The sequence below is a fragment of the Dermacentor silvarum genome, chromosome 5, assembly GCF_013339745.2.
Source record: "Dermacentor silvarum isolate Dsil-2018 chromosome 5, BIME_Dsil_1.4, whole genome shotgun sequence".
In the NCBI taxonomy this organism is placed as follows: Eukaryota; Metazoa; Arthropoda; class Arachnida; order Ixodida; family Ixodidae; genus Dermacentor; species Dermacentor silvarum.
This window is the reverse complement of record NC_051158.1, coordinates 16,464,397-16,569,847: the sequence shown is the minus strand read 5'-3', so window position 1 is coordinate 16,569,847 and position 105,451 is coordinate 16,464,397. Positions and strand designations below refer to the sequence as shown.

General features: G+C 45.0%; 1 protein-coding gene across 1 annotated transcript; it reads left to right on the top strand.

The window, feature by feature from the left end:
- Positions 1-2,787: 2,787 nt before the first annotated feature.
- LOC119452789 (uncharacterized) lies at positions 2,788-99,097 on the top strand. Its single transcript, XM_049667192.1, is given in 45 exon segments — positions 2,788-2,988; positions 5,710-5,806; positions 6,650-6,702; positions 7,442-7,538; positions 9,462-9,587; positions 11,981-12,079; positions 12,081-12,234; positions 15,085-15,215; positions 16,511-16,622; positions 16,727-16,820; positions 17,997-18,105; positions 18,199-18,287; positions 20,467-20,607; positions 22,058-22,223; positions 22,774-22,849; positions 37,470-37,590; positions 38,000-38,096; positions 39,825-39,877; positions 40,316-40,412; positions 43,852-43,977; positions 45,873-46,125; positions 47,581-47,711; positions 48,350-48,461; positions 48,567-48,660; positions 49,572-49,680; positions 49,760-49,848; positions 50,227-50,367; positions 51,466-51,631; positions 53,408-53,550; positions 60,625-60,747; positions 70,087-70,169; positions 72,370-72,427; positions 74,138-74,234; positions 78,570-78,622; positions 79,116-79,212; positions 80,714-80,839; positions 81,533-81,785; positions 91,442-91,572; positions 91,964-92,075; positions 92,164-92,257; positions 93,350-93,458; positions 93,539-93,627; positions 93,926-94,066; positions 96,747-96,912; positions 98,974-99,097. Coding segments are annotated over 45 exon segments (5,145 nt in total). The 5' UTR covers positions 2,788-2,932; the 3' UTR covers positions 99,055-99,097.
- Positions 99,098-105,451: the final 6,354 nt, after the last annotated feature.

Below are 105,451 nucleotides of genomic sequence, written 5' to 3'. Positions count from 1 at the left end.
GTAAATAAATTTAAACAGCGGAGCTGTTTAATCCGAGCGTTGGTCCGTAACGTGCGAGCAGAAAATGTGGGCCGATCCTGGCGGACGTGCAGAAAGAGTCCAAGCGCAATGGCACATACCCCTGTGAACTAGCGAAGCTGAGCCTAGCTAAGTCTAGCTAAGCATGGCTGGGACTACTTAAGCTTAGCCAGTCATCGATGGCCAATCGATAGCCAATCAATAGCTAATCGATAATTGATCAATAATCAATAAATTCCGGAAAACTGCTGGGGATGACTTGGTAGTGCTTAGCCTAGCCCAAATACGTGGCCAATACCTTGCGACAGCCAATCAATAGCCAATCAATAGCAAATCGATAATCGATCAATAATTAATCAATTTCGGGAAGTGCTGGTGATGACTTGGTAGTGCAATTCCCATCATAATAACTAAGCCTAAATTAAGGACGCTGCTTCGCTAGGTAGGCTACAAACAATAATTTTTTGATAATCATAGTATAAGTCGTGTATCTAAGGCACTTCATGTGTAAAAAGGCGCGGAGTGATTTCTTGTTTTACGCAGGGCCCCAAGCCCGAAGCAAGACAGTGTACATGCATATGATGCTTGAAATAACGTTGCTTAGTTCCAATTACGGCCCACGAAAAGCGTATGCCGTGTTGTTAGGAAATGACGTGACACTATACCCTGAAGATATCAGCAAGGTCTTGGCGACCTGGTGATAAAAACCAACCACACAATGGTGTCGTGTTCGGAGAACCGGTGATAGCGACGCCGAAGCACAACTCTAGACCCAGAAAACACCGTCTTTCTATACACATGGTGTTTTTCATCTAGTGCGTTTATGGTGCAATGACGCAGCCTCAAGGCCCATCAATGTCAAAGAGCTCGCCAACGATAGTACCTGCCATGCTACGCTCCCTAGAAGGTTGCCTATAAGATTTGTGATCGCACAGGTTTCATTGTACCACAATAAAATGCAGCCTCACAGTGATCGGCACCTATGAGGCTCTTGAAAACAGAAACCAGTGTCCAGTGAAATTAAGAAATGGTTCTAGCAAGGGTTAGTTGATGCACCAATGCACACCGCTGCGCAAATTTTAAGCATTCGAGAAAGACAGCGTCAGTGGGCTATATTTTTTGTGGCAGCGAGCACTATTCAGGACACGAAAATTGTGCTAGTTGAGCATGAACCTTATAACCTTATAAGCATGAACACATATATGACAGTTGCAGCATGTCGGTCCATGTTAGCTACTATGCAAGTCAAGGATCCGTCCCGTAGATATGCACTTCTCCATGTCCGGCGGATTCCGACCACACCCTAAGACAGCGAATTTCGGAATATTACATCCAATTCTCGGCCTATGTGCGAGTTTCTCTCCGTTTAATTGACAATCATTCCGTTACTGTAATAAGTTTCCGGTAACCAACACAGTGAATGTGGTACTCCAATCAAATTCCTTGGTGTAATCTCAATCAGGGTCATCAAGGCGCATTTGATGTGCAATCCAAATGGCCGCAGTGCTCTTAACTCGGTAATGCCCAACGTATAACTTATGCTACGCTATTCTAATACTTCCAAGTTTGGATTGAGGCATGCGCAATTTAACGAATAGACTAAGCTAGCGGCAACTATATAGGTTATATTTACTTACTTTTTCAACATTTCTGGAAACGTTCGGCTATAATTTTAACTCTTCAGATGTGAAGAAAAATACGGAACTTTAGAAACTAGCCCTGACAAACTTTTCAGTCACATAATTTCACTTATTCGACCTTCGGCAGATGATGTCGCCAGCAATGCATAAAAGCCACATTTCTTTAAGCAATTCAGTTATTTTTTATATAAAAGAACACCTTCTGGCACGTCTATACCAAACCTTATGTTCGTTCTGACGTATGATTTAGCGCGCTTTCTTTTTTTACTTTTTCAAACTTGCTTTGTACTTTCAGTTGCTGCGTGTTTCGACCAAAGTACGAACTTCCAGTCCCTTCCTTCTCAAAAATAGAATGAATTAACCCCGCTTTTTCTGCTAATTTTAAGGCGAAAATTACGGAGAACGTGTGTCACGTAATTCACGCTGGATTGTCGCATTAACGCATAAGGCTACCCGTATACGCCATGAATGTTGTCAGCGCCAGCTACAATGTTTCTTTTTTCTATTATGCGGTTTGATACACCCATACGTCATCATTGGCTGCGCAATATTTTGTAGTTCTTTCGCGTCCTTGGAATGAACGCACCAGCAACGAGGTTTGTATGGTTTCATCTCCGTAGAAAATTTTTTTTGTCCATCCACTCTATTTTCAACCTTTTTCCCTACAGTTTCTGATGCTTGTTAGTGCCGTAAGATAATCGGTTGAAGCATTCGTGTGAATGTCGTCGTGATGGATGTGTCTACCAAGCTATTGCAGAATACTAGGTCTTGTTTCGTTATTCGCAGCTGGCTAGCCTGATATCAGCTCAATCAACAGAAAAATTCAGCCTTAGAATCGATGAGTGACTTCGCGTGCAGTGGAGATCGTGGCTACCAAAACGCCGGGAACTCGAATGTATTTCCAGCTGTAAGCATGCACCTCGTGTAGGTCACACAAATAATTTATCCACAACTGAGGCAAGAATAAGCAACCGGAGAGAAGAGGTTATTACACGACCCTTTTTACTACCTCGTCGCTCGTTTTACTGATAGTCCTGATACGACGGTTCATGACATTACGCGCACCCAGCACTGAACGACGCACTCGTGGACAACATGAGCGCTGATAGGAGTACTCTGTGCCAAAACTGGAGATAATGTAAGAGTGTTTCTTGGTGCTGCCATCTCTACCGCAGCAACAAACCGCAAGTAGGTCTGCAAGGAGAGGGGACTCATTACCCCTTGCGACGCCAACCTTAGCGCACATGCGGTGTTAAACATCACGCACTCGAGCTATGTTTGCAGCACTGGTACTGAGTTTGGTCATCGCGTTCGCAGCGTGGTTTGTCATGTAAGTATTCCTGTGGGATCATAATGCACGAATGAGACTGTTCAAAACGGAAAAAAGAAGAACATGCACGAAAAGACATATGGGTTGAAAATCATTCAGCATGCATAGGTCGCCCAACGTTGATAGAGATGTGGAAATGTTAGTATATATATTTATATTGTACCTCTACCAGGCTGCTACACAAATATTTTGCGCAGCCCAGTCGAAAGTGTGCTAAGTGAATGTGTTGCTACAGTTTTTTTTAAAGCGAAGCTTTATTTGCCTGGTTCTTCGCCGCGGCTGGCAATCGATCCAGCGACCTCGTGCTTAGCAGCTCAACGCCATATCCGCTAGGTCACCACGGCGGTGTGATTTGATTAGAGCACATGTTACTGCAGTAATGTACACTTCGGTATCGGACACGCCGACCATGGTGTCACAACAGCGACCAGTACTTTGTACAAGGTGTGGAGCTCCACGCAAACTCTTAGGGTGCTGGCGCCTGCTCATGTATTTTGGAGTTCACAAACAGGCGATACTGTAGCGCATAAGGATGGCGTTGCATACATTACATGCAAGTTGCTTTTGAGAAGGAGTTTGAGTGTTGGTCTACGAGGTTTTGTGGTCATGCTCGTTAAAATGGAGTAGACTGCACAATTTAGGCATGCATGTCAGTGATGATGATGATGGTTATAAGCCTCAAGCATGGCACGAACGATGTAAGGAGCATGCACTAAAAGTTATGCGGTTGACGGAAAACTACACACAGAACATCAGTGACGTCACTACGAAGAACGACATGTCACAGCGTTACTGCATCATTTTTATGAAGACATTTGTTTGAGAATTTATGGCCTCCGAGGTGGATAAACCCCAGCCGAAGCCTTCAAACCAATTCACCTATGCTGGGAAGCAAGAAGCCTTTAACAAAGGAAATCGTGAGATGATGTGGGGTTACTGTGTGCACCACATATACTTACTTTCAAGTATTACATCATTCTTCAGCCTCCCAGCTCCCCACACAATGCTTTAGGGCAAGTAATTCTGTATAACCAAATAGATTCGTAAATCAAGAATTCAAGGCAACTGCGGTGATTTTTCCAAGTCGGTGAATCTGAATTCTTTTTTTTGTCGTCGTCAGAACAAATACAGATCCCATTGTCAAAATTCTAGTTTCAGAGACATTCCTTTCTCTACCACTGTTATTCTTGTTGAGCCTCTATATTCCTATCCACCGGTTTCTTTTGTTGGAAGTTATTTAGGTTCACTAAAAATTAATGTGAGAAATTGTCATACGTGCACCTTAAATGTGCCTGCAAATAATTTTTGTTTTGTTTTACTGTCAATCCTGTGCCTGCCAACTTTGCCAGCAGACGGTGGTGACCAAGAAACAGACGCTTCCATAGTAGTGCCAGCGATGGCACTTCTGTTCTTCGTAATCAAACAATAAATCACGACACAAAACCTGCGCATAAAATGTCAGTTCATAGCTTTATCTAAAGCACACAGACCTTTTAACAGAAAAGTGCATGGAACTGAATGACTTATTTCAATTTCCTAAATTATTTATAATTTAGATTGGCGTTAGCTTTCGGCTTCTCAAAATCAAACAATTGCAGGCACTGTGCGACGCTCTTAGCACTTACGAAGAGAAGGCTTTGATATCCTCACGTAAAACGGCTCCCCAAGCTACCCAGTTCCGTGTCGGTTTTTATAAATAATTTTTTTATTAAATGTACAATTATTTTCAACTTTGTAAGCACTCCGAGCCAATCTACGCCCGACGGGAGGTTCTAGGCTATTTGGATAAAGATATTATCCTAACATGGTAAAAAAATAGCGGAGTTGCTTTTCAAGTGCTCCCCTCAAGAAGAATACGACAATTCTTCGTCGATTCTTTTTCTATCTTTAACTGCGCAGAGAAGTGGCATCTTCGGATGGTCGCTATAATCCTCCCGAATCATAGCGGACTAATTTCGCACGCGTTCTGGGTCCAAGTTGGCGATATCTTGTTCCAGCTGAACAGCTGGCTACATTTCGAAGCAGTGAGAAGGAAGAAAGTGAGACCTAAAGGGAAACTTTTGGAAACACTCGAAAGGCGGCCGCTACCACCTGATACGTTTAGCTGTAAAACAGCGGGGATGGCAGCGTATACGTAGATGACAAAAGTCGTCGTCATGAACGGAGCGAGAGCCATGGATTGTAGTGTATACGGCAGGCATTACTAAATCCTGACTGCAAGCTTACCCCTGTCGTTAAAAAGAAAAGTGTACAATCATTGCATTCTACCGGTGCTAAAGTATGGGGCACAAACATGAAGGTTAACAAAGAAGCATGAAAGCCAGTTAAGGACAGCGCAAGGAGCGATGAAACGAAAAATTTTAGGCCTAACGTTAAGAGAGCGGTGTGCATCAGACAACAAACGGGGATAGCCGATATTCTAGTTGACATTAAGCGGAAGAAATGGAGCTAGGAAGCCGATGTAATGCGTAGGATGGATAACCGGTGGACCATTAGAGTTACGGAATGCGTGCCAAGAGAAAGGAAGCGCAGTCGAGGACGGCAGAAAATTGGGTGGGGGGGGGGGGGTGAAATTAGGAAATTTGCAGGCGCAAGTTGGAATCAGCCAGCGCAAGACAGGGGTAACTGGAGATCGCGGGGAGATGCCTTCGTCTTGCAGTGGACATAAATACAGGGTGATGATGATGATGTCACCAACACAAATTTTGACTGCATTTTCAGACAACGCAAGCGACGCCTGTCTTTCTTCAGGGACCTTGGGATTCCAGGACCATCACCCAGCTTTATTTCGGGAAATCTCTCGGAACTTATTCTTAAGGTAATGTCTCTCTGCGAAAACAGGCAGCGCAGAGTAAGGCTAGTGTCATTATGCAACAATGAGTATGTCTCCATTCGCATTTGCTTTCTGGGCATTTAGGTTCTGCTGAAGAGTGGTTGAATTTGCTAAACACTTAGGAAATAAAGTATTTCACACTAATATGTATGGTTCCATAAAGCAGGCAATCCGGCGTTGCTGCTTAGTGGCTGGGAAAACTGGGAAGCTGTGCGCTAAATCCATTGTAGGAAAAGTGCTAGTAAGTACTGCATTGACGTAAATCTTGCTAGTATTGGTGCCGCTACGATACTAAGCGAACTAATATTCCTGTCTGCTGTATTATACACCTTCTTCTGTCAACGACTGTATATTTCCTCGGATCCATGTTCTTTTTTTTACACTTCTCGTATCTTTCTTATCAAATTCGAGTTAGCCCATGCCGCATTGCGGATGTTTCAAATGCAAGGGACGCACAAATACAAAATTATTCTTTGCATTCATAGTGCTGCTACTCTTAATAATTCAGTAAATGCCCTTCACTAATTGGCCGGATTTCTTTATTCTGCATTCGCAAAAGCCCCTAAGGACGTGTTCAAGCGAGACTGTTGAAAATACCTTGTCTGACAGAATTACCAGAAGTCTGAAATCCCTCTCTTACTTTGCTGACCTCTTTTTCGCTGCGCATTTTCTGCAGTTTTCTTTTCCGCTATGTGTTAATAATTTCGGGAATCTTGCACACATAAGCTTGCTTTCACCAAAGGATCTAGCGTCTTCTGTTGGTCTACTGGTGTCAAATTGCGGTTAATTTAAAGTGACAAAGGCCATTTATTTCGCTACATTTTGCAGGGGACAGCAGCTGCATTCAAAGAATGGATAGAAAAGTATGGCGACTTCGTGGGGTATGTGATTTTCCTTTGGTATAAGTAGAACACGACGCGTGAACATTGCAAATCAGTGATACTGAAGGAAGCGTTACTCCCCAGTCCTTATCAAGACTGAATTCACCAACATTGAACATAGCCTTCAGCATCAATATGAATACATCATACATACTCGCAGAAATAAATTGTCGTTGTGTCTACCAAACATAGATGCTACTCTATTGCGATTACTTCGTTCTTTTTTTTTAGTCATAATATAGTACGTAATTCAGTCTACAAAACTTTTCCAGTGTTTTAAATATGCAACAACTTTTTATTTGAAGAGATAGGAAAACATTTAGGTGATTCTATTTAGAGTCGCGGTAATGAATTGACTGAGAGGATACCAAAAGAATGCGGTTTAAGTTGTATTCGCATAGCATGCTACACGCATTATTTGTAAACTCTTACAAGCAGAATCTTTCGGTAGCTTTGCGCACAAACTTTGGCACTCAAATATAAAGAGGTCCTTAGAAGCACGTCAGCAGTGTTTGAGCCACCTGTATAAGCTGCGTAATATCACATAAAGTGTACGCGCGTGCTAGCCACGTCTTGTTAACACGGTAATAAAAATAAAGCGTCCCGAAATACACCTCGATTACCGGCATTCACCTCTGGATAGCATAAAGTGTTTCCTGTTGTGCCAAGTATGAGAGCAATGACGCTCTGAGGCCCTTATAGCCCTGAATCCAGTGTTGGGGCATGTTTTTTTTTTCAGGTTCTACAATGGTGCCTTTCCCGTTCTTATCGTCAAGGATCCGGAGCTAATCAAGAAAATCCAGATAAAGGATTTCGGCAACTTTCATAGCCGAGGCGTAAGTTCAATGCGATCGTTTTGTTGCCGCAGTTTATCAGCACTTCCTAGAGAGAGGGAGAGAGAGAGAGCGTGTGTTGTGGGCATGCATGTTAGAGGACACATAGGAGGAAAGGTGGAGAGATCGGCAATCAGAACATCATTTGGCTTAGATAACGGGCACTGTTGCGACTGCCACACGGGAAAGGGGCAGAGGTCAATTTCATTCATGGTTTCGACAAGACTGTCAACACTGTGAGGCTTCGCCTTGAGGATTCCCTATAACCTACTTCCATTTATTTCCATTCATTAAAGTTTGCTTTCGTATTCGAAGCAGTCTTCAGCAGTGAACATACTTATAGTGCGGGAAAGCCACAGCATGCACAAACACATTGACTACGTGTCCTGTAGCGGGGCCTGCATTCATTCTAACAGCTGCAACCTTCTGAAGCGGGAAAGAGGCATTCTTTCTCACTAAGCCCCAGATTCCGAGCATCATAATTACTTCAGGAGAGCCGCCACCGATCCGAAAGTCAACGTTCCTCACGCACGCTGTGGCCTGGGAAATTTTGGCCAAGACAGTACATGGGAGTACGCTTAGTGCTGTGTGTGGTTCAGTGAACCTTTTGTGTCAGAGAATTTTTGCGTGCGCTATGACAGTTTTATTGCGATAACATTTCCAGGAACACTCCAGGCCAATTTATCCCATCGCCACCGCCATTGCCGTGGTGTTCCATAAAATTCCAAGTGCGATATGAGCCTATCCAACACGCGCGCCGCATACTGTGAGTGAGAGGTAAAGCGTGCGGGAGTGAGTCGCGAAAGATGGCGGGTTGATGCGCGCCGTCTCTCTGTGCGCCCAATTTGGGGGTCACGCGATCAAGCATGCGCAGAGGGGGGGGGGGGGGGGAGTTGGTGGTACTGGGTCTAGTACCGGGACCACGGGCGCGCACCCTGGAGCCAGTGTCTCCTCCTCTAGCCCGACCGTCACTGCGCTTTCTGTCCGCGTGGCTGTGCACACACGCTGCCCGTGCACTCTATTTTGGAGGTGGTCTCCGGTGGGTTCAAAGTTCGGGTGAGCCGAGATGGGTCGTGGCTTCATGAGAACTGTTTTCCCGCGAATCTAGTGCCTCGAGGCCGCGTGATCTCAAGTTTCAGAGACGCGTTAAACCGAGAGGCAGAACTGAAGCGTCCGCTCTCTTCTATTTGCCTCTTCATCACCCCAATGTTGTGACAGAAAATGTTCGAGGTGATGGAGTTACATCTGGTCATGTTTGCTTATGCGTACGTTACACCACGCATGTTAATTTAAGTAGTAAGCGAATGTTTACTGCAATCTATATCGGCATTAAAACCCCGAGTTTGTACGTGTAGTTGTCTAATAATTTGCTATCGCTATCAATGCGGCGCGTATAGAGTCAAACTGCTACTTTTTTTGGAAATATCTTACTTAAAAGCCCATATCGTCATTTCAATTGAGTCGAAGTCAAGCTTTGCTGCAAACTGAATAAAAGTTATTACAAAAATGATGTGGCATTCTTTATACGTATCAGCGACAAAAGCCAACGTGGCTGTCAACGAGTCTTTTAAAAAATAAAGATAATCGTGAACAACAAACTGATTCATAGAAAACACAGAACCCTTAAATAGGAGTGTGGTGGATCAGTAAGTATAAGGAGTAGCGTATATGAGGATTGAACACAAGAGTTGGTGAGAACAGTTGACAAACAGTGCAAAATGAGCGAGAGCTTTATGAATGTGATCCCGACAATGCTATTAGAGGTACAGCAGGCGCCATTGTGAGCTTGCTAGTTGGGCTTGGCCAAGCGGCCCTTTTCAGTCATACTATAATAAAATGCGCATTATTCAAGCTGCAGCCCTTATGGTGGGTGGAAGGACTCGAAACAACGCTAACTAAAATGAGCCCGTTCTCATGTTACCACAGGTGTCATCAGGTTTCGCACGAGTGCACCCGATCAACAAGCAGAACCTGGTCAACACTTCGGGTGACCGTTGGAAAGAGATGCGCAGTCTCCTCACGCCGGCCTTCACGACAAGCAATATGAAGAAGGTAATTCCTCTCACAGTAGTTCCTCTCGTAGCGGCATAACAGTCGGTACCATGCTTACAAGTTAGTGCCAAGCTGAAGTAAGCGCGTAAGCAAACCTCCGAAACATCTGAAGATAACGCTTCAAGCATCAATTTGACGAGAAGTTCAACACTTCCTCAATCCCAACACGAGTCATACCGGGTTACTTGTTTTGTTAGGAATTTATTAGAAACAGACTTTCAAACTGAGCATATACTGTGGGTAGTAATTATCACGCATCAGATATATTACATGAAGAGCACACTACCCTGAAGAGAGGAATCTAAGCTAAATAAGAAAATTTTAGTACTTAATTTGTATCCGCACTGTGGCAACTGCCATGCTGGTACTTGTCAACCGCAAGTTCAGAGCTGTCAGCGACAGGTCTCGAGGACATGCCCCACGAAACTGGTGCTGAACACAGTATCTGCTAAATGAATATCATTTTATAACTGTTCAGCTCCAAATCCGCAATTTAGACATGTGCTCTAAATTTATTATTACATAATTAAGCAGTAAAATTTTGCTAATAAGCTCATACCACTGTGCTAAATTCCTTGAAAGTATTGTCCGCCTATCCAAGTAATTGAGCTTTTGGGACAGAATCGCGATATCTACCGCGGGTGATCTTTATTAAATGCTTCTATTAAAATAGATAATCCTGTATAGCATATCAGTATTGCTTGTCAGAAAAAATGCTTTGTATTACGTAAGCATGTTTAATTATAATAACTCGGCATCATGGTTCACTGAATCGCGACGGGGCAAGGCAAGTATGCCTAAAATCACGTTAGAACGGTGCATGTTTTCCATTTCGTTCGGCTGCAAAAATAATACGTTTGTGCACCGTGCTTCGTAAGTATCTTAAAAAGTGCTTGCGATATTTATTAAGACAGTGGTCGTAAAGCTTGTCTGTCAATAATATGAAAGCATCATTCTTGCTGTCACAAGAATACCATCACATATAGCAGCATTGGATTTACTGTGTTCTTGAGAACAGGAAAGTGCCTGGATAGGTGGTTATGATCTTTGTACTGTATTGAAAACGGAGGTAACATGGAAACGGGTCTTGGTGTAGAAAAGCATAGATGAATACCTCAATGAATATTATATCAGGTCTGACTTGTATTAAATATGTGAGCAAGACGCTGACGCATTGCCCTCAAGTGTCTCTGTATTACACGCGGTCATTGCATATACCTACCTAAATCAGACACTTCTTTACAACCAACCACAGCTTGTTTACACCCCACCACATGCACAACGACGGACATTACACAAAAAACTGACACATACAAAACTAGTCCCTGCCATTTTGAATTGGTGTCTCTGGCACTGTGACATGAATTTGAGCAGAGCATTTTTCGGTATTTCTTCTTAGTCAACCCCATGACTACTTATATAAGAGCATGGTTATTTCTTTAAACCACCTTCAAACATTTTTAAGATATTTATTTTGATATGCACTTATTATTTTCCTTGATGGGGTACTCAAAGCCCATTTGCCGCGTCGCAATGAACTAAACGACGATAACAAATAACAGTGCAACTGAGCATCACACCTTCAAAAATGCCTAAGGAGCCAATCATTTGCAATCATCCAAGTTTTTAACAGCATAGCAAACCACTATATTACAGAGTCACGAAATTAGAGCAGTAACACAGTCATATTTTTTGTGATCACGTCTTGAAGGCTGGTTCACTGTGCTGCAAATGATATTCCCGTGCAGTCTTGAAAAAAAGTGTTAAATTCGTTATTTAACTCTCTATTGATATCCGCTTGTGATTTCTTGTGTTTCTTAACGACTGTATCACGGAATCATGTTTTAACGTTGTTAGATGTATAATACTTTCTTTCTAATATCATCTATAATGGTTATCTGAACCAAGTGAAGTTGCGACAGAAGCTTTCGCCCAGCGCACTACACATGACGTGCCTGTGTGAAGAAACGATCGATTGACTGATAAATCAATAGTTATTCCTGAGAACAAGAACGGCCTCTGAAGAATGACGGACTTAAGAACTGTTGATGGCAGTAATAAAATTATCGTATTTCAATTTTTATGTTTGTGCAAACAAACTCTGCGTAGCTTGAATTTCTTAAAAATGGAGTTCACGCTTTATTCGGTATTATTTTGAAGCTCTTTCACAGTGTCTAAAATATCTGCACTGTTTACCTAATAAGGGCTTTTAGAAGTATGTGAGCTGAGTGCTCGGACGGCTTCAGTCGCATCGCTTAGCGCAGCAAAATATTTCTTGACTGAAATGTCCCTTTCAAGAAAACATTTTGGAAGCTCTGTGTCAAACACCCAGGCAACAAGATCATGAACACGTGTCCCGTGTTTTCGCGATAATATTCACCGTTGACTTTCAGATGGCAAACCTTATGGACGAATGTACCAACGAGTTCCTCGGCGTCCTCAAATCTCTTCAGTCGCAAAACAAGGCGTTCGAGGCTCGCGAGATATTTCAAGAGACTGACAGCCGACGTGATAATTCGGTCAGCGTTCGGCCTGAAGTCAGACTTGCAGCAGAAGAAGGGAAGCAAGAGTACAACTGAGTCGCTCTTTCAGGACAGTTTGAGGAGTTTCCAGCAATTCCGGTGCGCATGGATGAGCTTCTTCACTGGTGAGTACGCCACAGATGACCACCTTCCTTTGCATCGCAACGACTGGAATTCGATACAGATTGATGATCGATTTGCGGAGCTTGCTACACTTGACATGCTTCGACAAGAGGCAGAACGATTAAACCAACGGCCACTCACTGCGGACCTTCTACGAATACACACTACAATGACTAAGCGCCCCAATGATCAATGCGGTTGCTTCATATATGTGTCTCAGCTTCTCAGAGAGGCTGCGTCTGGCAGGCAACTTGAGGCCAAAACAAGAACTTGAAACATGTATTTTACAGTGGAATCTCAATTATACAATCACGGTTAATACGAATTTCCGGATGATACGAATTTTTCTGTGGTTCCGGCCGAGCCTCATTACTTTGCGAACGTACTAGAGAACGGCTGTTACGAATCGATTTTCGACCCGAGTCGGTTGATACGCCACCCCACCGACGGCCGCGAGAGAGAACAGCGCGCAGTCACAGCGCTTTCTCCTTTTCTCTTTTGGTGCGGAGGCGCGGACGCGGCGCCGGACAGCGTGGAGGTTGCGACATGGGCGCGAAGAGTTTGACGCGGTGGCGCTTTTCTTGCTTTTGCGCTTTTCCCCACGCAGGCGGTGGGAAGTGCGGTCTATCGCTTCAACGGAAACTGAGCGGCGTAAGCACAGCGCATACAAAGGTCAGAGCCGTGTGGCGATCGCTTTCAAAATACGGTGCGCGCGACAACCCCGCCAGCCGGCACAGGAGCAAAGTACAAGAACGCATTTGTTGGCAGAGTAGAATTGTATTAGTATATCACACAAGGCGCCGCTTTGCCTAAGTACCTGGCTTCTTGCGTAAACAGCTCGTATTTTATTAGTACGTGTTAGGTGAGCGTCAAGAAAACGAGAGATGGATGCATATACTTGGCCTCAATGTCCATAAACCTATTGCTCTCCGCAAGATTCTTGGTGCATTTCGCTTACCTAACAATGTCCCCTGCTTACTTTCATATTTCTTTATTCGGACAATTTAGAGCAGTTTGACGTGCTTCCTAAATATTTTTGCGTTCCTATACATTAAATAAAAAGGCGTTGTTGATTTGTCACGAGCACACAAAAATTTTATACTACAACTATACAAATCGCATCTTGACGCCAAAAATAAACTCCTGCGCCGCAAGGCTATTGTGCGTTACTAGAATTTTTCTGTACCTCGTGACCGCCTTGTGCGCTTCCAGAATTATAGATGTTTCGACCAGTTGGAACACCATTAAAAGTTGAAATACACAATGCATACAGGACAAAAAGGAAAGAATGAAACATACCAGAGCTAACTTACAACTAGCTAACCGATTAAAACTTCTCCCCCTTTGGAACGCAACGCCTACGCAAGTTAGCCACAAGAAGATGCCACAAACATGATGGCAAGAAACGTTGGCGTGTCTGTGGCACTTTCTGCACCCCGCATGCTGTAAAATTTCTGCAGGAGAGTTGGCAAGTCCCAACGCCAGAAGAAACAGTGCCGAACTGCACGCATATAAAGCAATTCATACCATGTGCCAAAGGTGCTGGTTTACAAAATTCCATTGACATGCCGTCGAGTGTACATTGGTCTGAGAAGTTGCGCTGTCCTAATGACAAGGTAAGGAAATACGCACCGTCAGTCTCGCCCACTTATCGCCCGCGAAAGGACTTCTTCTTCTTTCTGGGGTTTTACGTGCCAAAACCAGTTCTGATTATGAGGCACGCCGTAGTGGAGGGCTTCGGATTAATTTTGACCACCTGGGGTTCTTTACCGTGCACTACAACGCAAGCACACGGGCGTTTTTGCATTTCGCCTCCATGGAAATGCGGCAGCCGGGGCCGGGATTCGATCCCGCGACCTCGTGCTCACCAGCGCAACGCCTTAGCTGACTGAGCCACCTCGGCGGGTACCCCGCGGAAGGACTAGCAAAGCACTTCGCAATGAGCGTGTGGCCGCCATTCTGAATTCAAAGACGCGGCCATTCTTCAGGGTGCTTAAAAAAGAAACAACGGGAGGTTCCCGAAGTGGCGGTGATGCTTGATTATGAAAATACGCTTGTGTTAGCGCGCCATCTATTTCAATAAAGGCAAAGGAAAGAAACATTTCAATAAGCCATAGATATGCGTATCCTCGGGCAGGCGCAATGGCCACGTAGTTTTTTACAGATTCTTATTTTTGATGTTTCAGGTTGCCTTCCATATTTTCTCGTGTTTTATGTAATTTTGGGATTGTGTGTATATTTTATGACCATGTTTCACCATAACGATGGGTGTGATTTTGGCTGGCTTTGCGCAAGCGCTGTGGTCGACGGGGGTCGAAGGTTTTCTGTTGCCGGGTTTTCAGTTGTATGAGTTTGCGCTCGTGTGTGTCGTTTTATTTTCAGTCCTAGTATGAATACCAAATGTGTTGTTTATTCGCGAGAAGCACGCGAAACGTAAAATCTTCGTATTTCAAATGACAGCGTCATCAAAAAAAAAAAAAAAAAGAGACTGCATTGTGTACTTCGTTCTAGCATAAAAACTTTTTCGATATGATGTAGTTTTGAGCTTCGTCCAGTAACTTCTCGCAGTAAATGGCTGACGGTAGCGTACGGTTGCTTTGTTACAAATTGAGAGCTGATCTCTCGTTGGACCTTATCCTCGCCTTGTTATTGGCCATACCGATGAGATCACGCATCTAGAGCGTTCAATGCGGACTCTCCCGCTTTTACGAGGGCCACAGCTCCTGAAGAGTCTCTCAAAATTCACATAAAGAGTTTGATGCCTGTTTTTCGACTGTTTTCAAATTGAAACCACAGTTTATCATCTTCGTGCCTTTCAAACTCCCGTGGTGGTCTCGCATACTACTTTCCAGCCTGTTTTCCCGAGTTTGCTCCTCTGTGGAAGGTGATACTTTCATTCAAGGCCCGCTATAGCAAGACGGCCACTGACAACACCCTTGACGACATTACTCCCATTCTACAGTTCCGCCGTAAAAACAGAGAGGTACGTCCTGTTTTTTCTCTGAAAGCAGTGCTTGATAGGTAATTTTGACTGCAAAGACGTAGGAAAAGTTTACAGGCTAGAGAAGCCGCCACGATACCTGCCGACGTACCAGCACAGCTCTCCTAACGGATTAACGATTTTACGGGAGCACCGACCGGCCCGCCGGTCAGCACCGTATATCGCGGAGCTCAGCTACACAAGTATCGACACCAGGCGAATGCGCACAGAGCATACTCTTGTCCGAGCATCGTGTGCTGGGCTGTTCTAAAGCCAGTGCTGCTTCTCCACTTCCAACGAAAACAGATATGTGCACACTTGCTCCTGTGCGCACAATGGTTACAATATGTTGGAAACGATATGCTCTAATAAATAGCAGAGGCTACGCCAGACTTTTAAAAATAGCCTAGCTGATGAGGCTCTGTTACCAGTGTGCTAAACGCGCACGCGCCTACCCTCACTGCTTACGCAACGGCGCTTCGTGACATGGTGCTGACCAAGGTATCGGTCTACGCTGTCCAGAGGTTACAAAAATATGGCAGAGCTGTACCGAAAACCTAGCGAGTAAGCAGAGAGACGCCATTGGTATGACGCAGAATCGCGTATCTGTCGTGCAATGCGTTGCTGAGTACATCTACAACGAGCATTTTCTTTGAAAGCTGCACGAGAAGTAGCGGCTTCACGATAAACATTTTATCTACCATTGGAAGCTGACCATCGACACTTACTAAGTACCAATGCGTGAAACCTAACATGGTCTAGACGAGCTACATTAAGCGCAGAATTCGGAGGACAGACTCGCCGATGAGCTCCGTGTGCAACGTTACGAAAGACTTGCAACCTGTTTTCTGTTACGGCTGCCACGGCTTGTTGGAAAGACAATTCCTGAAGGTTAAACGATTGATCGTAGAGCTTCGGGATATCTTGGCCTTTGCAGAAGCACCACCTGAGCGTTGCGAAAACTCTTCTGATATTTCTACTGTCGACAGGCCTTAAACAAATTTTATGAGTAACTATAGTGTGCACTGGCTTGTGTATTGTTGTATGTGCTACTGGTAGACCTGCATGATTACTGTGCACGCCATCAATTGTCACGCAGCACCTTGAGTAGCACGTCATGCCATCAGCTATGGACTAACATCTAAAATTCCTTTTCAAAGCCAGCACGTCACCTCTCTCTGTGGAGTATACCGCCAATGTGCATCAGCTGTACATTCCACGCTCGGCAATTATAGTTGAAAAGCATTTCTACATTTTAAAAGTTAGCGTGGAAAACTGATAATGCCCTTTTTCGTCAGGCGGCCAGGAATGACATCTTACAGCTGATGCTTAATGCCGAAGTGGAAGAAGGCGCAACCGTCAATGTACACTCACTTGCAATAGACTACGACGCAGACTTGGCGCCGGAAAGTAAGGAGACACATTTTCTTGATCAATGAAAGTACTACACTTGCTCTTTAGTCTACGTGTGTTCACTAGTATTCCCGCATATTTACTTGTCATTCATATTCCAGAAAACGAGCCAGCGAAGATTGGCAAGAATAAAAAGAAACGCTTTCTGACGAACGAGGAAATCTTGTCGAATGGCCTCGTTTTCTTTGTAGCAGGGTATGTAATATTGGTCTTTCGTGGCAATATTTACTGTCAAAAATTTACAATGAGGCAAGACGACTGCAAGCGTAGCCCAGGAAATTGCGATTGTATGCATTTATTGGTACACGACGGTAATTTTTATTCTTTCTACTTCATGCGACACGGTTGAAAAAAAAATGCATGCTTGCTTTAACATAATGACGTACACCTGTATTTTTCAAAAACATTTAGAAGCAACCTCATCAATGACAGGGAATTTCTTTTCTACAGGCGTTCTAACTACAGCTTTGTCAAAGTCACCTTGACAAACATTGAACTCTCGTCGTCAAGCTCGAGGACCTTAAAATTACGAACGATTTGAGAGGCGCAATTCTATTTTCCGTCAATATACAGCAGTAAAAGTGGCTTGTGTTCCTACAATAAAATATTATTTAAAAAGATTGAGTGCTAGTCAGACTATTCCCAATCTCAATATTGTGTCAAATATGCTTTGCAAACTTGAGAGATTCGAGCACAAAAGACATCACCTCATTTCAACAGTGCTGGTCAGCAACAGTGTGCGTTTGAAGCCCCGAGCAGTGGAAGTACTTTTATGAGCATTCTCATTTCTTTGCCTTTTTTAAGTCGTACGAATAACAAAGATAATACTCGTGGGCACAGGTAAACCAGGACTAGACTATTAGTATACCCCGCATCTTTAGCGATAGGAAACACAACACGAGCAATGCTGGTAATGAGGTAATTTTACAATAAAACTTACAAATCATGTGATCAATGACAAAGGTTGCATAACATCACGTGCCCATCACTAATCATAACGCATTCATATCACGTAGCCATTCACAGACAACGAAAAAAGTCGGTTGTCTCTGTCAGCTGCTGCGTACATGCATTAGAGGTAGCGATAGGCAAGCAAACTGAAGGCACCTTTTTCTGTCATCACGTGGTCTTTATCTGTAATATTTCAAATAAAAATCAGCTGAAGACCAGCGGTTCTTCTGTCCTCTACCTTCTCTTCTTTCTTAAAAATGGTCAAAATATTCAATAGCTTCAATTTCCCTACTAGCTCACCTTCTGCGTTAGCTCCCATATAATTTCATGTTACGAAAGGGTGCATTGCTCAAGCCAGCTATGGCTAAATTCAACCACTGTGATTGCTTGTTTGTATTCTTTACTTCGTGAAAATTTCAGCTTTGAGACAACGGGCACAGCAATGTCTTTCATGGCCTATCTGCTAGCGAAACACCCGGATATCCAGGATCGGCTCCGCGACGAAGTCCTGGCGGTACTGGAGAGAGATGTATGAATTTCTTCACCATAGAGTGCACAAAATGTTTGTATTCTTTGTCACTTCAGACACATTACCTTGACTGGATTGAACATTTATTTACAGGGGGCATTCACGTATGATAACGTTTTTGGTATAAAATACTTGGATCAAGTGATATCAGAATCTCTTCGCTACTATTCCCCCGTTGTTGGGTGAGTCCAATTTTCAAGTGCTGTCATTTGGCGTATGTTGAGGGTTCTTAACGTGGCGCTTGCAATGATAACGTCTTGAATTTGCAGTCCGTGATTTTTTGCTGCTGATGTTAACGACCTGCAATGACAACCAAAGATGTCATAACAGTCTTGATGTTATGCAAGACTGTTATGACATTTTTAGTTGTCATTGCAGGTCGTTAATTATTTCACAATGAAAAACACTAAATGCGTAGAAAGGAACACAAGCAGCAAGAAATAATTAATCAAAAAACCTGACAGATTTACGAGGCCGAAATGAAGTTTTCTCACTATTAACACTTCAGCTGATAGATTGAGTGGGAAGAGAACCCCGAGTACTCAATAAAGCGGAGAAAAAGAGATCATAATGGCATCTGGCAAGACCATTGGAAACCAATTGTATGAAAAAATATAAATTTCTTGACATCCACAAAGTTAGGGGGAGGGGGGAATCAAATCGCTTTTCTAATTTATAAATCATGTTAGGAGTTACCACTCATATAACATCAGTTCCATTGGCAAATTTATGTCAAAACTCCTTAAGAATGCGAGGCGGTATGAAAATGTTTCGACACTGGCTTTTGTTTGAACAAATTAACTTACTTGTGTGCATTCCAACACTGTCACTTTCGAAAGAGTCCCCTTTCGCATCAATACAGTGCTTCTAGCATTCCTGACACTTCGCGAATGCGCCCTGGACGTCTTCTTTATCGAGTCGAGCACCGTTCGGCGATTTGAGCTTGATTTATGTAATCAGGTTCAATTAGCAACCTTTCAGCTGTATTTTTTTTATTTAAGACGCGAGCGAGATAAGGGAGAGCCAAATCAAATAAATGACCCGGCGCTCACATCATGTATCATCACTGGTTACAAAAGTTAGGTGCACGTTTAGACAAAGAAACTCTAGTCATAATGAAAAAGCAAAAATATTTTATGACTGAATAAATGCTAGACATGTCAGCAGCTGGACAAAGTGCATGATCGTCGCGTCCTTGGCATACAGGGTATTTTGCATCAGGAATTCATCCCCTATGGTCAGACAACGAACAGTAAGCATTATTGGCAGTAATGCTCTTAAAAAAAAGCATTACTGCCAATATTCGTCTGAGGATGGCTGTTGGAGGAAACGGGCCAATCTGATGTGCGCGGAGAGCTGGATGCTGTACGACGAAAATGCATCCTGTCACACATCACTCCAACACACCCCAATTTCTCGCGGAGAAGAACGAGGTTTTCACCATACTTGTCGGATTTGGCTTCTGGTTATCTCACTCTCTTCGAAAATTGAAAACCCCGCTCAAGAGTTGCCATTTTGGCAAGATTTCTTTGATCGAGATGAAAACTCAGAAGGGTGCTCGACTCCGTTCGGAAAGATGGCCAGGACATGTTCGCAAATTGATAGTAACTATGGGAGCACTGCATTGCTCCGTAAGGGGACTGTTTCAAAGCTGAGAGTGTTTGGATGCCTATAAATAAACAAATTACTTTCTTCCAGAAAGAGCCAGTCTCGAAAAATTTTTATACCACCTCCGTATGTACTTCATTATGTTTTCGCTACAAACAGCAGATATAAGTGAGAATTACACAAGCAACGGAAACACGTGTTTTATCTGTACCTCGTTACGCGAGTTTTGCGTCGCCCATAACTTTACTCAACTTTGGGGCACCTAACTTGATCACAATGTTTCTTCATTTCAATCAACTTGCATATTCTCATCTGGGTATTTGCGCGGTACGGTTCGAGATACATATGCTTAACGAAAGCTTAATAGTAAGGTGCCATGGCCATGAACAATGGGGTTATTTATCCGTAAATGTTCTGACATCCTTCTGGGTCTTTTGCACTTGGTAAGACATGGCATACGTATAAGATTAATGGTGAAAACCTACATTCACACTGAGGCTGTATTTGTGTTCGATCGTGTTTAACCCATAGCTTGGACTGCATCATGATGTTATGTTTATGTGAGGGAGTTCACGGTCTCTATTGCAGCGTCTCACGACAAACCATCCCATTTACACATCAATGCTTCAGCTTATTTTTTACCGTCTAGCAGCCGCGTGTTTTGGACTCGGAGCTGACAAACGTTGTCGACATATAAGCTTGCCTTGGAACAAGTAGTGAATTTTGCGGTGTTTTTCTTTCATTGATTCGCAGGTTCACAACAAGAAGGTGCGCACGCGATTACACACACAATGGTGACACCATACCGGCTGGAACCAGCGTTCTCATTCCAAGCTACCATATGAGCCATGACCCTACCTTTTGGGAGGAACCAGAAAAATTTGATCCTGACAGGTACTTTTATTCTGTTGCAATTTTGAAGCGAAAGCTTCATTAAGCTACCTCGGGCCGCCGTCAGCGACTCAACAGTTTTCACCTTGAGAGCTAGAGGTCAAACCACAAGAGCGCGGTGGTCCCGGGTTCGAGTCCCGGACCAGGACGAATTTTTCCTCAACTGCGAGGCTTTCTTTCGAGGAACCCGGTTTGGTTTCCATTGTAGCAAATTGCTACATTTGGGTGGATGTCTCAGTTTTTCCTTTTTTTCCTTTAGCATTAAGGCGCGTTTATAGTCCGACGTTATCGGTGTGTGTGTGTGTGTGTGTGTGTGTGTGTGGTGTGTGTGTGTGTGTGTGCGTGTGCGTGTGTGTGTGTGTGTGTGTGTGTGCGTGCGTGCGTGCGGGCGAGCGTCATCAGACGCCACGCGCGTCCGGTTACGTTGGCGGCGCCAGTACGTCGAACCATCGGTCAACTATAGAACTATAGTTGCTGTTCTCGCCACTATAGCTGCTGTTCTCGCTCGTGATGCCGGCAACGGCGTCATGAGCGAGGTTGGGCGCGAGGTACAACGGTCACCACAAGACTCCGTCTCCGGTGTAGCAAGAGTGTAGAAGTCTTTGTACGTAGACGTGTCTCGAACGGGCGAGGTGGCAACGGCATGCGATATGAGGTTCCATACACGTTAGCAACGAGATTAACGCCGCAATATTCGCCGTCCTTGCCGCACTTCGAGCAAAGTAGTAGCAAAGTAGTGAGTGACGTCACCTCCAGCGAGAGGTGTAATGCTCGGGTTGGATTGTATTACACTTCTTGCTAGGGGTACCGTTGCCGTCAGACATTCTCCTTCACCGCTTCTGCCATCGCCTTGAGAGGCGCCCAGCCAGCGAACGGTCGAGAGTGAAGGCGCGCGCTTCACTCCATTATATAGTACGTGTGAGCGAGCGAACGGGAGAGTGGGGCCGCAGGGAGGAGAGAGAGCGAACGAACGGCGAGAGAAGGAGCGGCGAAGCACCGCACCTACCCTCTCCTACACTCTCTCCACACACGCGGGAGCTCCGCCGAGTTCCGCGATGCGAGCGCCCTCACACGCCAGATCGCGCTCCTCCTCTCCACTCACTCTCTGCTACTCCGCCCGCATCACTTGCTCCGTTGCTAGGGCGAGGATAAGCGCGCGCGCCCGCAGCTGTTGCTATGGGAGAGGGAGTGAGAGCGGAGAGATAACACCTGCCGGCGCGCGGACACCGACAGACGCCTGACATGCCCCGACTAAGAAATGCATTCGCATTTAAAAGTGAATTCCTTGCGAACAGGCAAACGTGTCACAGATTCATCCGATACTAAAAGGTTCCGCATGCTGAATAAACAGAGTGATGCTTGTCGACGCATAACGTGCAATGCGAGTGTGAAGTACCGAAAGAACTTCTAGGTGCACCTCGAAGTGCTGATTCCTTACTTCAATTTACTGCAGGTTTAGCACCGAAAACAAAGGACAAATAGACCCCATCGTGTACCAACCATTTGGACAGGGACCACGTAACTGTATTGGGATGCGTTTCGCTCAGCTGGAGATAAAATTGACCATGGCCAAGACTCTGGCAAAATACAAGTTCGTGCTGGATGATCGTCATGTCAATGTGAGTGCCGCTTGGTAGTCTAAGGCTAGTCTTTCTTTGAATGAGCTTTCCGACCTGCGGTGCAGAATTGTCAGCTCACCGTGATGTCAGTATACTTAAAACACAACATTGAAGTATTAATTACTTCTTTGGTATAGAAGTTGCTTAAACAGGGATAAATTGACTCAGAAAAGCTGGCCAAAGTTTCGATAGGTGGACATATCTTTGTCCAAGATAGGTCAGAGATAGGCCAATTTATAGAAACGTTGGCCAACCTTTTTGAGGCACTTTATCCCTGGCTGTAACTTCTATATCACGGCGTGCTACTGCATCTGCCGGCCGCTTCTTGATTTTGGATTAATTTTTTGGTATCTCTATGGAAATGGGGGGAGATTAACATTTTTTCTAGGCAAGCGCACGCCATTATTATGTAAGAGGCATAAGTAGTTATTTACTGTTCACTGCAGTTTTGAAGAGGCCGTAGTGTTTTGTTTTCCTATTCACTTAAAGTGCCTTGTTGACTTAGCTGTGGCAAAGCTGATAATCAACGATTATTGTGTTTCAATCGCAGGAGAAAAGCTTGGAGATTGGATCGTCTTTCATCTTTGCGTACCCTCAAAATGGAATTTGGCTCAAGGTTGAAGAACGCCTATGACGACGTGTTCAGTACGCGTATTACTGCTACTTATTCTAGAACGCCTCGGGAAAGGCTAAGCGAACATTCACGTGAGGCATAGCTGAAACGATATAAAAGGGAAGCACTTTATATGGCAACACGCATAAGCGATCAATGGTGCAGTACGGATTAAGAACCACGCTGCAGAAAACGAGCTGAACTGCCCATCGACGACCTGCCACCATGTTCACACAATAAAGTTTTGAGATGAAATGGAACTTGCCATTTAGGTACCTACAGCTGATGCCTACAATTAGTATGATAATGTCATTGAGTATGAGTTACGCTTTGACCACCCTTGATTCCTTTACCAAGGTGTCTTTTCCTGCGGCAGTATTACAGCTGTCTCGCAGATGCAAAATTTACTTGTTCCCACATTTGTAGAACTAGGCTAACACTCTGATTTTATGCTGCGGCGAAAAAAACGCATGGGTAGTCCGCGTTTTCACCGGCGTATCCACTCCTCCCCCTGTTCTTCTTCTTATATTAAAAAAAAAAAATTCAGACCCCTTCCACTACGTGAAGATGGAAGACTAGCGAAGCTGTTGGTTTTGTTTAATTATATTTATTTTTTTATTTTGGTGGTTAAGTTAAATCGTTGAAAAGACACAACACAACTTCGTTGTTTACATTTGTCTTGTTTTTTTTTAAATCGCATATACCATACTTGGTCACCATATTGATGATTGCCTTATGGTCACTATGGTAAACTGCAATTGATTGCACATCCATTCTAGACACATTCTTGCTAAATGCGAGATCAATGCATGATCTGTTGCGTGTTGTTGTTGGCACATCCACTTCATTGCAACACTTTAAGCCGAAACGTTCCAACATGAACGATGAGATCCACCTTCCGTCGGGTCTTGCTGATGTAAACGTTAAAGTCCCTCACGAGGATGTTGGACTTGTTGTCGAGAAACACACAACCGAACACGTCAGTCAGAAAGACTTCGATCTCTTTCTTTGAGGTTGTGAGAGGGATGTACACCGCCGCAACTAATGTGCCATCATCTAGCCTAACGGCACAGACGTCCGCACAACCCGAGCCGGTGGCATCATTTACGATTGGCATATCGTATGGGGTGTGGCACTCATGCAGTCAGTCTTTGCATAGATAGCGACTCCACCCACCCTGGACGCGACGCTCTTGTTGCACCTCAATCCCGTGTGTCCATTCATCGACAAGGGTAGTTCAAGGACGCGTTATAGGTCCCCAAACTCACAGGGGTGTGTGCCATTGAGCTTGTATGCTTTCTGCACGATTACCAGGATCGGCCCACATGATTATTTGTTTGTTCTTTTGCCAACATCTCGGACACTTTTTTTCCAGATCCTAGCATAGACAACTTCGCCGTCAAATGCAACTCTGTCGAGTGTACTGCTTACAACGTCAATAGATCGTGGCACATATTGAAGAAAGATCTAAGTGAACATGGCTTGTAAACATTGATGTAAACTGCGTAATTGCAAAATAAGCACTACAATAGGAAATTTGAAAATAGTTTTGCATAGTGATGCATAGTGATGCATAGCGATACCAGAAAACCCCGTGAATTGCGGTATTTGCGTCATGTATTATAGTTGAATAAAAAATCAAGCACACCCGTAATAAGAAAAACTCGCAGTCTTGGCGAAACATCTGTTCCGAAAGCAGATTATTAAACAGCTATACGAACTAGAGGCAACACTCTAGAGTCTGTACAGGATGTACAGGAGTGTCTTTATCTAGGTCAGTTACTCACAGGGGACCCTGATCATGAGAAGGAAATTCACAGAAGAATAAAAATGGGTTGGGGTGCATACGGCAGGCATTGCCAAATCCTGAGTGGGAGCTTACCACTGTCGTTGAAAAGAAAAGTGCACAATCATTGCATTCTGCCGGTGCCAACATATGAGGCAGAAACTTGGAGGTTACCAAAGAAGTTTTAGAACGAGTTAAGGACCGCAGAAAGAGAGATGGAACGAAACATGTTAGGCCTAACGTTAAGAAAAACGAAGAGAGTGGTGTGCACGGATCAGGGAGCAAACGGGGATAGCCGATATGCCAATTGCCATTAAGAGAAAAAAAAAATGGAATTGGGCAGGCCATGCAATGCGTCGGATGGATAACCAGTGGACCGTTAAGAGTTACAGAATGGATACCAAGAGAAGGTAAGCGCAGTCGAGGACGGCATGAAAACTGGGTAGGGTGATAAAATTAGGAAATTTGCAGGTGTAAGTTGAAATCAGCTAGCGCAAGACAGGGGTAATTGGAGATCGCAGGGAGAGGCCTTCGCCCTGCACTGGACATAAATATTGGCTGATGATGATGATGAAAGAACTTCAGCTGGTCTAAATTTTTTCTCCGCCTGTCACTATACCACACTTTCACAGAACTATGATTATACACGATTCGCTCGCGTGTCAAAATCCCATTGAAGCAAGCGAAATACAGCTCGCAGCCTTTTTTCTGTAATGACGCTCATAAGACGCATAAAAAACTACCTCTCCACCGAGAACACACACAATTACGTAATTACCTGAGCCAAATGCTGTCGACAAACACAATGACACCTTTCGACTATGCAAAGGACGCACTAGTTTTGTTAGATAAAGCTGCTCTACTTTGGACAAGACAATAAACGCGTCGTGCACTTATCACTGTTAATCATACAATAGGCCCAGGAATATTTTCCTTGTGTCTGCGGTTGAAAGGCCCAAAGAATGCTTTCGTCAGAAAAGGCTCCCAAGCACTGATGCCTCTCGCGGTTGTCGACCCAATGTGCTGCTGTTACACGTGCTTCTACCACAGCACGGTGCTCGCTTAAAAAAATTACGCCGAAACTCCTCTGGGAGTTGTCCAAGTATGCGTAAGCGTTATCAATGTTACGAACCTTGATCCGATCAGTGTAAACCCTTATAGATTGTTATCAACCTCATCGGACTAGATCCGACCCTTATCAACCCTTATCAGTGCTCAATAACCTTATCGGAATTGTTCCGCCTATTATATATGACTCCTTATGGCTCGTTAGCACCTTATCCATGCGCGTCGAACCATTATCAACCGTGATGAGACCAAATAACCCCTTATCACTTCTTATAAACTCATTGACTGCTAATCTGTGTGTGTTGCGCGACTTGAAGTGCATGAGCCCTTAGAGATCGGTGGCATTAATATCGGCGAAGGAACGCCGTAACGGAAGGCACATGCCGCGACCACCAAAATGCATCGGGGATGTGGCGTGTTTGGCATTAAATTTTCGCAAAATCTGAATTTTTTTTACGTCTACAATGTTCCAAGTAGGCTCTACATGTGTTCCTAGAGATAACCTTTATTCCACCATCACCAAATCTTTCAACAAAGCATTCATAGAAATTTCATAGAAACATTTGTTTTGTACCGCCGGTAGAACACATTAATATATTTCAAATATTTCAAATTCATCTTGTGCGAGCGTGGGTGTTTAACCCAGTGTCTCATTTGCAAATTCACTCATTATCATCAGCAGGTAAGACGCTCGGCTTCTGAGCGTGGGGTCATTGGTTCGAAACTCACCACCGCCAACGTATTTTTGCTTTCGAATTTATTTTGTTTTATGCATTTTTTCTTTATAGCGATTCGTCTTACGTGAAGGACGGACGGGTTTTCTCGTAGGGTAAGCAGAAAAATGCTTACGCATTTAAAACATTAATCGCGTTTTAGGGGCCAAAACCACGATCTAATTATGAGGCACGCCATCGTGGAGGACTCCGGAATAATTTTGATCACCTGGGGTTCTTTAACGTGCACCTCAATATAAGTACATGGGTGTTCTCGCATTTCGGCCCCTCGAAATGCTGCCGCCGCGGCTGGGATTTGATACGGCGCTCTCTTAAACAGCTGTTGAAGTACCTGCTGTCTGTTCTGTTCACGTAGAAATTTACGCAGAGGAATGAAACACACTATACCTCAAAAGCTGCGCGGTACAACTGTGCACCATGGGGCTAAGTCATACGAGCGGCTAAGCCATATTTTCCGATAGTGGTCGCCAACTAATACATGTTTTATTTGTGATCGTCTGTCAGAGATTGCGTTCCTTATGTTTTGAAAACCAGTTCATGCAAAGGCTATGACAAGTCATTCAATGAAAATATAAAAGCAAGAATACTGTAGAAATAATATAGCCCCCGCAGCAAACAAATTTGCTTAGCTTGGTTCATAGAAACACATTCATATTTCACAATGGCATAATAAGCATACGAAGATATTGTTATTATTTATGCGTACTGAAAATTTTGGGGTTGGTTTGCATTACGTGGTGACGATCGACGATTGTCTTACAAAGGAAAAAAAAAATGTGTGCACATTTTCAGCCAGCCCAAGCATCAAACTAGCTTGTTGTTGGGTGAGGTGATTGCTGTGGAAGGAAACTAAGGAAGAAAAAAATCACCAGCCCTCCCCTGTCGAGAAAATGGGGGTAAGGGAAGGTTGTCTCAAGGTAAATACACCTGGTAGCGAAGCTTCCATAGAAGCCCATACGTTGAAAACATGGCGGCTTATCGGCAGTTCATGGGGCTTAGCGCCATCTGTGTGAGGAGAGAACACTTCTGGCGGAACAAAAAATAATTTGACGTCCTATCCGTTAAAACAGAAGTAACGTCATTTTGTTCTCATAGGCGCGAAATTTGTTTTCGGAGGCCTGCCATTAGAGCTGTATATTCAAATGCCCCGCCATTCGACTTGATGGGCGTTCCGAGCTTTCAGCGCGGAAAGCGATGCAGGAAAAGGTCAGCCGTACGGGTGTAGAAATCGCATCGGTGCACAGAACTTATGTTCTTTGGAGGCCAACGAACACTTTGGGCGGAGATTGCGTAGAGCGCTCGTCCTTTCGTCGGATGCCAAGCCCGTCGGCCAGCGCTGTCGCACAAAAACAACTAAAGTAAACAAGTATCTGACGGTTGCAACTCACTACTTTTGAGTGCACAGGTTAAGAACCAATAAAACTACCCGCGTCACCTAATTCACACAAGCGTCGACATGCAAGACAACACAACGTGTGAGGGGGGCGTATTGTAGCAGGTGAACTTTACGAGCGCGCCTGTCCACGCGCTCCAAGAGCTGCATTGTATTGCAAGTGATAGCGGCGTCAACGGCTGCCGCTATCGATGGGCGCTGTCACGGTGGGCTTTAAAAAAAGTATTTATTGATAATGATCAAGTAAAATAGCGTTGTATCTTCTTTTCTCGCCATGCGTATATAAAATTGATTAGGAATTTTATTTTCATTGAATGAATCGAACTGCGTCCCGCTTTAATTGAAAAACGCTTTTTTTTCTTTCCCAGTGTTTATTCCCTCCAAACATAGTCGCGCTTCAATCGCTGCTCCCATAACCACCCTTGCTGATGTCGGTGACAATTGGTTCTGAACCGCTTTTCGCCCGAAGCTTCGCTACGTATGTGGATCGACCTTGGTTGTCTTGTGTTTACCTGACTTACTATCTTCCCGTAGTTACGAGGCGTGCATCACCGTTGTCGGGTTCCGAGAGGGCAAGACGACGCTGTCGCAGGCTTTTGCCCTAAACTCAGGGTCGGCCGCTCTTCGCTGACGTTTGGCCTCAACATCGCGTTCCCGCAACTTGGGGTCCGCTGCTCTTCGCCGACGTTTCGACTGGGTTTCGAAAACCTTAACGCTAGAATTGGCACGTCGACGACGAGCCCTTTCTCGAGCGAGTTCAAGGCGCCGTTGCTCAAACGTAGCCTGCTCCTCGGCGGAGCACACCACACTCGCCCCCGTATTCTGAAATGCAACTTCGCTTCAAGTCCGTGCTTGACTTGATTTAAGTGACGCCTATTGTGAACACGCCGAAGAAAACGCAATGACCGTCCAGAGCATGTTCACGCCAGGCGTCCTTTAAATCAAGTCAAGCATGGGCTTCAAGCTAAGTTGCATTTCTGAATACGGCGGTCGGTCTTCCCCCCTGGGCACCGAAACTGATCTGAGGCGAGGAAAGGCCGGCGGAGCGCGCGCCAACCACCCTTTCCTTCCCTTTGCCTCCCCGCGACAGACCAAACGACCCTGATTGGTCACGTGCGGCACGTGATCCTTCGCCGGCGCAGCGTTCCCCGCTCCTGCTCTACTTTGGGAGCAGCCTGGTTTTCTTTCCGTGTTTCTTCCTTCCTTCCTTTCTTTTTTTTTCTTTCTTTCCGTCCTTTCTTACTTCCTTCTTTCTTTCTTTCTTGTCCCTGGCTCATACCCGCATATCCAAATGCGGGTATGAGTCACACGTGATTTTATTATCGGTAATGGTGACGTAACTGACGAGCATGTGATGTTATTGATGTCATGACCTATCAGTCATATACCAATTTTGGTATATACCAAGTGAACGAGGCGCGAGTTTTTGACAGGTTTTCAATAGGGCTTTAGCGTGACACCACTGCCGACACTATAAAATCGCTACCTATCGTGACAGTCAAATGTCTGGTTGTTTTTGAACTGTCACCAGCTTTTTTTTTTTTGTCTTGCCTTATTTTTTCGTTTGTTTTTAGTATGTGCTCCTGTTTTATTTGTACTTGTTGTTGGGCTAGTTGGTTCATCTTATTCCGTGGTGTTTAGACGCAACCAAGGACGGAAAAAAGGATCAGGACAGGAAAGAGCGTCTTTCCGCTCTTTCCTATCCTGATCCTTTTTTTCGGTCCTTGGTTGCGTCTAAACACTACGGTATAATCCTGTTTTATTTATTGTATTCCTAATACCCATTTGTATTATTCCCTTCTCTCCTTTATAATTTACTACTATATACAGCGACGGTTGTAAACGTGAAAGATAAATACAATAATAAGCAGAGCTTCTGTTACGTCATGGTAATGCGCTTGCATAAACCGTGTCCACCACGTGACTTCACAGCCCAAGAAATGCGCATACATAATTTCAGAACAGGGAAGGCGCGATGTACACTATGCAAAATGACGCAGTTTTGCCCGAAAGGCGAAGTATAATTTGCGATAGCAACTTAGTAGAGAGCTATACGTAGTAAGGATAGTAGTTTTATCGGCTGTATAAACTTGGACACGTTCGCTTATAATTGAATTAACAAGCATGGTGTCAGCGCGCACAAGAAAACATGAATACGTCACACTCGATGACCGCAGACAACCGCTGTCAAAACGCTGGCGTGAGCAAGCTGCGCCTTCAGCAGCGAGCGAAGGCTCGTGCGGTCTATCGCTTCAACGGAAACTGAGCGGCGAAATCACAGCGCATACAAAGGTAGGAGTTGTGTGCAGATCGCCTTCAAGATACGGTGCGCGCGACCGCTCGCAGCGCAAATACAAGTGCGGAGTTGTTGGCAGAGTAGAAACCGCACCCCCCTCCCTCCCGCGCTGCCTTCCCACATTCCTGCTTTCGCTCGCGAGATTGAATCGCCTGATCCTTTTGCGCCTAAAGTCCCCATTGGGGGCGAGCTCCACCACTGGAAAAGCTGGCGCCACCGTCGGCGTGATATAGTATGAGGGATCACGTGTACACAGCGGCCGCGTCGTCTGCTTCGGAAGCGCCAAGCGAGCTGAAAACGAAAGTTTAGTCCCACCTGCGCTACGGTTCTGATTAAGTGTGGATGTTTTCCCGCTTCGGGTGTCTGCATGACAACACTTGAAAGCACTATATTAGGTAGTGCCTGCCTTTGAAGGCGTCCGACATGGTAGGCTATTGCTCGGTAGCCACAGTGCCGGACGCGTACGCAACGGAGCCCGATGTCAGCCTTCACACGTAGCCTCAGGCCAAGAAGCTGCGTGTAGCTTGGATGGTGAAACTTAGAAGCAGCAAGCAGCCATCGTCTACAACTCGGGTGTAGCAAGCACTTCCGCGAGGACGATTTCTGCTACGGCGTTGGGGCTGTGATGTTCGGTGAGTAACAGAAAGCGCGCACTGAAAATCTCGCCCACGCGCCGTGCCCGGTTAATGTCGTGAAGATTTCGTCTATGAATTTGTTGATGCTAGATACTGACAAGTTCACCAGAATGGAAAGGGAACGGTAAGAAGCACATTAAAAAAAGGCAAGGCATATGCTCATGTTTGTGTTAGCACCAAACAATACTGGATTAACAAAAAAAAAAAAGCAGCGGGAAATTCCTAGCTGAGAAGACCGATAAACATAGCGTGCGGCGCAACTTGAGAAGAAAAATAAAATACAATGATTGAATCGTCGCGATGGCACATCACAAGTCGCCGTAGGCGTCGAAGTCCTTATAGTTATAACAAAATTATTTTTGAACAGCTCTGATAGCGTCCACGCAACAATGGTTACTTGTGCGCTGTCAAACGTTCATATACGTATATGCTACGGCCTAAAGCTCACGGCATGGTGCGAAAACGCGCTCGCAGCGAAAGCGAAACATCGTGCGCGCACATGCATGCAGACGCGCAGTCGGTCGCTGCGAACCCGTGCGATCGCTGCATTGAGGCTTCTTTCTGTTATACTCCATTTGCTTATACAGACAGCACATTATCACAACATATTTCACATTGTATGTTCTCAGCGATTGCCAACCTTTCAGGCAAGAAGCTGGTTCGGTGGACCCCATCGCGGCGACCGCGCGCAATGGGCGTTAACTGTACGTGTTCGCTAAAGAGATAGCGCCTGTAAACTAATCTGCGCTTTCTGTTTGCCCAAGATTATTATTTTGACAGTAAGAAACTTCCCTCGTTTGGAAAGTTGTTACAAAAATAGCTAGGAGGGCTCCAGCGTGGTGTTTTTATTCAACGCCGACAGCCAAAATTATGAGGAGCGCGCAGCGTTATCCCTCATACTACGCAAGCGAGGCGCTTCCGACAGATGTTGACTCCTGAAGTCCTCGCCTGCAATACCTTCGGAAAAGTACCGCCATCTTTGAACAACGCCGCTTCTCTCTCTCCTGTATCTCCGATTGGACGATGATAGCGCGCGCTTTCACTTCTTTATATTTTTTTTCCGCCCCAGAGCCGTGTCGAAAGTCCCTCTGCGCAGCCCCTGTCGCCGCCGGTGGCGGCGGCGCGCGCCTGGCCTGAAAGCTTCAACGGGGGCTTTCGAGGGGTGCCACCATCGACTTGCTTTCGTAAGCAAAAAGTAAAGAAAAAATTGGAGGACGCTTAAGCTTGGCCTTTAAGAGTGGAACGCGATAGCGTTATCGGCCCCGTTAGCATCGCACTTCTTTTTTCAGTTGGCTTCACCGCAACGCGAAAACGTGGGAAAGCCAGCTTACAAAGACCAAGCCTTCACCGATCCCCTTAGTCGGCTTCACTTTTAAACAGAAGTGCATTGCTGGGAAGAAGTTTTTCCAGGGGCAATATAAGTCATCTTATATTAAAATGAGAAGGCCCTAGCACTTTTTTCATTATTTTATTAATTGTTTGCTATTGCCCCGACGCGCGCGCGTGTCCAAAACGAACGCGAAGGCAGGCGAAGTCCCAATGGGACCTGCCGTAACCTGCCGAGGATGCGAGCGCCATCTGGATAGCAATTTCGCAAGTAAATTACCCGAGCGCGTTGTGTTGGTATGGTAAAAATTCTGGAAAAGGGGTTTGTGTTTGAGTTTCCTCATCACAGAATTATGTTTTCTCGTACATTCAAATTACAATCCGACGCCACCATGCCTGTAGGTTGTGGTTAAGTCATACTTTACCATTTTTCTGACGGATTTCACTGTGAGAAATTCAATTCTGGTTCACCAAAACCCTGCACCATGTGGAGGGCCTGCGGGGTCGGGGTGGTTGGAGATAATTTTTTTCGCCACGGACGCCGACATCCACGCCGACGCCGGATTTTCTACGACACGGGGCTTTAACGCTATCGCGTTAATATCTAACTCTACGCCAGGAACACACATCTCAGCAAAATTATATGGTCAAATGCAATCATACCTTTTGGTCATGCGAACAAGGCTGTAGTTTCGTTAGAAGCAGCCGTTCTATTTTCGACAACCATGTACACGCGCCAGGCATTTATCACTTTTTATGATACAATATGTGCAAGGAGAATTGCCCTTGTGTCTGTGTTATAAAGGCCCAAAGAATGCTTGTTTTCAAAAAGGCTCCCGAGAAAACACGTCTTTCACGGTCATCGGTCAAATGTTTTCTTCTTACACGTGCCTTTATCACTCCACGCTTATCCCCACAACAGCTGCTGAAGGTCCTGCCTGTTTGTTAAACGCAGAAATTTCCGGAGAAGGACTGAAATACCTTACACCGCAACTGTGGCGCGCTACAATTCACGTGGAATATGTGTCCTCAATATACGTGCGGCTAAATCGTACTTCACGATATTTGTAATCGTAATCAACTAACACATTTTCTTGTTGTTTTTTGTTTGTTAGTTTGTTTGATCGTGTACCACACAGACTGTGTTCCTTTCATTTTCAAACCGTCGTGACAAAGGCAATGAGAAGTACTTCAATGAAAAAAAAAATTACGGCAGATCCCTTCTCACGGTGATTGTCGACGATAATGCGATTAGCATTCTAGCAATATAACGACATACCGCATTTTGAAGTCACGTTTCTTTAAAATCTGTAGCGGTTATTCTGAGACTTTCATTGCTTCGACTTTATGCGACTTGTACTGTCTCCTGTGCTGGCGCACTTTGGCATGGCACTCGCTTGCCAAAGTCGCTCATGAGCATGAAGGCATGACAATGACTGTATGATGATAAGCAGTGACAACGTTAGAATGACGAAGCAATGACGTCGATGGAACAATAAAGGCGGTGTGACGACAGTGGCATGACCACAATGAGAGGACGATTCTGAAATGATGAAGATGGTATAACGACGGCAGCGCGTGACGATGACGGCATGACGTCAGCGGCATGACGAGTGTATGACGACAACGGGATGACGAAGCTGGAATGACGACGACCGCATGGCAAGGGATGCATGACAGTGATTATCTGACGACGACGCAGTAGCAACGATGGAATGCTACGGTGGCATAATTATGATTAGATAAAGACAGCGTGGTTACTCTAGAATGATGGAGAATGAGTAAGGTTGATAGAACGACGAAAGCATTAAGGCGATGACGACACGACGACCATGGGATGACGCTTCTGAAGTGATGACGAGGGTAAACAGACAGCTGCATCACGACGGCATCACAACGGCATCCCGACCGCGAGCCCATAACTAGTGGCACAAGCTAGTAGACAAATTCGACGACTATGTCGGCGTAAACGACGCGATGATGACGGCATGATGGGAGTCAGATGACGAAGCTGGAATGAGGCCGAATGGAACGATCACGAGGGCATCACCACCACGAGCACATATCTAAGGCCGAAGCTGGTAGATAGCACTGGTGACTGGGTCGACGTAAGGGGTGAGATAGATAGATAGATAGATAGATAGATAGATAGATAGATAGATAGATAGATAGATAGATAGATAGATAGATAGGCTGCAATACACGTGAAGTAGGCAAATTTAGTCACCTTAAAAGCAAGAATCCTGCAGAAATACTAAAGCCCCTGCAGAAAACAAGTTTGCGTAACTCGGGTATTTAGTGGGGCGCAGCTAAATATTACTCATACTTCACAATAGCGTAATAAATGCAAGATCTTGTCAACATTTTGAAATACTGAAAATTGTGTTGTTGGTTGATTATGCATTATAAAGCTGAAGACGGTCGTCTGACGGGGAAAACATTTTGTGATTTTTGGGGGGCCAGCTCGTGGGAGAAACTAAGGGGGGAAAAGCCTGATATACAGCATAAAGGCGAGTAACACGAGTGCTCGGGTCAGTAATCTATATAGTGCATGTCAGTTATTGCACTGTGCTCCCTCGAATAACGTGCTTCTAGGTATCCGAGATTACAGCTGGCTTTAGGTTCACGTATGGGGCTCGGAGTTAGCCAGATTTATGTTCTCATTCCGCCCTCTCCCCCCCCCCCCCTCTCTCTCCTTTCGACTTCTTTTGCGGTCCACGCTTCCTGCAGCTTCAGCTGCAGCTTTCAGCTTGCCACACTTAGCTTGCCACACCAGCTTGCCATACATCAGAATTAACTCAAAAGGTTAACGTACCCCGGCCTACATACATCGGTGGTCGCATACACAACATTTACTTTCCCTTTTTTTGAGGAAGGGGGGGGGGGGGGGCAAACCAAAAAGGGGGGAGCAGCAAAAATTTCTCTCCGACAAAAAGAAGTTAATATTAATAATATTAAAAAATGCAGTGGTGGGATATAAATCATACCCCCTTGTTTATTTTTTTCAATGGGGCGAAGGACGAAGAGAAGGAAAGACGCTATTCCTCGACAAAACATAAAGGCGCAGCCACGTTATCTTTATATTTATGAGGCGTGTAAAAATCACCAACACTTTTTTTTTCGGCACAATAAGATAAGGAAGACAACATAATTTTGTGTGCAGCTTGATGCTTTTATATAACCGACCGTGTTTACAAACCTATAGCGAACACCGTTGTTACTATCGTTCGTATACCTTAATTACTCTATCGCGCTTCCTTTGCTGCATACATGCTGTTTCTTCTAAATTTAAGATGCTGTAGCGAGGCCTTGCGCCTAAACTTCGATAGTATAATACCATGAAAATTTTACTCACTTTCAGGGAGCAGCTCATCGACTTGGCACCCTTTTTCGATCAAGAATGTTTGAATATAGAATTTGAGATCATGCCTTTGTCCTCGGTGAATACTCTCCGTAGTCCACACCACGCAACATCTATCAGTATTTCATCATGCCCGAGAATCAATGAGGCCGGCAATTCGTAGCAGGGCTACTTTCCGTGTTAGCCGCCGTAATTTTGACAAGGGCTTTTTCTGACTTCGTCGTCACATTCGCCTCCGTAGTTCATATTAGTATAAAGGACACTATAAATTCAGTATGAACCAACTAGCTTGTCAGAAAGTACTTCGCTTGTAGCTACGAGTTTTTTTAGAAGCGTTCTGTCATATGACGCCCGCTATAGTCGGCATTGTTGCCGCTCCGAAGAGGGCCGAGATGTCTTGTTAGGATGGGCCCTCCAGGCCCAAGAATTACTTTCATCATTGCTTTCGCCGTGTTCACGCGACCATGGGCCATTTGCAAAATATTCTGCGCATGCGCGTGATAACTATTTTCCATCCAAAACGTTATCTACCACTGCACTAGTATGAAAAATTATTGCCACCATTCAACTACGATGGCTGAATGATCAATTCCTTCCGCGGGGCGGGCGAAATTTCGCCTTTAGTGTCCGGCAGCATATACGTATCAAAAGTTACTGAATGAGGAGAACACATTCCCTTTGGGTGGCCAAGTGTGAAGAAGCTATGACGGCATAAAATGTTCGGAAAGCTTTTCTTACTGCCCTCCTTCACTGAGGGTGGCGGGGAAAGGGCACATAGAGGAAGAAATGTAGTCTGTAAACGTGAGTCGATGATCTTGGCGCTGAGCTGCAGGCCACCTTAAGGGCTGCAGAATATAGCGCCAACTTTGCCCTTCTCATCGAGAACCACTTCTCTCTCGACGATTGTGGTCACATGGTCGACGATCTCATCGAGTATCGGAAAAATGCTAAGCCCTTGGTACCCCAGGATATGACGACGGCTTCACGGTGGGTAACCACGCCCCCACGTAATAGCCTCGTGATCGACGCTGTGCGGCTGAGTGTTTGAGTTGATTATAGGGTTTTACGTGCCAAAACCACGATCTGGTTATGAGGCACGCTGTAATGGGGGAATCCGGAATAATTTAGACCACCTGGGGTTCTTTAACGTGCACCTAAATCCAAGTACACGGGCGTTTTCGCATTTCGCCCCCATCGCAATGCGGCCGCCGTCCGTGGCCGGGATTCGATCGCGCGACCTCGTGCCTAGCAGTCCAACAGCGGCTGGGTGTGCACAGTTTGGAATGCAGGTGAGGCACGCCTTGAGAGTGACAGCAACGTTCTGCTGATCGAGGCCTGGCACTTTTCTTTCGTGGAAGGCCTGGGTGACAAATCCACTCAGCAAAGCGTTACTAGCATAGCTGTTAAACAGGAGACCATCCATGTTGAGAGACACGAGCTCAAACCAGGTGGCGGCGACGCATCAGGAGCCTGTAATAGGCGCAAGAAATCCTCGCTAGTCTGAAATCCTCGTGCGTTCCGGCTTTGAATTCTGTATCCCTAATTTCATATTGTATTTTTTCGCTCTCCCTTATGGCATTTACTACTATGTACCCTGAGAATTTTAGAAGCAAACAAATAAATGAAATGAATAACCAGGGCTTCGGGCACCTCCCGGTATGGCGTTTGCAGTGGCCATGTATCCAGCAGGTGCCTTCGTGGCCTCCAAAAAACATATAAGCGTGTATTTGAGAATGTCGTGTCGTATATTATGCATTTTACTACGTGGTACAGAAGCATATGCCGAGACAAAATCTTATTGCTGAAGAAACCAACATGAGATAGAACGCCTCATTATACTATTTTTCCATTTTCCTCGACTTCAGAACCTTCTTCACCATACACTATGAACTAATTTCTTCCCAAACGATGACCTCAAAGATTGCCTGCACATGAAAATTACCGGGTCGCGAGATAAGGGACTGCTGTTTGTAACGTCGTGATAAGAAGAACCGCGCAACCTGCCATGTGACGCGCTATAAAAAGCGCTTATAGCCCCTTTCACCAAAAGTTTATGTTCGTGCGTTGTGCAAGTGAACTCGACGTCGGCATCGCAAGCCATGCTTGAAGCCTTGCTCCTGAGCCTCATCATCGCGCTTGCTACTTGGTTCGTCATGTAAGTACGACTACCCTGTCATATTAGCGATGAATATAACTTAGACGAATGCCTGGCTTTACTAAGCAGGACGTACATTCAAGATTACATGCATCCAATATACGAAATCAAAGAACAGTATCGCAGCTTTTGAACAGAAAAAGTAATAGCGAGACCGCCTTTCAAGTAAATGTCTATCTGCCGAATAACTCTCCATTTAGTGTAGTTTCAAACTGCAATTATAAGTTTTCAGAGTGATCCAAATTTATGCTGCTTCCCTTTGTCTAAATAGACGTAAGACATCTATCCATATCTAACTGCTGACTCTTATATTTCATAGCCTTTCTCAGCGTTGAAACAATGATTTCAAGAGAAGTAAGAACCCTCAATATGGTGTCCTGGACACCATACGTTGTTACATGTTTTCCAGACAACGCAAGAGACGGCTGTCGTTCTTTAAAGACCTGGGAATCCCGGCACCTCCTTCAAGCTTTCTTTCAGGAAACCTCTCTGAAATTATACACAAGGTAAAATGTTACTAACCACGACGATATCTTGGAAATAGATGGGTTATACGATTTCTTAAAGCCTGAAATAAATATGCTTTAAAAAAGTCACAGTTTCGCCCGAAAGACGAAGCATCAATTGCGATAGCAAATTAGTAGAGAGCTATACTAAGTAAGGATAGAACTTTTATCGGCTGCATAAACTTGGACACATTCGCTTACTAACTGAATTGACAAGAATGGTGTCAGTGCGCCCAAGCAAACATGAATAGATCGCACTCGATGACCGCTGACAATCACTGTGAACACGCTGGCGTGAGCAAGCGCGATGGCAGCACCAAGCAAAGGTTCGTACAACTATCAGCACGTTACGATATATAAAAAACAAAAATTCATACCGTATTCGAAAAGTTGAAGCTGGCTGGCTGCCTGGACAATAAAGAATAATCAGTGGCTTGAGTTAAGTTTCAAAACAATGTTCAAGGTCCCGGATTACAGTAATAGGATAGAGCCTGACTATTTTAATTTTGTTTGAATTATTCACAATATGAGTACATGGAAAATACAGCAATCGACACGAAACCAAGTATGACTGCCACTTCGGGGAATTCTGGAAAAGAGAACACCAACGCTGTTAGGTTTCTTTGGGAGGTAAAAGCTCTGGAGAATGATGCGTGCATTTATTTCCCGACTGAAGTTTGCGAAATCAGAAACGTTATTGTTTCTTAGGGATCGATCAGTGACAATATCACTAATACTAGAAATAAGATTATCTGTATGTCTATAATTATTCTTATATTGTGGCAATGATCACATTTTATGTTCAATTAGACCATTAGAGATTTTCTACGGCCATAGACCATTCAGAACTTACTAATAACAACAAGGAACTATCATTCACTTTGGATAGAATGATGAACTGGGCTACAATGATTTGATCCTGCTATTTTCTTGAATTCAATTACATTGAAACAACAATCGATGAAAGGGAAAACTGCCTTCCACCGGACTGTAGCATGAAGCTATTAAGCTATCCCGGATCAGGACGAATTTTTCGTCGACTGCCAACTTTCTTTATGAGAAACCCGTACGGGTTGATTTTATGTAGCTTTATACTACAGTTTGGTAGATGACAATTTTATCTTTCATAAACCATCCTGCTGCTTGCGGACTTCCCCAGAATTTGTTTGCAACATTATCGATATAACGAGAATGAGAAAGTGGCGCCCGTGATTTCCGCAGGGAAGTCATGAAATTGCGACTTGCATAGAATAGTGACAAAGCAGTTTTCTCAGCATTAGACATTACAATAAGAAATTTTACGAAATTTTAAGGAATACTCATAGATTTGCTTTCCTTAAAATGGTCCCACCTCACGCAAATATCGGCCGTACAAACTGAGCAGTCCCATATTTTTCAAGGTTAAATGGACTTGTGGGAGACCTAAAAAGACCTTTCTCTTCCCCGAACACACTTTTAGTAGCAGGCGATGAAGCTAGTCATCTGTCACAGTGTAGCATTCTTTCTACTGCCTGCAGCAAGCGAGAGATATTGTACACCCTGCAAATAGTAATTTTGGATCGGCTGTTTGGTTTTCCGCTTGGAAAACGTCTAAATGAGGCGTGCTATAGCACACCCTCTTCTGACCTTACGCAAATAAACCTCACAAAACGTAATTACTACGGGTGGTTTGTTTTTGACATGCCACGAACTCAACTGGTCGTATTGCCATTTGTTGATTCTTTTTAGGGAGCACTCGTGAAATTCAAGGAATGGTTAGACAAATATGGAGATATCGTAGGGTACGTTTTTCTCCCTTGTTTCTCTCTTAAAAGACACCTAAATAAATGAGAACTAATCCAATGTGACACGTACAGTAACTCTAAAAAATGGTGTATCTGGAACGATAATCTTTCCTAGCTCAGACATAGTAGAAATAGTTTCATTCTTCTATTTGCCTCTCCGCTGCTGTTGTCCGCTCCTGTGACACCAGGAAAATTAAATATTAGCCGGCGAGGCATAAATATGATATGCTTATCGTTGTCAGGTCGGCTATAATTTTCTCTTGAATTTCTCATAATTGATGTCTTCTGGGAGTGCTCACATAATCATAAAAAATACAATACACTTGCTGGTTTCTCGAGCTGCAATTCCTCTCTTTGTCTTCATTCTTTCTACCGCGTATGTTATACAGCATGCGTGCTCGATGTTAACTTGCTTTGTGGCGTGTCTTTTTGCAGCTTCTACAACGGTGCTCACCCGTTTCTAATTGTGAAAGACATTGAGCTAATTAAGAAGATCCAGATAAAAGATTTCAACAATTTTACAAGCCGAGGAGTGAGTACGAATGTTTACTTTTCATGATGCTATCTTTTATTCTTCCTGCTGCTTTTAGAAGTCCCATAAAATAAGTCGCATTAGTAGTTTTGACTATACCCGTACATTAGTTGTTATAAAGCACCGTCCTAAGATCTTGCCACAGCGAATCCCCCCCCCCCCCCCCCCTCTTTTTTTTTTTCTAATCAGGAAGATCCCCTGCACTGCGGAAATCGATGTTAGCTAAGCCTTGTTTCATCCCGCAAACCTGTGATTTATCACTTTAGCAGATCAAATGAGCATTTCAATTGCCCCCAAGCAACAGCTGTCATGGTCGAAGAGTGGCCGGGTGAAAATTATTTACAATTGCTTTAAGGCAATTAAGACCTTTTGATGCGGCAATGAACGCTTCAATATTCCAAAAATGCTAGCTACCACAATCAGAAAAGTGTGGTAGATATGAGAAGCAAATTCGATCGAGCCATTTAAATATTGCACCCGATGTGGTCGTTTTTTTTTTTTCCAGAAGGGGCCACTGCGCCCAGCAATTTGCAAACGTACAGCAAACGATCACAAATTCAGAGGATTTGTAGACTCCTTTGCGCTCTATCCGTTTACGTCTTTTTTCCTGTGTTTGTCCGTTTGTACGCGCAACGCTTCCCGATACAGCAATGGTTACATTCTCCCGGTTGTGTTGAGGGTCCTTCGGTACACTTGGACGAATGCAGTTGTAATGAATTGAGAAAGCGTTAATAAAAACGCACCTTTGTATTGCTTTGAATATCCGTCAACGTGTCAAAAGAACAAAGGGACAGTATCTGAAGCTGGTATCAAAAGTTTACGAGGCCATCTCAATTACTTACACCTCTACTCCGCAGCATTCAAGCTGGTGTGCTAAGAACTGGTAATGTCCCCCCCCCCCCCCCCCTTTTTTTTTTTTTCTTGCTTATCAGAAGTAAACCTAGCAAGGCCTCTTACTCAGGCAACTCCATTGATTCACGCTTCTATGGACTCTCAATTGTTGAGAGAGAAAGAGAGAGGGCAGAACGTTTAATAAGAAATAAATATTAACAGCCAACTCTTGCTGTACTGCCTGTCTAAATTCCTGAAAAAATTTAAGCCAGTTCTACGCTTGTGAAATCTGATGAAACAGCGGAGCTCTGCAAGCATTGGCTTATAGCGTAGCGGGTATGACGCTCGCCTTCGGACCGTGAGTACCCGGGTTTAAATCCCACCTTTCTCTCTCCATCTGTGCTTCTCTTTCTTTCTTTCTGCGTGTCTCTCACTCTCGCTCTCAATTTCTCTTTCTCTAGCCCATAGCAAGCTGTGTTACAATCGTCGGTACAGCGCAATCATATGGTTCCCGTAAATGCATGTACTGCATATGCAGACGACGTGGCATTCTTTCGTACTGATAAAAAGAATGTAAAGACTGCTCTTGCAATTACGGGGGAACTTCGGGTGGCTTCTGGTGCTAGCGTTAACCTTGAAAAAAGTTCAGGATTTTGGTTTGAACTATGGGCCACAATGCCATCACACTACGCAGGCATTCAATGGAAAACGATCTGCGCTATTTAGGTGTACCTCTCTCACAGTATAGAAATACCAACAGTCATTGATCGGGATGGATGGATGGAATAACTTTATTGAAGGGTCTTGCGGGCTACGGGGCGCAAGAAGTTGGAAAAATAGAAAGTAAACTGAATTCATGGCGAGGGTGGAATTTGTCAATGTTCAGTCGTGCTGAAGTGTGCAACGCGTTCTTAGTTTCCCGTCTCATGTATGTGCTGCAAGTACTGCACTGCTCACGACTTCGCATTCAGGCAGTGCATCGCGTATTTACAACATTTATTTAAAGCTCGAGTTGTGAATCGATGTGGCACGATAATCTGTTCGTCCCCTTCGAACGGGGTGGTTTAGGATTAGTCCATCTCTTTGTCAGGCAAATTGTTCCTCGCCTGTTTTTTATTTCGAGACAGTGGCCATCAGTTTTTGCGTGAAATGTTACAGCTCTGATTAGTTCATTATCTTCCTAATATAGTAGTGTCATCAGATGACAAAGATGTCCCACAGGCTCTTTGGGGCTTTGTTAAGGAGGTCGTTGACTCATTTCTTTTCTTGAAAACTAGATTCAGCCTGGAGTACATTTTCACTGCGAGTCGAACAGCAGTTTCTGCTGCACTGGTGGATTCGATTTTCCCAGATCCTCTGTATCGTGCACCTAACTCAAATTGGCCTCAACAGGATGTGCTTAGGCGGGTCCATAAAATGAATTTCAAACGTTTTTTCTTTAAATTGCATTCGGAAACACTTCCCGTTAAAACCTGGTCGAACGCGAGGGGCAGCTCTGTGCCGTGGTCCACGAACTGTCGACTCTGTCAATGTGCTGAAACCATAGATCACTGTTTTATATACTGCACGGATGCTATATTTTCTGGGACGTTCGCCAACGAACGCTTAAAAAGGGAATTGACATCACTGCCTACTCAATTAGGTTCCTACCATTTAAAATTAGTGGCGGTTCTCCACATGACATGTTCGTAGTACTGGGTTTATACAGACTGTGTGATCGCCATGCCGAAAGCCCGCTATCTAGACGATCATTCTTTCGTGAAAGTGCTGCTTATGTAAGAGGTGTGTACGCTGCGCAGGAACCTCCGCCTGACTGGATGCACTTGTTGGACGCATGTGTTTGTTTACCCGAGTTTTAAGTGTGTAGCTATGTCCGCGCTGTACTATATCTTCAATTTTGTTTTCCATGTAACAAAGAAAAAATAAGTGGGTGTATAGCCTATAGGGGTTATGACGCTCGCCTTCGGACCATGGGTACCCGGGGCTCAAATCCCGCCTCGCCAAGAAAGTTCAGTTTGTTTTCTTTATTTCTCTCGCTCTCTGTCTGTCTCTCTCTCTCTGCACCCCCTCTCCTCATTTAACACTCTCTCCCTTTCGCTCGAAACTGCGAACCCCATCGCTCCATAGGGATCAACCTTGACCTTAAACAGCCCCGCTGGTAAAATTGATATGACTACCCGAATTTCCCGCTCAAACCGGTCGGGATGACCGAGCCACCGTTTACTGTCCATCCGATTGCTGGATCGTCACGCGAAATAACTAGCTCAACTAAATATTATTGCTACGCCACCGATGCTTGAAACTTGGACAGTACCAATGTTCACCCTGTTGTTTGCTTATCACTGTATGCAATCTCTTCAGTGTGATCATTTGTTATAAATGTACCTTGGAAAAAGTTGCACCTTTACAAATTTGCAATCTGCAAAAAAAGTTTTTTTTTCATGATATTCATTTTAAAATTCTCGTGTGCTTACATTTTCTTACGTCTGATGTACTCACGACCTCCTTTGTAATTATATTCGCAGGCTCATGGCCCTAATACACAAAAATTATTTCAGTGATTCACAGTGTCTCGAGGGAAGTGCATGGTGGTGCAAAAACATTACAGATGCCATCGAGCTTCGCGCGGAGCCATCCGATCATGAAATTAAGCTTGGTCAACGTGGAGGGTGACCGCTGGAAAAAAATCCGCAGCCTTCTCACACCAGCCTTTTCGACGAGCAACATGAAGAAGGTAAGCAGAGCTGCGGTTAGTTCGGTGCTAAACACTCTACTATAGTAGCACTCGGTGAAGCGGACATATGAAACTTCATTTATAGCTGATCGAAAGTGGTCGGACAGAAGATGTCTAAGGCTTCACTGATGAAGACAGTTTTTTTTTCACAGACAGTGACGAAGACATTTTTTTTTTCGAGGCTTTGGCTCCAGCCTTATCCGTCGCTTGTTCCGCTACTCGTGATCACTTCGAAGTCTCTTTATATTCCTTATTTATATTTGAGCAGACGAATACGAAACAAAGCGCTTACTGCAGAGCTGCTTATTGCATTTTTTCTTTCCTTCTCTACATAGTTCTTCCATGACATCACGGACTCTGCTTCTGACAATTTTAGTACCTGAACTTGGCGGCCATGATGTAGTCAATGCATGATATTATCTCGTTTACGTCGCTTTACTGTTTGACGGTGACCCTTCTTCACCGGATTATCATTGTCATCGATACCTAAATCGTCATTTGTTAAATAGGTTTGTACAACTTAGATTGATAATGTGCGCCATTTTTTATTTACATGTATGACTCCTTGTATAGAATCGAATGTATTCCTTTCCACTCCTACGTTCACTATTTATTTACTTGTAGATTGCATAATTATATACTGCTGCATCAATTAATCATTTTGTACCGATCTTCTTGTTAACCGAGGGTCCCGCTGCCGTCGTTTGACTTTGGGACCCTCGCCTGTATACTACTAACCAACTATGTATCTTGAATGAATAATAAACTGAAACTGAATGTAATTCGATTAACATTCAAGCAATGCAAGAATGCACCGTATTTCTGAAGTCACGTTTATTTAGCATCTGTAGATGTCATTCCGAGACTTGTGTTGCTTCGGCTAAATACGACGTACTCTAATATAGTTCCACTTTGCTGTAGCACTCACTCACCAAGGTCGCCGATGAGAATGCCGGCAAGATGACGGCTGTATGACACTGCTGCAGTGACGACGATTGAATGACGAAGAAGGGTGTGAGATCTCGATGATACAGCTATGTTGTCAGTGGTATATTAGTTGCTCAAATTGTCGTACATCGGCCGATACTGCTGTATTATTTTACAGCGAAGCTGTTAAGGGCTAGGCTACCGAGGATCGTGTCCGCGTGTAGAAAAAAAACTATCATCATCAACATTGCCTCGAGCGTCATCTTTTTGAGCGCCCTGTTGGCCTTGGCCGCCTGTTCCGCTGGCTCTCTCCGGGCTCCCTCCCGCCTGTCTACGAAAAAAGTAGGTCAACGGAGGAGTGGGGTGTGAGAGGAGTTCGCATTAGCGTTCGTTGTATATTCGGAGCTATTTTTTTTGGGGGGGGGGGGGTATTATGTAAGAGTCCATTTTGCGGACTTTTCATCTCGGCTGTCGCGATTGGCTCGAGCTGCACGAGCGAGAAGGAAATTGGCTGGCTCCTTCTCGTTCGTGCTGCTAGACCAATCGCGACAGGCGAAGTGGACAGTCCACTAGGTGGGCTCTTACAGAATAAGCCTGTTGGTCAAGGTCTCTTGTCGTCTGGGAACGTCGTGTAAAAGCTGGAGGAACGCACTAAGAACGGCGTCACCCGTGGACGCCTAGTCAGTTCTTTCAGAGCCGGGCATTGTATAGCCATCGTCTAAGGGTTAAAAAATGTCCCATTGTGTTACTCGGAGCCGGGACCGAAGCCTCTTTCCCGAGTACATAGCGAAGGGGTCGGTTTACCATTTTGTAGCCAAATTCAACAAAGCAAATCCCCAATATAGCTAAACCCCAACATAGCAAATCCCACCAGAGCGACAGCTTCACTGAACTTCCCTCTTCACAGGGTGGAAGGGCTCTGACTTTTTCGCATGAGGAGCGAATAAAAAGAGGTGTTCTTCTCTCAGATGATGAACCTAATGGACGACAGCACCAACGAGTTGCTCGATGTCGTTGAGTCCTTGCGGTCGAAGCAGAATGCCATCGAGTTTCGCGAGGTGTTCCAGAGGTTAACGGCCGACGTCATAATTCGATCAGCGTTTGGCCTCAAATCCAATCTGCAGCAAAAAGATCGAAGCAACAGCTCTACAGAGTCATTGTTGCAAGAGGGAATGAACAGCTTTCATCAATTTCGTCATGCGTGGATAAACTTCCTTACTGGTAAGTTCAAATATTATGTACGTATCTTTGTGGAAACAGCACAATGCACAAATGTGCAGTAATTCGATGGGTGAAAACTTAACAAAAAATATTGTCCAAAACCACCTCAGAATGACTTCCCTCAGGACACGCTGCACATCTAGTGATGCCACCGCAACGTGTGCGCGTGGCACGCGCGTTTACAAAAATTCAGAGAAGATTGCTTAAATATATATATATAATGCGGGTTTGATTCCACCCAGCCACGAAAAAAAATTAGAGGTTCTTTTTTCATCATTGAAGAGCGGCATATCCCCAGTGGCACACACTCAGGGACCCTAGTTGGCATGGAAGAGCTTCTTTGAAGAGTGAGTGGCACACACCGAGTTCCAAATACCCAGGGCCCCAAGTTGGCGCGAAACAAATTCATTGAATCCCAGTTCAACAACGACATATCGCGTGGCTAAGCTTGCTAAAACGTCTGGCTGCTGTGTTTTATGAACCCGTGTGGCGCGGGTTTGATTCCGCCCAGCCTCGGGGAAGCTTTAAATGTTAATTTTTTTTACTGAAGAGCTGAGGGAACGCGGTTAGAAATAGGCATGGCCGTGAATACAAAGATTAATTACCCGCCGGGGTAGCTCAGTCAGCTAAGGCGTTGCGCTGCTGAGCACGAGGGCGCGGGATCGAATCCCGGCCCCGGCGGCCGCATTTCGATGGAGGCGAAATGCAAAAACGCCCGTGTGCTTGCGTTGTAGTGCACGTTAAAGAACCCCAGGTGGTCAAAATTAATCCGGAGCCCTCCACTACGGCGTGCCTCATAATCAGAACTGGTTTTGGCACGTAAAACCCCAGAAAGCAGAAGAAGAAAGATTAATTGATACCAGAAAGTCCGTCAAATATGCTAAGATTGCTGATTGCATGAACAGGCGAAGATCACGATCGGCACAAGTCACCGAATGCGCCCCTGGCAGTGTGTTACCGCTTCAAAAAAAAAAAAGAAAAAGAAAAAAAAAAGAAAGCGAGACGTCAGAAATCGCGAGGGTATACACAGTGGTGGAATGGCGGAATCTTCTTGGCTAATCTCCGCGTAAGCGCCACCAGCTCGACCGGGAGCGCGTTCCGGCCACGCCTCATGTGTTGCAGTAAATTAACACTTCAGCCGCGATGCGATGAGCCATGTGATGCAATGACATTGTTAACCTTCTCGCAGGCTATATAAAAATGGCGCACCACTACCTTTCGAGCAAGCACGTCTCGCTGTCTGTTGTGTGCACTACGTAGACAAACACAAGTGGTGCGCGAACGGTAACGTTTAACATCATCTGAAGGCTCTCGTACGGCGTCAACGTCACCGCCAATTACCGTCAATCAACGCAAACAGCACAGATAGCTTCACTTCCATCGATTCCCACAGTGCGTGGGATATGCAAGATTTTTTTTTTCATAGTCAACCCTGACCTTCTTTTTTCCTTCCAGCGTGCTTTCCAGAATTTACCCCTCTATGGAGAATGATCATATCGTACAGTACCAGGCATAACAAGACTGCCACAGACAGGACATATGACGAAGTTGCTCCCATCATAGAGTACCGTCGTCAAAACCGCGAGGTAGGTCGTCCAGACGTAGTCCAGGTCGTTCACAGGCTTACCCTTCCCCAGAAGGAACCATGTTTGAGAATCTACTCTGGATTCTAAAAGACCAATATTGGGTGCAATATTGTGTCGTCAGTTGTAAGCAACGTTTAGCTTATGAATTGAATTGTTATCATGCCAGTAAAACAATACACAAGACTACCACGTTACACCTAATATTCGGCGCTTCTCGGGATATCTGAGAACTCACGGCGTCGTTTCCAGGCGTCAGCGACGCACATAATCAGAAGCTTGGCATTGGCGTCGAGGAGTGGGCTGTAATGAAAGCTAAAGGTAGGTGCTTTTAATAAAGCCTCCAGCCGTGCTCAATTCGTCATCCCAGATGACATGATAGCGAGTTAAAATAGCTGCCGCTAGAGGATATTGTGTTAGTAACCAATATCTGCATGGTAGAGTCATTAAAGTATGATGGACCAGAAACGAGCGGTAGTGCAAGCAATATGTGAGACGGCTCCACGCCAAATTTACCAAGAATGCCGTGAAGGTCCCAAAAGATCGATAGTTCCTTAAGCGCCATTCCGTTTGCATCTCATCTGTCGCTGTCACATTTATTAGAAATGTGCTGATGAATCGGTTTTATTATATCATTTCAGAACGGTAGAAGCGATCTTCTGCAGCTCATGCTCAATGCAGAAGTCACAAATGAAGTACCCGTTGACGTGCATTCGCTCACAGCAACCGACAGCGTTGATAGCGCATGTCAAGGTAAAGCTATAGCAGCGGCGTGCTCCTGATAACGTATCTCATTATTGAATAAGAGATTCTATCTTGATAGATGGCAGTGCATTTCATCTCTGCTCTGTCTTTCAGAGAGCCAACCTGCCGAAGTAAACGACATCGGGAAGAAGCGCTTTCTAACAAACACGGAAATTTTGGCAAACGGCTTCGCCTTCTTCGTAGCGGGGTGAGAATACGCGGAAAGCTAATGCGTATTTACTAACTGTTGGATTATAATAATGCTGTTGAATATTACCAAATGTGTGCTGGAAAAAATAAATCTCACTGTAAGAAAACAAAACAGTGCGACCGTAAACATTAAAATACTAACACAAATTCTATTTTTAGCAAGAAATAAAAGCGCTGTGCACTGTCGTTATCGTGTAAACTACGCTGACTCCAAACGCGATATTTATACAGCCTGAAAATTCTTCATTTTGGTTGCCTGTTGTGTGCGTAGTTTGTTGCGACACTCGGATAAAATTGCAAGGCCATGGCCACACGATCAGCAATTGCGCCACCTGAAGTCCCTCCCTGTCTGGCTTTTTGCTCAAACAGTATACTGCCCGTTGGCGTCTGGTAGTTTTCGCCTAGAGCGGAAAATGGGCACTGGTATATAGCCAAGTAATGCTACTGAAATCATCTGCTGATTTGTGAGCTATACATACTGTATGATACATAATAAAAACAATGAAGTGTGGAGAACGCCCGATCACGAGTACATGCCCTTCATGGAAGGTATCACATCAGTGCACGCCCATATGTCATTTCTTAAACATTATTTTGGCCACACGAGGAAATAATTTAAGTATCCCTGTTGTTTGCTCCAGTAATACTATATTATAGTTTCTTTACAGTACAGCGATAATTTTTTATTACTCGGAGTATGATTCACTCCAGATGCTTCAACTTGCTTGCATTGAAAGCATATAAAATCCAGACAATTATTAAACTTACTCTCTGTCACAATATATCTCTTCAAAGATTGCTTGGTCCATTAAAGGCGACGATAAGATGCGTCAAATTTCAGATTCTCTTTCGATATATTGCTGTTGCTTACTGTAACTATTGCAGCATTAATGCACAAGTAAATTACAGGTTCGAGACGACAGGCACAGCTCTTGCTTATATAGCCTATCTCCTTGCAAAACACCAAGACATTCAAGGCCGTCTTCGAGAAGAAGTTCTTGCCGTCCTGAAGAGAGATGTATGGTTTTTCAAAATACTCAGTGGTACGTTTTATTCATTATGTAATTGTGACACCACAAAAATGTCTCGTGTTTCAGGGAGCCTTTACGTACGATAACGCTTTTGGAATGAAATACATGGACCAAGTTATATCGGAATCCCTTCGCTGTATTTCGCCGGTTATAGGGTGAGTAATTTTTTTATATGGTAACACCTTTGAATGTTTCAAGTTAGAAATAATTTGAGATAAATTTTTGGTGTTCGTGATGGATTTTATATCTGTAAAATTGCGAGGATGTTCTGAAGACGAGAGTATCTCGCACTTGACAACGTGTTGGTTGACATTCTGCCAAAAATTAGGCCATCCCCCAGGCATTAATATCACAGCGCATTGGGGTACCAATGCGGCTACTTAACTAGAAGAGAAACTTGGACGAGTTGGTGGGAATTTATGTTTAGGAAAAATAACAGCAGCTGGATGGACAAGGATAGACTTAACATTGCTGACACTTTCAGTTTCATGAATTGCAATGAATCACAAAAATTTGCTCTCTCTGCTTGGTAGCTTCACGACAAGGGGATGTGCTAGTGACTACGTTCACAAGGATATCACTATACCTGCTGGAACCAGCATTGTTATTCCGAACCACCAGATGAACCACGACCCAGCCTTTTGGAAGGAACCAGAAAAGTTCGATCCTGAAAGGTGGTTATTTTTTTCTTACCATGTTCATTACCTGGGCCCAAATTCGCAACACGTTCCTACATTAAAGTACTACGTAGGAACACATGACAGCGAATCATCATGTCTGATATAATATTACCGAAAGTGGCCGTCAAAGAGCGGTTGCGAACGAAACTCAAAAAACACATTATGAAAAAAGAAAAAGAAAGAATGCAGCCCCTCGATGTGGCTTCTTGGGCCGGATTCACAAAGATGTTTTCTTCATAAGAGTTGTATGTCACTGCCCAGCCACATTTTCTAATTATATGTCCGGCTTCTTGACTGGCTTGCATGTGTTCCGACCAGTTCAAGCAGAACACCTTTGCGAATACTGGTCCAGATGTATCGCAGCAGAAAATGTAGGCTCTAGCGGAATTTTGCAGTTACTCCGGATAGTTGATAGGTTAGGACGTGAGTGTAGTACTCCTGATTATTCAACGCAATGAGCTTTGAATCTGCTTTCGAGTAGAATTAACTGCACACAACATATAGTAGAGTACATATGGGTCCATGAGCATTAGACTTCAATCCTCTCAGTTCCATTTGTCCTGCCTGTTTGTGAGATCTCGACCCGAATTCATGAAAATGTCCTTAGGCTAAAGCTATATATTCCAGGCAATCCCAATGTTAGTCATATTAGTAAAGGCAGCCGGCGAATGGCGAAGGTCCCTTACGAACGCAATGCTTTGTGATTTAGGCGCCTTAATAATAAACACCAGGAACTCTGTTCACCAGTACACTAAGATATCTAATGGAACAAATAATTTCTTTGCTAATGAGTTCGATTAGATTACTGGGGCTGCTTCACACCACTCACAAAATCGAAGAAAACAACATTCCAGAAAACAGGCTGCATTCAATTATTTTTTAAATGAAGCCGAATTACTGCCAACTATGATGCAGCTTTGATACATGTCTGCATTTTGCTGGTCAGCACGAGAACGTTGCTTTGAGTGAGGGGTGTCATGAGAAGAAATCTTTGACTTCTAAGTAAATCAAGTTGCATGACGTCTGCATGAAAGATAAAGTCATGCTCTAGTTTTCAAGTTTCATTTGAACTTCTTGCCTTAAACTCTGCAGATTCAGCCCTGAAAACAAAGTCCACATAGATCCCACAGTGTACCAGCCTTTTGGTCAAGGCCCTCGGAACTGCGTCGGGATGCGTTTCGCTCAGCTTGAGATTAAACTAACTATGGCCAAGCTACTTGCTCAGTACAAGCTTCATCTAGATGAGCGTCACATTAAGGTGAGTGCTCCTCAGTAATTATACGATGCATTTTTTCATAGAATGCTCAACTCGATCTTGTTTCTATGTGAAAAAAATTACATATATTTATTCAGAACCTAAGCTTTCTAGGTATGAATACTGTGCCTATGAATTGATATATGTCTCTCCTTGCAATTCATCTCTATTAACTGGAACTGCAGCGTATAAAACCTTATTAAAAAACACCGCCCAAGCACTCCGTACAGATGGTTAACCAGCGAAGCTAAAACGTGCGGCCCCGGTGTTTAGCAGTGGGTTAACCCCGACGCTGTATTGAAGCGTCCCTCAATTAATGGTTACATGTTTGTGTTTCTAGTGGAACGCAAGCGCCAATGGCGGGCGGATGGTGCTAACCATGACGCCGAGTTAACTCAAGATATCGAACGCATGCGACAACGGCGAACCGAGGAAGCGGCGTTGCGAGCAGAGCAGCGTCAACTGGGCAATGGCGGGAACGCGTTCGCCGGGGCCAACGCCCGCTTTCGGCGGGAGTTGCTAGAGCTAGAGTGTACACTCTACTAGAGCGGCACTTGGCGCGCGTGCTTGGGTACGACGCAGGGAACGACGTCACTAACGGCGCTGCCAATGACACGCGCGCTTGGCTGCGACGTAGAGAACGATGTAACTGACGGCGCTGCCAATGGAGAACTTTATCGAAACATGTGGCGAACGGTTTTTCGTTTCGCCTAGCCATATACAGCTTTCGGTGTAAAAAGGTGGACAGGACAAATTCCGTCCTCTGAGTTTAATTCAGGGGGAGTGGTTGTTGTTAGTGAAAGCTTCACCAGTCCGTATCGTAAGACGGCTAATTTCTGAAGCGAAGTTTAGATGCGGTCCATCTGAAAATATTGTTGGCGTGTTGTGTGCGGCCATAATTCTACTATTATATGCTGAATTGCATTAGGTGATCGAACGAGGAACGTCTCTGGAGACAACATTCGGCAAAAAGATTTGTCAAGTACACTTGCCGAAACTTTGGGTCCAGCGACATTTCTTGCTCGGCCACTACCCGCCGGAGTAGTCCCGTGGGTATGTATGGCATTGCGTTGTCAAGGTCAAGGGTTTGAACTCCGCCATGGCCTCCACAGTGCGATGGTGGCGAAATGCAGAAACGCTCGTGTACTTAGATTTACGTGGACGCAAAAGAAACCCAAGTGGTCAAATTTATTCCGGAGTCCCTCACTACTGCGTTTGCCTTATCTAATAATTAATAGTTTTGGCACGTAAAACCCAATAATTTGGCTTATTGGAATTACTTTCTTGACCCCTTCGCACTCCGAATTTCCTGGCAAATTCTTTCTTGTTTGAAGTTCATTAGGCAAGAACTAGAAAAAACTTTGACATCACAGTGGAATCACCATTGCTTAATTTGGTCCACTGTGAATATCGTGAGTACATGAAATGTGTTCAGTAATCCACCCTTTCTTTGATATCGCAGGCGAAAGAGCTGAAGCTTGAATCAACCTTCAACTTGTCTTACCCAAAAAATGGCATATGGCTGAATGTCGAAAAAATTTGAAGACCAGATTCGCATTCTACACGGTCTCAAGGATCATTTGACCCCCACTATTTTAGGATAATTGTGCGCTTCATAATATATTGTAATGGGGAGATTCTTATGTTGTTGTTATTGTTATGTTATGTTAACATAATGTTATGAGCCAGTTGTCCTGCGGACAAAGAAGATGCTGAAGCGTAGAGCCGACGAGATGAGGAAGAAGTGAAACTGGTTCGCTCTCTCTTCGCCTACGGCAGCTTGAATCAGAGATACTGCCGGGCGGGACTCATCGTAAAAACCTGCCGGGGCAACCGATGGAAACGCAGCCTCAGTCTTGCGCCGGACAAGACGCAGCAAGTTTTTGGCACCAGGCGGCTGGACGGCTTCACAAGATGGGCTAGTGGCGGCATTAGGGAGCCGAGCGAATTGTTGTGAGACACGACGGCTCTTTGCTTCTTCAAAGCGTCGGCAATCTCTTATAATGCCATCGACCGTCGAGCAGTCCTTGTATACGAGTAAATTAAAGGCGTCGTCGGCGATGCCTTTAAGAATGTGGCTGACCTTGTCAGCCTCGAGCATCTTGTCATTGACCCGGCGACAGAGTGCTAATACATCTTGAATGTACACAGCGTACGGTTCAGTAGATGTTTGGGCCCGGCACGAAAGTTCCTTCTTGGCGGCTGAGTTCCTGCAGTTTTTGCTTGCAGGTGTCCCAACTGGTCAATTCCTCCTCGTGTGTTCGGAACCAAACACGGGCCCTTGAGGTAATAAATGATGTTAGCCAGCATTATAGTCGGGTCCAATTGGTTGTTCTTGCTGGCGCGTTCGTATTCAATTAGGCAGTCTTCGACGTCCATGCTGTCAGTGCCCGAGAAGGTGCCAGGGTCCCGGAGTTGGGTCTAGACAATCGGTGCTGTGGTAACCGAAGCCGAAGCAGCGGGACTCTGAGTCGACATGGTCGAAGCGCCCACGAGATTTCCACTGCGAAGTTCCGTGATGTGCTCGTGATGTACCCCGCACCTCCACCAAGGTGTTACGGGGAGATTTACAAATGAGGGGGTTTATTTACACTATGTACAGCTAAAAGTTCAACTAAAAGTTGGACAGTAACAACAATGATGGCGAACCACACTTTCACTTCTTCCTTGTCTCGTCGGCTCTACGTTTCGGCATCTTTGTCCGCCGGACAACTGGCTCATAACAATATTACTCAACTTACAGCAAATAAATGGATGTTTTATTCTGTTCTCTCTTCAAGGCACTGTTTCTTTATGGATGAGCATTTCACCAGTTACATTGGTAGACTTGCAATGGCCGCGGTGGACACATGCATACGTCCAAACAACTAAGGGAGTGGGCCCATAACAGCTATCACTCTAAAATGGCAAAGCACAGAACTCTGGGGCTGGCTTCAATTTGAAAATGCCTGATACGGTGTGGAATTTTCGCGCTTGTCGCGAGTAAAGAAGCACCAAGAACGTAGCATGTGCACAGTTCAGCCACTTGTTCTGTGCGAGCCGTTGACTCATGATAATAAAGAGGGTGCGTTGCACTTTCACGCTCCACATCAAGAATTCACGTGATGAACGCGCAACCATGAGAAATTCGGAGGTTTTCCAGCCACGGCCTAAACATTTTAATGCAATTAGCGTTCTTCTGAAACTTTACCAACTTTGCGGTTTTCCCATTTGTATGTAACCTTTTTCACCCGGTGACCCAAGTTGTCTAATAGCTTGCGCCACTAGGTATGTACTGGCATGTCTTGCCGAGCAGGCAGCAAGACGAACATGACAACTTTCTGCTTGATGCTGTCTGGCATCGTAGAGAAATTTGGGCCCCTGGGTATATGCCACTGGTTATGTACCTAAACAGACAACTTCGGCAACGCACATATGTAATATACGTATGCGTCCATTCTTGGAAAATATGTTAAAGTTGATGTGCCAAGGTGACACTAGGAGTGTGCAGCCCTAAATATATTGATGCTATAGCGCCCCATCCACAGCTGACACTACCACATCGAGCGCCGTCGCATGATGGATAGCCGTTTCAACGAAGTTGCAGCCAGGATACTAGGGACAGTGGGGGGTGGCTACCGAGTATCAACTGGGTTACAGTGATTAAACAAGATATACTGTGCCGTGGTATCATTCGGTATTGTGGTTTTCAACGACATTGCAACTTAGTGTGTCTGCTGATGTGGTCATATGCAGCGTGATTCACGGATGGCATCGGGTTATTGCATGGGGTTGCAATGGACATCGCAGTAATCATCATACCACGTAAAATATATACCCTAATCAATTACACACCCATCATTAGAACGATTGCAATTCACTTAACGTCGCCACTCATACTCAAATAATCGATGCTCTACTAATTTTTTTGCTACCTCGCATTATATTCAAAATTTATAATGCCACTTTGTTTTCGAATAATTAATTGCCTTGGCGGTAATTACCATATGCCATGGTCCCTGCGCATCAATCTAGTCACGTACAAATCACTCGCGAAGTCAAAACTGGAACGCGTTTCGGCTTTTCCATGCCTGTACCAAACTTATCTCATCGACACATTTCAATCACAGCGCAACCGCGTTACAAGGTTGACTCTTTCAGTTTCAGTTTATTTTCTTTCATATATTTCCATATATTTTTATCACATCTGCATTTTATTCGTAAATGCACTGTCCTGGCTGGCACATTTTTCTTTTGTCACCGTGTGAGCAGTCTCCTTTTTTATAGTTTTTTAACCTACTTTACTGATTGTGCCTCCATGCCTCCATGCCTCCATCACAGTGCACTGCAGTCATGCAGTTCGACATGCTGGCGAACTTGCCTGCCCTCTAATTCCAGTGCTCCATTTTGTTTTTGCGAACACAGAAAGACTGGATTGGTCTCCAGCACAACGTCACGTTATTCACAACTTCATCCGCCTTTCTGCGAGTGCTTGCCAGTCCTATTTCGCCATGAACATGTATGCTTCCTTTGTCTTATTATTTCATTTGCCGCAAAAATTTTGTATCCCCGTTAATCGGGTCTTTAGGGCTTCAAATGACGTATCAATAGTGGCACGACACTGGAATCATAACGGATGGGGTAAGTCAACTACCATAGGAGCCTGCTGCAGCATCTCCTTGCTTGTAAAACTAGAAGGCGCAAAAACCATCGACAATGATGAGACCATGCAAGGGAACAGCCGAACGCTTCCAGAAAGCTATTCACTTCATCAAAGGAATAATATGCTTGAATGCGTATATTTCTTGAGTGATGATATACAGGTAGTAATTATTGCTTCATTACCTAATTATTTATTCTGTTGTTTTATTGCAAACTTTTCTTTTGGGAACATTGAAATACTCCCTTCGGTCACGAAATATGACTGAGTGTTCCTAAGGCCTCCACATTTAAAGCATACATTTTCCTGGAGACGTGCTGCCTACCTCGCAAGGGGAACAATGGGCATCTACTATGAATATGTTTAAGCAGCATCAGGCGACTCGCCATATTTAAAAAAAGTTTATTACGAATATTGACCTTACATAGAATATACGTTATATCATAAAAAGAACTGAAATGTTTGTTTGAAGAATATGCGCTGAGAATGAGATGAAGGCATTTTAATACACGTACAAAAATAAAAACCCTGTGTAACCGCAGAGATACCGAGTGATACATAGAACTACTTCTCAAACCTCGTAGTGAACCTCATAAAATGTCATTGCGCTGCATTACCTTGCATAGTAAATTACCCTGAAGGAGTCCTGAAACACCCCTCGGGCTTGGGCAAAAACAACATTCTGCGGATATCATACACTGCTGTGAACATTTCAGCCAAATTTTGCAGTGATGCGTGAAGCATAAAGCTCACAAGCGGAGCGTGAAGTTGCTTTTTTTTCTCAAGAACTGTCGTTTGAACAGAGCAATTTTTCTCAACCGTTTTGGAGGTGCCCGTGTCTTGCATGTGTTGTCATATGCAACATTCCCACATAGGGCTGCTACTGGCAGATAGCTGGCATCAAGAAGGATGTTTGGATCACTGCCCTTGCTTCTGTAATTATGCATATTTATTTACACAGTTTACATAATGAGCTGAAGTAAGAGAAAATCCACGTTTCGAATTTCGATAAGAATTACGCACTTCCGGAAGAAGCCGACTATCGTCTGCTGACGCGCGGCCGCGCCTACCCGCCGTATGAATTAAACTTTGGTTATACTGCCTATCAGAGTCATGATGGTCGGGTCTTACCAGTTTCGATTAGTTTGGAAAACTCAACTAACCTCGAGCCATGCGAAACTTAAGGTCAGACCGCGCGCATGCTTGCCAGTGCGCGCTCGCTCGTGGCCGTTCTTGGCTAGACGCCTTGGCAGACTTCGCTTCGTATTGAGCTATGAATACGGCTTCAAGATGCGCAAGTTGGACGGGGCTTCTATCCGTCGGTCAAGCTGGTGCAGGACGGTGGCCGGATTTCAATGGGGGCGAAATGCAGATAACACCCGTGTACTTAGATTTAGGTGCACGTTAAATAACCGCAGGTGGTCCAAATTAATTCGGAGTCCCCCAGTATGGCGTGCCTCATAATCAGATCGTGATTTTGGCACGTAAAACCCCATAATTTAATTTTAATTTTAGACGACTCTTGCACAGGAGAGTGCTTAGTGCACTTGAGAGTACTTCTGCCGGTCTTGCTGACTATCGACGCTTGAAGGCGCTAAAACTACGTGTGGCTGACGCTCGCGGGATGCAGTTAAAATTGCGGGAGGCTGTATGCGCGGGCCCTTTTTTTCTCGCGGCGATTCTGATAAAATGCAAAAAGAACACTACCTTTTAGCCCAGAACTCTCACCATTATCTCAACAAACTGTTATCGTCAAACACGAGCACATCTTATGGCTATGCATACAAGGCAGTAACTTTGTTAGATAAGGCTGTCGTTTTTCGAGAAGACTGTAATCATGTCGAGAATTTAATACTTTTTTATGGTAGAATAAGCCTAGGACAAATGCCCTTGTGTTTGCGCGAAACGTAACATGGACACAAGAAGGCACAAGTGTGTTGTGGCACAAAAGCGCTGTGTGCTGTCTTTTTACTTGTGCATTCTTTGTCAGAAAGACAAAGAAGGCACAAGTCAGAAAGTAGTCCCCTCTGTCAGAAAGTAGTCCAGAGCACCGGTGCCTCTCGCAATTATCGGCCAAATGTGAACGCGGCTATAGGTGGTACATGTTAGCAAATAGAACAAATCACCGCCAACCCACTCCTGTGAAGGTGGTTGGTCCGCAATGTTGTAGATATGTTGTGTAGGGAAACCTGTCACACACCGATCACATGATGTGCGCCCATTACGCACATTGCTCTTCAAAGTGATATATGACACAAACACACGTTTGAATGAAGTTTACAATCGATTTATTTTATTTATTACTTTGAAGTGACCACTATAACTGCGTTGTGCTCGCTATGATACACACTGGTGTTTTCCGTTCTTATTTGAAAAATGCTTTTTGCCAAAGTTAAACTGATGAATGACCCATGTACGGCCCTTGGTTGACTCGGATCGTTGAAATAGCCGAGGCCAAACTCTTCCACGAAGTGGGTGAACCACTGTTTTGATTCTGGTTCTGAGATGTATACGTTAAGGTCTCCGACAACGACCACCGGCGAGGGATGGGCGGCAACGTACGTTGATCATTGCGGAAGTGCGTTCGCCTCGGCATCAATAATGCAGTTTGACAGATTTTTTTTTTCATTTGTGCGTTTCGTATTGAAACGGAGGCTGTGCTGTTTCTTCGCTTCACGCGTCTCCCTTACGAAAGTACGAGCCATTGCTCCTTGCCCAGCACTGCCGCCGGGATCGGCCCACCAGGGTTGGGTTTTCAGTCGACGGACGCGAAATTTTTCTGGGATTCTAGCCATATACAAGGCTTGACTGTAAAAGGCAACGCAGTAAATACACAGATATTAAAACGAACACAGAAAGCAGCCTGTCCCGTCGTCTGTATCTTGTTTTAGAAGAAGAAATAAACTTTATTGAAAGAGCCGGTACTTTGCTTTTAGTGACCTCAGGTGTCGGCTCGGAGTCCTTGGACTCGGGCGGCATCTTTGGCTTACCGGAACTTTTTTTTTTCAATTTACCACAGGAATTTTTCTCTATTTTCAACTAACACAGAATATCTTTTTGTGTGCTATCGTCTGTCATAGACTCGGTGCTTCTTTTTATTGGCAAAACAGTCCAGACAAAGGCTAGCAAAAGTCATTCTATGAAAACGAAAATCAAGATTATTGTAAAATTTCTATCGCCCCTGCGATAAATAAAGTCGTGTGGCTTTGGTATTTAGTGTGGAGCAGGTAAAAAATTATTCATAATTCACAATGGCTTCATAAGTACACAAAGAACTGGTATTTTGTAAATACTAAAATTTTAGTCGTTGGTCCACATTAATGAGAAGCTGAAGATGGTCGTCTTATGAGAAAAAAGTTGTCGCAGTTTCACCTGAAAGGCGAAGCATCAATTGCGATAGCAAATTTGTAGAGAGCTATACGGAGTAATGATAGTAGCTTTATCAGCTGTATAAACTTGGACATGCAGCAGCACCGGCAACACGCAGAACTGTTGTCGACGCCGTAGGCATTTTGGCCGCGTTCGCACAAAATGCGTGCGGCGTTGGTGACTGTTGCCGGAGCCTCTGATATAAATAGGCACTTGGTGCCGCAGCTGAACGTCGCCTCCCTTCCCTCGTCCTCCCCCCTCGGCCTTTCGCGCGTCGGAAGAAGGCGCGTTTGCTCTACATATATATGGTGATTGTAAAGGAGGAAAGAGACGCCTACTTCTGCAGCCCTTAAGGGAGCACGGCGCAGAACGCGCGTTTGTTCTCCGCCGTGCGTTCACTCCCCGTGAAAGCGCGCGTCCCTCGCGCCCTTTCACTCGCACACACAGCGTTCGGCGGCGCGCGGCGACGATTTCATCTCCATTGACGTCATACGGAACCTCACGGCGACGGCGACGGCGACGGCAGAAATCTGCTTTGGAGTGTCCATATAATTGCTATCGCAATAAAACTATTACGTAAGATTTTTTCACCAAACCCGTGCTTCAAACAAGCTTGTTCTTAGGCGAGATGATTGCTCCGAAAGAAAAGTAAGCCGAAAAAAAAAAACCCTAACACACACTATAAAGGCCAAGAAGAAAGGGAACCCAGAGGCCCGATTTTTATTAATCATATCTTAAGAAGCCAACAAACAATGCCACCAAGGACAACATAGGCGAAATTACTTGTACTTACTAATTGAATTAAAGAAATGATAAATTAATGGAAATGAAAAGGAATGAAAAAGTCGCAGTTTCACCTGAAAGGCGAAGCATCAATTGCGATAGCAAATTTGTAGAGAGCTATACGGAGTAATGATATTAGCTTTATCAGCTGTATAAACTTGGACATGCAGCCGCACCGGCTCGTTTGGTTCGTTCTGCCGAACAGCAGGCTGCGTTCAAGGAACAGCAGTGGGAGCGGGCCGGTGAATGTGCTCGTGCTCGCCGGGCAAACCCAGAGCTTCGGCAAGCTGAAGTCGAAGCAAAACGACAACGACGGGCCGATCCACAGGTTAGGGCATTGATTTAGCATTCTCTAATCACCTGTGTAAACTTGCCACGGCCAAACCTCTCACAGTTTACCATAGTGTCTACAAAGCAATCATGCTGACATGTAAACTATAACATCCATTACTGACAAAACGTTTCTCACTGCTTACAGCAATCCTGTCCCCACTGTGCGGTGGCGAAACTGCCAAAGCTCAACACTTTGGGACTGTGTATGAAACGGCACCGTTAACGCAACCGACAAGGTCCACCTTCAACCTCAACAATTAACAACCGTTTCTCATCCACCAACAACCTTGTCTCTTTAATGTATCTCAAACGCTCAAAAAACTAACCAACCCCTCCCCTAGGTTTGTACAAGCTTCGCGTGCACCCCTGTTCCCGGTAGAGGAGGGGTTTTATTTTTTTCCTTACACGTTGCTCAAAGCAGCATTTTATTCGCGAAAGCGTAGTCTTGGTTGGGCACTCCTCCTTTTTCAGCGTCGTGCGACCAGACTCTCACCGTATGCTGATTTCCTTTCTGTAGCTTACTACATTGATTGTATCTCCATGACGCATACCACAGTACACTGTTGATGCACTTCTGAACAGGATGTTCACCAACCTGCGCGCACTCTACTTACTGAGCTCCACTTTCTGTCTTGTGGTGAAAAGAAAATGTCTCAATTGACATTCTCACCACGCAACGTCCACCACAACTCGTTCAGATTTCGGGAAGCGGTTGCCATTCACACTTTGCCTTGAACAAACTCATTGGGCAATACAGCAACAGCGTCTTTATGCGGCAATCAAGGGCAGGGAAGTATAAATACTGACAGTAGTCATAAGGCATGGGATCCGTAAACTATGGTAGGCGCATTTTCTCCAAGTATTAACCCAGCACTTCATTGCTTATAAAAAATGGTTAAGGAACTGTGAACGATGATTGTCAATGGAAAGGAACAGCCGAACCCCGCTAGAAAGCTCCTTACATTATTGAAAGAATTATGCGCTCTGAGGCTTATACATGTTGCGATTGTAGCGAAGAAGAGAGACGCTAGTGGATTCAGCGCTACTGGCTCCAAACGCTAGTGGGCGGAGCGCTCTCGCTCAGCAACAGCTCTCGTGCTTGGAAGCTGTGACTGCACTGCCCGTCGACGTTGCGGTGCTCCGAGCTCTGCCAAATAAACACCTTTAGACACATTGTATATATTTAGTTTATATCTAGCAAAGGTATTACTGCAGCCGATATAAGTGTGCCAGATAACATTGTGCCGACTAAATGAAGTATTTCATTAACACGAGGCCTGAAAACCCGAGAGATACAATATAGACAACGAATCTTGTAAGCGGACATATGGTGGGCCAATGTTTTTCTATTTTACACTAAGGTTAGTACCGATGACCACAATCTTTTCTTGAAATTTCAGTCTTTTAAGTATGAAAAATTGCACCTTTATATTTTATTCCAGTAAAAATTGTTGCAAAGTCTAGAGTTATTTTCCCGAAGTTTTAGCAGACTCCAGTTTAGAAAAGGTATGAGCCGCTATTGTGGCAAAGGGAGAGCAGCTGAACGAGAAAAAATGAAACCTGGCAGATGTCATGGAATCAAATGTGTAGAATGCCATGCCGGTGTCTTTTACGAGCTTTACTTTAGCTACAGTCGCTATTATGTGTGACATACAGGTGGTGGCCTCAATCGGAGATGAAATGAGTACACGTGGTTGTTTACCGCTGTCTCCAAAGTAAATGAGTGCCAGTTTTGAAGGTGGTCGACCCGCGCTTGATCAGTACCTGCTGTAGCACGTGCGCTAGCTGCTCTTAGATTATTTCATGAAGTATTACTGGTAATGCCTGGACCAATATCTGTCGAGCGCGTGCTCAAGTGTGTTCATGCTTGACGAGTTGGCACTATGAATCCAGAGCATGCGCAGATAACGTTTCAGCTTTCTTTTCTACTTCTTTGCCAGCTTTCTTATGATAAATAGCGAACGCGTTTTTATTTTATTTCCGCTGTATTTTTTCTTGTTTTTTTCATGCCTAACTTTCCAACCAATGAAAATCCAATGTGCTGCAGATGTTGCAATGAAGTTTGAGCTTCATGTCTTACTTGAGCTGAGGATCGCAGGCAGCCCTGTAAATGGTCATAAAGAGTTCACCGATGCTATATATATATTTTTTTTTTCATAACCGCAGCAAACTGCAGTACACAGAATGTTAGGACCGCACCGCCTCGGGTGTTGTAATGTGGAGAGAATAGCTCCGGTTGCTCCCTTGTCTGAATTCGGTGCATATTTTAGATTACCGCGAAGTGTGGAAACCATGTTTCAGCACTTTCGCCTTTACGCAGTTTACACTGAGCACGTTTAAAAATTACCATTCCATGCTGCATGTCATGTGCATGTTGAGCGGTGGATGAGGACATAGTCCCCGTGGTATTGGACTGTTCCCCCATGCAGGTAAAAGCTACGTTAAAAGACTCACATTAGTTGTTCCTGTTTTTGTGCGGTTGTTGGCGTTTGCACGTGATAAGGTGTCCTTTTTATAACATCCTCAGGGGGAGGAAGACTGTCGCATAACTGCAACACCGGTTAGTTCACAAAGGAGACCAGTGAAACCTACCACGCGCATCATATGACACATAACTAAGAAAAGCTTTCAGCATTTATTTTAAGAGCACATAATTATACCCTCACACATTTCTAACTTTCAATGCACATCACTAATAACATGGCCCCAATACCCTTGAAATATAAAGTTGCTGCAAGCATCGCTTTTTCCAGTGCAGCGTAGAAACATTTAAGTGTTTCATGTGCCACTTTTAAAGGCACTCCTCATTTTTATTTTGTTCCTACTACCACACAGACTTCAAAATGTTCTAGCACATCGCTCGTAATATTTCCCCTATTTCCTCCAAATACAAACACAATTGTCTTCTTCATGCAGCACACCACTAAAACCCTTTCTAGTGTCCCTAGTGGCACTACCAGTTTCACTGTGAAGCTCCTCACCTTGCAGAAGAAAATGTTAAGCATTATTCTTAATTTACCTTGTCATCATCATAGCACACACATTTATGAACGGATTAATGCAATGCCTGTAACGGAACTCCTTTATCTAATGTCCGAGTGTTTCCATAAAATAAACGTTGCTTCACTACAAATTACCTTTCTCTCTCAAAGGCAACCAATTTCATTAAAAACGACCGAGGAGCTATCTCAGAAACGCATTTTTTTGCGCTTTACACATATTTGTATAGGGGGCATCGGAGTTGGCCCAGAGTTAAACCTTCTTATTACGTTATAATTTTAGCGGAGGGTTAGGTTCACATTCAGGGCCATGCGGAATTCATTTATCTTGTCGCTACTGTTCGTAACGTTCAAAAGTAACTTATGTTTCCATACGAAGGCACGCTGGCCTAAAGGCTTCTTATAATAAGCAATTTAATGTCACCTGAAGACACCCGGGCACGAAATGCACATGGCGCACAGTAATTACCACATATTGCAATGAAATGTGGCTGATTAGCTTGACTGAACAAGCGGCACCGTGTTGCTGCGATCATTTCAGGCTCATCCGGTAAATGCAGTTTATTCACAGTCGGAAATGACATCGTATGTGAGCCCAGATGACATACATTCATGGCCTTCGAAGTTTACCAGATAATCAGGGCTTGCTCCTTCTTTCAAGACCACATGGTTGTTTTCCAGTCCAATAGTCCACTGGACAAGCACTTTTCAAGCACCTTGCAAATATTAGTGGAAATACTCAGAGGTCGAGCAAGAAAGATGGGAAAGAAGCGCAACCAGCTGAGAATACTTGGTCTGCTACCCTAAAAAGTGGTCGAGGAAAGGGAAGCAATAACAATGTCGCAGTTTCGCCGGAAAGGCGAATCATCGATTGTGATGGCAAATTAGTAGGCAACTATACGAATTAAGGATAGTACTTTTGTGGGCCATATAAACTTACAACATTCGCTTACTAATGGAATTAACAATCGCAGTGTAACGTGTGTAGAGGTAAACATGAAGACATGTCGCTCGACGACCGCGGAAGCTTTCTGTCAAAACGCTGGAGTGAGAAGGTGCGGCTGAAGAAGCGAGAGAATTAACCTTCGTGCTGTCTCTCGCTTCAACGCGAACTAAACGTCGAAAGCACAGTGCATACGAAGCTACCGGTACTAGTTGCACTTTGTCCACATCGCAGATCGCAGAAGAAGGAATTAGATTCGAGAAAGTTAGCAAGATTGAAAAATAAGATTTGCATGAAATACTAGTGAGCGAAATGGGACGATAGTTAAGTGGAGACTGCCTACTACCTGTTTTACGAAGTGGAATTACCTTTCCTATCTGCCATTCCGCAGGGATAGAACCCGTGTCAAGTGATTGTTGAAAGATTTTCATTAGTATAGTAGCACTATACTGGCTCGTGCTCTTCAAAAACTTCGGGCTGACCGTGTCACAACCAGGTTAAGAAGAAAGTTTCAATTTAATAATTAGATGTTCTACGCAACACGGGTCTGCTATAATCGGACACATTGAAATTGAATAATGGCAGTGTGTAAGCGGTGGCGAAACACTTGTCACTGATGGAAAATTAGAAAAACATCGTTAAGCACTGATGCGCATTGATGAGAGGGTATAATGTCTCCCGCATTATCCACCAGGCTAATAACGTTATCGTCCCTCGGATTTATGATGCACCAGAACTTTTTAGTGTCGGTTGCGAGCATGGATGGGAGAGTGCTTTCCAAAAAAAAAATGCTGTTTTGCGCAACGGAGTGCAGATACATATTCATCAGAAGCGAATCTATGCGCATTACAATGATAGTCACAAGGACAACGTTTGGCTGATCTGTAGACACGTTTGTTTTTGTTTGATAGACGTTTTATGTGGTTGTTGTACCATGGCGCCAATTTGTTTGAAATTATAGAGCGAGTAGGTACTTATTTATCAAGTAAAGCTTTAACTTGGTTCGTAAATAAATACAAGTTGTCTTAAACGCTATGATTGTCAAAGTCGATCACAAACGTGTCGATAAACCTGCCCGATTCCCTGTTGATTGCGTCAAAGTTTGCATGTTTGAAATCACAAATAGTTTCGCTTTTCTTTTTGTCTTTAGGCCGCGATAATTTGATTTCAAACGTTAAGATGGAATGATCGCTCAAACCCGGCAATACAGCAATATCGGAAGAAAGATGGGGAAGGGTGGTGAGTATTAGATCGAGGGTATTGGCAGTAGAAAGTGTTGTCCTGGTAGGCTCTTTGACGAGTTGAGAAAAAAAAAAGTACGCGTTTCCAGAAACTCTTTTGCAAGCGTGGACGAAGGATTCATGTTGGGTGTATCGCAATCCCATGTGAGATTAGGGATATTTATAATCACCCAGCAGAAACAAAGGTAAGTGTGGATATCATGACAAAACCAAGTTAGTGACATCATGTAATTCGCTTACAAAGCTGACGGAAAATGCGGGTGGGCGATAACAAGCTCCGATAATTAGTTTTGGTTTTTTAACTTCAACAAACACCCAAACAGTATCAAGTTCACTACAAACTTGAATCCGCTGAGACGGAAATATGTCGGATATTCCTAAGAGAACACCGTCGCCTTTCCGCGTGGCGCGGAAAGCATGACAAAGAGAGAAGTTTTCCAAGAGCAGTTCACTGTCATTTATTTGTGGGCGCAGCCTATTACGTCAGCATTACAGGTATCGATAGCTGAACTTAGAAGGTCATGTTTGTTATTAATGCTCTGTATGTTACAAAAGAAGACATAAAGCGAAAAAGAATCGCGCCCGCCACCCCTCTCGATTTCCTATTCCCTTGCACGTGGCGTGTTAGTCGCATGACGGTTCTGTGATACTGCATTCTACGCATGCTCTACCACAGTTTCATCAGTAGCATTGTACACGTATTCTTTTTTGCTAATCAGAAGCTTCTTGTAACGGAGCTGAAAAAGTGGCGCTCCAGGTTGCTTTTTAGCGAATTCAATTAATTTACTTCTAATGATGCGCGAAGCGGGTGAGAAATCCTTGCTGACGATGATGCCTTTTTCTTTAAGCTTACTACGCCTGAAAAGCACTGTTTCTTTTATTTTGTAATTTGAAAATTTAACTATGATCGGTTGGGCTTTGTTAGGTTCAAAGCGCCCTAACCGATGAGCACGTTCGACCACGTTATCTAATGGGCTTTCGAGCACGCCAGCAAGTGCGTCAATTACACATGCCTCAGACTCGGCCCATGTTTCGCGTGGATCAGGGAAGCCTCGAAAAAGTAGGTTTTGGCACCGTGATCTGTCCTCTAATTCATCGGCCCGAACATTTACCGAGTTGTTCCTCGTGGTCAAACTGGTCATCGAGTCTGTCGTCCTGCTTTGAACATTATCAAGCGATTTAGTTTTGTCTTCGAGAGTGTCCAACCTTTTTTCAATGGAAACTATCTTTGTTTCAATATTTTTTTGACTAGCTTTAATGGCTTTAACGTCCGCAACAAGCTAACTTTCATCCTTTGCCAACTGCACTGCACGCGTTTGCAAATCTTTGAGCAGGTGAAAGAGGACGGTCATCTGCTCGGTAGGATCATCACGCAGCTTATCAAGGTCTAACAGCGCATAGTGGCTAGTACCAGGCCCCGGGTTTGTTTCAACGTCACCGCAGGTTAACAGCAAGAAAAACACTGAAGAACACTCGCAGGCAACATCACAACACATCAGTGGGCACGGGAGCAAAAGAAGAAAAGGGTCATCGCTTTTCCTAGCAGATAAAGAATAAGCGAACAGACCTGCGAAAGGTAAAGGCGAGGTAGATGAGCCATGTTGTCGCCGTTTCAGACGTGTCCACTGAAAGTGGCTTGCTGCCGGAGCCAGTTTATATCACTTTGAAGAAATGATGACGTTGGCGATGTGGTTTGACGGTCGAAGCCTTGGCGTGCAAGGGGCGGTAAGTCCAAAATGCCGTCATCGCTCTGTCGAAAATATTGTGGCATCCGAAGCTCAAGCAAACGTTTCGAACTTGCCGACACGTACGGCAGGGGCACAACGCCGAACAGGGCAAGCATGGCGTAAACCTGCGAAAGGTAAAGGCGAGGTAGATGAGCCGTGTTGTCGCCGTTGTCCACGTGCCCACTGAGTTGTGATGCGTATGGACGCTGGCGCGATGCTTGTGTTCACTGCAAGCTTTCGCATACCAGTTTACGCGCCGTCTCACCTCGTATCCCCCCCCCCCCCCCCCCCCTCTACCCTTCTGCAATACTGTCCCCCCAGTCTAGACAACGAACGCCTTTGCTCGAAACTGTCGACAAAGGCCTGCAGGTCAGGGCAGAACACAGTCGTACGTGATGAACTGTGCGCCCTCTTCCTCTATACAGAGAGAGAGGGGGACAATAAACTTTTGAATGCATTGGTTCGGCTAGCCTGCCGAAGAAGGAGAGTCAAAGGAACTGCGGTCACGGCGGCACCTCCTCGAGGCCTGACGCGAAGATTCGCGCCGAAGAAAGCCCACGTTCGCTCAGTTCTGGGGAGCTTCGTTCTAGGGTAGGGGAGGGGTTGGGGGTTGGAGGTCCGGGTGGCGCCGCCGCCGCCCTGGCGCCTGTTGGCTTCTAGAGAATCCCAACGGTTCATTTAGTAATTCGCTCATACTGTGAACACTAGACAATGCTTCGATGCATCCCCTCGGCTTTCTGTGCAACCACCCCTTCCTTGCCAGCCTTCTATTGCCAATAAAAAAATGTCGCAGTTTCGCCCGAAAGGCAAAGCATCGATTGCGATAACAAATTAGTAGAGAGCTATTCGGAGTAGGGATAGTAGTTTTATGGGGTGCATAAACTTGGACACATTGGCTTACTAACTGAAATAACAATCGTGGTGTCAGCGTGCACAAGCAAACATGAATAGATCACACTGAATGACCGCAGACAACGACTGTCAAAAATTGTCACAGTTTCGCCCTAAGGGCGAAGCAATGAATGCGATCGCAACACAGCTATGTCATACGAAGTAAGGTGAGCGGCTTTGGTAGCAATATGAATTGTACTAAACATGAGCTGATTAAGTAAGCAGGTGTGCTGCGGCGTAAGTAGACCGACATGAAGAGAGACTCGATGACCACGAGAAGGCGCGTGTGAAACGGTGGTGTTGATGAGAAGCGCTTCCCGTGGGCAGTGCGTGCGAAGGGACACACCTGTAGTGCTGCACTGCCGATCCGGGCAGCATTGCATGTGTAGCGTGCGTTGGAAAATGTGGCCCGACTATTACTAACTGAATGAACAAGCGTGGTGTGAGCGCGCACAAACAAACATGAATAGATCACACTGAATGACTGCAGACAACGACTGTCAAAACGCTGGCAGCAAGCCCATACGCCGCAGCGGCGAAGGTACGTGCGGTCTATCGCTTCAACGGAAACTGAGCGGCGAATGCACGGCGCATAAAGGTCAGAAGCGCCCCCCCCCCCCCGCGCTCCCTCCGGCGCTGGCTTCCCGCTTCCTTGCTTGCGCGTGGGTGATTGAGTGCGTTCGCTCTCCGTGATAGCGCGCGTCCCCGCACGCTTCCGCTCGGGCATACGGCGCACGGCGAAGATTTTATCTATAGGGAACCTCACGGCGACGACAGAAATCCGGTTGAAGTGTCCATATAATTGCTATCGCAATAAAACGCTTAAATAACGCACTGCCACATTGGCTCCTGCACCCAGCGGCTCACACAGGCAGTAAGGCTGCCAACATAGCACATGACTGACTGAATAAACTTTATTAAAACCAGCAAGAGGTGGTGGCTGGGCCTAGGCATCCCACTTGGGGACGTCGAGGTGTTGCCTCGACGTGCCTGAAGTAGAAGGATTGCACTACATCATTGTAGCGTGTCAGGCGATCCCTACCGGTAGGGCCAGAGTCCCGTCTCCCGCGCGGTTAACGAGCCCTCGCGCTAGGGAGTGGGTGACCTCGTTGAGGTTGGGGAAGTGCGGGTGGACGGTGCCTACATGAGCTGGGAACCAGACGAGTGTAACCTGATGGTCGGTTGAGCGGGGTGCTTGTTGCAAGATGCGCAAGGCTTGGTGGGAGATACGGCCGTTGATGTAGTTGATAACAGCGGAGCGGGAATCGGAGACGATGGTATGGCATGTTGGGTCTAGTGTGGCTAGCGCGATAGCCACTTCTTCAGCTTCCTCAGCGTGTGGGGTTACTAGGCTGATCGCATGATGGAGAGAGCCTTCACGTGTGGTGACGGCTGCAAAGCGGGTACCGTGGGGATATTCGGCGGCGTCGACGAAACTAACACCGTCGTTGCGAGCAAGGGCTTTGGTGAGAGCCGTGGCACGTGCTGTGCGGCATGCGTGGTTGTATTCGGGGTGCATGTTTCTGGGGATAGGGTTGGCGTGAATCCAGGCTCGTATGGTGGAGGGGATCTGGTGTTTATGACCGTGTTGATGGTGGTAAGTGATTCCGAGCGAGGTGAGGATGTGGCGGTCCGTCGCTGTGAGTGTGAGTCTCTCCAGCTGAGAGCGGCGTTGGGCCTCGATGAGCTCGTCCAGTGTGTTATGGACGCCTAGTTGAAGGAAAATGTCAGTGCTGGTGTAACCGGGGAGGCCGAGGGCTTGTTTATAAATACCGCGTAGGGGGATGTTCAGTTTGTTTTGTTCAGCCTTGTACAAGTTTAGAAACGCAGCAACGTAGGTAATGTGGCAAATTACGAATGACTGGATTAATCGGAGGAGATTCTCCTCTTTCATACCCCCACGGCGGTTGGAGATCCGTTTCAAAAGTCTCATGGTGTTGAATGCATTGACCTGGATTTTTGCGAGGGCCATGCCATTCGCTCCGTTCGCCTCTATAAGCACGCCGAGCACACGGATATTGGTGACGAGGGGGATGGGGCTGCCATCCGTGAGGTGAAGCGCGATGTCTTCGTATTGGCGTTTAGCGGTGGAATGTTTCGGACGGCGGCCACGGCGCGTAGGCCTGTAGAGGAGGAGTTCGGACTTCGCAGGAGAGCAGCGAAGCCCCGTGCCTTGGAGATAGATCTCAACTGCTTCAATGGCGGATTGTAGTGCCGTTTCTATTTGGCCGTCACTGCCTTGATGGGCCCATATGGTGATATCGTCAGCGTAGATGGTGTGGTTGACACCGTCTACTTGCTGCAACTCCTTGGCAAGATCTATCATGACGAGTTTAAAGAGCATTGGGGAGATAATGGAGCGCTGGGGGGTTCCCGCGTTCACATGCCCCCCCCCCCCCCCCCTCCCCCCCAGATTGGAATTTTTTTTTTCAAATTACCCGTGAAGAAAACAAACAAGCTACACGCTGCAAGCTTTGCTTCGAAACTATACATGCTGTAGTCGGAGTTTCATCTAATTTGATTCGGCACCTAAAGAGAAAGCACGAATGTGAGTACACGCAACAAGAGAAAGGGCTGGCAAGCCAGAAGAAGATAATGACGGTCTTCATCGCTGAATGCAGCTTAGTGCCTGTTAATTGAAAGGCTGCTCTTGACGATGACATAATATAAGGTCTTACTGAACACTACTTTTGTCAGCATAAAAATACGCTACGTATGTCGTCATTAAAAGCATTAACAAATTTAAGCTTAAGCAATATTTAAACATTACAAGCCGTTAAAAGATGCTGAGCATGCAAATACTATAGGTAGAGGGAGAACTGCCCCTATAGGAAGTTGTAGGGTGGTTGTACTGTACGACATATGTCACCAAGCTACTTTCCCTCGACCTTGGTAACGTGTTTTGCGCATTTTTGCAGTTCCTAATGCGTCTGATGACATCAGCTTTATCGTGCGTTCATCGTTAACTCGATAAAACTATCAAGATGCGTTTCCTACGTTGAGGAATTACCGGAATGAAATTTAACTGTCTGTACATTCCCGGAGGGAGTATGGGCTAAGTTTTTTCATTCCGAGGTATTGAAAGGAATGGAATTGCGGCAAGTTCTTATTCACCGGAATGGAATTGGAATGGAATGGGGGCGCCCATTCCGCAAGACTGATTGACAGCATTAGTGATTTAACGTATGTGGTCGCCCGTGTAAGGTCACCAGGACGCCGCTCTAGCGCTACTGAACTTCCGCATGTTACCCGCCTCAAGCGACATCACACTATCACTCAGCCGCAACTCCCATGGTGGGCTTCGTCTGCGAAACTGGGAATGTAACGCCTTGGTTGAGGCGAAATGAGTAAGAGAAGGACGATGGATCACTTGTGTGGAGCGCAGAACGAAAACGGTGCTGGACTGTTTTCCTAGACTCTCATCTATCATCTGTAAATAATCACGCCTCATCCGAAACAATACACTGCGGGCTATATACACATCTGGCAAGAAGAACTCTTATCGCTAGAGGCACCAACATGAGAGAGAAGGACCCACTGTACTACGTCATCATTTCCGCTGCCTTGTGAAAATTTTCGCTACACACCAATGAACCAATCACTTCGCAAATGACAGGCTCAAATAGTGCTTGCAGGAACAGCTTGCCAGGTCGGGATATAATGCAACATTGACTCTAACAATAGCAACAGCTAAAAAAAAAAAAAAAGAAAAGAGCAACACCGCAAACTGTTCGTGAAAGCTGCTCGTAACGCCGTTTCGCCGTGTGTGTTTCAGCGTGTGCATTGTGAAATTGGCCTGAACGTCGGCATCGCAAGCCATGCTTGAAGCCCTACTTTTGAGCGTCATCGTCGCACTTGCCGCATGGTTCATTATGTAAGTACGGGAGTCCTGAAACGTTGAACAGAACCGTATCTTAGAATTTCCTGCTACACTTGATTGTGGGGCGAAATAGATTTCGTGAAAAGGGGTCAGAAAAAGTAGAGAGAGTGAGGCGCTGCCCTGTCCTCTTTCTTCTGTCCCCTTTTGACGAAATGCATTTGGTATGTCAATACCTAGAATACAATACAATCAAGTATACCTAGAAAATCTAAGAATCAACTTGCCCAAGAAGAAGTTCTTTTGGCATATCTTAGACAATCGCATGTCTCCGCGGTAGCAGGAAAGTACTCCATATTCAAGCTTAGATGCATCCCGTACACATAACCGAAAAACTGTATTGCAACTTTTCAGCAGGAAAGTGTAATAGCAAAAGGGTCTTTAAGGTAAGTTCAATGTGACGAATAACTATCCGCTTAGTGTAGTTTTAAATTCAATTCATAGGGGTTCACATTATTCAGTTTTTATACTCCCTTGAGTGTGTGTAAGTCTACTTGAGATGTCTAAGTCTACTTTAGATCCGGCGAAGCGCTCTTTCCTGACACCCCTCATCAAGAAGCGAACTTTTTGTCTTCTGGTATGTTGGGGTCGGCGTGCTTGACCAGGCTAATCATCTCCTTCGTGAAAATTGCGATGTTCTCGATGGGCAGTTGCACCCGGGCTTCTAGTAGAACTTCGGCTGTTTCCTTGCGCACGACGCTTGTAAATGTCTGCAGGCAGCCGTGGCGGAACAGGTCCCATGTTGTCAAGGTTGATTCCCGATTCTCGAACCACGTCCTGGCGGCATCATCCAATGAGAAGAAGACATGGCGCCGCTTGTCGTCGTTGTTCCAGTTCTTAAATAGAGCTACACTTTCGTACTTCTCCATCCAGCTTTCCGAATCATCAAATGTTGATCCGCGGAACGTCGGTGGCTCCCTGGGGTGCTGTAACACGATCGGTGTAGGCGGAACTGGCGCTTTCATTGTTGAAGTGGTCGCGGCCGTGCACTTCCTGGTCTTCTCGGGAAGAAGTCCATACTCCGGGGGCTAATTTCATACCCTGAGGCTAGCTCGATGGTCCAGGACAACGTTGGTACAGTCTTCGGGGCTCCGGTTTGGATCACGGGTTTTCGGGGGCGTCCGGTGCATGAACACAAAAGCACCTCCACCGGATGTCACGTAGTAGTGACGGTGAAGACAACAGTCGTAAAACTGCTATTGACGAAGCTGATTCTTTATTGGGTGAACCTGTACCCACAAAAGCAAGTTGCACGCGAAGCACAATGATAGCGGCGAACACAGTCGGCGATCTTCGAAATCTGAACAGCGGCGAAACACGTCGGCTTCTATACATGAGTGATTGAAGGTTTCAGAGTAATCCCCGGTGCCCGCGTGTCCTCCAGAAAGTACTAGATAATTTGCGTCGCTCATACAATCAGATTTCATAAGCGCCGGTAACAACAGACAATGCATAGAATCATCGAGAACGTTAGAGAAACTTCCGATAAATGCAGGCTCTTCCTGCGCCGATCGATAACGTTTAACATTTGTTAGCCGGTGAATAGCGGTCACTGGTCAAAGATAAACAAGTACTATGTCAATATCGAACTACTGCCTTTGTTGCTCAGTTCACTACTTACTGGTCGAAGCAGTAATTTCAAGCAAAATGAAAAAAAAATATTCAGTATGGTATTGTCGACAGCATACGTTGTTACGTGCTTTCCAGACAACGCAAGAGACGACTGTCATTTTTTAAAGACCTGGGAATCCCGGGACCTCCTCCAAGCTTTCTTTCAGGAAACCTCTCTGAAATTATACACAAGGTAAGGCTTGACTCATAAAGAAGGTATTATGAAAAATACGGTTCGGCTCATTTTTTTTTCTTATACCAGAAACAAACAATATTATGAACAGTTCTGTGACAATTTTCTTTAACATTATAATACTGAGGCAGCACAGCTTTGAAGCATTGAGGTATTTGCTGTGCGGAAGTTGTTCAAGAAAGGTTAATAACTAGAATTATTTATGGAAGGTAACATGTTTGATAACTGTGCCAGTACAGTTAGGTCCCCTCAGAAAATTTTTAAATATAAATATCGTCATACGAACTGAAAGAAAAAAAAATGAAATGACAATCCATGCAACATTTGAAAAATTTCAGCTGACCGGCAGGCCGGCCAATAAAGAATAATCTGTTGATTGATTTGAGTATCTAGAATGGTTACGATCAGCCCGGACTTCCACAGGGGAATGGAGGTTGACTACTTGAACTTTCTTCGACCTAATTTGAAATATGAGAACGCTGGAAATATAGCAAGAGATACTGATATCATCGCGACGGACACTGCGGGGAACCAAGTACGCGGCTGTTGCTGAAGACGAGAACGATGAAGCTATTAGATTACTTCCGTGAATATACAACGACGCCATAGGCCGTATTCTGTAACAATTCGGTTTCCGAAGAATTCACTTTGGCGGTGACAAAACATTTGGGCGGTCCGCTGACGTAGTGAGAACGAAAGGAAGGACAGAGCCCAATCGCCGCGCGGGCTTTATTCTTGGTGTGAACGCCACAAACCAAGGGTAAATATAGCAAATGAGGAATGCTTCTTGCTCTGAACGCCGAACCGAGGCGCTTCGCTTCGTACCAGACGACGGATTCGGTTTCCACATGATTGACATGTACGTGACGTCATCATAATATGCGTGCACGCCCAGAGGCGACGGCGTCACCCAGGCGGCGACGAAACACTGCTCGCAAAACGAATTCTTCGAAAACCGAAGCGTTACAGAATACGGCCCATGTGTTTGCAAACCACGTAGGATAGGCACCGTCGATATATTCTAGGCTCTAGAGCGCCATCCCGTAGGCTATGCCCATATTCGCCATCGCCGCTTTCACGCTAGGATGGCGCTTTTTTTTTTTTTTTTTTTTTTTTACACCGAAGCTGTCTATGGCTAGGATGCGGGATTTTTTTATGGCGTCCGCGCGGAAAAAAATATCGTCATCAGCAATGGCTCGTGCGTCGTCTTCTTCCCCATCTGCCTCCGTGGCCGCTCATCATTCCAGCGTAGAACTTCTCTTCTGTCGTTGTCATGGAGAGACCGCGTTCACAGGGGGTATGAGCCATTCATTGTCTTACGTGACGGACAGATTTAATAAAAGAAGCGATACGCGAATTTGTGTGCGTACCCTATCGTGACAATGACAACCGATCAAAACAATACATTTGCTCGTGCCTTTGTTCACAATTCCATGCCACCCATGTGTCGTGCGCTAAACAGCTGGACTCCTCATCGACCTTCACAGAGTGGAATGGCTCATGAATGTTTTCTGTTCCTGTTTTTTTTTTTTTTTTTTTTTGGGGGGGGGGGGGTCGGGCGAGGTGCCAGGACAACGATTTGTTGGTGAGGCGCGCGGTAGGAGGGGGGGGGGGGATGACTCCGCATTAATTTTGACGACCTGGGGTTCTTTAACGTGCAGCCCATGCACGTATTTCGCATTTCGCCGCCATCGAAGGCGGCGGAATCCATGAGGCGGAAGGACTAGTTCGGACTAAATTTTTCCTGCCACCCCGATGATTCTGTTTTCGTGAACTTCCTTTCGTACCTTAGCTTTTTACGAAGTAAACCGCGCAATTCCTTAGAAAACCACGTAGGATAGCGCGCAGCGCGAAACTCTTTGCAGGGAATGAAGGGTTCCAAAGCACATTTTATATTATCAGTAAGCATGCTAACTGTTTTGCTGGCATCTGTGGCACGGTACAATTCAGACCAGTCGGCATCATTCAAATGTTGGTAAAAGCCTAGATAGTCACAGTTCGGAAAAACAAGTGAGCGAACAGGCTCGCTCAACTGATGAATCGCCTCTAGAAAAACTGCGAATACGAGCGGAACATGCTAATGGTCAACAGGAAGTACACCCGCTATAACAGCAACAAAAAACTCAGCAAAACATAAGTTAGCCAGAATCAGATCAAAAACGTTTCCACCAGAGTTTGGGACCGTGTTAAACTGTGTTAACCCAAGAAATCCGATAAAGAAGAACAGCGCATCACAGCGGGGGGATGATAAAGATACGGATGTCGCGCGCGGGGAATCCCAAACAATAGACGGAACATTGAAATGGCCAGCTATCAGGATGACATATTTTGCTACATCAATAACTTCAACTAAGTCATTCATTGGCTCAGAAAACTGCACGATACTTATGCCAGGAGGGAAGTAGGCTGCGCAAAGCAACAGTATTTTGTCGAATTTAACAGGAAAAATTCAACTGACACAGATTCTGGTATAATCTCAATTTGCAAGGTCCGCGCGCCTTAAAACGCTAAGATTGTTCCACATGGCAATTAGCACACTGCCGCCGTATTTAACGCACGCATCATAGACACGGTCACATCTATGAACTGTGTATTCTGGTGGAAAGTAATTCATAGACAGTAAGTCATTGCAAAGCCAAGTTTCAGTTAAGCATATAACATGGTATGAGCAGGCTAGCACGTTCTCATAAAAACAGGAAGAATTCGTGCCTATACCACGAACATTTTGGTAAAAAACGGAGCACTTCATTAATGAGGTTACAAAAGAAGTTGCATTCTTTTATGGCTGGCGTCCATGAATGCCATATCCATGCCTGCCAAAGAAAGGCCTGAATAGGTAACCCTTCGTCCCAATGTTTTCTGAGTTGATTTTTTGGAAGACGTTTTCATTCACTGTGACCCGGAAGGAAGCCTAGCTCTCGTGCTTCGCTTTGAGCTTTTGGCAGTCGACCATCGCTTCGATCAACAACGTTTTTCAGCGTAGCACAGATTTCCTCACAAGTTGCCGAAGGGGCCAAGCGCGACGCGAAAAGCAAACGCCTTCTCGGCACAGAAACCAGCGTGCTGGAAGTACTTGCCACTAGAGACGGCTTCGCCCTCGTCCTGGGCCGGAACGCAGCTGGTTTTAGGCCTGGACCCACATTTGCTTCCCGCGATGGCCGACCCACAGGAGCCAGTGCCGATTTGACGCTGGGCTGTTGTTCACGTGCCGACGCGAAGCCGGTAGAGAGGACCGATTGGCTTGTGACGTGTGACCAAACAAAGGGACGTCGGTGAAGGCGCCAAAGAAGGCCACTAGTTACCATCACCTTGCTGCTGCGCGCATTTGCGCAATAGCTCTGTGCTCCGGGCCAGGTGCAAGCGAAGGTTGTCGTTGTCCTTCTTCAGATAAAGAACCACACTTGTAAGTGATGCGATTTTGTCGCACAGGGCCTGCACGACGTCGACACGAAGTTTGCCGCAGGCTCCATCACAGGCGGTAATGTCCTGGTTCAGCGAGGCACTTACAGCCGGCTTTTGGGGCCCTATGCTGTCGCACCCGTTGCATCTAGTACACTGGGAACACTTGTAAGGTCTAGATCCCGTGGACATGTATAGTTCGTACTCTTCGTCAACGTTGTTCAAGCACTTGCATTGGAACCGGCGGCCACAAGGCCCACAGCAACGGAGAAATCGTTGTCGACCGAAGAACGGCTGCAAGCACGAATCACACTTGTCCTCTGAATCCGTCATGGGGTGTCAGCAGAAGAAACGGCCGCACATGCGCAGAGTTGGCGGAATCGGGGAGCGCGGCCAGAACGTGCCCCTGCTCATTCAGTGCGCAGCATCGAATCATGATATTGCCGCTTGCGTAGAGACATATCCAACTCAGTTCTCCTGGCTTATAACTGTGCAATAAGGAATTTACCCGATTTTTAGGAGTACACGCAGCTTCACTTTTTTCATAATGGTCACTAGTCTATTAGAAATTTCGTTAATACCAACAGTGGAGCCCCATCAATTTCAAGGCTAACAGGACTATGACTAATACATTTATAAAAAAAATCTCTGCACCGAACACACGTTTTTAGAAGTAATCAAACGCCGATGTGGAGCTGCAAGCCATCTGTCAAAGTCAGCTTAGTGTTCTCTCTATAGCCGGCAAATATTCACTACAGTTCGAGTGTAAGGCACTGTTTGTCCTGTTTAAAAAATCTACAAAAATGTGATATGGCATACCTCCATCTCACCTCACACAAACTATCCTCACACAACGCCATATGCAGAGTGGTTCATTTTTATCATGTGGCGAAATAAACAGGCCGTGTTTGTTTTCATTGCTCTGTTTTTTTTTAGGGAACACTGGTCAAATACAAAGAATGGTTGAACCAATACGGGGACATAGTAGGGTACGTTGTTTTTTATTGCTTCATTTCTGAAATGCAATTGAATTGTAAGCTAAAGCAGTGCTACCTACATAGTAACGCTGAAGGAAAGCTGTGTAGCTGGCGATACTTTTACCTGGCTAAGTGACGGTAGTTTAAATTTACTTTTTAGCTTTCTAGGCGAACCAAATTGCGCGACGTCCGAAAAAATACAAATACAGCCTGCGGTACATAATCAATGCATCGGCACTTCTTACCAATTACAGGCTCTGTTGGTACTCGAACTGGTCTGCTAGCACATGTGCACTATGGGCGTCACGTCACCTAATTTTTTCTGAGCCTACTTACACATGTCCTGTCATGGAAAAGTGTTCACATATCCTAAAGAATAAAATATACATTTGCCAGTTTCCGGAGCATTACTACCTATCCATGAAAGCATAATTTAAACCGGATACTTTATACAGCAAGTCTTCTTCAGTGAACGTAACATTGCTTTGTGGCATGATTTTTGCAGCTTCTACAGCGGTGCTCATCCGTTTCTTATTGTCAAAGATCCCGAGCTAATCAAGAAGATCCAGATAAAGGATTTCAACAATTTTACAAGACGTGGAGTGAGTAGAAATGCTTAACCGTCACGCTGTAATTTTTTAGTCTTCCGGCTGCTTTTAAATGGCCGGTCAATAGGCCCCGTTATAAGAATACGGGTCCCAATTGTACACTGAAAGCTTTAACACACCGTCGCAGAACGCGTTCCACTACTAACATGAAAATCAATTATGCAGATTCCACGCACTATGGAAACTGCTTAGAGTAAACTTTATTTCATCCTACGTTCACGGTAAGCTTGTTATTTATTGTTTTACATGCTCAAGTATGCTATTATTTCATTCACTCGAAGCGCTAGCTGTCCCGACCTTCCTTATGGCATGGGTTAAAATCATTCATGAATGGCTTTAGACATTTTTGCCTTTTTGTAAGCGTGAACTAATCTTTCAGTTGTCTAAACATTCTAGCTTCGACATTACAAAAAGAGTGGCAAATGTGACAAGCCGTAAATTGTCCACGGGGTGTGGTCGTTTCTTTTCTCTTCGCTACACCAAGTGCCACCGTAGACAAAAATTTGAAAAGCGTGCAGTACAGAGTCATAAACTGAGATAATTAGTAGACTCCTTTAAAAAGTTTTATAACCGTTAATGAGCTTTTCAGTAGTCTCAAAGCGTTCGCTCTTACAAGGGAAGTGTTACACAAATCAGAACATCAGGGATGCGTTAGAATACTACGCCTAAAGCCTAATGGTTGGAGCACAGGGCTAGAAAAGCTATGGCCTGGGTGTCAACATCCTTATTGAGGCGAAAGCCTTAGATGGCTCATGGGTAAAAAAAATTCGTTGTCCGGAAATATGGCACCTAAATTCATTAAATTCATGGTGCCACCATGTGTTGGTGCTACCATGCCACATGGTGCTACCATGTGCTGTTAATTAAGGCACTCGATCCCACGACCTTTGGGGGGCGAAAACAAGTTATAGGAAGTAATGAAGCATTCGAATGAGAATATCAAGTGATTTAATGAATTTCTCGCGAGCGCGCAGGCTTTCGCCTTCATCCTCTTTAGCATATGCTAAAGCGACTGTGAACGTTTTGACAGGATCTTTTTTTTTTTTTGTCATTCAGCGAGTGCTTGTGTTATCACTACATTAAAACTGCTTGGTAAGGATTTGACCAAACTATGTCAAAGGTTGTGGAATTAAACAAATAAAGTTCGCTGTAAATAGGATTTCGCAATAGCAGAGAAAGATTGAAATAAAAGGTTGTCAGCCGATTGTTCTGGTAAGCTAACTTCTCTCTCAATCACTGTACGCAGATTTTCTTGTGTAATAATTTGCTTTGAATGTATCTGGGAATACGCTGCATCAGTGCAAAATTGTAATCTGCAATGCAACCATTTTTTATTGTATGTATTTAATATTTAGGGTGTGCTACGTTGGTGTACACGAGATGTTTCCACTGCCTGTTACTTCATTACATTCGCGGGATCATGGTCATAATATGCAAAATGATCTCAGCAATCCACAGTGCCACGAGTAAAATGATGGTGCAAGAATATTTACAGATGTCGTCAAGCTTCGCGCGGAGCCACCCGATCCAGAAACAAAACTTGATCAACGCGGAGGGTGACCGCTGGAAGAAAATGCGCAGCCTAATCACGCCAGCCTTTACGACGAGGAACATGAAAAAGGTGGGCCGCGATGTTGTCAGTTGGGTGCTATTTCACACTTCTGTAGTTGCAGTCGGAACAGAGGGCACACGAAATAGAATCGAAAGAGGATGGATAGTGGTAAAACTACGGCAGGCTCAGTCTGAGAATAACGCTTTGTTAAGAAGGCATGTCTTCGTTTTCTGCGGTCGCTGCACTCACGAAAACTAGCCTTCTTATCGAATATAGCACTATATACGAGTACGTGGTGTTTAAGTGAACACTTTAAAAAATTTTTTAAGGTTGGTTGTAGCATACAGCACAATTCTATTCGTTTTATGCACTGAAGCTCAAAAACTAAATAGAAGGCCAATGCATTTTTTCTGAAAAGTTCGGGAATGATTATCTAGAAACTGGTGCCATCCTGAGAATTCGTTCCAAGCGGATCCGCCTTGCAAACTCCACGGGTAGAATTTGTAAATTCTAATAGGGGCCACAAGGAAATGAGTTAAAAACTTAATTAGCAAACTGTTTGCCTAAAATCCGGTCTCTAGTCATCACAGAGAACAGCCAACAAACGAGTCCCTACTACTTGCGGCAGATGATTTGAGAACTCGCTTATGTAGATTCCCCGCCTTCACGTATCAGCTGCTCAAATTGGCATAGATCTGCGAAGGCTCTTTTTATGCTACTGCCTAAGAGGAGCGACAAGAAACTGCCCCGTTCTGCTCTCAGATGGTGACCCTAATGGACGATGCCAGCAATGAGCTCCTCGATGTCATCGAGGCCCTGCGGTCGAAGCACAAAGCCATCGAGTTTCGTGAGCTCTTCCAGAGGCTAACGGCCGACGTCATCATTCGATCAGCGTTTGGCCTAAAATCCGATCTGCAGCAGAAGGGTCGAGCCAACAGCAGTACCGAGTTACTGTTTCAGGAGAGCTTGAATACCATCCAGCAGTTTCGTCGGGCATGGATAAACTACTTTACTGGTAAGTTCACATTTCATGCACGTATCTTTGTGCACACCCCAGAACGCACATTTGTACGCTATTTCCAATTGATCGGTAGTTTTAAAAAACCAGCCGCCCCCATCGCGTTTCCGGTAGAATGGTGTGGCCAATGTTCAGACATATTAAGTAGCTTTTGTTTTTCCCTACCTTCGCTTGCAGTGCGCCCCTTTCCGTACACTGGGCTGCGCACAGTCATGTCAGTGCAAGCGATGCTTTGAAAATTCTGCTGTCATGAGTGAAGCGCCACACCCTTTCTCCACGTTTCAAGGCGACGCATTTGAAGCGAGGAACGACGCGCGCGGTAGAACGAAACCACTCGCTGCTTCCTACGTACAGCTGCAGCGGACAAAGATTAGCACAAGTGGCCGATCACCGGAGCTGGGAAATTTCGATACGCGGCTCTCTTGTTCCCGTGCACACTAGTATCTGAATGCCACATGATTCATGTTTCAGAGAGGGGGTGCCTGACACTCTCGTTTTAGGCGTGCTAAAGGGAACAACAGCGTCGCGTGCCGCAATTTATCTGATCGGGTGATCGGTCGCTTGTGCTAATATTTTTCCGCGGCAGCTGTACCTCCATGCCTGCGATGGCAGCCGCCATTAAAGGTTACCGCGTACCAAACAATCTCGAATGGTTCGGCAACCATGTGGGCCGAATATTACCCGGCCAAGAGGCCCCGCGTACATGGCTCCGGAAAGCGGGAGGGGCGGTGTCAGAGGAAGTAGGCTAGCCGAGGCGATGGTGGCGAGAACTGGGAGGTGTGAAAACCGACTGCTCCAAGCGCGATCCCGCCGCAGTGGCACTGTCGTCGGGGGCGCGGGCTGAAATTTCGCAGATTGAAAGGCAAGAGTGGAATTTCGCCCTCCACGAAGTGCAAAATATATTACTAGTCGCGGCTAGGTGGCATGAGCAGCCGCACGATTTATAGGGTTCAGCCTTATCCATCCATCCATCCATCCATCGGAGCGCGCTTGCTACTCTTGCAGTCTGTGGCATTGCGCTCGCGCCACGTGTTGCTTGCATTTCGCAGGCGCAAGTTAATTATGCTACCATCAAACAACAGTATTGCTCTTTCATGATATACAACTTATTCGCGACTCTAGCCATTCATGCGACACCAAGCGGCGAGCGCAGCAAGCCTCGCACGGTGGTCGGAAACGCTTCGTCCGTAGCCTTAATTCGTACTGCGATCGGGTGCGCTTCTAGAACGATGGAGCCACCATTTACGAAACTCCGCACAGCCGAGGAATTTTGCTGCGTTTTGCAGTTTTGCGGCGCCGATGAGCCGCATGGATTGCGAATCTAAGCATAGCAAAGCTGCGACGAAGGCAGTAGTTGTGTTCTAGACATCTTGCTTTTTCAACTTTTTCAAGCGAAGCTTGTATAACTCACAGATTTCGGTGGTGTCCATGTACGCACAAAATTATCATATCATCAGCATTGGCTCGAGCGCCATCGTCTTATTCCGCAGCTGGCTCGTTGGCGCCCGTCGGTTTGCGCTCGTGTTTGTGCTCGGCACGCGCTCGTGCCACTGCTCCCGCTTTCGTCGTCGTCGTCTGCTTCCACAGCTGGCTGCCTTGCCGCTAATCATTTCAGCGTTCAATTTCACTTCTCCTCTGTCGTCGTAATGAGGAGGCCGCGTTTACGGGTGTATGAGACATTGCTTAAGGGGGTATGAGCCATTCATTGTCTTACGTAACGGACAGATTTGGAAATTGTAGATTACTACAAAACCGAAAGAAGAATCTTTCCACCTCCGCATTGGTTTCTCTCTCTCTAGAGGACGCTTGCATTTGGCGGCGCTTCCAGTGAACCAATTATACATCACCATATTAGATATGCTTAACTCAGACGAGGGACTATAACGACGCCCTCATCAAAATTTGTAAGGAGAAAGGCACGCTAAACCATGTAATATGGGAGTGTGCTGGCTCCCCAGGGGCCAAGGAAAACATTGACAGTAGAGAAGCCTGGGAGGCCTTGCTCCAGAGCGAGGCTGAAGACGACCAGAGTCGAGCAATCCGCCTGGCCGTTGAGGCCGTGAAGACTCGCCGTCCTCAACGCGCGGGGACTGCTTCGTCCCCCCCCCCCCTCCCTCCCCTACTTACGTGTAGGTTAAGAGGCGGGCACCCCCGCTCGGTGCAATAATAAAGTTTTCAATCAATCAATCAATCAATCAATCAATCAATCAATTTTGTAGCAATTTTATGGAAATTCATCCAGAATGAACGGGCTCGGGAAAGGGACTCGCCGTCGATATGCCGATTCCAGCGTGAGGGCTTCTGAAGCCCAGGCGAAACGTCAGCAAACAGCCGCGGACCCCGAGTTGAGGGAGCGGTATGTTAAGGCCAAACGTCAGCGAAGAGGCGCCGACCCCGAGTTGAGGGATCGCGATGTTGACGTCAAACGCCAGCGTCGTCTTGCCCTCCAGGAACCCGACAACGGGGGTGCACGTCAAGTTCCTCGGTGCGACGGCCAGGTTTCAACACAATTTTCTCAACTGGAACTTCAAGCCATCTGCAGTGCGTGTAACCGGTTGTAGTTCGAGCACAACGTGGTACTCGACAGTGCAATTCGTTCGGAGGAACACCGAAGAAACACACGACAAGCTTCGCTTACGCCCATTTCCTCGACAGGGAAGGGGCTACTGATTTTTTTTTCTTTTTTTCTTTTTCCAGGCGAGGATCGGGTTGTTGTTTGTGTGAAGAGAACGCGATCCTTTTTGCTTGTACTGCGATTGTAGTACAGCGCTGCAGCGATCTTCAGGGAGTTTGCGTTGAGGTTGTTACTTTCAGCGCATGCGTGCTGCAACATGCAGTTTCATGTGATAGCCGGCGTGGTAATGCAGTTTGTGATGCGAATGTCGATGCTGTACTCAATCTTTCCTTGATTAAAGCTGTTATACCGGATACATGTGGCGCACAACGTGGAACTACCGCAGATGGTACAGTGCCGTTCACTGCTGCGTAGAGCGCGCGAGCGGCCGGCTTTGCTCTGCAGGGAGACAGCTGGCGGCAGTTGCTGGGTTCGAGATAGTGTGCCCAGGAGCATGCGCGGGCTAATCGACATGTAGAACTGCTTTTGACGAGTGGCCAAGTTGAAAAGCGCCTTTGTTAACCCAAATCTGCGCTCGGCCTGAGGACACTTGCGACGCCGCATAGAGTGAAACGTATGGGTTGATAACACGCGCAGGCCTTTCGCAACAAATGAAGCGCACTCACGAGCTGTTCGAGATAACAAAGGCGCTCACGAACATAACCACTGGTTCCATGCAACGCGCGAAAGTTTGCATGTTTATTAGGCCGCGCATGGTCCAGGGCACGCAATTTCGGACCCGACAACCGCCACCAGCTATCGCCCCGCAGAGCAAAGACAGCTCAGAACCAAAAAGTAAGGAAGCTCTGTTGAAAGCAGTACAAAAATTCTTACAACATAGGCGAATACCAGACAGTTGGCGACAAAGTAGAATGAATTTAATTTATGAAGGTAAGGAGAAAAATATAGATTTCACTCGTATAGACGGTTGACCATTACGTCGTTAATATACAGGTTAGCAATGCAGGCGATTAAATTGAAGCTGAAAACATGGGCGGAGAATAATGGCATATTGGGAGAACTTCAGAATGGTTTCAGAATCGGTTGGCGTCTGGATGGTAACTTATTTGTCCTTACTCAGTGCATTGAAATATCCAGATAAGAAAACAGACCGCTACATGTGACTTTTCTCGACATTACCGGAGCGTATGACAACGTAGGTCGCAGCATTTTGTGGAATATTCTGGAAGGGAAAGGCATAGGCAACGACTGTATATGGCTATTGAGGGAGATTTACCGAGAAAATACTGTTTGCGTTGAATGGAAGGATAAAGTTGATATCAGCAAGAGACTGAGACAGGGTTGCCCTTAATCCCCGCTGCTGTTTATGATGTACGTGGTAAGGATGGAAATGACTCTAGAAGGAATCAATATCGGGTTTAACCTCTCATACAAACAAGCCGGCACAATAGTTGGGCAGTAGCTTCCAGGTTTATTTTATGCGGACGACATTGTGTTGCTTGCTAACAATCAAAGTGATATGCAACGTCTGGCTGATATCGGTGAAGTAGAATGTGAGAATTTAGGATTAAAATTTAGCGTTAAAAATCAGGTTGTATGGTATTCAATGAAAACAGTGAACAGACAGCGTTGGTACATGTAGGGCCAGGAAGTACCTAGGGTAAAAGAATACAAATACCTTGGTATATGAATAAACGAAGGCGATAGATATCTGGAGACACATGAAAAGACAATGATAACAAAAGGGAAGAGAAATGGGGTCATAATGAAACACAGAGCTCAATGGGGATACAACAGGTACGAGGTGCTCCGGGGTATGTGGAAAGGTGTAATGGTTACAGGGCTTACATTTGGAAATGCGGTTGTTTGCTTTAAGTCAGGGGTACACATAGGACTCGATGGCAACCAAAGGTCAGTGGGACGCCTCGCATTGGACGCTCACGGGAAAACTACAAATGAAGCTGTACAGGCTGATATGGGTTGGACAAGTTTTGAAGTGAGGGAAGCGCAAAGTAAAATTGATATTCAAGAACGACTGAGGAATATGGAAGAAAGTAGATGGAGTGCGAGTGTGTTCAGATACATTTACAGGAACAGCATTGACTCACAGTGGAGGAAGAGAACTAGGAAGCTTACCAGCAAATATGCGATCGGTATGGCCAGCAACGTGGCAACAAAGAACGTCAAACGCAAAGTGAGAGAGGCTGAGACAATGTCATGGGTGGCGGCAATGGAAAAGAAGCCTGCTATGACTAACTACCTCAAAGGAAAAAAAAAGGAAATCAGGAAAGAAACAACTTATGATAGCTCAAAGGGAAGCTCCTTAATTCTCGAAGCGAGATCAGGATGCCTTAGAACGCGTAGTTATAAGGCGAGGCACACCAAGGACGAATACGTATGTCCTTGCGGCGGTAAAGCTAGGGAAACGATGGAAAAATGTTTTATCGGAATCCGAAGATATCTACCCAGCTGCCAGTTTAGGATCCTCTGGCCTCCTTGAAGTCATTGGGTTCAGGGATAGCAGGGGGAAAGTAAACATGTCCGCAATAAAGCTTAGTTAGAGGCGATTGGAGGTTTGGGGGCAGATAATTAGGGAGACCACAAAGAATGAAGACGTACAGACACAGAGTTCCCACTAATGGTTGAAAAAGTTTGATGCTGGGAATTCTTTGTAGCTGGGTGTTTTCTCAAAAAATATATAGGCAGGAAATTAAGCAAATTAATAGCAAGAGCTTGGTGGTGCAATCCACCACCCCATATCAAAGGGGACGTTCGTAGCACCCATCCATCCCATCCATCCTGCTATCGTATCACCAGCGTCACTGGGGATACGATTGTATTTTTTTTACAAGTAGGATTACTTTTGCACTACGCCTTAATAGTACAATATGACGGCCTGTAGTAGGAGGAACCCACACGTGCGTTGTTTTGAGTGCGAGCGTTCCTACGCGTTAGAGGAAACGCGGCTTGAGTCAGTACTCGAAGCAAACGAGGCAGTTTTTATCTGTAGTATGTGTGTGCTAAGGTTTCGATGTGGATGTCAAGCGCAGGAGAAGGATAAGCTAGCTAAGCGGGTTCGAAAGCTAGAAAAGGAACTCAAGAGCGAACAGAAGCAGAAGGGGGTAGAAGATAAGCTATAGCCAACGTAAAAATGAAGCTGAGGGCCGCCATTGCGCAAGGCAATGGTGAACGCTTCGAAGCAAGTGCGGCGAACGTGGTTGGCACCGAAGCGAAAGCAGGTAAGGAAGCCGAAACCCCCACACCGGAAGGCAGTGGCGTGGTGGACGCCGACGCTCGCCGTAAGAAATGGCGTCATAAAAAGCAGAAGGAAATGTCCATAATAACACCGCCTCAGGACCCGATGACATCCCAATAAAGTTAATCAAAAACCTCGATCCAAAGAGCAATGCACTGCTGGCTAATGCCATGAGAAAGCGATTCAAGCGAAGTTCCGGGTGGATGGCGAGAAAGAAAAGCAAAGGTGATAAGGATAGGGCGAGCTTGTACGGGCCAGTTACAGTAACGTCGGTGATATATAGAGTGGCAATGCAAGCCATAAAATAAGAGCTGTTTTCAAGTGGGTGCAAAAAAAAAAAGATGTAATGGGCTCAGAATAGGCAGACGCTTAGAGGATCATATGCTTGTACTAACTTAGTGCATAGAGATTTCAGTAGCTAAGAATAGACCTTGATGGATAGCATTTCTAGAGTTTAAGGGAGCCTACCACAATGTAGACAAGGAATTTTTATGGGATATTCTCAAGCACAAATGCATAGATGACGATTTCGTGGAGCTGCTGAGGGAGATATATAGAGAGAAGGCAGACGAATTGTATGGGGAGCCCGCAAATGTAATGAAGTGGTGGAAATTCAATAAGGACTAAAACAACGATGTCTTCTGTTTCCATTTTGTTGACGCTTTATGCTTTATGTTGACGCTTAAGAAAGACGACTGGAAAACAGTGAATTAGAGTTTGATTTATGATGCATGCGCAATGGCTAAATGGTGCAAAAGAAGGCCCCCGGATTGATATATGCGAATATGTTAGTGCTACTAGCGGACAATGCAAGAAATTTGCAGACGCTTGCGAAAATGTGTGGCAACGCAGTGACAAATCTAGGCCTAAAGTATAGCACAGGGAAATGGAGAATTATGTTTTTTAATGAAGAGACGAGTAGTTACGTGGTGTCAGTTTTCAACAAGTCATACCCATAGTCAAGCAATATAAATACCTCTGCGTACGCATAAACAAAGCAATGACTTACTCAAGCACCCACCAAGATAATCTGAAAACAAAGAGGAGGCGGAACGCAGCATTAATGAAACATAGAACACTTTGGGGCCACAATAAATATGAGATGGTGCGTAGAATCTGGAAAGTAGTAATGGGGCCAGCGCTAACGTTAACCAATGCCATTCTGTGCTTAAAATCGAATGTCTTGTCGGGGTTGCAAGGATGACAAAGATCGGTAGGCTGATTATTATTGGGAGCCCACGGCAAAACCAGAAATAAGGCACTGCAGGTTGACATGGGTTCGGCCTCCTTTGAAGTCAGAAGAGCAGATCGAAATTAGTTTTGAACAAACACTCAGGAGCATGGACCAAAATAAATGGGCGGCTAAAGTGCACAAATACCTTTACCTGAAAAGCGTGTGCACAGAATGGCGGAAGAGGCCAAGAAAGTTGGCAACCAAGTAAAGGGTAATTGACAGTCTATATATACAATCAGAGTCATGAAAGGAACTGAGAGAAACAGAACAGTGAATTGGATGCTAAGAATGGAAACAAAAAGTACCATAGAGATTTACAAGAATGGGAACAGAGAAATTAGAAGGAAAAATCTGTACGATAAGATACAGGCCTTGCTATTTGAAGCTCGAGCCGGTTGCCAAAGGACGAAAACATACCAAAGAAAGTATTCGCAGCTCGATAAGGCATATGTATGCTGCAGCAAAAATCCGGAGACTACTCAGCAGATCCTTATGGAAAGTGAAGGGATTCACCTAGTGAGACCCGTAGGTAACGTACACCTTCCAGAATGGTGGCTTGCTGGGCTAGTTGGTTGGAAGCGCTTGAATTTAAAGTTGACGGAAGCAGCAACTGGTCCGTAGTAGAGATAAGCAACACTCGTTTAGAGTATTGGTGAAAAAAAAAAAAGCAGGGAAGAGATTGATACGGCCGGATCAGTTACAGGCATTGGTATCAGTACAAGGGAGATAGACAAGTGTTGAAGGGGAAAAATTTGGATGTCTACAAAAATGCTAGAATGAAAGACATGTATACCGTACCGGCTTAAATCAAACAATCTTGGTGACCATTTGTCACCACCCTGTTTCAAGGTGGATGTCAATAAATGATCATGGAGACTCCTCAGCATATCCTAATGGAATTCGAAGGAATTCACCCTGGGAGACCCGCAGATAACGTAATCCCCCAGAATCGCTTGCATGTAAAGTGGACGGAAGAATCAACCGGTCAGCAGTCGAGATAGAGTATTGATGGAAACAAAAGCAGGGAAGAAGTTGATACCACCGGATCCATTACAGGTATAGGTAGCGGTACAGGGTAGATAGAGATGTTTCCACGAAGAGAAAAAATGTTAAAGATGTATAAAAAATGATAGAATGAAAAGCATGTATAGCATACCTGAGTAACTCAAACAGGCTTGGTTCCTATTTGTCATCGTCCCGTTCCAAAAGCGATGCCAATAAATCATCATCATCATCAACAACATCTGAGCTTTATTGTCTGATGGCCTGCGGTAACAATGTAGTTTCACCACATGAATTTTGTTCCGCTTCGGTTTTACCTATGACGCCTGGTTGCCTCGGGAGTGCAGTTTAAATGCGCAGGAGTAGTGTTCGTACGCCACCTACTGTTTCGCTTGCAATGACGCCAAATGACAATGCTGCTGTGTTAAGCCCCGCAGAAAGGCAGTGACGTCGACAGGGGAATGTCATGAAGCTGACCGCGTTGGACGCGAGCGGGAAGCACAACGCGTTCGCGCGTAGCAAGCGCGCACTACATACTGTGCCTCTCTCATTTGTGGAGCTGAGCGCGTCGCCCGTTACCGCGCTGCCTAAGACACTTCCGAGCAGGACTAAAATGATTGTGCATTCGGCGTAGCCACTCGGCAACAGGAGGCCGCCTGTCAAGCGAAACCACAAGAAAGCTGCCTACCCACAAGTTGCGTGTGCCGGAACGAGTGTTGGTGAATCGATTTGCGAAAGCATTCGGCTTCACTAGTATGGTTTGCGAAAGCCTGTGGTTTCTGGCGGATTAGCACAGTGCTGGAGTGCGTGCAATCCAATGTCTCCGGGGAATTCTTCCTGGTCGAGAGTTGTTCAACTTTCGCTGGTCTTGAGTCGTTCAACAATTGGCAGTAGCGAATGCCGGTGCCGTGGCAGGGTGCACTGCCCATGATGTCTGGTTGCAATGGCTTCACATACCCCGAGCGCGGTACCCACCTCTTGCCTCTCGATTGCATCTCTTAACTTCCCGCAAGCCTGCAACAACATCTATGAAGAAACGTTTCACTTTCGTGTTATGACAGATTCCTAGAAGAGAGGAATCGGCCATTTTTTTCTCGGTCTGTTACTATAGATCGTATTTGTGTGTATACTGCTGGTGCATGTAAAGCGTTTTAAGGCAAAATATTGCTCGCCACAAATTTTCATTGAATTCCCTAGTTTTCAATCATTTCTTACTACTGAATTCTGCAATAAAACACGATCCAGGGGCACGGTATTCACGAACAAATGCGACCGTCAAAGGGTTAAATACACTTCCATTCTCGAATCAAAATTTCTTCTCGCCATCCTAGCGCAAATTCCAAACACATAGAGTTACAAACTCAAAGTTCAAGCACATGTAAATGAATTTAAATAAGATTTGGACAATTACGAACGCGTAGGAAGTTGGCCTGATTCTTATAATCGCCCATGATCATGGGACGTATCTTGCTTCGCATCCTTCAAAGCAATGCAAACTACCAGTTTGTACTTCATTGTACATAGATGGTAAAGTTATTTTATTCTTATTTCAAATTCAATCCAATTACATTGTCGTTTTCTTCCAGCGTGCTTTCCCGAGCTTACCTGGTTGTGGAGAATAATCATATCGTACAGTTCCGGCCACACCAAGACTGCCACAGACAAGACTTTTGACGAAATTGCTACTATCGTAAAGTTCCGTCGTGGAAACCATGAGGTAGGCCTTCTCAATAGCGGAGTCATGACTAGTATTTGGTGGCTGACCTTTCTCCGGAAACACTAATGTTTGGCGATCGACTCTCGGACCTTTAATGTCTACTAACTCTAATCAACGTTTAGTTCAGGAATCAAACTATGATCTTGTCAGTAGAATGACTGTGAAGACAATCGCTTTACAATTAATATCGAGCCTTCACGGAGTTATGGGAAGTCTCAAGGTTGCTGCGGCCACCTACATATGTGGTTCACCTCCAAAACAATTTACCAAATCACTGTGCAAGTCACATAGGCGAACAGTTTTTCACTGCACAAACCAGATTCCACCTCATCTGTCACTGTCAAGTCTCTTATAAATTTCTACATAAATCACCCTACTTTAACCATTTCAGAAAGATAGAAATGATCTTCTGCAGCTGATGCTCAATGCCGAAGTTGAGGCTGGAGCCCCCGTCAACGTACATTCACTCACGGCATCAGACGATGTTGATAGCCCATACCAAGGTGAACCTGGCAGCCGCCAGCTTCTGATAACATATCGCCTTTTATCTTGAGAGAAGGTACGGCACCTAGTCTCTGTTTTCTCTTTCAGAGGACCAGCCTGTCAAAGTAAACGAAAGCAGGAAGAAACACGTTCTGACAAATACGGAAATTGTTGCGAATGGCTTCACTTTCTTCACGGCGGGGTGAGAATACGCTAGAAGTCATGATTCCTTGTTATATATAGTTTTGGCCTAAAATATTCCTTTTGAACATTGCAAATAGAGCACAAATATAATTTCCAATTTAGTTTGGATGTAGAGTGCGTAGTTCGATGCAACATTCCGATAAAAATTGAGGAGCCATTTCAATCTGTGAATTTGGATGACCAGCGAAGCAGTAGCACGTGACGCAAGGTTAGACAAGGGCACATGTATTTATTTTGATCATGCGGTAATGGTAGTAACGAAATAATTGTGATTACTGTGATACACTGACTGGCTAGGTTAAAACTATAGACAGATCCTTGGCCCAAGGTAAATCTATACACGACCATTGTTGAGTAGTTGAGTGATTTGTATTGGTGTGGCATTTCATACCAAATTCTTCTAGCACAAACTGAGTGAACCATTTCTTGTCTGGTTTTTAAATGTCCACATTCAAGTCTTCAAGGATGATTACAGAGATAATGTTATCACTGCTAACCCATGCAGAATGCGTCGTCATGAACTTCTCCATATCACATATGAGTGTGCCTGGAGAAATGTACACAGTGAACATTACAATTCCGTTGTTCGTTTCGATGGCAGAAACATCCCTACAGTCGGTGGTATTTTCCTCTTGCGAGTCAAGGGTGCTATGGTTGTACATACATGAATTAATTTATTATTATTTATTATTATTACTATTATGGGCGGAGTGTTTGAAGTCTGCTTCACTTCCGCTGTGGGTCTGCCCGGCATTGCTCTACCAGTGGAATCGGGCCAGATTTTTGCACACGGACAAGACAAATGCATTGAGGGTAGGGGTATACAGCTTCGCTGTAAAGCTGCTTGGATATCGCAACACGCTCAGCAGTTGTGCCAGCGTATTTGACATCATGCTCGAAGAGTACCACTGGCAATTTTTACGCACAGCGCTGAGTGCAAGCACCGCACTCGGCCGCTGATTAGTCTATCAGATTGCTTGGCCCATGAGCGACGATGATGGTAAGACAGGTCAGGTTTGAAATTCGCTCTCGATACGTCGCTCTTGCTTACTAGAATCATTGCCAGCCTTATGCACTAAGTATTTTACAGGTTCGAGACGACGGGAATAGCTCTGACTTTTACAGCGTATCTCCTTGCGAAACACCAAGATATTCAAGACCGCCTCAGAGAAGAAGTTCTTGCCGTCCTGAAGAGAGATGTATGACTTTGTGAAAATTCTAGATAGCCCCTTTTGTTCATCATGTGTATGCAACACGACAAAACTGCCTGGTGTTTCAGGGAGCGTTTACGTACGACAACGTTTTCAGCATCAAATACATGGAGCAAGTTATATCGGAATCGCTTCGCTTTTTTTCGCCAGTGGTAGGGTGAGTCTTGCCTTTAAATGGTAATAGCATTCTGTAAATAAATTTCGCAATTATTTACGGTAAATCTTTTGACGTTCATAATTGTTTTATATCACGTAAAACTGCGAACATTTTCCAAAGAGGAGAGTATCCCGTACTTGACAACTTGTTCATTCATATACCACAAGGTAACAAACTATCGATCCAGACACTCATCTCACAGCGCACTGTGGTTTCGAATGCGACTATTAAACTTGTTGACACTTTGAATTTCATGAAGTTGAATGCATCATACAAGTTTGCTCTCTCGGCTTGGCAGCTTCACGACAAGAGCATGCGCTAGGAACTACGTCTACAAGGGTATCACTATACCTGCTGGAACCAGCATCGTTATTCCCAACCATCACTTGAGTCATGACCCTGCCTTCTGGAAGACACCTGAAAGTTTCGATCCAGAAAGGTTATTATTTTTTTTATTTGTGCCATGTTAATCACCCGAGACCATATTCGCAAAGCGTTCTTGCCTTAGAGCTCTTCGTAAGGGTAGATGGCAGGGAACCATGATGTTTGATATATTTTGCGATATAATTTATAGGTACACTCCAAGCGAATATCCACCATCGTGATCATCATGATGACCTGTATATACGTATGTATATCAAAGTGCGATAAGACCCAATCGCACCTCGCGGCGTCGTATGTTTAAGGTGCGAGCAAAAGCGTCAGAAGTTAAGCCGTGAATTAGCGTGGCTTGAGGCACCACGTGTCCCCGCTCGCCCAGTTTTGTGCGCGAAAGGAGGAAGTGGGGTGGGGGAGGAGGTGGGCAGGAGAGCGCGCATCCCAACTTCTAGCCGGCCGTCGCTGCACGTTGGTGCACCGTTTTTTTTATACTTTTTTAGGTAATCGGAGGCGTGCACAAAGCCTACACGAGCCGGCATGGCTTGCGGCTTCGTGTGTGCTGTGTTATCACATGCCTAAATTTCTAGGTTGCGTAAGCTACAGTTTCGGAGACGCGTTGAAGCTAGAGGCTGCACGAAGCGTTCGCTCGCTGCTGCTGCTGCTCTTCACTACACCAGCGTTTTGACAGCGAGCGTCCACGGTCATCGAGTGAGATCTGTTCTTGTTTGCCTGTGCATGTGTGACACCATGCTTGTTAGGACAGTTAGTGACTGCGCACTGTTTCCGAAGGCAGCCAGCAAACAGCACTTCTAACTAAAATGGATTCTAAACGCGGCCCCTCGATGGGGCCCATTGAGAATTGGGCTAGTTGGTGTTCATTTTTTCTTGCGCTAAGTACAGTAGGACGCCACAGGGATGAAACGGACACTGGATGTGAAGTGTGTCCGTTTCCAGTGTCTGTTTCGTCCCTGTGGCGTCCTACTGTACTTAGCACAAGAAAAAATGAGGGCCCATTGAGTTGGATTCACCGAAACGTTTTTCTTTTTCAGGGAGGATGCGGCGATAAAATCACGCCCTTTCGGCATAAATATGCATTTTATAATTTTGGCTGCTTTGGATTTATAACCATATAAAGAAGCTCCTCGCCGAGACTGGCTATTATATGGGTGTAAAAGAAAGGAAAATGAGCTTTCTTAGCGGCAGTTGCATGTGTTTTAGCATGTTTTGAGATCTCTAATAAATTTTTTCTGTGTGTTTCTTGAATACTTTGCACTTTTAGGAAAACTATCGTTTCCAAACTACAAAGGCGAAATTAGAAGGTTGTTTCTAGGCTGAAAATTGGTGAGGAACAAGAGCATGCACATATGCAATTTCAAAAGTGGATTTTTCTATAAATGATTATAAATTTCTGTGTCCCCTCAAAAAAAAAAGAGCTTGTTTTCAAGTGATGCGGTTTCCACAGAAGAAGAAGGAATGACATTGCAAGTAGCTGCCCCCATCCTCTAATACAGGGCGTCGCGAATATATTTATGAAAAAAGTTATCTAACCGTATAATCTTTAGAATGATAGTTTTCCTAAGGTGACACTCGAATTTCCTTATTGGGACATGCATACCTATTATTTTCCAGTTTGTGCTAGGGTAATGAAATTCATTACACGGTCTAATGAGAAGAAGACAAAGCCTCCGACCAATTTTGTTAAAATTGTCATGTGGGTTCAAATGCTGGCTTTTCAGTCCCGCATCTCCCCTTAAGAGATGTCTCCTAATAGCAGGTCGAACTCGTTTAATGATATAACCTGCATCAGTATCGACTGGTACCTGCTCTTACAAGCACTCCCAGAGCTCTTACAAACATTTGCAGTCCAAGAACATATTTCTGAATACTGGCCCTGATGTACTTCTAAAGGTTTATGAGTACTTGAGAAGCGTTGCAGTTACAGGGGCGGGTTCAAGAACCGGACTGCTGTACTCACGGTTATTCAATACTAGGAGCTTTCATTACTTCACGTGCCTCTCTAGCGAAATAAATTGCACACATCTAATACAAAAGTATACATGTACGACCAGCATTATAGTCCGACCTTCTCAGTACGAATTATAAACATCCAGAACTCCATTCACCGATACCCTCAACTACCTAATGGTAGAAACAATTTGATCGCTAATTATTCGTATTAGATGACATTAGGAGAAAAAAAATGGAACTGGGCAGGCCATGTAATGAGTAGGATGGATAACCCGTGGATCATTAGAGTTACAGAATGGATACCAAGAGAAGGAAAGCGCAGTCATGGACGGCAGAAAACTTGGTAGGGTGATGAAGCTAGGAAATTTGCTGGTGCAAATTGGAATCAGCTAGCGCAAGACAGGGGTAATTGGAGATCGCAGAGAGAGGCCTTCGTCCTGCAGTGGACTTAAACATAGGCTGATGATGATGACGATGGTGGTGATGATTCGGATTACGTTGTTAACATCGCTTCACGCAACTCCCGAAATCCAACAACAGAAAATTTCAGAAAGCGGGATGCGCATATAGTTTTCGGAATCAAACCGAATGACTTGCCAATTCAATGGCACATCGTTGAACCTTGGCTGCTTCACGCCGTTTATTTAGTTCCTGCTGCTTGGAAGGTTGTGAAAACAAATACATGATGTTTAAGTCAGTAACTACTACGAATGGTACCATTATTGTGTAGTTTCCACTTTTCATTTGTACGTCTTGCCTCAATTTCTTTGCAGGTTCAGCCTTGAAAACAAAGACCAGGTAGATTCCGTTGTGTACCAGCCTTTTGGTCAAGGCCCTCGGAACTGCGTCGGGATGCGCTTCGCTCAGCTCGAGATGAAACTAACCTTGGCCAAGCTAATATCCAAATACAAGCTTGCTTTGGACGACCGTCACATTAAGGTGGGCGCTTCCGCAGCAACTATTCGACGCAATTTGCCATAGGAAGTAGAACTTGCTTGTGCTTCCTGAGGGAATATTTCAGATATTCATTCTGTACTGAAAATTGTAAGGTCTCAATACAGTGACTTGGATATATAATTCATCTATATTGTCACGAGCCTTCAGAAGTAGTAGGTTTAATAAACCGTAGAGCAGCTGGCTAATTGTCGGTGTCATGAGGGAGGAAGTGGCCGAATACTGCACCAGGGATGCCAATTCCTGTTCTGGTGAGGGAGTGACTTTGATGAAGCTTAGTGGGCCTTCCTAGTTTGGTTGCACCTGAACTAGTATAGCCCCACTAGCTCTCGGCAACATATTTTTTTTCTTGCCGGTGTCAGGCACCACTCCATGCCTGAAAATGTAGTGGACTGGAGCAGGATTCGAACTTACGGCCTTCATATTTGAAGCCGGAAGACAGGAAGAAGACAGAAGAGAGCGGTGTGGATCAGAGAACAAACGGGGATAGCCGTTATTCTAGTTGACATTAAGCGGAAGAAATGGAGCTGGGCAGGCCATGTAATGCGTAGGATGGATAACCGGTGGACCATTAGGGTTACAGAATGGATACCAAGAGAAGGGAAGCGCAGTCGATGTCGGCAGAAAACCAGATGGGATGATGAAGTTAGGAAATTTGCAGGCGCAAGTTAGAATACGCTAGCACAAGACATGGGTAATTGGAGATCGCAGGGAGAGGCGTTCGTCCTGCAGTGTACATAAAAAAAATATAGGCTGATGATGATGATGAGAGCAGCTGGCTCCTGGAAAACGCGTCCGTCGGGGCTGGCTCTCGAGCAGTGAAGAGGCGCGCGGTCTTCATTGTTCTCTTAGGCTCGACCCACTCTTGCCCTCGACCCACTACCTACAGGTGGCACTATAAATCATGCATCACTATCAACTTCAACTCCGGCGAATGAAATACAATATAGAAAACATGAGCCGGACAAACTCCGCCATATGTGTTTAAGTCTGGGAAAGTAGCTTTTTTAATAAAAATTTTACTTATTCATATCATGAGACAGCCAGTTCCTGAATCAAAAGTTCGATGCAATTTCGCATCGATGCAATCTGATGCAATTTCTCATTAGATGCAAGTTCCCATACAAAGTACAACTTTCTTTGGTTTCCATCAACAAGTATTGAAATATATCCACTCAGATGTGACACTTGTGAGGTTTAAATATTGCGCCCATGTATAGGATATGTGTTTTGTCTGAGTTAACGCATCTGTACTAACGTGAACTACTGTATAAAAGCCAACGAAGAAATTATGGGGAGTACATACCCCGTCATGTCTTTTTAATTCTGGGGGATTGCTTTTTCTTAGTGAGTAGTTTACTAACCTATATTGTAAGAACGCAACTTCATGAATCCAAGTTTTTATTCAGTCCAGCTGGCAATATTGTCATAAAGTTTGCGGCCTGCATTGTACTATTATCGTACTTAAGTGCATCAGGTAATGGAGGACGGTATGTGTCATACGCCAACGCTAGGGGAAAAGAAATTGGCTTCGTCAGGATGCTGCCGAAGATGTGTCCTCTTATCGAATCATTGGCGACAGAGACATTCCCTTATCGACCACTACCCGCCGGGGTAGCCTTGTGGTGACTATATTGCGCCGCTGAGCTGTAGGTCATAGGTAAGATCCCAGACGCGGTAGCCACATTTCGATACGGGCGAAGTACAAGAACGCTTGTACACTTAGATCTGATTGCTGGTACCAGTACACCAGGTGGTCGAAAATACTCTGGAGTCCCTCATACAGCGTGCGCGCCATATTCATACCATTGTTTTGGCCCTATAATACCAAAATATTTAATGCATTAAAATTTTTGACCGACCACTGCCAATGTCTTCATCTCCAGTTTCTTGGAAATTTTTGTATTGTTTGACATGCAATATGCGAGAATTTGCAAACGTTTTGACATGAACGTGGAAGCAGCATTGTGTAATTAGTTCCTTTGCGAATACTTTTGCAACAACTGAAAATTAGTGCATTAATGATCCCGTTGTTTTTTATCGCAGGAGAAAGAGTTGAAGCTTGAATCTACCTTCATCTTGGCGTACCCCCCGGATGGCATTTGGCTCAAGGTCGAAAAAGTGTGAAGCTATATTTTGCATTTTTGACGGACTCGGCAGTGTTCGACATAAAGTATCTTAGAAGAGTCGTGCGTTCTATAACACATTACTCAATTCATCAGAAAATAAACTGGCTGTATGATATTTTCTTTAATTCATGGCGATAATAGGTCTTTATTTATAAACATCTTGCAAATTACTTTGCAGTTGGGGCACCGGCGACCACCCGGATACATAACAATATCACAACATCAAGAAGAGTGTGCCCATAACAGCTATAACCGTAAAATTGCCAAGGGCAGCATTTTTGTGGGTGGATGCAGTACGACAGTACCTAAGAAGCGCTTCAATTTTATTGCGTTAGCATTTAGGGTGACTAACGGTACCTTTTGGGGGTTATCCATCTATGTTTGTATCTATGTGTCCACCTGCGTTTCTATGTAACCGTTTTCCCGAGTATTTGGGTCACTGGGTACTTCGTTATCTAATGGGTAGTACATCTGGCTGCTGTGCTGATGTAACCAGGTAATTGCCACTGAGTATGTATGGGCCGCTCTGGAATGACAAAAAAAAATATTTCTTAAATTTCTTTGATTCTCTCCGGAGTCAAGCCGCGCCACAAGGTTTTCTTAATGCCAGCAAACCGTCCACGCTTTAGCGGACTGCTCCACAAGAGCACTGGGTATGATTCGCTTTTGAATGAGCGCCTTTTTCGCCAACGTTTTAGCGAGCTGCGCTATGAATGCACTAGGTGTGTGCAGCTCTTAAATGAACATTTCGCCAACTTAGAGTGTGTCCCCCTATAGGTGTGCGGAGAGTAAGGGAAAAATTCCCAGGGTTTGCAGGCACCGCTGTGCCACGCTTCTTATCTCGAAGGCCACGCACTGACTTCTTGGCAGTGACACCAGGTGCCGCAGCGTGTTCAGAAAGCCACAAAGTTTGAACTGTCGAAGTGAGTGGAGCAAAATGATGTAATGGGGGAACTACAGAAAGGGCTTAGACCAGGCAGAAGCTTAGAGGATAATATGTTTGGACTAACTCAGCGCATAAAGATTTCAGTAGATCAGTATAGACCTTTATCAATAGCATTTCTAGATACTTAAGGAGGATATATAACAATGTAGACAGGGAATTGTTGTGGGATATTCTTAAGCACGAAAACATAGATGACGATTTCGTGGAGCTGCTGAGGGAGATATATAGAGACAACCGAGTATAAGTTCTATGGGAAGGTCGAAAATGTAATGAAGTTGTGGAGATGTCCTCTGTCTCCACTTTTGTTCACGCTTTATGTTAAAGGCTTACGAAGACGACTGGAAAGCAGCGAATTAAGGTTAGATTTATCCTACAAGCGTAATGGACAAACGGTGCAACAGAAGATCCCCGGACTGATGTGTGCGGACAACATAGTGCTACTTGCGAACAATACAATAGATTTACAGACACTTGCGAATATGTGTGGCAACGCAGCGACAACTACGCCTTACGTTTAGCACGGAGAAATCGGGAATTATGATCTTTAACTAAGAGACGAGTAGTTATGTGATGTCAATTCCACAGCAAGTCATTCCTATGGTCAAGCAATATGAATACCTCGGCGTGTACATATACGAAAGAAAGACTTACTGAAGAACCCACCAAGATTATCTGAAAATAAAGGGGACGAGGAATGCAGCAATAATGCAGCATAGAGCATTGTGGCGCCACAGTAAGTATTAGGTGGTTCGTGGAATCTGGAAGGGAGTAATAGTGTTAGTGATAACGTTCGTAAATACTATCCTATGCTTAAAATCGGATATCTTGTTGGGGTTGGAAGTTAATCAAAGATTGGTAGGCCGGTTGGCTTAGGTAGCACACGGTAAAACCACAAATGAGGCAGTGCAGTGTGACATGCGTTGGGCCTCTTTTGCAGTCAGAGAAGCACTGAGCAAATTAATTTTGAAGAAAGACTGACTAACATGGATGAGAATAAATGGGCGGCTAAAGTGCATAAGTATCTGTACCTGCAAAGCGTGGAAACAGAAAAGAGCTCAAGAAAGTTGGCAACCAAGTACAGGGTATATGAAAGTGTAAATAGACCACTAGGAGTCATCACAAGGAAAGTGAGAGAAACAGAGACAGCGAATTGGATGCGAGAAATGAAAACAAGAACGACCATGGAGAATTACATGGAACGTGTGAAGAAAGAAATTAGAAGAGGAAATTTGTACGACAACACAAAGGGCCGTGCCTTGTTAGTTGAAGCTCGAGCTGGTTGTATAAGGGCAAAAACATACCGCAGCAAATATTCGCAACAAGATGAGGCATGTGTATGCTACAGCAAAGATCCGGAGACCACTCAGCAGGTCTTTATGGAATGCGAAGGGGTTCACCCAGTGAGACCAGTACACTCTAAAAACAGTTGCACCCTTTGGGGGGTATTTTTGCCACAGAAGAATAATCGTCATCTGACTTGCGTGGCTTTCCTTTCTTTAACGCTGTGCGCCCGGCACTTCTCGGTCACGAACGACAAGAGCGTTATCAGTGTGACACAGCGTTCTCGACAGGAAAGTAGCAAGTGCAGAGTTTTCAAGATAGGAAACGCAAGCAAGACAGATGACGATTATTGTTGTGTGGCAAAAATGCACCCCAAAGGGTGCAACTGTTCTTAGAGTGTAGGTAACGTACACCCTCTAGAAGCACTTGAATTTAGTGTTGAAAGAAGCATCGGCCAGTAAGCAGTCGAGATAAACAAGACACGTTTAGAGTATCGGTGAAAAAAAAAAGCAGGGAAGTGATTGATTCGACCGGATCTGTTACAGGCATTGGTATCAGTACAAAGGAGATAGAGAAGCTTTGAAGGGGAAAAAATGTAGGAGATGCATACAAAAATGCTAGAATGAAAGGCATGAGTACCGTACCTAATTAAATCAAGCAATCTTGGTGACTATTTGTCACAGCCCCGTTTCAATGTGGATGCCAATAAATGATCATAATCATCAAAGGCGCAAGAGAGGTGTCCTGTTGTCGCGATGCGTTCTCAGCGGTTGCAGGAATCCCGCTGTAGTACAAGCCTCATGCATAGCGCGTTGCGACGGTTGCAATACGTTGCGTCACGACACTGATCCAACGGTAAACGCATCACCGTCAAAACACATCGTGACATTCGTTCCGCCGACTGTTTTTTCTTGTCACGAGTACACAAATGCCAAAAACCCAGCATGCACTTTGTTGCAACGCTTGCTCCTCGCGTGCAATGGGTTACCCGGGATATTATTTGCTATCTGGCATTATATAAGAAATAATAAAGCTACTTTTTATGTTGCAATAACTGGCCTGGCTCACATTCATACATCTCATGGCCAGCTGTGCTTAACATTCCTCACGAAAAAATAACTCATGACTCCGAAAGTGGCATGCGCTTGCGCTACTTGGGATTGCTCCAAACATACCTAATTAGCCCATTTGAGTAACATGGGAACCATACTACGAGGTTGCTTCTAATATCATTACTCCGTATAGCTCTCGACAAGTTTGCTATCGCAATTGATGCTTCGCCTTTCAGGTGAAACTGCGACAACTTTTTTACAGCAAAGGTGTTAAGCGCTAGTTCCCCCAGGATCGTGCCCACGTGTAGAAAAAAAGTTGTCGCAGTTTCACCTGAAAGGCGAAGCATCAATTGCGATAGCAAATTTGTAGAGAGCTATACGGAGTAATGATATTAGCTTTATCAGCTGTATAAACTTGCACATGCAGCAGCACCGGCAACACGCAGAACTGTTGTCGACGCCGTCGACGTTTTGCCCGCGTTCGCTCAAAATGCGTGCGGCGTTGGTGACTGTTTCCGTACCTTAAGGGAGCACGGCGCAGAACGCACGTTTGTTCTTCGCCGTGCGTTCACTCCCCGTGAAAGCGCGCGTGCCCTTTCACTCGCACATACAGCGTTCGGCGCGCGGCGACGATTTCATCTCCATTGACGTCATACGGAACCTCACGGCGACGGCGACGGCAGAAAGTACGACCGGTTCCACTCCGTGAAAACTGTTGGAACAGCGGAGCTGTTCTTTCCGTTTTCACAGAGTGGAACACTGGTCGTAGCTTTATTTTAAGCTTGCGCTGTACCTCATTCGTTATCGGGCGGGTTGTTTGGTCTGGGTTGTTTGGTCTTGCCCAGCTATTGCAGCTTGTGTTGTCGGGTGTTGCGTGGGCTCCCGACGCCGTTGTCATCGCTTTCACCTCATGACCACGGCTTTGTGATCGCTGCAGTATACAGCGAGCGGCGCACCTATCAGCTGCAGGTCAGTAAGGATCGCGAAGACCAAGTCAACGCTGGTGTCCCTAATCGTAGTTGGCTACTCGCCCCACGCATTGCTAAAACATGTTAATCCTAACTTCGCACGCATGTACTGTACAATCCAGTTCTCCCGTAAAATGTTGATGTTGAAATTCCCGACAACTTCAAACGGGAACTCTTCCGTAGCATGAAGACGTTAGCCGCAACGGCCGTGACAGCGGTCTTCGGGGTTGGCTCTGCGACGGCGGGTCCGTTTCCGCGCAAGCTCTCGCTGGCGCTCACGCCGGTCGGCGAGCCTCCCACTCCCCTACATTTCGCAAACGCTCATTATTTAGCCTACACCGGCGAAATTACGCAATTAGCCTACACCGGCGAAAATTAAATAACAAAACAAAGTGAAAGAGAGCTAATGTATTGCGCAATGGCATATCAGACAAGAAAAAACGGCAGCGAGTTCGATCTATGGGCCTGACGGCTAAATGCTTCCGGGGGCGAGATACACAATCTTTCATGTGCTGAGGTTTGGGAGCCGGCGATCTACCTGAGCTGTTATTCTGCTAACACAAAATTAATAAACACATTTTTAAAGCGCTTAAGAACCATGCTGGAGCAAGCAAGGTACACTCGGGACTTTTTTTTTTTTTTCGGGCAGCGACTCTCATAATATGCAAAGAAAACGCTACTTTTGAGCCGAGAATGCACACCATTCACGTCCAACACGAGCACATCTTTTGGCTATGCAAACGAGGCAGTACATTTGTTAGATAAGGGGTGTCCCTTTTCGAGGAGACTGTAATAACGTCGTGCATTTATCACTTTTTATGGTGCAATAGGCCCACGACAATGCCCCCTGTGTCTGCGCTTTAAAGGCCCACAGAATGTCTCTGTCATAAAGTACTCCCGAGCACCGGTGCCTTTCGCGATTATCGGCCAAATGTTTTCCTCCTACTAGTGCCTGCCTTGTTACACGGTGCCCCCTTAAAGATTCGTGAAAGGACCTGCCTGTTTAGCCAACGTAGGAATTTGCACACAAGAACGAAATACACTGCACCACAACTGTTGCGCTGTACAATTGAAGTAGACTAATTAGTCTGAATACTGGTGCAGCTAAACCATTAAGAACAATTGTAATGAACTAGCACAGTGGTGAGCTCAGATAGTTGGTACATGTTAGCAAAGAGAAAAAAAAAACGCGGTAAATGCAAGAACATTACAAAGAACACAGAAAGCAGCCTGTCTCGTCCTCTTCTGGGTCTTGTTTTTCTTTTCTTTAATTTACCGTTGTTGTTGTTTTTTTATTTACAACTAACACGGATGAATTTTTGTGCGTTTTTTATCGTTTATCACAGACTCTGTGTTTCTTGGCTTTGGCAAACCGGACCAGTAAGGCTATAAAAAGTCATTCAATGAAATGCAAGAATAAAGATTATTGTAAAACTTCTATAGCCCCTGCGGTAAACGAAGTCGTGTGGATTGAAAAAAAATGATGTAACATTTTTTCACCCAGCCCGCGCTTCAAACAAGCTTGTTCTTAGGCGAGATGATTGTAGTGAAAGAAAACTAAGGGGGAAAACCTGACAAGCGCCATAAAGGCCCATAGCATGAGTGCTCGGGCTTGTCCTCTTGGTAGTGCATGTCAGTCATTGCAATGTCCTCCCTCGAATAAAGGCTGGCGCGATATGTGACATTACAGCTGGTTCTATGTTCGAGTACCGGGCTCGGATTTAGTCGCATTTCTCTTTTCTCTACAACCCGTATGGCGTTTGCACTTTGTCTTGATCAACGCTTATGGCAGGCTCTGCTTTTAGTTTGCCACTCTGTTACATTGTATTCAACCTTAACACATAAGATCAACGCGCCCAGACAGAACACCATTAGTTGTTCACAATCATTTGCTTTGCAGGAAATCAATTCACTGGAAGAGCCTACTTGCATCTTTACTAAGCATCGGTAATCCGGGCCCATACTCTTTAAGCACGAATTGACTATTATAAAATAAGGTTATATCAAACGAAATGCATCGAAATACCTTAGTCCAGAAGATAGGCTTTTTGCTGTTCTGTATTTTTGCTTGCTTCTAAAATTGCTCCGTATCGTGAATTCATTTTTTTCTCGTTTGTCCTTAAACTATAGCATTTCTTTCTGTCGCTT